This window comes from Cupressus sempervirens, chromosome 10, assembly GCF_028749045.1.
Source record: "Cupressus sempervirens isolate cs-2001-9-10 chromosome 10, ASM2874904v1, whole genome shotgun sequence".
Classification (NCBI taxonomy): domain Eukaryota; kingdom Viridiplantae; phylum Streptophyta; class Pinopsida; order Cupressales; family Cupressaceae; genus Cupressus; species Cupressus sempervirens.
In genome coordinates, this window is record NC_143127.1 from 523240205 (window position 1) to 523384383 (window position 144179).

The 144179-nt window shown below is 35.4% G+C and overlaps 1 protein-coding gene across 3 annotated transcripts; it reads right to left on the minus strand.

The window, feature by feature from the left end:
- Positions 1 to 5588: 5588 nt before the first annotated feature.
- On the minus strand, positions 5589 to 68100 carry LOC149534949 (oxidoreductase, 2OG-Fe(II) oxygenase family protein). 3 transcript variants are annotated; one of them, XM_089804200.1, is made up of 6 exons: positions 67729 to 68100; positions 67348 to 67649; positions 24719 to 24854; positions 24453 to 24519; positions 24144 to 24265; positions 5589 to 5820 (listed from the first exon to the last, which is right to left on the minus strand). In XM_089804200.1, exons 1-6 carry the CDS (start codon positions 67982 to 67984, stop codon positions 5684 to 5686), a joined length of 1020 nt encoding a protein of 339 aa, XP_089660326.1. In that variant the 5' UTR covers positions 67985 to 68100; the 3' UTR covers positions 5589 to 5683. The 3 variants fall into 3 exon arrangements, with proteins under 3 accessions (XP_089660326.1, XP_089660325.1, XP_089660327.1); XM_089804199.1 differs by having other exon boundaries at positions 24132 to 24265; positions 67729 to 68096; XM_089804201.1 differs by having other exon boundaries at positions 24101 to 24265; positions 67729 to 68095.
- Positions 68101 to 144179: the final 76079 nt, after the last annotated feature.

The window sequence follows — 144179 nt, forward strand, 5'->3', positions numbered from 1 at the left end:
AAAACTAATCAATGCATAAAATCAACCTAAAAGAATTTGACAATGATAACAGAAATGCGAACTAGGGGCAGGCACTACACTTTATTATCTCAAGATTTTTTCTCATAATACCTTTTTCTTTTACTACTGTGTTAAGGTTTTATCATTTTTAATTAAATAGAGAGATCAAAACCAACAATTACAATAAATATAAAATTATACTTTAATAGAGAGTTATTTTCTAATTGTAGGCCCAAAAATAACCATCTTTTTGCAAATTGAGTTTAGTAAACCAAAGCAAACCAAAGATATCTTAAAAATGATTTGATCAATAATAATAAACATAAAAGTCATTGAAAGCTCTTACAAGTTCCTACTTTTACTAAATGACCTAGTCTCATCTATTTTGTCTCTAGCAATAGCCATGAATAAGTCCTTAATGGATGAAACCTCCTCACAACCTATTCCATCCCCATCATTGGTGATCAAGAACCTTAGTTAGATTTTATTCTTAGAATTATTTTACTTCTCTTTAGCTTAGTTGCCTGGACATCATGTATCTCTTAATGACTTCCAACATTACTTTTATAAAGGGTTGGTTCATCTCCTGCTTATTGTACCTCTTGAATTGTCCAAATAGGATTTCAAAGGAATTGACCATTATCACTCCATTCTCTAATAGTCTAAGGAATTTTAACATAGACATCTCCCTGATAATTATTACCTGCAAGACAATATTAAGAAATACAACTATTTTAGTTGACTCTACAAGCACCATACCTTTCCCTTGGCATTTTTCCTCAATCCTAAAAACCCAAAAATTTCAAAAAAAAATCAATTAAAAGAATGTTCCAAAATAGTTTATAATCTTTAGCTAATTTATTGATATGACCAAATAAAATATCAGTTCAAATAATATTATTTCTCCATGCTTCAAAGTTTCAATAAAACATGTTCCGGATTTATCTAGTAATGAAAAAATAATGAAAATATGCTTAATAGTTTTAAGATGTTTGTAGAACATCATTATTCAACAATTTATAAGGTAACTTTGGCAAATGAAAGAGCCATATGGCATCCTTCTTTGGTTTCATAGTAATTTTATACATTCATTATTGAGGAAGTTGTATATCTAATCATTGTCTTCAAACACTTGTCACTGAATGATGTTGTCAAGAATAGTACAACTCAGCAAAACATTAATTCTATAGGTACAATGAGAGATGTCCATACTAACAAAAAAATTAGAGATAATAATTGTGATCTTATTTGTAATAAAAAAAAAATAGATTTTCCAATCCAACTATTGTACAAGCCATGAAATAGTTCTGCAGTGTTTGTGGTACATTTATAGATTGTGTGTCTTTTTGTAAGACAGGAACTTCTTAAATAATGGCTAATTCAAAATCTGTCGTAATATGCAAGCACCTGATCCCATGACATTCAATTATACTTAAAGAAAATAGTAGTGCATCATATTCAACAACATTATCTATACTTCTATACAACTAAAGAAAAGCTTGTAAATCTACTGCAATGTCAAAAACTACACATCCCTACAATTGCATATTGTTTTATGTCCACTTTGGTATCTACAACCTTGTATCTCTCTAGGCTCATTTTCAATCCTTGCTCCTTTCTTTCCTCAAAATGCTTTATTCTTATTTCTTGTGTTTTCTTTTTTGTTAATTTTTAAGTCATGTTTATATTTTTCTTTTGTTTGATGACAACTAGGTGTTTTCTACACTTCTCACTTAGGTCAGTGGAAATGTTTATGTGACATGCTAGCATCCTCAACAGTTCTATGTTTGGTGGTTATTTTCAAGAACTTGTTGTTTCCCCAAGTTAGTGGAAATGACTCCACTTGATTCCAAATGGATTGATAATTCCTTCCTTTAGCCTCTCTTCTCACTTTTCAATCTATATTTTCATATTTGCACTCTTGATTCTCTTGCATTTTTCTTACACTCTACAACTTGCTACAACTCTCAAGCAATCTATAATACTCTTTCAACTCTCTTCTCTTTTTGCTTTCTCAAGCCTTTCTAAGTGATATAGTTGTTTTTTTGTTATTATTTTTGCCACTTTTATTTTTATCAGTGCCTTTAACTATCTTGAATGCCAAAAAGATAATAGTGTACTCACAATATAATACCAAATATGCCTAGTAAAAACTATTTTGGGAAAATTCTAACCTTAGGAAACTCACATACACCATAATGTATAATCTCAAGAATAGGATGAGTATGAATGTATATTTGGTTTGATTATCTCACATCTTGTATCTTTAACGCCTCCTTTTGAATTTGGGATATTAATGTAGGTTGTGCAATAGAATCAAAGGCCAAAATAATTACTCCCTTGTATGCACAATAATTATCTCACATCTTGTATCTTTAACGCCTCCTTTTCAACACATAATAGCACAATGCAAAACAACTTCTTGTACTTTCATAAAAGACTAGTTTACAACTAATATTTTGCAACATACAAAGTTTTCTCAACTATGGTACATAGTCATTTCCCAAGTTGACAACTTCAAGGCCTTGTCTATGACTTGTTGAGCTCTACTTGTATTTGTTAATGTTATCAAAAGTTATCTCCAAAAACTCAATCACCAAAAGAGTGTGCTAGTTTCTATAGATATTTGTCTCCATACTCAACAAATGGTTTTGCAATCAACTAATCAATCATCAAATTCATCTTTTTATTGAGGAAGTTGTATATCTAGTCATTGTCTTCAAACACTTGTCACTTGATGTTGTAAACAATAGTACAACTTAGAAAAACTTTAATACCATAGGTACAATGAGAAATGGCCATACTAACAACAAAATTAGAGATAATCATTGTGATCTTATTTCTAATGGAATTTTTAGATTTTCCAATCCAACTATTGTCCAAGCCATGAAATAGTTCCATAGTGTTTATGGTACATTTATAGATTACGCATTTTTTTAGTCAGATAAGAACTTCTTAGATAATGGCTAATTCAAAATCTCCCATAATATGCAAAAGCACTTGATCCCATGACATTCAATTGTACTTAATGAAAATAGTAGTACATCATATTCAACTTTATACAATTGAAAGAAGATTTGTAAATCTATTACAATATAGAAAAGTGCACATCCCTACAATTTCATACTATGTTTTATGTCCACTAGTATCCAATTCCTTGTATTTCTCTAGGCTCATTTTCAATCCCTGTATTAGCCTTTCTTTCCTTAGAATACTTTGTTCTTATTTTTTGTGTTTTGTTTTTTGCTAATGTTTATGTCACCCTTATGTTTTTCTTGTGTTTGACAACAACTAGGTGTTTTACACTTGTCACTTACTTAGGTCAATGGAAATGTTTGTGACATGCTACCATCCTCAACAGTTTTAATTTTGTTGGTTATTTTCAAGGACTTTTTGCTTTCCCAAGTTAGTGGAAACAGCGCCAATTGATTCCAAATGGATTGCTATTTCCTTCATTTGGCCTCTCTTCTCACTTTTTCAATATATTTTCATATTTACACTCTTGATTCTCTATTGCATTGATCTTACACTCTACAACTTGTTATAACTCTCTTAAGCAATCTATAATACTCTTTCAACATTCTCTTTCAACTCTCTTCTTTCTTTGCTTTCTCAAGCCTTTCAAAGTGATATCATTCTTTCTTTGTTATTATATTTCCTCAAATTGCCTTGGATGCCAAAAAGATGAAAAAGAGTGTACTCACACTATAATACCAAACATGCCTAGAAATTTTTTTTTTGGAAAAAATCAAACCTTAGAAAACTCCCACACACCTCAATGTATAATCTCAAGAATAAGATTACAAAACACTTATTCACACAAAGCCTCTTAAGCATCAAGCAACTCAATTGTAGCTTTACATGAATAAGCATATGAGAATCATATATGCATCCTTCCTATAATCATGTAAACTAAAGATAAATATTTGTTCAATGTCTCAAATTAAATATTTAATCAAGATCCTATGCAACACACAGGTGTCAACAAGAATGAGTATCTCATGTGTCATCCACATCTATGGATACATCATAGTTCAATATTTGTTTTACATTAGTAACATCGTGCAAGACATATAACATGCATTTCCCAATGACTTACAATGCATAGAATCCTGATGCAAGATAAATATTTGAATATTTTCATCAACAAGTCATTTTTAAGTTCTATGTTTAATTGAAATAAAAAGTTATTAATTCATAAGTTGTATTTATTTTCCTAACTAGTTATTTATCTTAATGCATAAGTTGTACTTATTTTCCTAACTAGTTATTTATCTTAAATAGATCTATGTAAAAATATGTAAATTTACATTCTTCATAGGCCTCTCTTTTTTTAAGCCTTGTTATGGATCTTTGAAAAGGAATATATCCATTTATCTAAACTTGATATTTTATTTTATTTTCTACATTATTTACTATATTTATATGTTTTCTAACTTTTAAAGTTATAATTTGAACTATAAAATAAATTTTAAATAAATAAAAGCAAAATAATTCTAAAGTAAATAAAATATTTTTTTTAAAACAAAATATGTTGTATAAAATATTTTATTTATATTGGAATAAGAGTTATTTTTATTTTGAGGATTACTAGATTTATTGAAGAGATAATTTATTTTATTTTACTTTATTTACTTCAAAAAAATTATAATTTTTTTTAATTATCAATATTTTTATTTAACATGTTCAACCCATTACACTTTCCTTCTTAACATTAATATAATTCATCTCTTTATCTAATTAGATTTAATCAAATACCAAAATTTAAATATCTAATCAATCATGAACCGTTATGAAGGGTAATTTAAGAAGTGTTGTTTACAATAATTTTATTTAAAATTTGTACAATTTCAAAAAAAAATCAATATGTTATTTTAAGTATTCATCTCTCAATTTAACTGTTTTTTTAATAAAAGCTTATGCTATTAGTTATATTAATTATTATTTTTATAAAAGCTTATGTTATTAGTTATGTTAATTAAGCACTCAAATTTAGAGTTGGTATTATTTTAAAATAATATATAACTTTTTAAATAGTTACAATGTATAAATATAATCAAATCAATCATGAAAGCCCAGGCACGCAACCTTAAAATGTTGATGAAAAAAGAAAGTAAATGTTTTTCAAAATTGACTTGTTTCTACCATCAAATTAGATATTTAATGGTTAATGGTTACATAAACAATTGTTGTGGTAAATAATGTCATCCCTGTACTTTAAGACAAATAGTCTTCTGTGGACCATGCTTCCATTGCCAAGGAAATGTCCAGCCTATCAACTCTATCATAAGAAATTATAAATTCAATTTATCTCCTTATTTCTCAAATAAAGAAGAGTTAATTATGTTATACGTTTATTTGGGTTAAATGTCAACAACATAAGTAAAGAGCAAATACTTAATGCCCTAGCTTGAAGTTTTTCTTGTTGAATGTCACTAGATTGAAAATGAAAAAAGGGAAAAAAACTTAGGCTTTGAAAACAATGGTATATCTAATTGATATGTTAACGGAAGCATGCCAACATAAAATATGATTTAAATGCACACCACCACCTTTGTCTAACATATTCCAAACAAGTAGGCAAAATATAAGAAAGGCTAATATTAATGCTCAAATGATAAAACGATGGTAAATAAAATCAATCTCATGCTGATGAGAACAGCTAGAAAATAAAAGATATACTTTAAAATACTTGTCGAATGTTTATGTTTATTCTTGAATCTTTAATATAATCCACAAAAGGGGCGTCAAATGAATCTGCAAATTTTGATTGAAAACAAGGTACTTCGGAGCTCTCGCCTGTAAAAATACGAGGAACGCCTGCATAGTTTACAATACAAGAAAAGAATCTGGTAAAACTGTGGTCTCAATAATTTTAACAAACAAATATTATAATAGAGATTATGTTCAACATACAAACGTTTATATTCAATTTATATGACGACAAACAAAACCACTATGGGTAGAGAACATTTTCTTTCCTATCTGTACTCCAAAGAATTGATTATATTCTAAGCCTTCTAGATTGGGCTTATATGTGTGCATATGCAAGTTGCACCTTTGCATGCCTTCGTGCGAATTGCATACTTGTAGCAGAACTTAGAATTAAAAACTCAAGGCACAGGGAGCAAATTAATTGGCAATGAGAGACAAAATATGATCCAAGGCTTAAAAGCATAAAATACTTGACGCCACTTGATATGTTAGAGGCCACCCTTATTGCTATCAATTTTTTTGGCATCACTTTTTCAACACTTAGCTAGTGTACTGTTGTCAAACAGTTTGTATGGACAGAGTATTCATATGATTCTTATCAAGACTGTTCAATTCTTCAAAGGAGTCCAATAATTGTTACAATACTTTTCAAGTTGGACTCAAGAAACCATGCTAATAATTAAAAAGCAGTCTGCTATCATATATCAAATTGTGTCCTTGAATGCAGTTGACTCATTTACAGTGATAGTTTAACTGTATTAATTCAATGACACACAGATTCTGACACTCTAATAACAATTTCAAATCATAGCTCCCTTATCAATAACAACAATAAAGAGATCCACAGAAAACTGCATAAATTATTTTCCTAACATTACATTGAATTATCAACAATTGTAATCTAACCTGTGCAAAGTCATGACAGCTGAAATAAAACAGTCACCCTTAAAAGTGAATGAAGCTACCCAGAATTACAATCTCTGCCTGCTGTCCACTGGTCACGCCACACAACTGTATCCAAAATTGCTGGAAATGCAATACAAATAAGCACTGAAGTCGAGCAACAACCAACATATGCCAATGCCATTAACTCTTTGTTGGAAATTAGACACCAACCTTACTTCTTAGCTCCATGCCAAGAAGATAGAGGTACAGCTCATAGTTTGCAGACTCGGACTCGGAGAGTACTCAGCAAGCCCAAAATTTTCAACTTCGAAAAAACTTGGCATATACTCAACAAAAACTCGGGGAAAACTCGGCAACTCAAAAAGTACTAAAATTTAAAATCTCTTAAAGAAACATATTTTTTTTGTAGAATACAATTACAAAATGTATTAAATTAGTAATTGACATTTCGATAGAGAAAATGTATAGTTTTATAGCACTAAAATGATGTGAAAAATGCATCTAATCCAATGTTTTCCCTACATCAACATTTTTATCTATGTTTTTTAACATCTATAAATACGCGAGAGTTAAACTTGAGAGTACTCGCTCAGCAGAAAAACTTGAGAGTACTCGGCAACTCTGAGAGTACTCAGAGAGTTTGCAAACTATGGTACAGCTACAGAAGATAAAGAAGTCTCTATCGCTGTCCAAGGTGCCCCAAATGTCAAGAAAATGCTCAGACTTCAGCCATATTCCCATGCCAAATTCACAAAGGTAAATTGACTTTCCAAAGAAGCTACAGTGGCAGCAATATGCAAAATCCAACAGAAGTATCCAATGTAGCAGTAAAAGAGTCAACCAAATTGAATTCCTCTTTCCACGTCAGCAAATGCACTTTATCCTTAACACCCAAGGAGATCACAACATCACCCTGTGCTATACATGCACCTTTGTCCATGCCGTCCAACCTATGCTTCCACATCTCACATGTTGAAAACACACCAAAATCTCACTTTAAAAAATCCTCTTGATTATTCACCATATAACACATTAGGCAAATAATGAACTGAGACAACAACAAATCAACACCAAGATTTTTATATGCAGAAAAGCCACAGCGAGCACTTGCTCACAGAGCATGAATATATAATCTGATTACAAAGATGGCAGTACCTCACTGCTCTGGACTTGTAAACAAAGACTCACTGCCAAATATAGATAGTAGCTCACTGCTTCGGACTTGCAAATAGAGGCTCACTACCAAAGTAGCAAGATACGATAAAGTGAAATTCTCCTGATAAGGCAGCTGACCTATGACTCTGTCAACCTCACCAAGACATTGTCTCTGTCTTTATTTCTCTATCACAGTCACAAAATAGCTACCACATAAATTGAACTCTGCTCTTCCAAAACCCTGCTTCGCTTGCTTGTTCTTGTTACTTTTTGTCAAAGCACACACTGTGCTTATATGCAAGATAGGTCATTGGGATTACAAGGTCGGCCATGCCAAAAGCAAATTACAAATTAGCCATGTCAACAACAAATTACAATAAGGTCTCATGCCAAGAGCATCATGACCAAAATATAGGTTACACATAACATGAACCCATCCAGATAAGAGATAAAGATTAAATGCAATACCCAGACCAAAAACACAAAGAATGGTCCGGGGGCCACGAACATTACACAATGTCCAATACCATATCCGCAATCATCAGAACAACTCCCATAGTCATCTTGAACGTCTAGCATCACACAGCCCAGATAACCACATCACTTGTTGGCTATGTGTCATGAGCCTAAATTGTTAATTTAAATTTGTATTTATTATTTAAAATACGAATGAATAAATATAGTTCATTGATATTAATACTAAACAATCTAATGAACAATAATCCATTTACTAATATGAAAGGATAATATTAATCTATATAGAATCAATAGTAAATAGTAATATTAAATATATATATCAATAATGAATCAAAAGCTATCCATAAAATATTCATTACCACTAATAAGCATTTCGGATTTAAAATATATAATTGAATGTGGCAACTAGAAATCGCAACCCATTTCAAAAGGCAAGTCTATTTTCCATGTAGGCACATATTAAAAGCCACAAGGTATGGATGAAGTAAGGAGGATAGAAGGACACATGGACATCGAGGAAGGGCTCCCTTAGTATACTGACACGGAAGCGTACTAATCACAGAGTCTCGAGCAGAGACGTAGTGCTGGTGGTAGCAGGGGAAATAAGGAGGTGGTGAGCTAAGCAGCAGATCGACATAACTAGAAGGTACAAGGAAGGTAGGAAAGGGGCATCTGCCACATAAGCAAAAAGATTTCATACCAAGCAGATAAAATAGTTATGCCAGGGCCCACATTATTATCAGGTGAGGTAAGTAAGTATATATATCACATGTTTAGTTAGGAGTTATCGTGGTGTTAAGAATGGTTAGTTATGTGAAGTAATATTTAGTTATACTTAGCATATAAAGAATATTTATTTATATTTAGTTGTGTGATAATGGTACTATTACTAATATGTAGTAATGGTATTATTATTATTAATTTAGTTATATAATTTATAATGTGAGAAGTCTTAAGAATCATAATTAAGATTTACAAAAGAAATTGAATAATAATAAATGTACTCTTTCAAATATAGTGGATAACATTTATGTTATATGAATTCTTTTAAAGGAAATGTAGTTGATTTGTTAAGCGAATCTTATAGATCTTCTTGGGAATAACCTTCAAGGATGATAGCTAACTAACCAAGGATTGATGTGAGGAACACAAGGGGTCTTCACAAAGGATTATGAAGCCAGACTTGAAAGGTAGTTCCAAGAAGGAAGGCCAAATAATCGAGGGTCATTCCTCAAGAAAAATAAGAATCCTCCTAGAGGGTTAAGAAGTTTGATTGAAGGAATCCTTAGGGATGTGTAGAAATAGTGGCATTCCTAGACATCGATCACTATAGTTGAAATTAATAGAATATGTTACTAATAATTTCAATGGGTAAACTTGTCCTAAGGAGCAAGGACACTACACTATGTTTGAACCTCCACACACTACAATGAGATCCAAACTCCACGTCAAATGCCATATCACTTCCCAATTGTTCGTGTCTAAAGCCATCACAACACATTCCAAACTACAGCATCACTTGGCAACACGTTTCTAGATCACCAAAAATAGTTTCCATATCACCAAGAAACACTACAATCAAGACCACAACTTGAATAGAGTACAAACCACATATTCTTATCTTCAACCTTTTATTTTCAGAGCGAAAACTTTCCGGAAAACACAACTATAACAACTGCTACCGTCAAAACACAACTGTCAACTTCAATTGTATATCACTGCTCCTGAACTACTCACTTTCAAACCTAAGGATATAAGTTTAACAATAAAGCATTGACAAACAACATTCGTACATTATCTCTAGAATACATACCTATCTTCCATTGTTCTATAGCATGCCTAACCCTCTAGTTGCCACCAACAAACCCTCTATCTTTTTGTAATCAACTTTGTAGCATATCTAACCCAAAATTCTTAATTGTGTTGTTTATGTGGGTCCTACCATCCGATAGAACTCCAGTCACTTCAATTGCCTCAACATGTGTCATTGATTTGAGCACTAACACATCTCTTGTAGTGCAAAGCCCTATCACAACCCTTACGGCATCTTTCGTAATGTGATACGATCTATCTAGCCAAATGTATAGTTCATTCAGTGTACTCAATCCTATGATTACAACATAGTCCTCTTCAAACATCAAAAAATTACTCCACAGCCAAAGCCATGTGCCTTAATCCAACATAAATATTCTTAAACTGTCAATTAAATGATTTTCTTATAACTTCTTCAGTTTTCCATGATAATAATCTTCCAAATTGACATGAACATATCAAAAAACATTTTCCTTGTAAATAACTCTTTCATCAATCTTAGATAAAACGTCGTTTGAATCCTTTCCAGACAGAACAAATGAATTCTTATTATGTACAGGTTTGGGTTCGTCATTTACACTTACCAATTCTGCCATCTTTAAGTCGCAGTCTTTTTTGTACTCCCTCACTCTAATCTTGGTTTCTTGAAATCTCCAAATTGCAATTGCACAAATGAGCATAAACAACCAAATAAATATTGTTTACCGATGCCAAAAAGCTAATACACTGTTAACTGAACCAAACAATCACCCTTCCAAATCATGAAACAATAATCTTACCTCCAAAAAAACCTTCAAGCCTTATTACCCTTTTGAGGAGATACTCAACATTCAACCTAGAGGGGGGAAACAGATTCACATGAAAACCCCCCCTCAGATCTCGCAATCTGAGTCATTTATCAAAAGAGGGAACAACAACCAGAATGGATGTTGGACCACCTTCAGAAGCACCTTTTGTTTTCTTCATCAAATGTGTCTTGTTCTTTCCCTAGTCTTCTGCAAACATTGGATGAACATTCTTTTGATCCATATTCTTGCAAATCCTAGCAATATATCTTGTTATTTTGCAGTTATAGCAAACTTGACCATCCTTTTTCATTCTCACAATTTCAATCTTCCCGACATTGTTCACTATTCTGCAATCAACCATTCTGTGTCCATATCCAATTCAACCATAGCAATATCCATTGAAGTTCTTAACAATTCTATTCATGTCCATTCTAATTCTGCATTGAAAAGTCCAAACTTATTGCAATGATAGCATCTTCCAATAAAGACAACCTTTTTTTGACTCTTATATTCACTAGCTTTGTGCCCTATTTTAATGTAAGAAAAACAAGCTCCATTAAAAGATCAACAACTGGAATGAATAGGAGGTCTCTAGTTCAATGGATTCTTTTTATCTTCTGCCTGCATCTGATTTACCAAACCCTTTTCATTTTTCATCTGCTTCCACTCTCCCAAATCCTTCTTGTCTTCCACCAGTTTTTCTGATTCATTTCTTTAATCAAAGTTCTTCAATAATGCACTATCCACTTTCTCCTCGCCGATTGATTGTCTAAGTTCCATTTTGAGTTTCTCAACACACTCCTTGTTCTTCACATCAAGCTTTGTATTAAGTTCTTGAGTTTTAACTTCCGGTTTTAAGTTTTAACCCTTTTCCAATTTGTTCCTTGGCTTATTTAAACTTCTTTTTCAGTCTGGAGCATTCATTAGCCTTGTTGTTAAGCTTTTCGTCAACATCTTCTATTTCCCTTTTCGAATCTTCCAGAAGCATTCTTTGAAATACAATCTTGTCTTCAACCTTCTTCAAATTGAATTTGGTTGCATCCAGATCAGCCAACGCAAATCTCAGCTCATTTTCCATGGAAGTTTTGTTTCGACATCTTCATCCTAGGCACACTGCCTGCAACCATCCATATCATTGATTTCTTCACATTATGTTGAAGACTCCGGATCTACCTCAAGTGATTAAGCTTATTCAAGAGGAATCTAGCTAATTAGTATAAACCAAAATCTCACTTAAGCAATCAACTATCTCGATTGTTCAATACATGACGCATTAGGAAAATAATGAATTGAAACAACACATCAATACCAGGATTTTTATAGATGGAAACCCAAATTGGGAAAAACCACAGTGGTGCCCAGAGCTAAATCACTAAATATGTAATCTAATTACTATTACAATTATATCTCCAAGTATCTTGTTTATTGTTCTTTTGATGGACAATGTAGTAAATCTTGTATAAATTAGAATGCTTCTAATATTATTATTATTCTTCCATTATTAGAATGTTTCTAATAACGACTGTTTCACAATAGAAGAATAGCTTTTTTTAATCTATAAATGAGTGTCTTGCTCATTCATTAATTTATCCAATATTTTCCCAAATTACCTGTGTAACATGGTATCAGAGCTAAATTAATATTTCTTTGAAAAAATTATAATTTCTTTCAAAAATTATTCATTTAAAATTTTTGAAGTTTGTTGGACTGAGTTTTCTGTGACCAGTTTGGTCGTTATTTGTCTCATCACTGTTTTTCTACACCTTTTTTGTTGACTTGATCATTTCTTTGGTCATTTGTTCCTGTCAACTTCTTCTTTTTTTGTAACTGCAAAAATTGCTGTATTGGTTTTTGGTTGTGTGCGCATTTGCAAACAAATTTCTGATAGATGAAGTTTACAAAAACATGACTTTCAGATTGTCATTTTTCTCCTTCCCAGAGTCGTGTGAGCCTTTTTTGAAGCTTATTCAACCTGTTTTAAGGTCATTTTTCTGCAAAAACGACTGCATTTAGCGTCAATTGTTGTTCGTGGCTCGTTACTACAGTTTTCCTAAGGTGGACGACCATTCCTTTGAGTTCATTCTACAATAAACAAGTGTCTTTCATCTCTTGCAAACTCCTTTTTTGGCGACAAGTTCCTTTGCAAATGGAAGCCCTTTTTTTCATCTGTGGCCCAGTTATTGCAACAATTTCAGCCTCCACAACATTCTTTGTTGGTTGTTTAGTTTTGCTAAGACCATTTCTATACCACTTGTGCCTACAACCAGATTTTTTTATAAATCTATGGATTTATACTTCATTTTCTAGCTGACATGGTCAGCTTGAAATCCTGATTACAAATTCTTGTTGGATTTTTTGACAGCTTCCTGGTTTCTCAATTTTTGGGTCTTCCAAATATATATTGCCTTGGGATCCATGCCCAGAAACCTATTGTTCAGTCTCGAAATTTGTGTGTGTGTGTGTGTGTGTGTGTTGCTTTAATCTTATTCAAAACGTGATTTTCACATGTTGAACATATTTTGCCTTGATATTCATGTTGCCATTCGATCATCCAACTTTGACCTCAATTTTCTACAATGATTTCTTTGACAAATATTCAGCTTGAGGGAGTCAGAAACTCAACAATAGAAACTACAATTTGAAGTAGTGTGGTGCAGGGCACCAAGATAAAATTGCATGATAATACATTAGGTGATGGAGTCTAGGACTTTTAGAGTCAAGACCACATGTAAGGGCAAATGGATCCTTGGTATCATTATAAACCAGGATGCCATTTGAAGCAAAGGTCAAATTTAGGCAATTTAAGTTGTTTTAGGAGGGGATAAGGAATTTTTTGTTTCCTAAGTAGTTCTAGGTGTCTTAGTAATCATTTGATATGATTTTGAAGCCTAGGTAGGTAATTAGGACAAAAATTGTCAAAAGATCAAAAATTGCAAAAAATGCAAAAAAGTTGCTAAACAACAATTTTTGCAAAAAATGTTGTTAAACTGCAAGGAGGTTGTACGGTCTTCATAACCATTCAAAAAGTGGTTGTGACCATTGGCAAACATCTATTTAAGGTTTCCACATGAGGAGAAACCCATTGTACGGATGGGTGAACAGCAAGCACAAATAAAAACTCAGAATTTCTGTCATTTTCTCTGTTTTTTCATTTCTGTACAGCCTGTACGGATTGGTAGGAGTGAAAGTTTGGCATGGTTGGATAGAGGAGTGAGTCAGTGTTCTATTGCAGTTTGTTTTAAGTCTTTATCTAACCTGCAGCAAAAGTTATACCAGTTTTTCTAGGAGTTGGTCTGATTTGCCCTAAATCTGAGGGTTTCACAAAGATGTCCTCCTAACTTGCAATTCCACCATGGGATTTCAATGCCCCTTGGGGGAATACAAGTTAGGAGAGGGTACTCCATGATGGCAGAGACTCAGAGCTGTAGGTGCATGTTTCCTATTTTTACCAGCAAGCCCTAGACTGAACATTGCCATATGTCTAGTCTAGATTCGAAGAAGGTGGTTCAGGCTCCCAAATCAATTGATTTGACCCAGATGAAGGGTGTAGGAGGATTGTTTGGATGAGGAGAAGAGTTCCAAGGGGTGGAGTTAGGTCTGTGAACCCATTTGCTTACGCTTCCTTTGTTAACCCAGCCTAATCTAGCCAATTAGGTCTGTGACTCAATGTGAGTGTTAATTTGTGCTGGAGCAGAGTCAGAGTCTGATCTCTTGGAATCTTTAAGAAAAGGTTAAAAGGGTGTCCAAAAAGGTGAGAAGATAGTTTGGTCCTTTGGGAAGTTTGGGAGTTTGACCGAGAAAGCAAGAATTAGACCTATTAGGAATGCTGGTAACATTTGTGTAAATCACTTGTTAGGTGTTTGAGAACTCCAAAGTTGGGAGAGTCTTGATGGATTAGGTCCATATAAGTCTTTTCTATTAGAAGAGTTGAGTTATAAATCCATCTAGGAAGAGTTTGCCTTTTAGGCCTATTGGAGAAAGAGAATCCCTAAGAGTTGTGGTTGATCTAAGTTGGTCAAGAACCCTAGGTTTGAGGGTTAGGCTTGAAGAGTGGAGTCCACTTGCAAGGTAGAGGATATTTTTGTTAGAAGCCTTTTTTATCAGTCTGCAACCATTAAGGAAGGTTGAAGTGCTGTTTGGGATTCGGAGAGTGAATAGGTGCTTTTGGCTGCAAGCTCTGCATCATAGTGTATGATGACGATATTTGAATACAAATATCTTGACAAAATTGTTTTAGGCAAGACTGATCGTTCTACAAATGAAGGCAAAAGCAAGGCCAATTTGATGAGCAAAATTGAGAAGTTATAATGCTCATCAAACTCTCAGTTTTGAATGATCAACTCTCGCAAGTTCCTTTTGGCAAAACAGCTGCAAAAATTTGGAGTCATCTACAAGGTTTGCATGAAACCTTTGATAAAGAGTTGTGCATTCTTCCTAAAATGCATGCTCTTCGCGATCATTATGGATGAACAGGTGTCCCTATAGGAACATCTCAATAAAATCAAGGACATTTGAGATCAGTAGGAAGCCATTGGATGCAAAATGAAAGAAGAGATGGCAATAATCACCCTGCAGGGTCTATTGTCTTCCTATGAGCACTTTGTTGAAACTCTCAACACTGCTTCCACTCATGCTGGAATATTTTTTCTGATCTTTACATAATGCTTTTACAGAAAGATCGCTGAAACAACAATTCGGCAGAGGTACCATTTCATCTTCGACGGCAGAGGTACCATTTCATCTTCGAACAGACAAGCTTTTTGTGCTCAAACCAAAATCGAACTTAAGTAATCAACTATCTTGATTATGCACCACATAACTCATTTAGCAAATAATGACTTGAAACAAAACATCAACACCAAGATTTTATGCGTGGAAAACCCAAATTAGGAAAACCCACAGTGAACACTTGCTCAAAGCTAAATCACTAAATATACAATCTAATTACTATTAGAATGATATCTTGTTCATTATTCTTTTAATGATCAATTTTGTAAATCTTGTAAATATTAGAATGCTTCTAATATTATAATTATTCTTTCATTATTAGAAAAATTTCTAATAACAACAATTGTTTTGTAATAGAAACTTTGTCTTTGTAATCAATAAATGAGTGTCTTGCTCATTCATTAATTTATCCAATATTTTACCACATTACTTGTGTAACATGGTATCAAAGCTAAGTTAATATTCTTTAAAAAAAATCATTTCATTCAAAAATTATTTGCTTAAATTTTTTGAACTTTGTTGGAATCAAAGTTTCTCTAACTTGTTCCATGGTCAGTTTTTAGCTAATCATTGTTTTCTTGCAAGATTTCCATCGGCTTGATCATTTCTTTGATCCTTTGTTCTAGTCAACTCCCTTTTTTTCTAACTGCGACAGTCGGTGTGTTGGTCTTTGGCCACGTGTGGTTTTGCAGATGAAATTATGATCGACAAAGTTTACAAAATGCGACTTTTAGATCACATTTTTTTATCCTTCCAAATGTCGTGCGAGCCTTTTCTGGAGTTTTCCCAACCTGCATTAAGGTCATTCTTCTGCAAAAAATTACTGTACCTAGCGTCATCAATCATTCACAGCTCGTTACTAGGGTTTTCCTGATGTGGACAACTATTCCTTTGACTTCATTATGTTACAAACGAGTTTTTTTCATCTCTTGCAAGCTCTTTTATTTTAGTGATGAGTTTCTCTGCAAATGGGAGTCATTTTTTTCATCTATGGCCCAATTATTGCAACATTTCCAGCTTACATGACCTTCTTCCTTAAGTTGTTTAGTTTTGCTATGACAATTTTCATACTGCCAATGCCTACATATGGATTCTTTCATGTAAATCTGTGGATATACTTTCCAAGCAACTAGGGTTTCTTCAAAACCCTTTGATTTTTTGGTCGAGTTGAATTTCTGATTACAAATTCTTGCATTTTCAGAGAGAGAAGGTGTCTCTGAAAACTTTTGGGTCTTCCAAACAAATATTGCCTTGGGAACCATGCCCAAAAATTTGTTGTTCAGCCTTAAAATTTGTGCTATCTTAGTTAGTCTTATTCAAAACGTGATTTTCACATGTTGAACATGTTTTGTCTTGTTATTTGTGTCACCTTTTGGTCAACCAGCATTGACCTCAACTTTCTACAATGGCATCTCTGACGAATATTCTACTTGAGGAGTTAGAAACTACAATACTCGGAAGCAACATATGATGATGATCTTTGAATACAGATCTCTTGACAAAATTGTTTTGGGGAAGACTGATCATCCCACAAATGAAGGCAAAAAGCAGGACAAATTTGATGAGCAAAATCAAGAAGTTATCATGCTCATCAAACTTTTAGTCACAGATGATCAACTCTTGCAAGTTCCTTCTGGCAAAACACCTACAAAAATTTGGAGTCATCTAAAAGATTTGCATGCAACCTTTGATAGAGAGTAGTGCATTCTTCCTAAAAAACATGCTCTTCACAATCATTATGGATGAACAGGCGTCCTAATAGGAACATCTCAATAAGATCAAGGGCATTCAAGATTAGTTGGAAGCCACTGGACGCAAAATGAAAGAAGACATGGCAGTGATCACTTTGAAGAGTCTATTGTATTCCTATGAGCACTTTGTTGGAACTCTCAACATTGCTTCCACGCATGCTGCTATATCTTTTCCGACCTTCACATTATGCTTTTATAGAAAGATTGTTGGAACAACAATTTGATAGTGGTACCAGTTCATCTTCGAACATGCAAGCTTGTTGTACTCAAACCAAAACCTCACTTAAGTAATCAACTATCTTGATTATTCACCACATAACTCATTAAACAAATAATGATCTGAAACAACGCTGCAACACCAAGATTTTTATACGTGAAAAACCAAAATTGGGAAAAAGCATAGTGAGAACTTGCTCAAAGCAAAATCACTGAATGTATAATCTAATTATTATTAGAATAGTGTCTCCAAATATCTTGTTTATTATTATTTAAATGGTCAATATTGCAAATCTTGTAAATATCAAAACATCTCCAATATTATGTTCATTCGTTTGTTATTAGAATGTTTCTAATGACAATGATTGTTTCGTAATAGAAACATCATTTGTGTAATCTAAAAATGAGTGTGTTGTTCATTCATTAATTTATCCAATATTTTACCAATTACCTATGTAACATGGTATCAAAGCTAAGTAAATATTTCTTTGAAAAAATTATAAGTTCTTTCAAAAATTATTCATTTAAATATTTTGAAATTTGTTAAAATTGAAGTTTTCTCTTACTCGTTCCTTGGTCATTTTTTCGCTCATCAAGTGTTTTGACAAGTTTTTTGTCAACTCAATCATTTCTTTGGTCTACAAAGTTTTGATTGATGAAGTTTACAAAAATGTGACTTTCATATTATCATTTTTATTCTTTCTAGCGCCATGCAAGCCTAATCTAGAGTTTTTCAACTTGTTTTAAGATCATTTTCTACAAAAATAGTGGTATTAGCATGATCTGTAGTTTGCGGCTTGTCACTAGGGTTTTTCTGAGGTGGATAACCATTCATTTGAGTACATTTTTCTATTAACAAGTTGCTTTCATTTCTTGCAAGCTCTTTTTTTTGGGTGACAAGTTTATCTACAAATGGGAGACATTTTTATCATTTGTCGACTTGTTATTGCACCATTTTCAACTTGCACAACCTTCTTTCTTGTTTGTTTAGTTTTGCTAAGACCATTTTTATATTGCTTGTGCCTACAATTGGATATTTTTGCATAGATGTATAGATTTATTGACCATTTTCCAGCTGACTAGACTTTATTTTTGGGTTGGGTTGAAATTCTGATTACAAACTCTTTATGGGTTTTTCAAGAGCTATTTTGGGTGTCTCAAAAATGTTGGGTCCTCCAGATAAACATTGCCTTGGTATCCACTCCTAAAATTTTGTTATTTAGTCTAGAATTTTGTGTACATATTGAACATATTTTGCCTCGACATTCGTCTCGCAATTTAGTCAACCAACTTTGATCTGAATTTTCTACAATGACATCTCTAACAAATATGTTGCTTGAGAAAATAAAAAACTCAAAAGCAAAAACTACAATGCTTGGAAGCAACATATAATAATGATCTTTAAATACACATGACAAAATAATTTTGGGCAAGACTAATTGTCCTATAGATGAAGGCAAAGAGGACAAATTTGTTGAGCAAAATGGAGAAGTTATCATGTTGATCGAATTCTCAATCATGGATGATCAACTTGTTGGTTCCCAGAACCGCAGATCAAAATCCTACGAGTCTTGCCAACTCAATGCTAGGATATCCAACTAGTTATGGCCAACTTGACGGGATTGATCGATGCGATCCAAATCCCCTACAATTCTAACTCTGCAAAACCAAGGTGGGTGCACCAAATCCTAAACAAAACACTTAAGCCCAAGATGCTTATAGCAGATTGGTTAGAATATGAATACAACGAAAGTTTTCCAAATGGCAAGAATTATAGAAAGCTTTTAACTTGCAAATACGAATTAAGAATAAGGAATATGAGTGTTTTAAATAAAAGAATAAGTAAATGCAACAAATGAATATATTAATTCTTCAAAGGAAACAATTGCCAGCATATGGATTGCAAATTATGAAAAATATAAAGACCAATGCCGAAGGCCAATAGAGTCATTATTATAAGTTTAAAACGTACAACTTTATAAAATTCTACGCACATCAATTATAAACAATTTAGTAATCAAGATTGGACAAATGAAATATATGGATGAAATTTTAAAATAGTCTACAATGTATTTTAACTCCTATGGTAGCAAGACAAAGTAGACATAGATTCTGAAAGAATTAAATATTTCTCAATATCTATGATATTTGATTTTAAAATGCTATAATTGATCATGTCCACTTATCTATCATATAAATTATTTATAAAATTAAAAATAATAATTATACAGGACGAAACTATATAATATTTTAACTCTAAATCTTCATGCAAATAAAATATATATTTCTTTCTAATCATGCTAGAAATAAAATTGCACTAGAGACACTCCTTACGAATGATCCATCCAATGCAATTTGACTCCAGAATCGCATGAAAATATCATTCAATAATCCAAAATCCACAGGCTTAGTTCAAAACTTCATTTCTTTACCAATAAAAGAATATAAAATATCGTAGTGCATATAGTATGCAAAAATTAGCAAGAGTCCATATGAATTGTCTTTGTCATCTCTTACATCTTGTATTTATAAAGGATGAAGGGTTCCTCATCCCTTCACAAAAAAACACACCTTTTCAAAATTAATAACTAATTACATATACTTAAAACATCTTTGACCGAACAATTACATATTTTGTGTTCATTAAACAATACCCAAATACTATACTCCGTTGTTGGCAAAAACTGAAATACTCGTGCGTAAAACTCTTTCTCCAAAGTGTGATTTCAGGAGGAAGGGCTCTATTTCAATCCTTTCAACGATGTGAATATATATTTTCGGATATCCTCCTACACTTGCTTCGCATGCACGTCTCCATACCATCATAGTCTTGGAACATCAGGAAACTATATATCTTTATCCTTGATTTTGGAAAATTATGGTGATGATGTGCAACGTGTCTCCCACAATATTTTGTATTTTGCCACCACCGTAGTTATTCACGGTTCATTGAGTGTAGGTGCTTCCTCCATAAATGATTCTTTTACTTAGTATATTATTCTGAATCAAAACAATATTCATCCTTTCATTAGCACTTGAATCCATACTTCCAACTTCAACATGCATTCCATTGACATTCAGTTTCTTATGTGCAGTGGGCTTGCTCATCTACGAATATATTGAAATCATTTCCCATTTGCCAATTTTCGAATCGTGCTCCTTTCTCTGGTCGCTGCTTCTTCCGCTTGCAAGCCGCTATTTAGTGGCATTTGCTCGCTATCACTATCCCTTTCTACTTGCATTGTATTAGTCTTCCATATTGGAGTTGCTTCATGAGGTGTATTTTGTCAAATCTTTCTATGTTTGTATAAATATGTTTGTTGTACGTGATCAATTTGTTCCAACTACACTATCTCTCAAACCATTGTATTATCCTTCTTGCCATTAATGGATTGTTGTTGTTTGTCTTTTTGCTCTTTCTTTAATTCTCCGTGAACCACTTATAACTACCCTACTCATGGCTTTTAATGCTTTGAAACATATTTTTTGAATATTAGTGGGTAAGATCTAAAGATTTTCCCTTTGGCATGATATTTGGGGCTATAAATTTGCCAAAATTTTAGAGTTCCATCAGTGGCTTTTGTTGGGGACATATGCCCCTTGCGGGCGTAATGAGATTCTAGCTATCTTTGGAGGAGCAGACCGAGCATCGATGCTTAACACGATACACAGTGAACTTAGGTGGCCCCAGGCCCCCCCAAAATAGTGAATAATACTTCTTTTCTCTATCGAACACCCGATTTTGATTGTGTAACACTTTGAACCTACTAAATATGGTATTATATTGTTGCTTAATAAAATCTGATCCATTAAGAAATGTTAGAAAACAATCATTATATAACATGTGCATTTCATTCATCACTTGTCTTGACTTAAATCTTACCATTGCTTTATCAACAAGATCACTTGAAAAGAAATAAATTTCAGTGTCATTTAATCCTAACATCTGATCTCTTGCTTTATTGATTTGATCAGTACACATGGAAGAAAAATCCTCAAAAGAAATATGATGGAGGCTTAAAAGCATTTCCATAAGCATATTCTTAACAGATAATATCATAAATTCTTCAAGGATACTTACCTCGATATGCTGCTTATATCTTATACCTGAATCAAATGCATCATTCTTGTGGGCAATTCTTATTTCTTCTACTTCATCATTACAATATTTGGTATCTGACTCATGCTTAGCCTTCAAGAGGTTATCCAGTGTACTGTTGTTTTTGCTGAATGTAAGGTCCGTATGTATGTAATCAGTCGTACTTGCATCAGAACGAGTCACCTTTGTTTGATTTTCCTTATGCACACAATCTGCCCCACATTCCGAATGATTCTCCTCACAAGAAGATTTTATATATAACCCACATTCAAGCATTATTACTTCCGTTTTGTCAAGAATCTGATCAACTGAAATATTTTTTTAAAAATTCAGAACTAACTTCCAACACATCAGTACATTCTATTCCATCTCATCTTCACATTTTAAATGCAAATATTGATCAAAAAATGGCTCTTCCTCTTGAATACATTTCTCCACATATGCTATGATTTTCATTATTTTCAGAATCATCCTTCGGCATGTTATCATAGTGCTGATATATTTGATATAAAAGATCTTCTTCAAACAATGGACTCGGGCATATAGAGTGCTTGGGAAGATTTCCATGAGATCCTTCATCCGACATTTTCTCATGCTGTTCTACTTCACTTTCACAAAATATTATGTCCTAATTTTCTATTGTTTCACTACATAGGGTGTTTGAGATGATTTGGAAGTCCTCCTTGGATGTATTTTCTTTCTTTTCCTGAATGTTCACATTTTCCTCAAGATCCGGAAGCGTATTAGAGCTATATTCTTCATTCCCTTCTGCTAGTCCATCATATATGGGATCTGAAAATTCTTTGAAATTGTATCCTAACATATCTCCTAGAACACAATGCACATCTTCAACAATATGTCATCCACCTAAGAACTGTATGTTCCTTCGAGTTCATTAGTTTCCCTCTCATGAAAGGAATAGATTCGTAGAGAACAGATTTTTTTGTTCATTAAACGTTTCATAGCATACATTTATTGTCTCATTAATCTTCTTTTCTTAAGTATTGGAAGAAAAATTTGACCACCTTTTTCAACATGCTTTTGATATTCTATGTATAAAAAGGCTGAAATCTCATCCGCACTGCGAAAGTTCTCTTCTTCATTTCCATATTCTTCATAGTCTAATTCCTTACCGGTCTCATCATGATCGGATTCTTCTTCAATGGGATCCAAGATTTCTTCTAGAGTTGAATCTGAAAGATCATTATGTTCTTGTATTACTTTGGTATCTTTTTCTTTATCTTTAATAGCTGCTTTTCATATCTGAAGAAGAAGCTTCACATCAGGGTCCTTCAGCGAGATTCTCAATTCAAGAATTTTGTTCAAAAATTCCTTGTAAGGAGGCTTCAAGTTTGATGGAATCTCATGATAAGTGTTTAGCATCCTCAAAAACAAATGTGCTGAAGTCTCACCTTCATATCTTTCTATATTGAAAAAGGCATCAAGTGGAGACATGTCAGGATCCTCTTCCATGCTGCTATTATGATCTTCATATTGTTCATAACACATCTCTTCTTCATGGCCCACATCATGAAATACAGCAAGGAACCACTCCTTCAATTCCCTCCATGATGAAATACTCTTTGTTGGCAATAGGCTAAATGCTTCCTTCGCAAAATCTTTCAAGGTTCTTAATAAAAGCCTCATTGCATGACTTTCCAAATCCACCTTGTATGCATGTAAGAATCCATAGAAAGCATTCAAATGATTGAGAGTACATTCACTGGTATCTCCATAGAATTTGGGTGCAATAAGTGAGGGTCTTAAATATAAGCCATTAGGATCATATTTGAATCTTCCGAGGTCGATGGTCTATCTTCACTTGGAAAATATCGTTTCCTTTTCTTTGGTTGGAACATTTTGCAATAACAATGTCCGCTCTTTCAAGAATAAGAAAAGTATATTTCTGAGTCACTTCCCTCAGCAGAGTCACTAATGATAAGGGCACTCCTTTTGTTAAAGTACAAGTCAATATAAGTTCATACAATAAACAGAATTAGAAAAGGACTATCTCCTAACAAACTTGTGGATCCTTGTTCCTAAACAAAGTAAAGACTGATACATCTTTAAATAGATAATAGGCCTTGTTTCTCCTAAGAATAAAATGAATTACTTCATCTCTAATTCAGATAAGAAAACACCTCTAATGTGCCAATGCTTGCACCTATGGAGCTCTTCCTAAACATTGTTTTGAGTTTATTATGAAAAATTCTTAACAAGTTACTATGAGTCCACGTAACAAGTTAGACCTAAGAGAATCCTTCTTGTAATTTTGTTTATTGCAAACAACGATGTGGAGAACAATTTTATGTCTATAGAAAATGAAAAAGAATAGTTATTTAACTAAATAGTGTCTAACTAATTTCTTCTAGCGCTAGGAATGAGTAATTTGCTAATATCTGCAAAAGAACTGAAAAAAGAAACAAAAGAAAAAAAAAGATAAGTCGTTTTACAATCTATGGCAAGTGAATTCAGGAAAATTACTGTAGGACAAACCATGAAAACATTGCCTTGCAGGCCCAGCCATAAGCACAACATCCCCACTTCGAAGGAACATGGCAAATGGTGTATCATCTCTAGATTCTCCTCCCAAAAGAAAAATTGCTTTGCAACCTAGACTGCAACCAAATCAGCAATGTGTATGAGTTTTAATTATCTGTTCAAGTCCCAATAGTAAATTTGTTTTGCAACCTAGAATGCAACCAAATCAGTATTGTGTATGAGCTTTAATATATCAACTGGCATAGATTTAAAGATATTATAAAAGGAGAATGAGGATAATATATTGATGAAGGCACACAATACCTTATGCTTACAATAGGCTTACTCCAGTCAGCTTCCATGTCATCTAGATGACCACCCAGCATGTCATCTTGCATCGGAAATTTTGAAAGCTTTTAGTCTTTATCTAATAAATTTTTCTAGTCCTAACAGAAAAGAAAACAACATACTAAACTTGATTGGAATATTACTTTGTACAAAAAAATTACAATTTGCTTGTTCGTAATTTGAACTGTGTTGACCTCTCAAACTAGAAAAATACTATCATGCTATGGATTCATAAATGATACCAGAACCAAAATAGTTGACAATTGCAGCTTCTGCATGGAATTCCCCCTTTTGCATGGCAGGCCTTGCTAGGTCTTTTGCAAGCTGTGAAAGCTTGTGGGAAATTTTAACATGTGGAAGGGTAACATCATAGTTACGCTGCAAAAACAAAGCCTCATTTAGCTAGGAAAATTTTCCTTTATACAAGCATATATCTTGACTATCAGTAATTTAATAACAAACTAATGGTTCAAAAAAACATGAGATTAATTTTCAGTGCTTGACAAATATAAAAGTTAAAGTTTATGGATCATTTTCTGCAAATGTACAAATATTGCCAATGTAATTGATCTCTTTCAAATGCAGATTTGAGGACTCATAAATATGAGAGGAGACATGTCTCTATAGTTAATTATTATTAGTTAATATATTAATAATATAAATAACCATATGTATAATATATATATTATTATATATATATATATGGCGGAGAGGTGGAGGAAACCAGGGTTTCGAGACCATGGCCGTAGACAACGATTGCAGACGGGCAGGGGCCTTCATAATGGGGTTTGGCTTCCATGGAAGCCACCAAGGTACAAACCAGAACCCCGGTTTGGACTTAAGGAGTGGAATCTGCAAGTAGAAAACTGGTATAGGGAGGAGGAAGTTGATCCTCGAAGAGAAGATCTGATTTTTCCACAAGGCAGAGCAGCTGGAAACAAATGGAAATGGGTCACGAGGGAGGACAAGAGTCAGATGAAGGCAGCATCTCTAATGAAGGATATCTCGATGACTATGAAAAACAAGTTGACTAATATCCGAATAGATTCAAAAGAGTGGAAGACTATAGTATCATTGTTGAGGGATAGGGCCTTTTTTATGAAATAGGGGGGGATGGCCATCCCTGATCAAAATGAGAAAATGGGTTGAAGACAAATTAGGGGCTGAAAACCACAATCAAGACTTTGACAAATGGTTTTTTCCTGATCATTATGGACTCAAAATTGGGAAAAAAAAGGGTAATGTTTAATGGACCATTTTTTATGAATGGAGTGAGCTTCTTCATTAAAGACTGGGTCCTTAACTTTCCCTAAACAAGCCTAGGCGAAGGAGGTGCCGATTTGGATCAGGTTGTATAATCTTCCTCATTAATACTAGAATAAGGATATTTTTAAGATAATAGGCAATAAACTAGGTAAGTTTATCAAAGCAGAGGAAGCAATAGAACAAAAAGACTTTAGTCAATATGCAAAGATTTGCATTATGTGGAAACCCCACCCTTTGCTCCCACATGCAGTAGAGATTAGAATGGCTGAAGGTTATTGGTGACAAGAGATTGAGGTTGTGGAATCCATTAGTCATTGTAAAAACTGCAAAATCTGGGGACACACATTGGAGGATTGCACGGTTAATACAAAGGGTAAAGAATAGATGGTGGAAGAGAACAGTGAGGTTTTTTGGGAACCAAGACCATTAGGTACTGCAAAAGAGGATGTACCCCTAACGGATGAAGGGAATCTAGATACCAGCTTGGATCTCAAATTGGCAATGGGCATGAAGCACCCTCAGGAGAAGGAAGATGATAACAAAATGGAAATCTTGGAGACTGACCGCCCGGAGGAGACTATCAACATCAATTGGCAAGACTTTAACAAGGAGATTATTGTCAAGATAGCAGAAGAAGATATTAGGAAGGCGTTGGAGAGCAGGGTAGAAGATACCGGTAAACCCAAAATGGGTACTCAGGAGGAGGATGGGGAAAAAGACCCCGTGAAGGTGTTAATGACATTTGAACTACAGTCGGACCATGAGGGAGCAGAAGAGGATGCACTTCTTTCTTCTCCATTAAAAATGATGGTTCCATATTAGGGTGGGATTCTAGAGATAGAGGAACTACTGGGAGAAGGTGAATCAATTGAAGAGGATGGGATTGAAATCTCAAAACTGCGCACCATCTCACAATAAAAAACAAATAAAGATAAGAAAAAGCAAGAAGGATCACAAAAGAAAAAAAGGAAGGAAAAACAATCAGCAATTGCTAGTTGATTCGGGGAACATGTGAGGCCAAACCCACTTGAGATCCGAGAGGGAAATTGTCTCTCCTGGGCAGCCATGAAGTTCCTCACGTGGAATGTCAGGGGCTGCAATGCCCCTAACAAACAACGCTTGATCAAGCGATCCCTTGATCAAGCGAAAGCAGAAGTTGTGTATTCAAGAAGCAAAGATGGGAGTTGAGAAGGCTGCAAAGGTTTTAGGTGTGAGACAAAGGTGGTTAGGTTTCTTTGTGGAGGCTGTTGGGGTTTCGAGAGGGCTAGGTATCCTATGGAATCCAAGGCTCCTTAAGGGAGAGCCTGTAATTAAAGAAAAAGGTATTGGCAAGCACTTCATTTTTCTTCCTTAATAGTAAATTTCTCAGGGGTACTGATTAATGTGTATGGACCCACTAAATCTGATGAGAAAAAGGTTGTCTAGGGGGAGATATCTTCTTTTTGTGCAACACTGGGCAATGAATTAAGGATGATCGTAGGAAATTTCAATGCTACTCGAAGTATGGTGGATAAGAACGGGGGAGTCTGTTCTCTAGGCACAATACAGGAGGATTTCCAGCACTTCTTACAGAATAATATGCTTTGGGAAGTGCCTACGAAGGGAGGTCATTTCACGTGGATGAATAGTAGGAAGGGATTCTCTCTTATAGCAGAAAAATTAGACAGAATCTTTTTGGCTGGAGAATGGCAATCATTGCCTATTGTCTTTGAGGGAAGAATATTGGGCTTGTCAGGCTTTGACCACTTTCCGATTTCCCTAGTGGTGCAGCAAGATGGAATCCCAATCAGATGTCCTTTTAAATTCGAATTGATGTGGTTTAGGGAGGACGGTTTCCACGAAAAGGTGTTGGACTAGTGGAACAATGTGCCAGGTGTGGATAGTAATGCAGCTTTCCAATTCCTCTCTAAACTTAGGCATCTAAAGCAAAAGCTCGAGTGGAATAAATTCCACTTTGGGAATATCTTCCAGGTGAGAGCAGGGTTAGAGGCAGACCTGACTGCACTTAACAATAAAGTGTTGGAGAAAGGGATGGATGAGGTTGACTTTCAAAATGAGCAAGACTTGATGGGGAGTATAAGTGTGTGTTAAAGAGGCAAGAGATTTTCTTTAAACAAAAGACAAGAGAGAATTGGTTGAAGGCTAGAGACAAGAATACAAAGTTTTCCCACAGCTCGATGAGAGCAAGACGCGGTGTTAATCGAATCTTTTCTATTGAAAACAATAATGGTGTTCTTTTAGAGGATATGGACAACATTAATAAGGAAACAGTGATTTTTTCTTTGATTTATGGCAGGAGGAACAATTGGATAGGAGAAAGGCTCGAGATAAGATCATGGGAGTTATCTCACACATCATCACTGAAGAGGATAATAAAATGCTCATGGACACTATTAAGATGAGTGAGCTCAAGGCAGTTGTATTTGGATCGTATAGTGATAAGGCACCTGGACCAAATGGTTTCCAAGCCTTCTTATACCAAATATTCTAGGAGCTTCTCTGAAGGAGGACTTGCTAGAGGTGGTGGAAGAATCGAGGAGGCAATAATGGTGTTCTTTTAGAGGACATGGACAACTTTAATAAGGAAGCAATGGATTTTTTTCTGATTTGTGGCAAGAGGAATAGTTGGATAGGAGAAAGGCAAAAGATAAAGATATTGGGAGTTATCCCACGCATCATCACTAAACCTAAAAGATTTCAACAACATGTTGATTGCTCTCGTCCCAAAGAAAGAGCATCCATCAAAGTATGAGGAATTTAGACCTATCTCTCTCTATAATACAGTTTATAAAATTATTACAAAGATTGTAGCAAAAAGATTGAAAATCCTGTCAGACTCAATTATCCCTCCAAAACAAAGTGGTTTAATACCGAACAAAAGTATTGTTGATGGAATCACTGTGGCACATGAGGCAATCCATACAACCCGTAAGTGGAAAGAGACGAAAATGATGCTCAAACTGGACATCTATAAAGCTTACGACAGGGTTGATAGGGGTTTTTTGATAAAAAGTTATGCGAAAATTTGGTTTTGGCAAAAGATGGTTGAAGTGGTTTAAGAGTATGAAGTACAAGCAGAGGCATCAGACAGGGAGATCCTATGTCACCATTCTTGTTCATCATTTTGGCAGAGGTCCTAGGCAAATCTATCTCAAGAAAGCAAGCTTTGGGTTCTTGGAAAGGCATCTTGATTGCGAATGGGATTGAAGCCTCAACACACTCCCAATTTGCGGATGACACTTGCCTCTTTGGGGAGGCTTCGATGGCAGAGGCAAAAAATCATGAAGCAGGTCTTGCATGACTACAACATGGCTTCGAGACAGTCTGTTAATTGGGATAAGTCAGAAATTTATTTCTTTAACACAGAAATGGGGTCTCAAAGGATTATAACAGATTCTTTTGGAGGAAGAATTAGAAAACTCCCAAGCAGATTTTTAGGAATACCATTGTTTGGTGGTGCAGGGAAAGGCCCCATTTGGAATAATTTGGTAGGACTATTGAAAAAGGATGGATAGCTAGAAACGTCAGTGGCTTACACTAGTAGGAAGGATTACAATGCTCAAGGAAGTCATATTGGCTATGTCGGTATACTCTAGTATACTCTATGGCTTGTTTCAAAATTCCAAAGAAAGAAATTCAAATTATTCGTCGAAGTATGTGAAAATTCCTATGGAATGGATCGTAGGAAGGTGATAAGATATCCCTAATGCCATGATTAAAAGTGAGCAAACCGAGAGGAGGGGGTGGTGTTGGGATGGATACAAGATTGGACATTTTTGAATATAGCCCTTGGAGCCAAATTAGTTTGGCAAGTGTTCAATGCAAGAAACTGGAGATGGGTTAAGATTCTCAAAGCCAAATATTTAGATAGCATGGAGGATCACCGTACTTTGACAATGTCAGACCCTCCATGGGCATCTGCAATTTGGACTTCTAGAGAGATTCATGGGATGGGGGTCAACAATTGGACGAATTGGGAATCCCAGAGCATCTTATTGTAGCAACACAACAGCAATGGGGTATCAAAGTCAGAGATTATAATGAAGTTGTGAACTTAAATAGAGGCATTCCAAGAAAGTGCAAAGAGACCTCTACGTTAAATTTGAATGCCGAAGATAAGGTAAGAATGGATCAAATACTAAAGGACAAAATATTAGTTTCGTCTAACACCAGGGATCAATTGATTTGGAGTGGTTCCAAGAGTAGAAACTACACAATCAAAATTGGATATCAACTCTTGGAGGGATTTCATAACCAAATTTCATGGGAGAAGAATCTGTGTTAGGATAGCACATAATTACCCAAGGCGGGAGCTTTCACTTGGCTGGCAGGCAATGGCAAAATTTTAATCGGGGAAAGATTGAAAAAGATGGGCTTCCAAGGTCCCTTTAGATGCCCCCTTTGCAAAAATGCGGAAGAAAATATAGATCATCTGCTACTCCACTGCAATTTTGCTCAAACGGCCTAGGGAATGATCAAAACAAAACTTGGTTGGGCCAGTCCATTAACAAAAGTGTTGCAAGGATGGTTGGAAGCATGGCCAACAAAGAATTACAAACATGTGTCTAGGTCAGCATGGAAGGTAATTCCAGCAATAACGTTGTGTGAGCTTTGGAAAGAAAGGAACACGAGAATTTTCTAGGATAAGGAGGATTGGCCGCAGTTTGGGCAACAATTAGAGCGGGCCATAGAAGAAGCAATATCATCAGCATCTTCATCATCAAGATCTCAAAATGCAACATTCACAAGGCATGACTCACAATTATAGTCTAGCTTCCCAACTATCAAAAATTTTGACTCGTTAATGCACTTGCTAGGGCTAATCCTAAGCTGAAAAGGGATAAGGTGTATTGGATACCACCAGAGGAAGGATTTTTTAAAATAAACTTTGACGGGGCTGCGAAGGGAAATCTGGGGGTCTTTGGATGTGGTTGTGTAGAGAGAGATCATCAGGGCAACACTCTAACTTTCGCAGCCAAACAACTGAGTGATGATACGAATAACGTGGCAAAATGTGTTGCGGCAAAGGAGGCTCTAGTCTTAGGGGCTAATTGGGTATCCGAAGAGTGCACCTTGAAGCCTTCTCAGAGATAATCACTAATAGAATAAAGAAAGTTAAGTTGGAAGCATGGCATCTTGACAAATATATACAGCAGATTAGATGCCTGTTAATGGAGTTTGAACACTTTAATGTTTCCCCTGTTTACAGAGAAGCAAATCAGGTGACAAACAAGCTAGCCAATATGGGCGCGGATGCAGCTATGGGGATTCAGAATGAAATTTATGAAGACCTTAGACTTCTCAAATTAAATTAAAGAGAGGAAGAAACAATGAAGAGGCCAAAAAAAAAACAAGGCATTTTGGTTGATCATTTAGGGAGTACAAGTATAATCATGAATCCATTCCCCTAATGGCATTCATGAAATTACAGCATTCATGAGATTACAATCTCCAGTGCGTGTCAGAGCTTGCAATAATTTATTGGCAACCCGATGAGAGTTTGCTTCTAGAGTATTCGAAGGGTGTGAATTTGAGGAAAAACAAGGCACTTCGCAGGGTTTTGAGCATTAAAGTCAAAAATGGAGGCAAATTTTGCGCTTGAATCAGAAAATCAAACGGAAACTTACAAAGGGAACATTACAGTGCGGCACTTGAAGAACATTTTCATATTTGATAATTCGGAATTTTTGGAGCACATACAACAAAATGTTCAGAGTGGAGTACTTGGACTCTTCCTAGAAGAGACGTTCCAATTAGATGTGGCTTCACTCTTCTTGGCACTGGCACTGGTTGTGGGTGAATCCAAGGAATAAGTCAGCAGAGTCGCAGCAGCTTGTGTTGACCCACAATGGTTGTAGGTGATGAAAGAGATTGTGGAACAAGTCGTTCTAGGAGTGAAGTTGGAGATGGGACAAGAGCTATGGAAACTAATTGGAGGGGAGAGATTTGTACAACCTTTGATCATCTAGTCTTCTGCAAGCCCACCAAGGGTGCATGTTCCGAAGGCAAAGAAAGGACAGAAGAAGGTAGTGGATTTCTTGCAGACAAAGATATGGCTGTCAACTGAGGATAGGCATGGTTTTATGTAGGCAACACCGCGCAAGAGTGTGACTACTCCAGGACAGCCCCTGAGACATCAGATTGTGAGGAAAAACTAGAAGGAAGTGGGAGAATCCACAGTGAAAGGTATGTGAGTGGATATCTCCTTGACAAAGGAAGCGGGAGCAAGTGGCAGCAAGCATTGCCAAGGTGCCATTCCACTGGGGAAGCCAAGGCCAAGGTCAGTGCAAGATGATCGGACCACTCCAAACTTCACGAGGGAGGAGGCGGCTCGATGGTTCAAGGATTAGCAATAGGTGGCTGGTGGAGGTGAACAGCGTCAATTCCTTTTCGGTGGTTTTTGTGGATTTAGGTTGTTGGTGTTATTTGGTAGGGTGTTGATGCCCATTTTGCATTTAAACATTTATGTATGGTTGTGGGATAGGGTAGATATATGTTTGTAATAACTTTCGCCAACCTATGCATATGACAATCTTATGTAATTCCTCTCTTTAATATTAATACAATATCAAAATGTTACCTATCAAAAGAAATATATCTATTATATATATAATAATATATATAAGAATATTATCTAACGATGATTTACCATCAATAATGAATCTCATAATCATATCAATTTGACTGTAACTGCAAACTTAACACTCCCTCTTATTCAGGGAGGATTGATATAGAACACATTATGCTCTTGAGGTATGATATTCCTAAAATGGCATATTTAAGGATATCAACATAAATCCATTAACACACACACACACATATATTACGTATGGAATTGGCTTCAATTCACCATGAGGCTAAATTTCTCAACACTCCCTCTTTAGCAAAGAGGGAATTTAAGCAATTTCAATAACTTATAATATAAGTTCAAACACCACTTTAAGTGTGGTCTATAATAGTAACTATATCATGGTGTCTGGCAAAATCCGGCCCAAAGAATCATGACAAGTTGGTTATCATAGTGTTTGGCAAAATTCGGCCCAAAGAACCACAATAAGTTGGTTATCATGGTGTCCACCAAAATCCAGCCCAAAGAACCATGATAACACTTGCTCCTAGATATCCAACACATCAATGTAGTGTATCTAGGAGATAGGTTAAACTATTAATAAGGTCATCACCTACAATAGCAACCTCACACACATGAAAGAATGTCACCTTTCATTACATATCATATGCGAAATAGTAACCACCATGAACCAAGTCAAACGGTGGTACAATGGCTTTCACCTCAATTCTCTCTCAAGAGAAGAATACATTACAATAAATTTTACTTAAAACTTCTCCCTCACAAAGAAGATATCATTCACAAAGGATTGCACCTCAAAAATTCTCCCTCTGAACAATGATCCTAGTTAGTCAGGTCTTGTAGTTACTCCCTTTGAGACTCTCTTCACCCAAGGATGTCTGTAGGACTCCCTCTAAATCTGATATTAATCTTTCAACCTTCAGGTGACAAGTTATTACTTCCTTGTAATGTACATATGAGTAGGCCCATCACAATCATGTAGTCATACACAGGTATATTAGATCTAAGTATCAATCTTCTGAGCTCCTTGTATACGGTTGTCTATAATGAAGTATTGAACTCTCTCTTGCTATGAAAGGATACTCATAATCTCAATCATCAAGAATATTCGCTTCTTGAGTCTAACTAATTAATGACTCCTTTAGAGTTGTTGTCATAAGATTGAGTATGCACTATATTTGGTAAAGTGCCAACCTTCTTTTCTTGCAAGAGCATCCTTAGACACAAAGGAAAAGATCAAGGCAATTTACTCTTATAGTATGTTTAGAATTACAAATAATAAGCAAGTAAATATAATAATCAAAGATAATGAATACTTTTGCACATTAACGTTCTTGATGCAAGTTGCTCCAATGAAGGTCCATATACATCAAACAAGAAAAATGCCTCTGATGGGGAATGAAACATTGGTTAAGGTAATCATTCACCCCCGCCCCACAATGTAGAATTTCGACATACTTCATTATTATTAATTTGAACTATAAAATAGTCTAGCTCACTTCCACTTGTGGATGAATTATTTTCATATTCAGTCCTCTCGGGATGATCCTTGTGTGTGTGTTAGTCTCCCTCTCAATCTCCCTTCTTTTCTTCTTACCTGGCTCTATAATATTGTTAGTGAACAAATTGTCCTCCAAAGATATACATACAAATTAACTCCAAAACATCCAAATAGGAAGATTGAATCAACAATAACAATTGGGTCACTCCATTATTGAAAAGCGTAAGTGGCCTTTGAATTTATTTGGGTATAGCTCCCCGTGTATGATTTACAATGAATTTACAGAACTACAAACACAGATGCTTTTAACCAGAAAGCAAGAAAGGTAGACAAACATGCACTCATAAACACGATGTAGATGCAAAGAAACTAATCAAACGAAAACTAATGCAGAAAGGAAGACGAATTGTTCCCTTCACACACACAAATAACTAAGCCCAAAGTCTTAATAATAATCGTGGTGATAAACATCTACGTCAAGACTGCATCTAGAGGCAATCAACATAATTCAAAGATTGACATTGACCAGAAAGATAACATACAAACGCAAAGTTCTAATATACTAAAACTTTCCTCCTCTAAACACAATAAAACAAAGAAAAATCTATTACTTGGCACACACAAATCACTTATTCAAAAAAATATCTACCCTCCTTTAGTACGAAGTCCACAGAAAAATACAATTACAATCCCCTTCCTCTGCATTATAATCAAAATGAAATAGAGCAGAAAACTCCCCCTCTTAGAGGCCCAAAGGCTGTAGAAAAAGGTCGTCTTCCCTCTCAACTCGAACCCTCCTTACTTTTGTTAGCTTATTCATCTCTTCCTCTTCCCATAACTTTTTAGTTATCATGACTAACCCATTTCCTTCTTTCCTTACCTATCCAAGTATCTTTGTTTTAAACACCCGTTATCATAATGTTGAGTCATTATTAAACCTGATGTGCTGTTAGGAAGCTTGGTGAAACTTGGAATATCCTCCTTTTTAACTTTCCACTTGATCGCTCTTTTGATTTTTCAAAGTTAAAACTTTATAACTGTCATCTTCTTTATCAAGCCCAACATAGATATTTTGGGGCACATGGCAAATTGAACATGTGTTCTTGGGTGAAGTCGATGTCTTTATTTACTGAACAAACATCATAAAAGGTGGTCATTGAATAATAACCACTGAGAGTTGGGAATAATCCACAATCTCCTGAATTTGGGGGGCTATCATTCGACTTTCAAATCACAATGTCCTACTCAATCTTTCACATATCTCCTATCAAAAATCACCAACCAATCCATATCTCGCACATATAGAAGCACCCACGAGCACCTTGGACGAAGATCATGAATGCTTTTCCTTTTAGGATTCCCGAACACAAGCATTTTATCAAGCACTTCACTCGAATATTCAACCTTCGAAATGGTAATTTCACAAGGCTCGCACTTAAAAAGTAAAGTTTTTTCTTTCCTTTACCACATTTTTAGGGTTCAAGCAGGTTAGTAATACATGTATTACGAATCAAGACGTTCCCATGGCTTTCTTTCATTCATGACCACATCTTTCCTGCCTACCTTATCAACGTTCTTTGTTAGTCAATGATTTATTTAATTGTTTGTAATACCGTTAGGCTAATCTCGAGGCATTATATTTTCACATGCTCTGAACATGGAGAATGACTGAGAAGCTTAAAAAATTTATCCCCTGCAACCAATTTGTAGTGGATTGTATGGATTGCATTGATCTCATTGCAAAGGTCCACTCGATTTTACCTTCGAAATCTTCATTTTCTTTAAAAGGTTGATCCTTTTCTTTCAATCATTGTTGAGCGCCCAAATCAAAATTATGAGATGAGTGAGGGCGTCGACATTCTACCAAACAATCCGTATACATTGTTGCTGTCTCCCCAATTGAGAATTGATGAAACTCGACCCCCACATCCCTTCACCATTATCACAGTGCAGGAATTTGAAAGGTAGGATCGAGGTGCCTATGGTCTCTATGGAGTTCGAGAATTTGGTCTAGCAATTCCATCAAATGATTCACATGTACCCTCGGTACTTTCACGTAAAACTGTTCGTTCACTTGGACTCAAAGTGAATTTGTAAAGTGCAAGTGATTACACCATTATCACAATGCAAGAATTTGAAAGGTAGGATCGAGGTGCCTATGGTCTCTAATGGAGTTCAAGAATCTGGTTGAGCAATTCCATCAAATGATTCACATGTACCCTCGATACTTTCACGTAAAAATGTTCGTTCACTTAGACTGAAAGTGAATTTGTAAAGTGCAGGTGATTATTGTCTTACCTCTCAAGCATTTCGTCAAACAATCTACACAATTTCTCCTTGTCGACTTTGCAGGTTACATGAGATATGAAGGCAAACTGCATCAAACCTACCTTGACTCGTGCCTTGCTTCCTGACATATCTTCAGCAAGTGCACTCGTGAAGACTTTGATGATTCATGCCAAGAGGGGATATGAAGTTTGGTTTCGAATGATGCTAATCCTCAGCCTGTTTTTCTGATCAAGAAAGATCGCTGCCAACTGTTATTCCTTATGTTGCATCGACAGAGGACCCGATACATCCTTGCACACGAGCATGTTACCTTGATTCTTATCATGTTGAGACAATGATGAATCTTGAAGGTTTTGAAATGATAGAATAGAGATAGTCTCCTTCCTAACTAACATTCGGTCAAATATGTTGTGGCCCATTATCATATTCCACAATCAAGCCTTGAAGCTTATACCAGCAGCTTCTCTCCCCATTTAGCATTAAGATTTTTAGTGTTGGAGCTTCACCGACAATTTGAGCGTCGTCAGAGTGAATGTGTCCTCAAATATTCAGATTTATACATGCACCTCTCATTGATTTATCCATTTTGACTAGTGGAGCATTCCAATGTAACGTGCTGAATTAGTTTGAGAACAAATTGGTGTTGTACCCGGAAAGCCAGTTCATGAGCATGTGAAAGACCATTTTCTTCACACCAAATGTTCCTTAGGCTCGGGCATAACTAAAGCACACCAATTTGGGTACAATGTATATTATGATCAAAAACACTTTGATCTATCATCGAACCTAGTAGAATTACAAACATTGGGCACTTATTAATGATGCTCAAAATACCGAGATGCCCTGTGCCAAAATACTCCTTTTAAACTGATGTCTTCCTCCTGAACTATTTCAAATATGCCCCAAATGAAAACCTAAACCTTGGATTTCCCACTAAAAATGATGGCTTTGAAATAGGATCTTTGAATGGAGATTTAACCTTCTGAACCTCTGAAGTGTATTCTTGAAGTTTGAATCTTGTGACCTTGTATTTCTGAACTTTGAATTGTTGAAACACCTGAACTTGTGAACTATTTGAACCAGGGTGAATCAGAACAAGCCGTGGAACCTGTATGAGAAAATTGAACCATTTCGAACTGCTTCGAACCATTATTCAAAGGAGTTCAAGACCATAAATTGAAAATTTAAATACTGGGTCTCTAAAGGTACCAACAAATATGAATCCAAAAAGGATTATATTTAGTAGAAATGCACTATAGGAGGGTTGATGTTTCTATTCTTCATATGTTTATCTATTTGAGATCTCATTTCTAATCCAAGTAATAGCATAAGTGATAGTTAATCTGAATTCTTATATTATAGTCTCTGAGATATGTTCCTTATGCTGATTAAAGTTTCTCGTGGTGCCATTTCTCCTATAAGAAATCTCTCTGAATTCATGTATCAATAACTTTATAAATCTATCTCAAGTTGTGCGAATAAATTTCTCTATTATATTTGTCACTACTTCCAAAAACCTATAACGATGTTTCTACCTGGTGTTCAAGTAATAGTATGAGGCGTAGTCAAGATTTGGATGTTAAATTGGGACTCTGCATTTAGCCAAGGACTTTGATGTCTATGAGCTTAAGTAGAGGCTTATAATCTTGAAGGTGCTTGGCCAATATCACAATGAGCACCCCGTTCTCAAGGGAAGCTTTTACCTTATTTACCTTAGCATTCTTAAGCAACCTCAAATATTTAATGAAACTGGTTGGAATCATTGGCGGCCACTCTTTTTACTACTTTTGTTGACTAGGAGCACCTCTCAGTGCTAATATGTAATTCTTCCATATCTGCAAACTAAAACTTTGAATTTCCTTCCTTAGTTGAAACTCCAAGGTTTAATGAAACTTCAAACACCTCAGTGATCTTCTATTCCTTTGCTACTAGTTGACCATTAGATTGCATGACTCCTACAAAGTTCCATGGCATAACTACAATCAGATGTGTTCTTACTCCACGCAATTACACTATTTTCATCTAATTCTAATAAACCATTCATCTTTGGCAGACCTTTCATGTTATCGTTGTAGAGTAGATGGAACACATGTGATGAATAACATCCTCTAATAACAGCGGGTATCCCAAACCCTCTTACAATTACATAAACTTAATCTCTTTAACTTTCTCAGCGATGAGAAATCAGGAAAGCTTTCAAAATTTCTTGATGTGAAGAAACAAACATACTCTAACATTATGCAACATGCAACATCTAGTGGTTCAAAAATATCATAGTTGGATAGTTGGAGCATAGTCAAATTTGATGAACTTCTCAAACTCAAAACATTCCTCGATACCACGATATTCCATACGGGTATGTTTCTTTGATCCATCAAAACACTCTAAAAGCTCTCACACCAAAGCATCTTCTGACGAAGATCATAATGTTACTATCTTTGATGCACTTGTTCCAGCCTTACTTGAACATTTCGTCACTTGTTCACATCTGTTGAGAATAATTTTGGACAGGCTGGAAAAATCAATGATTAACAGAATGTGAGCCATTTGTCAACTATCCTCAAAGATGATACTTTAAATCTTTACACATGCTCTACAGTCAAGTGGCTTGTTCACTTTCTCACAGGCTTTAAGCTTTGTCTTTTCCAAATTTGGCAATCCATTTATCCTTGGGAATTCTGGAAAAGAATGGATAGTGAACATAAATTTATGTGAGAGAAACGCAATAGGTAAGATCTTCAAGCTGAGTGAGCCTGCCGCTCGTGTTTATCTTAAAATATTGCTTAAAATTGGTACATTTACTATCTGAAGCCACGCTAGAGATTGATGTTGGCTGGAAATCCTTATCGATACAAGAAAGTCAATCGAATAAGCCAATGCTAGACGTAGAGAAAATAAAAGCAAATCCTTTCTTCTCTCACTCCTATCTTTTTCTATAATTCTCATATTCAATCTTTGATCAGGTCTGTAATTTTGACTAAAATAAATCGCGTCCATTTTCTTCCTTAGATTTACAGCATTGCTCTGATACCATGTTTAAGTTTATAAATCGTTTTCTGCAAATGAAATAATATTGCCAATGTAATTGGTCTCTTTCAAACGCAGATTTGAGGACTCATAAATATGAGAGGAGACATGTCTCTATAGTTAATCATCATTAGTTAATATATTAATAATATAAATAACCATATGTATAATATATTTATTATTATATATATAATATAATATATGTAATATATATGTTAATATATATAAAAATAATATATATGACTATTTAACTAATGATGATTTACCATCAATAATGAATCTCGTGATCGTATCAATCTGACCGTAACTACAAACTTAACAAAAGCGCTAAGACATGAAACTAAAGCACATATTCTAAATATATGCTTGATAAAATGAATTCTACCAGAAAAACAAACTATGCGAAAGGAAACCATCAGATAAACAAAACATCTAGATGTATGATCATTAGGTCGTTTTGCTGATTTTGGTTTTTGTGAGCACACTGTGGTTGGTAACAAAGTAAAGTTCAATTCTAGTAACATTAGAGCAAAAGGATTGATGGATGTAATCCATAGTGATGTATTTGGTGTAGTAAAATTTTGACATTACATTTTCCACCGTCCATTCCTACAGTTGCATAAACTGTTTTATCATTGCTCTTGTATAACAGTTGCATCTAACTGTTCAATAATCGCTCCTGTAAAAAATCCTTGGTACGCATCTAATAATGTATTGATCATTCACCTTAGGAGTCATGGTATCAGAGCTGAGGCTGTAGAGATTTGTAGATCTGCTTTTTGTGTTCTGAGATTTCTTGGGTGCCAGAAATTTTGCCATATTCAGCCAGAGTTTTAGCATTGGTTATGGCTTGAGCAGTTCGAAGGTACTGCTGTTGCTTCTATATGTCCAAATTTAACTGGATAATCCGATGGCATCTTCAGGACGCAAGATTGACAGGAACTTTTCTTGAATATACAGGACTTGCCACGAGACAGGGTCCTTGCATGAGAGACTGACAGAAACTGAATTTGTAGGGTTTGACGAGTTCAAAACGGAAGGTCAGTGGAAATCTGACCGTATGTCTGCATTCTTCTGCATAAAGATCTCAAAGCTTAACTTTTCAATGGCTGCCGTTGTTGTGCAAGACATAAGATTGAATCGAAAATGCAAGTTGTTGAGGTTCAAATATGCAAGTAACCTATGATAGCAGCCATATGATTCATTATTGTGCAGCCAATTGAACAATCAGTAAAGTAGAATAGCAGCCAATAATGGTGTCAGCCATTTCTACACTTGTGATCTTAAATTGAAAATAAGATAATCGACACGAGAGGTGTTTTTTGGATAAGAGAGACATGCTGTGAGATTAATATGTAAATCAATGTGTAGATCCAGCAAACAAAGCAAAAACATCCACCCACAGAATAGATTTTGGCATAAAGCATAAAATAAACTTTCTTGAGTTGTGTGAAGCTTAACTTGCAGACAAGGATTGAAGTGCTGAAGAAGCTTAAGTAGGAAAGGTTATTTTTGTTCTCAAGTTTGTTCTTTTACATGAATCAGGCTTCACATTCATCTTCTTTTTAGAGCAGGTTATTTTCTAATCAGTAATTCCATACTGGGAAAAGATTACTATCCATCGAAACATTACTAAACACCATTGAGCTTATATATAAAAAGGGTCCATAATGTAATGAATCCTCGGAGTAACAATCTGGCTAAGCACAACTGCAGTGTATAATTACTGTGTCCCAAGCATAACTGTTTTCTCTATGGTAACTCATTTCATAGAGATTAATCTCCACAAAGAATCAAGTTCAGTCATGCATTTGGCAATGGTGAAGAGAAGAGTTATAATAACTTGATGCTCTTTTATTTTGCAGAGTATTGAAGTGCTATTTCAACTTTGTTGTTGATCATGAAGTAAAGGCAGTTTTCCTGCAATGGATGTGTTCAAGAATAAGTACATGGTATTTGAAATATTTGTGAAACCTAATAGAAAATAAAAAGGGGAGGATATGGTTACACTTAGGTGAACATGGACTAGCAATCCCCCTTAATCATCTACAAGTTCAATTGTATGGTCTCATATACAAGTTCAATTCACAGTTTCACACAATTGTATGGTCTTGTATGTTTGTGAAGGGAACACCAAAAAGTTTGGCGTGCTTTAACTTTAATTACAATCATTGGAAATTGGTTTTTTCCTTAAATTATTACATGTATCCATCAGAATATTTTAAGTATAGGTTTATTGAACAAGTGAATTATCAAGAGTCTAATTTACCTATCATTCCTCTATTAGTATTACTCTAAACTACGTTACCGGGTGCATCCATTTTGCCCAAGAATCCAAGTGAGGATGTTTCTTGCTGTGAAAGTGCATAGACATGCACAAGGAGCATAAAATCCTACTATGGGTGTTCTCTTGTGTACTGAAGAGCACCCATAGGGAGATTTTACGCTCCTTGTGGGTGATGGGCAAATCTGGATGCACCCAAATAGCCATTGACCACAAAAAAACAAAAAAAAAAAAAAAAACCTTTTAAAAAATGCTTTTTTCACTTAAAACATGTTTAAAGACATTTTTACTATCATTATTTTCCATAAACCCTAAAATGGCCATAAACGAGGCCATTCATTGTATTAACATATCATTTTGTTTTATATATTGTTATCTTCTCATCTGATCTCCATTTTGGCATTTTGAAGGGCAGGTGATTATATTTGAAGAGGACTGTTTGTGGAGTGCCAGATAGCTTCCACGAAGGAGATAAGGTAACCATTTGACCCTATTCTTGAGTCTTTGAATGAATTTATTTTAGATTTTGACGAATTTTTTCAAGTTTGGGATGAAAGTTTTAAGTTTTTCCAAAATAAATTCAAAGAAATAAAGAAACAAGTTTAGCTCTTTATTTTAGTGCTTTTATATCTTTTTTGCACTTGTATATTTGTATTTTTATTTTCTAATTTAAATTTATTTAATGTCTTATAATAGCAAGAAATCAGATTGCAAGAATGGTCAATAGTGAAAGCCCAGCAGGTGGAAGGAAACGATAAATTCAAGAATGATATACCATTTCCTTTTGGGAAAATACAAGAAGAATTTCACAAGTTCCAAGAGGTGGGGTATATATTTGGAAGTGTAATTATTGTGATACTAAACCAAAAATAGATTCCCAAGTTAAACTTCAGTTTATGAACCTGCTCGTAAAGGGATGGGAATATGCAAAGGCCTGGATTAGAAGGGTTGTCTATTGCACAAATAGCAAGATTTGTAAAAGAACAAGAGGTTGATAGGTTGGTTCAAAGAGCAAAACAAACTTCTTCTACTAGTGGATCCAGAAAAAAATGCATTAACCACTGAATTAGTTGCAGCCTCCAAACATTCATTCTTGGCCATACCAAAAGTGCAAGATGTAGAAGTACAAATTATCACTTGCAAAAAAGCTCCACTGGACAAGGCATTTCAAATGGAGGCAAGAGACATTGTTGAGCAAAAAATTGCACGTTGCCTCTAAATGGAAGCAAGAAACATTGTTAAGAGAAAAACTGTACATTGCCTCTATGTCAATGGTCTTCCTTTCAACTTAGTGAGATTACCAAATTGGAGTGAAATGGGGTCAACAATCAATGGTGCACCAATTGGTTTCACAAGTGTAACACCCTATTGCAAAAAGAGAGGAATGTTGTAGAGACCTCCATTAACCAATAAGAGATTCTTGGATTGATTCAAGTGTTTCTATTGTTTCCCGTGGCTGGAAATATACCAGAAATTGTCTATCGATTAATGTTATTGCATTATCCCCCAAAGGGGCAATGTTTTTAAAGGTAGTTAATTGTGAAGGGGAAATGAAAGATGAATAGTTCATTCCGGGATTCTCATTGCATCCATAGAGATGTTGTATAGTGAGAATGTGGTCCAAGTAAGCATAGAATGAAAAAAGTAGTAGAGGTGCAGGTGCTTTAATTGAGGGCCAATATGAGCACATTTTTTGGACACCATGCACCATACACTCCCTCAACTTGTTGATGCAACAAATTGACACTCAAATAAAGTGGGTGAAATCGATATACATAGGCAAGGGGGTCCAAATGTTTGTGATGAACCACCAAATGTCACAATCAATGTTCAAAACATTCTCGAAATTGAAGTTGTTGAAGCTAATCACTAGAGTTAATTTTTTTATTTAATTTTAATAAATTTTGTCATGTTCAATTATCAGATTCTATATAAAAAGAATTAGTATGTATTAATATATTGTTGTTAACTTACTTAGGTTGTTGAGACCCAATTTTCATCTCATACAATTATTATGAAACGACCTATCAAGGAGCAAGAGGCATCAAACCAAATGTTATTTCCAATCAATGGGGTGTATCTTCACATTTAGAGAGGGCCCAAAAGGTAAAAACATTGGTCTTGGATGAGAGTTGGTGGGCTCGTGCGCAAGATGTCTTGGAATTCACTGAGCTTATCATGATTTTGCTCCAATTTGTTTATACAAATGCATCTTGTTTGGGAAAAGTCGATGATGGCATGGACATAGCGATAGAGAAAGTAGAGTTGGCAATACAAATACATGTGGATGACCGTAAAATTGGCAATACAAATACATGTAGATGTCCCCATAGAATGTGAAACCTTATGTAATAAGGTGGAATCAACCATTCATCACCGTTGGAAAAAGATGACCACCCCATTGCACCTCCTTGCATATGCCCTATCTCGGAGGTACTATAGCAAAAAAGTATTTTTTATGCCAGGGAGATTAGTACCCTATGAGATGAAGAGGTTGCTAATGCATACAAGTGAGCATCTAATAGACTCTCTCCAAATGTAGAAGTGAAGAAACAACTCAGGAAGAAGTCATACTTCAACAGTGATTAATGACCGACGTGGAAGTTATCACATGGTGGTACCTCCATGATCAAATCAACATGGAAGTTATCACATGGTGGTACCTCCATGATCAACCATTTTCATTCCTACAAACTATTCCAATCAAGATCCTCTCACAAGCTTTTGTTTTTACCCCACTTGTATTCTATAATTTAGTACTTAACATTCTTTAATTTACTTTGCTTTTTTATTTTTGTGAAAATTATCCAAGTTGCAAGTTCTTTTATCAGTAAATGAAATTGGAGTATATATTGCCTTATCCACTCAATAAAGCGTAATCAATTGGGTTCAATAAAAAGGTAAAGACTTGGTTAATATTCATACCAGCTTACGTCTTCTATCACATAAGAAACCAAACTACGACAATGAAGCTTTGGGATGTAGCCCTCGAGTGTGCCAATTTGGATGCAACCATTAAGGAACTTACTAGACTCACTACGGCTTATGATGATTATCACATCTCGACGCATGGTGCAATGAAATTGCTTTGGGCTCAAATGATCTTGAACTTGCAGGAGTTAAACATGAAGATGATTTTTTTGATAATCCTTATGATTCTAATTGATAAATCATGAACCATATTTTGTACTTCAATAATTGTAATAATTTTTTTATTTTCATTAGAATCTTAAACATAGTCTTATATGATATGGCTTATTTGAATATTTGTGAACTATCAACTGTCATTTAATATGTATCTTCGACATTTGGCATTGATCAATAATGAAGTATCATACTATCAAATGATTTAATTCTATATATTTCTTGCATTTTTTGTGTATATATAAATTTATAATATATATAAATAAACGCAAATTGTTACATCCCAATTTTAAATGCTCTTTTATAGTGTTCGTTAAAATTTCAAAATTCATCGAGGACGATGAATCACAAGAGGGGTATGTTACATCCCAATTTTGGCTCCATTTGAAATGTTCATATAACCATTGAGGTTTCATGTGAAGTCAGTTGACAGGTAAAATTCGTTACAATCATGTGAAATATTAAGATGATCAATCATTATAATTTCATATAAAGTTGGCATGCTAGTTAACCGTTATGATGATATTTTAATGTTATTTTGGAAAGTTGGTTATTCATCATGAATTCATGGGAAGTGAAATGGCAGTTAGCCATTATGATAGTTTATGATTAATAACTTGTTATGATAATTGTTATTATTTTGAGGAATATGATATAATTTTGGAGAATTTCCTTGCAGGAGCGTGTCAAGGGGTGGAAGCATTGTCAGAAAAGAATTGGGCACAAGGGCACCACCATCACTGGACCAATAGGTACAAGTTTTCAACCATCATGGCTAAGGGTAAACGACTAGCAAGCAAGAGTGTACGTTGGAAAATACCCTGAGCTACTTGGTCAATTTTTATAACAAGAGAAATATTAAACATTTAATATCATAGGAAAAACTATGAACTCTCTTTTATTTTGAGACCATGGAAGTGATCAACATTATAAACTTCAGATATATATATATGATGCCACCAGGATACTCTGATGATATCTATGAATTTTCTTATATATATATATATATATGCGTGTGTATCTAGAGAGAATATAATGATAGAAATAAATTATAAATACTCTCAAGATTACACACGCATATAGATATATGTATATATAGGTACAATTATAGGTAGAATTAAATAGCATGATGACATAATATATATATATATATATATATATATATACATTTGTTTTGAACCATGGAGAAATATAATCTTTATAACTCCTCTCAATCAGCAATGGACATCTTCAAGTTGGCATTCATCTTTTAAATATTTGAATTTCCGAAACCTTCTTGAAACCGATGCTTTGTAAACTATAAATTCCCGCGACTACAGGTGGCCAAGCATATAGAAAATCATATTATTATTGAGCAGCATCTCAAAACAAGTTCAGTGTTTTCTTTCCTTAACTTATTCCCTATTCTTCTTCTCCTTCTCTATCGGCACTTTGGATTAAGCAACAGTGATGCGAGTGAAGTGTAGCCAAGATCTATCTCAGCATGAGCTGATCAATATTATTTTTCAAGTCACTGATCGACCATAGATATTTCCTTTTTCATGCTTCTTTTCACTTCAGATAATTATCTATTGCTATTGATACCAAGCTTTGATGTTATCAATCGAACGATGGTTCTTTAATACAACCTGCAGTTATCGTGGTCTACAACCACTGGTCATCTTAGTAGTGGAACTCGAAAAGCATAAGCTCTGAATCTTTTCTTTTATTTCTGATCTTGCATGATAACTACATAGGGGTGGATCATAGTCCCCATAATATGTTCTTTACTATATTATGCATGAAGTAATCTTGTAAGAATCTGAATCCTATATTATGATACTCTAACTTACTCACTGGTATTTGTTGTATACCAGTTGTGGTAAGAATCAAAAAGGTATTCAAGGAAACCAATGTAAAAGATCTCATTATTAATAGCAATCTCCTGGGATGCACCCAAGGCTAGTGAAGCCATGTGAATGGGTGAAGAGGAGAGGAATCCTGCAATCAGATTCTCAATTGCATGAACAACTTAAAAAGAAATTATTAAAATCCAAGTCAGCTCATGATTGTCCAAGTATACTCAGTTGTCAAGTCGAGTGGTGGAATTAAGTACCAAGATGCTCAGTGGCTAGACAAGGTGTTCCATGTCTATTTCCGAGTAGGGAGGGCCTTTCTCAAATGAGATTGTGTGGGAATAATTTAAGGTTTCGTGATAGGGAGGTTAAGCCCCTAACAATGTTTCCCCTCTTCGCCAAATGCCAAGACATGCACAAGATAGAGATAAGTTATGCATTCAAACATCTTTTGGTAACAAGCATTTTACTTTTATGAAATTTGAAATTACAAGTTGAAGGTATGTTAAATTGATTTATATTGCTGAATTAGTTATTTCCTTCAATGAAATCAGCTTTCTCATCAATGTAAATGGAACCAATTAGATTAGTTGATCTTCCAACTCAACATGAATTATATCTTTATGATTGAGATAGGCCTACTTGATGGATAGTATAACTGTCCTTTTACATGAAAAATGAAAATGAATGTATCTTTTAAACTATATGTTATTGTCATATTTAACAATAGGAAAGAAAAAGGATGATACAGTGTTATTTGATGCCCTAAACAGTAATTGTCATTATGATGCAGTGGTATTTGATGCCCTAAATAGTAGTTGACATTTCAATAGTGGTATAACTATTTGTGCCCTAAGTGGTATTTGTGGATTAACTTGGGTTTTGCAAATGTTGCCCTAGGCAAATTCTTGTTTCGGAATTTAGGGTATGTAAAACTCAAATTCTATATTTAAATTTACTGATGATGTTATCAATTGTTAGTTATGAAATTTCCATTCAACTGATTGTAACCATTAATCTCATTCACATGAACATAACCATTATAACTATCTTCTTGTGAATATGAAGTAACAATTGTATTTCTTAGATATGCTAAGTTGTTAGTTAAGACCCGGAAAGAGTGGATGTTACACAAACGCACCCAAAACCTACCAAAAAAAACTCACGTATTTACTCACCAGGTTCTCATACCTGCAATCCATATCGCAATTCGAACCGGTATTAAAGAGTAAAAACTAAGAGCCTTCACTATTGGATGCTAGCAGCATTGGATGGAGGATTTTCATCATCTCAAGTTAGTTTCTTGCTTTGATATGACACTTAAGTCTTTTTGGTATTTTTGATTCATGTTTTCCTTTTTGCCTTTTTTGATGTTGATGAATTTGACAAATACATGTTGTGAAGGTTCTATTTTGGAGACAGGTTTGGGGTTAAATGAAGATCTCAAGTATTAATGATTGCCTAGAGAGCTCACGAGACTTTACTAGGGTCAAGAGACAATTTCGAAGAATTTTGTCTAGAATTTTGTGGCTATAATTTGAGAGTTTGGGACTCTAAGAGCTCAAGTGTTCAAGTCAGAGCTACACCTTTACGAGGGTAACGACTCAACTTGTGGGCATTCCACACAGTTCAAGATTTAGTTCTTCAAAAAAATATCTTGTCAAATGTACATATTTATTTTACATTATCAGCAAAATTATGTTGTAACCTTACGGGGGTCCCTAGGGAAAGATGAATTTGATGCTTCCAAGCTCAATGGAATAAAGTGGGGAATGTTAGCATAAATAAGACAAATATTACAGTTTCCATTACTCATTCATACAATTGCGTATGATGATAAACTATCATCAGTCTTTTGTAATAGTTACGTATAACTATTCTACAATGACTCCTATATAAAATCACTGGTATGCATCCAATAATTTACTGATCATTCACCTTACTGGCCAACATTTGGCTCTATGAATATTGCTTTTGTTAAAAAATCTCATTACTATGTTTCCTTTTATCAATGACATCTCATGTCATACTTGGCTTTATTTTTGAAGGCATAAATCTAAAGTTTTTTACAATTTAAAGATTTTAAACTTCTTTTTTGAAAATCCAATGGATTAGAAATCGAAAATTTTAAGATCAAATATTAGAGAGAAATATTGTTCTACAAAATTCGATGACTTGCATACATATGGCAGTATTGTAAAGTGAAAAACCACAAATAGATGAACTAGAAGATAATGGACAAAGCCATATGTATGTCAAGGAGTGCTCTATTTTTTACTTGAGGCAACATGTCCTATTATTTAATTAATCGATCACCTTGTTCAACTTTGAAAGACAAAATTCTATATAAAGTGTAGATGGGTAAGAAACCCTTTGTTCCACACATTAGATTATTTGTTTGTGAGGATTTTTCTGATGTGTCTACATGAGTGTAATGTCCCCTACTGGGAAATCTGCACAAATTTCAAAGATGAGCATAACGTCCCCTACTAGGAAATCTGCCCAAATTTCAAAGATAAGCATACTTTACTATGTCGTGAAATTAAGTTCGGCATAAGAAACAATTTTAGATCCATTTATACATGATAATTAGCATAACCCCAATTTCCTATTCCTCTACTAACAAAAATCTTACGAAGGATTGGAAATTACTTGTTCGTGAGCACTAGGAAACCAATCTACAAGTAGGCTCCCTCAAGGTTTCAGGAACACATATGCATACCTTTTTTGGGACATCTCCCTCAAGCATTTGTGATATATGTCCTTACTCCATCTTGGGAGTTTCCACCTACATTGTGAGGTATTACTCTATCTCTTCCTAACAAAACCAACCTATCATCTTAATGGTATTAGTGAGGAATTGGGAAAAGGGCCATGAGCATACCAACTATAAAGAATATGTGAAAGTATAATCATCTATGCATAAAGAAATACATCATGACTATATATATATATATATATATGCATATAAATTCTAACTATTAACTTACTAGCATTGCAAAGTCTTCCAAAAGCCATAACATTTGACTCAGGCCCCTGATTCGCTATTATAATATATTGTTGGAAAGCGTGTGAATAGATCTAGAAAGGAAAATACATTGAAGATCTATTTGTTAGGATTTTGAACCTCTTTGGGGCCTATAAGGTTCTTATATTTTGAGTTTTAATCTTCATTCAAGAAATTGCTAAGAATAAGAACTCATATTGTAATGTCCCCTTTTCTAGGCCAATAAATCTTGATGCATTGTTAACTTGTTTTGCCTTGGTCCCATCGGCCAATCGGGATTTCTCAGGGATCAAATTGAGTTTTGGCGTAGACACTTTTAGTTTTTGACCTATTAGGGTTGTTTTAGTGGGGTTGCCAAATACATACTATTAATAGTAAGTCAGTTAGCTCAACATTCTTGGCATTTCGATGTTGGACTAGGAGGGTCTTGTCAAGACCTTTCCAATGAGCTTTCGCTCATGTCTGTTTGAGTCCATTTGATTGGTAATTTTAATGTTGGATGATTTAAATGGTTTATTAATAAAGTGACTTTAAAACATTAGTTCATATTATTAATGTCAGTTTATTATTATAAGAGTACTTTATTTTCTTAAGTGGGGAAAAAAAATATTTTAAAAGGAAATAAAGAAACAAAGAAAAGAATTTTAAGAGTCACCAGGTTGAGCTTAAAAGAGGAAAGGGAGCTCATTTGCAACATACTTGGTTTATGTTATTGGATTTCTTTTCTTTCTTGGGGAGTTCTAGAAAGCTTCAGCTTTCAGCTGTTTTGAGGAGGGAAACCCTCAAGCTTGGAGGCAATGGATGTATGTCTACTGAGATACATCACACGGATATCTCACTTGTGCTTTATTCTTTATTTCTTATTACTCAACCCACTGTAGTTTATGTGTTTAAGATTGGGTAATGTTTTGTTCTGCTGAGGGATTGAAAAGCTAATTATTTTCAGAATATATATTTTCAGCTGGATATTGGTATTTTGTTGAATGAATTGGAATATCATTTGCATGCAAATCTGTTGTTGAAATTTTTGTATTGTGATTTGAGAAATTTGGAGAAAATATCTAGTTCGGGATATTATACTAGTAACAGAGCCGGTTGTCCTACCAGCCTCTGAGATTTTATCAGAAACAAATTTATTTACAAAAAGTTTTGTTATCAGAATTATCATTGTGTTGGGTGAGAATATTGCATTCAGGATATTAAGGGAAAAAAAGGTTATTAAAGTCTGAATACTTTATTAATTTGTCGTAAGCCAAAGTCGCATTGTATTACCTTTGGTGTTGAACTCCTTGTTTATGAACATATTATACTATTTCTGGGGGGTGCCAATTAATATTGTGATATTTCAAAGCTTTGGTAAAAATAAATCTTCACCAAATGTAATTGCCACGGAAAAGGATGAATAGTAAAAATTAAGGAATTCATTATTTGGAAATTTCACCGAGAGAATTAAGATAATTGTGGGGCCTGAAGAGTATTTATTCTCAAGAAATAAACTTGGAATATTTAAAGAGGTGCTAATGAGAAGCACAATACACTATTCATCAAAGTAAATTTGTCGTGATTGGTTTTGAAAGAAATATTAGAAGTTTTCCTACTTCAAACTTTGAATGCCGAGAACGATATTTGGGCAATTTTTTTATCCATTTGAAACTTGCTGCCAAGAATTATTTGGCCTGGTAATTATGTGTTGTGTATATTAATCCTTAATCCCACAGTTGTTTGATGTTTTATAATTTTAATGAAATAAATCGACAGGATTCATTGCTTGGAGTGAGTATTGCAGTGAGTTTGTAATTTGAAGGAATTGAAGATCACTAATCTTCATCGGAGCTTTAGAGCAATGGTTTAGTATTCATAAGTTGGAGGGTCCTTTTTGATATCTTTTTATGCTGCTTCAAAAAATGATGAGGACATTCTTTATATGGTGTGACTGCACTCTAATGAGGTGATCTATGTGTTATTGCAATCCATTAATAAATTGAAGAAGGTTACTCTTGCTGGATGTTGAATGTCAGGAACCTTTCTATCCACCAGTCAATATATCACTCCAAGTTTGTACCCAATTACTGTCTCCATTGTGTAAGGGTAACTGAAATCATTATCAACTAGAGTAATGAGACTTGTCGTGAGTCAGGCGAGTCTTCTAGGTCCGCAGGTCAGGTTACTTTGGCCGGGTCACAATTGCCCGTAACCCTAGCCCGATGGGTCACCTTGGGTGATTTGCGTGACTCTGATGACCCACGGGTCAGTCACATGACTCGCAGATCACATGCATCGTGACCCAACTGCAGCTGCGCAAATCCAAATGCCAAAAAAGCATAAAATTTGCTTTTTTTTAGTTGTTTTATGTTTCTTTTCCTAATAACCCTGAAAGGGCTTTCATAACACTCTTATGTGAGGAAAAGAAAGAAAGAGAGGAAGAAGGAGAAATAGTGTCATTGTTTTGCGACCAGCTGAAAGGAAGAGGAGAAAAGCTTGCATTTGTGACAGTGGAGCAGCTATAGACTTGTTTTAACTTTTTGTTTATCTTAACATATGTTTGGAACATTTGATGATGACTATTGATGTGATGGATTTCATGGATTTGATATACATTTTGATGGATTTCATGGATTTTATATATCTATGTTTGGTATTTCCTTCAGCTACAATTTAGTATTTACCTTTGTACTTATCATTTATGTAATCGATGTATGTGATCAAATTACCTTCTATTTCATGATGTTATTGTGTCTTTAAGCTTTATTCTAAAATGGGTGCATGAAATGTTCTTTAAATCCTAAAAAATCTCTAAATTTCAAGGGTTTTGTCACTTTGCTGAATCACTAAAGAGTCATGGGTGAGTCCGAGCCGGGTCACAAGTCGAGGTCAGGTCCAAGTCTCGTTACTTTGTTATCAATAGTTTGCTTCAAGCAGGGAAGTCTTTAGTGATTCTCATTCTTCTCATTCTTGGATAATGAAAACAACATCTTGGTTATTTTAAGTATCCATTCCTTGAAGCAAGGATTTTTGTGGTTCTTCCAAAGCCATACCTCATGACAGGAGACTCAATGTATTAGTATTGGCATATCATTTAATCATCAACAGCTCCCATAGTTTCACAAGCATTAGCGCAGAGTTTTCCACGAGTCTGGGTGATGGAAGAAGAAATAGAAATGTGTGGTCAAGATCATTGCGGTAGTTATTATCTTTGGCGCAGTCCATAGATACTTGGCAACCAACTGCAGTGGGATTTACCTTCTTAAAGGTAAGATATTTTATTTTTCCCATGTCTTGTTGGATGCCTTTATGAATGCAATACTGGACACGTTGCTCATTTAAGCTATGCACACATTTTGAATGGGTATTTGAGCTTCTGCTGCAGCCTTCATATTTCATACAGTTGTTGTGTTGCACATTTCACTAGTGTCCAGAATCATTAATGCTATCAGGTCAATACTCAAACAATGCTAGCATGAGTTCTAGGGCCTCTGGCATATCAAGCAAGCAGTGCAGAGATTAGTGGCAGCCAACATGAGGAGCAGAATTTTTGTCCTTGGAATCTTCAATTTATTCAATGATTCTTCAACAGTTGTATTCGGTTTTGACCATGAGCAACTACGTGTCACCATCCTTGCACACAGTCTTAATTCATTCTAGTATTTCTATATCGTCATTACTGTCATAATTGAAGGTTCTCTGCTAAATTAATCTGATTCAAAGTTTAGTTGAGCTCATATTGCATGTAGGTTTCATTTGAACTTTAGTCTGCAATTTAGTAAGCTTGGATGATGTAAAAACTTGTCCACTGAGTCTCTTCAATTTGATTACTGCATAACTTAGAGGTTGCTATCTCAGTTTTTATATATTTTCTATGCATGTTCTCCCATCCCATCCTTGCAAAACATTTAAACTACTGCCTACAAGAGAACTGAGAATCAGTTCTTCAGCACATTAGAGCTTCTGAGACAGTCAGGGATACACAATTTCAATATAACAGAGCAGGTTTTTAAATTAGATTTCTAGCTCTTTGAAAAAATGTAAGACTGCAAAAAACAAACATTGGTCTCATATAATATCTTACAATTGGAGGAAAATGTTGAAATCAAATTTAACTCTCTTGATACAAACCCATCAGAACAGGCTTTCACAGTTAGGTTTTAGGTTTTAGGAAAAAGATACAGTCAGATCTGAGCAGCATTATTGAAGGTCTCAGCATATCGGACTTCTAAATTTTGAAAGAGCAGCTATCCTAATAAGTCGGGAGAAGGTACTAGTAGTATCTAGCATGGTAGCAAAACCCCAGAAAGATCTTGCTAAGATACAACAGCAGTTAATCCAAAATTTACCACCCAATGAAAGCACAGAAATACTCAACATGTATGATGAGTATAACAAACTTCCACCACATGTTCAGAAAGATCTACATTTCATTAATTACATGGATTTCATCCAAAGCTACAACACAAGACAGTGATGCCAAAGAATTAGTACTATGAGTTGGCTCAGGATCTTCTTGAAAAAGATAGGTGCGGGAATTTGTATGAAGAGCTTTCAGCAGTAAAAAATCAGCTTACAGGTGGGCAAATCTTCAAACAAGATATGAAAGGCAATGAAGAGAAATGTACTGCATGGGTTACAGGTGGTTAGAGGTATCTTACAGGGCCGCTTACACTCGCGCTCTTGATGGGCATGTTGATAGCCCATGTGAGAAATTGACCAATCACCCAATGATGACGACTCCCCATCTTATGTGAGTGTTGATGCTTATATTGGTTTAGGTTTAATGGTCCCTACATATGGTGTGAATTCTTCTTGAGATTGATTTGTTCTCGACCATAATGCTGTTCATATTTCCTATACACCTTGGCACATGGAAAATGACATTCAAGACATTGATATGTGTGATAAAATGCACTCCCCTACGTCATACATATCTAATTTCTCTAATACACATGCCAGTTCACATATTTTGGTCAATTGAAAGTTACTGCAGATAAAATTGTTGCACCTTTATCACATTTTGAGCACATTTATGTGATGGTTGAAAAGATTTTTTGGAGGGAAAATTAGAGAAGACAAAAAGGACTTAAAGAGGAGTGCTCACCTTTGCAAGTGATTAAGGGATGAAAACAATGAAATCAGATTATCTACATCTTTCAAATCATGATCAACTTCTCAATCTTGCAGAGATTTATTTTGAGGCGTTAAGGAAAAAGTAGATATCATTTCTTACGAGCTCTCGAATACTAAGGACACCCTAGAGGCTACCTTAGTGGCATTTATGAAGTGAAAATCAAATTGTTTAACTTAATCAGAAATTAAATTTGGCACACTCTACATTAGCTGAACATTCAAATGTGAAAGTTGAGGAGGCTGTTAATGACGATAGGACAAGAGCTGATCAAAATGAGCATGATTCATCTACATTCAATGGGCAAATTGTACTTAGTACAGTCATTCACTGAGGTTGGAGTTCTTTATCGCAACTATACAGTGAGGAGTGCTCATCATTTTTCTTTTGATCCACATGTTAAGGACTTGACGGTACGCAAGTATGAATTGGCTCAAAGATTGTATCATCCACTGTGGGATGGAGGCCTGGCATCTACAGAAGATGGGACTAGAGGCTACAAGTATCTGACTCGAGTCATTATGTGAGATTACATTCAAGGATACCGGTCACTTTTCCATCATACTATGTATCCAAGAAGGTTGGTTACTTTTGTATCACAAAAGGCTCATGCAAATCCAAGGTAACGGGGTGATTATGGTGTCAGTTGCTGCAAGTGGGATTACTTGCAGATTCACACATCTATGGGAGTCAAGCACAAGTTGGATACAATTGTGGGGTTGCAGATGACTTCAGTGATTTGTATCTCCTCATAGTTGATGGATGTGAGAGCAATTTGCTTTGGGACAGGAGTATTGATAGAGTTAGCACTATAGTTTGGGCGGGTTCCATTTATTAGCTTCACCACTTATGGCATGGTGAAAATGAGATCAAAGTTAAGTGGCAAGAGTCTGATAATTTCCTTGGACTAGTTTTGGCTTTGGTGGATCACTCTTGTGTGCGGGAATTGAATAGTTGGTATAATGTATGTCCTTGTGCAGTTGAGGGAGGTGAGACAAGTTGGCTTCTCAAGTTGCTCTCTTTTGAGACGTTCACTCCTGGGATAGTACCTATTATTGGATTTCTCCACCATTTCCAGCATGGTGGCATGCTTATTGTATCGGTTTGGCAAGCATTATTATCTTCATAGGCACAAGTATTACAAGAGTTGGTTGGTGACATCAAGGACATCACACAGGTCTTCACTTAGGATCCTGGTAGAGCATTCCCATGGCTGGTTATGTATCAAGAAACTAAGAGGAGTGATTTGTTGCATTGTTTTTTTTATGAAGGTTGGCATACAATTGAGCTCCCACCACCACATGATACTAGAGGTGTATGTGGTTACAGCTGAAGTGAGGTTCTCAATTGGATAGAGAAAATCATTTCTTATAATAGCAACGCATGGCAGGTTGTTATGACTCAGTATGCATGTGAAATGACTTGGGATCCTGGTATTCAAATGGTAGGTACATTGGTTCATGTTGAGTGCTTCACAACTCCAAGGTTGAAAAAGCTTAAATAAACCAGTATAATACAGCAGATGGACATAGCTTCAATCTTGAGGCGAATATGGGAACAAAGTATTTGGTTTCAACAGACATACAAATTGCTTGAGGGCAAGCTATCTCTAGGAAGGGAGGACTGTAATGTCCCCTTTTTTAGGCCAATTAATTTGGATGCATTGTTGGCCAGTTTTGCCTTGGTCTCGTGGGTTCACTAGGATTTTCAGGGATTAGATAGAGTTTTGGCCTAGGCAGTTTTAATTTTCGACCTATCAGGGTAGTTTTAGTGGGCTTTCCAGATATATACTAGTTATAGTAAGTCAGCAGGCTCAACATTCTTGGCATTTCAGTATTGAACTAGGAGTGTCTCGTCAAGACTTTTCCAACGAGCTATCACTCATATCAATCTGCCGAAACTTTTACAACGAGCTATCACTCATGTCAATCTGAGTCCAGTGATTTTAATGTCATAAGATTTAAATGATTTATCAATAAAGTGACTTTAAAACATAAGTTCATATTATTAATGTCACTTTAGTATTGTATGAGCACTCTATTTTCTTAAGTGCGAAAAAAACTATTTTAAAAGGAAATAATGAAACAGAGAAAGGAATGTGAAGAGTCATTGGGTTGGGGTTAAAAAGGAAAGAGAGCTCAATTGCAACATACTTGGTTTATGTTATTGGATTTCTTTTCTTTCTTGGAGAGTTCGAGGAAGCTTCAGCTTATAGCAACTTGGAGGACAAATCCCTCGAGATTGGGGGCAGTGGATGGAAACCCATTTTGTTTGGGATATCACATAGGTATCTCACTTATGCTTAAATATTTGTTTCTTATTACCCAATCTGACTATAGTTTTTGTGTTTAAGATTGGGTATTGTTATTGTTCTGTTGAGGGATTAAAATGCAATAATATTTTCAGAATATATATTTACAGCTGGATATTGGTATTTTGTTGAATGAATTGGAATGTTTTTGCATGCAAATCTATTGTCAAAATTTTTGTATTGTGTTTTCAGAAATTTGGAGAAAATACCCAGTTCGGAATATTATAGATATCTTTCAAACTGAACACGATATTTTATAACAATAATAAATATGAAGTATTGTATATCAATATCAATCTGATATAATTTCTTAATTATTTACAATATTTACTATTATCAATCATCAGAATTATCATCCTTTTTATTCCTTCCCACTATGATATCTTTTTCCTTGAATGACTTAGATATTTCAAATTCTTCATTCGATGCCTCCATCATTCTTTCTGATTTCCTATATCCTTTTTGTATGTTTAAGAATTGCAACTCTTCCCCTAATGAAGAGTAGCCTTCATTATGATCACATCGTTTCTTACAAGGCTAATATTAATTGTCGATGCCTCTTAATTTACTTGGTGGCAAGTATTGACTTTTCTTTGTATCACTTGATTACTTCTCTTGGTTGCTCGATTTCTTCTTAGTTCTTGCCAATTGTCTTTAATTGTCATTGAGATGCTACAAATTGTGCCAATCTTTGTTCCAGCTAAATCATACTTTCTTCTGTGATGAGCTAACATCAAACTCCATGTTTAGCTAGCATTTGATCATATCGGCTTCCATTACAAGGTCATGACAAAGAAAACAATCTAAGTTGGATTTCAAAGATAACAAATCTATTTTTATTAATCTAAAATTATGTTAAGCGTTATAAACTTTGGAATCCTCTGATCATGAAAATGTTATATTCTAAAGATGTGTTTTTTAGAGAACTTTATTAAGTCTAATTAAGTACAGTCAAAAGAAAAGGAAAATAAAACCATGCATTTTGGAACCAAAATTAAAAAGCAAGAAAATTCGCAGGAGAAAGAACAAGATGAGTAACTGGATGTAAATAATGAAAAAAGTGTAGATCCAAAGTGTTGAAATGAAGAACAAAATGCAAAAAAGAACCCTTACCATACCCATTGTACACATCCACCAAGCAACAAAAACTAGTTGACAGATATAGCCTACCAAATTTCCATTGTGTATCTTTTAAGTAATACAAATGATGAGCCCATATTTCTGAAGGAAGTTGTTCTTGTGCTTTCTGTCCTTTCCTAGGCTGCTCTTCAACACGTTATTCTACAACTTTTGGTGACTTCTTCCTACTTGTTCCACATTCTACTCCTGATGTCTTTATGTGCTTGTTCTGGCCCATATTGTGGGTGCTTGAGCCAGAGTTATGGAGTCAAACTCTGGTGATTCGTGTCCTTATCTCACACCATTGCAAACTTGCACAAATTCTTCAATGGGACCGCCTTTCCTAAACTCTTCAAGCTTGTGGGAAGGCTAGAGCTGGAAAAACAAACTCCAAAGGGAATATTGTGCAGACATTTTCCAATAGGTTCTCATCCATGGTTGCAAAGTGCAATGGTTTCAAACAGCAGCTAAACTCCAACACCAAACAAGTTTCAGACATCTCAGTGAAGGTTTCATTTGCAATGGTTGAGAAAGTTGATTTCAAACAGCTACGTAACTCCAACATAGCGCAGATCTTAGAAATTGAAGTTATTAAAGACAAACAGACTGAAGTGGATAGCAAACAGAACTCTTTGAAAATACAAATAAAATGACAGCTTAAATCCTGGGCTATGTTCTGCAACAATAATGCACCTCTTATTGGGGTTGTTGAATTAGTTCATTCCAAGTTTGTTGAGGAACGAACTTGGCGTTTGCATTAGCTAAACCTAAAGGTCCATGGCCTTCTTCCTCCTCTGACCCACTTTCTACAGACTACTTGCTTCTCAGTGAGCAACTGAACATTACAGATATCACTCTTGACAGAGCTTGAATAGGTTATGACAGCACTCTATTCCTTCATTTTCGATCTTCCCATGCTCTAAGCAAGGAGGAAATTATTCCTACTTCCTAGGAAGATTTATCTTGATGAAGATCTCACCAAGTCACAAGTTGTGGAACTGAAACATTCTCAGGAACTTGTGGCAAAGGCAAGACACAAAGGTAAGTGGGCAGTCATCAGGAACCTAAAAGCAGTTATTAGAGACTCCTCTCCTCCTATTTAGGAATCCTAATCTATTGTTGTTTCTCAATGACAGTCACAATCGTGATTGGGTGTGGGGGAACTTAATGATGGTTCCTTACATGTCAATTATTGGAATGCTAGAGAGACACTTTGGTCCATGCCAAGAATACTTGACGATGCTTTGGGATCTGTTAATCTTCTTCTCATTATGAATACTCATGAGAGCTCCGCTCGTCCTCTTCCAAGTGTCACCAGCTTTCACTAGTTATCAGCTTTTAAGGATGAGGTCGCAATCTCTAGGGTGTATCAACTTTTAGGGACAAGGTCAAGATCTCTAGGGTGTATCAGCTTTTAGGGACGAGGTCACGATCTTTAGGATTGTTAGGGGATCTAGTGGGGTTGCTTGTCTAGTCAACAAGCAACTTCGAGATCTGACCTTTGTTGTTTATTCCAACATTCTATTAGATTTTTTTGGGTAACCGTGTTAGCCGAGCGGCTTTGCACCTCTGGGTTACTTTCATTGTTTACTACTTTCCTCCAATATTTCTATAATATATACATAATAGGCATGATCGTGACCCCTACATAGACTTATTCAACAACATTTCTCAATGCTCTGCAATCAGGAATATTATCATTACTAGGGATTTCAATGCATAGACATGGGATGCAGATCCCCTTCCACAATTGATTTGAGGAAACATTGTCCACTAACAAGACGGACCTTGTTGCTTTGGGACTTAAAAAGATCATCTAATGACATGTTGGGGCCCCTCACAAAGTATGGTCGCCACCTTCTATAGTTGTGCAAATCTTTGGACTTGGTGATCTGCACAATCTTTCTTGTTTTCTCGGCTCCCAATTCTTCACCTATTGCTTAGACTATTGGGGTGCAAGTCTTATGGACTACGCCCTTTTCAATCCTTCCCTCGTCTCCTCCATCAATCGTTTCTCGATCATTGCCTTCCCCTAAATGACCATGCTCTTCTTAGCCTAATCATTTGGACATCCTCTTCCCTTCCCTCCACTCCCCTTCCCCGTACCTCGCTCGCCCTTCCTATCATGCCTTCTTTTGCTTCGACGGTGGAGACCAAGACCTGTTCACCCCACTATCTCACATAGCTTCTCCCCCAAGATTTCATTTCCACCCTTGCATACGCATCTGTAGTGTTTGACCGCCTCTTCGATTCTATTTGGGAGGCTACCCTTCTCTTGTTACCATATCACACCACTTCGATGATCCCTCTGTCCAAGCGTATGAACACTTGCCCTATGAATAAGTGGTACAATGTCAGTTACAAGTGTTTTCCCCAAACCTTGCGCTTCATTTTCATCCATCACCCAACTTCCTCGACTTCACAAAAACTCCTACCACCACCACAAGAAATAGCTCTTCATTTTGGAACATAGAACTCTTTGTGCCTCGCTTACCCGTCTTTCCAACACACCAGTTTCACTCGTTTTCACCCCTCCCCCTCAAGTTGGACCACAGCTTACCGATCTCCCACCTCCACTCTTTATGATATCCTCGACTTGCTTTGCATCCTTATCAACACTCCCCCATTGCCATCTTTTCAACACTCCCTCATAGCAATGGAGATATTTGTCCAAATACTCAGGTCATGGAATCTCTCAACATGACACTCACAATGGCTTTTACCAATTTGTGAGAACGAAAAAAAATTATCACAGTCACTCAACATGATGTTTACCATGGCTACTCCCATCTATGAAATAAATATTAACACAAGCTCCCAACACAAACTCACTCACCATAAAGTTGTCATGGAATCTCTCAACATGACATTCGTTGTAGCTACTCCCATGAGTGGAAAGAGCAATACCTTCATCGTAAAGACAAACAAGGGCTTTCACCTAAAATTTCTCTGCCACAAAGAAAAATGGATTACAAGGGGTTTCACCTCAAATTTTTCCATTTTGAAGAAAAATACATTATTACAATGGCTTTCACCTCAAATTTGTCTCAGATAAAAATGCATTACAAGGGTTTCACCTCAAATTTCTCTAACTCGAAGAAAAAATGCATTACAAGGGCTTTCACCTCAAATTCCCCTGTTTTGGAGAAAAAACTCATTATAGCATTGTATCGTCTTAAAAAGTGTACACTCTCTTTATAAGACCTTTTAGCATTTAATAACTTATTAAATCAAGGTCTTTTTTCTTCCTCCAATCTTGCTCAGATCTCTAAGTTGGCATCAATTTATTTGCAGGGCTTTCTAGTTATTTCCCCAAACATATAAATCATGCTTTAAATGCATTTTTGACTATTTTTCCACATGTCACCTTTTATCCTCGACCACGAAACATTTCTCCAATCTAGAGCCCGTTTTGAGGACCTTGCACTTCTAGGTCAGGGACAAGCTCTATCCCCTCCATAGGGTAATGGAAAAGATCTATGGTAAGGGACGAGGTCATCCCTTACCCAGGTGTTTTCCCCCACGAAATCTCGAGTCCAATTCAAATAAAGTTGTTTCCTGCCTTGTGCAGTCAAACCTTTTCGATTTTGATCAGAAACGCTATAAAAGGAGGCTTACTCACTTCATTTGACCATCCATAATTAACGCAACCAATCCATGCTCAAGCCCTCAAGGTGCCTTCAAGGAGTTGTTAAGCAAGCAAGGCATTCCTCGTCATTCATCCGAGTATTCAAGATATTCATCCATCGTGCACTTTTCTCCTAGATGTAGCTTCTTTCTTCACTGGAGATACTGGAATTTGGTCATCAAGGTGAAGATCCACCTTCATGCATTCAAGGTCTTCAACTCATCATTGAGGCATATTGCAAGCATATACATACATGAGGTTTTGTCTTATATGATTTCCTTTCGAGTCAAGGTTGTTACATTAACATAATTGAATCAACATTTCTATGGTATTCTTCATTGTTATATTTACTTTTACTATAAGTTAGCATTCCCTTATCAATATTTATCTCAATTTAAGGTTAACTCCTCAACAAGGGCTTGACTGAGGCAAGGCCCTCCTCACCAACAAAAATTCGCTCTCCAAGCCCCTCCTCGCCAACAAAAAATCCCTCTCCATTGTGTGTAGTGCTCAAATTAGATAGGCAGATCTGGGGTTTCAACTTCCAATAGAATTTCCAAATTTCGGATTTTTGTGCAAAGTATGTCAAGGTCGACCTTGACCTTGACCCCAAGTCATCCCTGACCTTCAATAGTCCTTAACCTGGGAAGTCGTCCCTATCTTAAGGCCTCCAAATTTTATGGGTTTACAAATCTAGACCATTACAATGCAGATCTCCGAAAGTTTAAATTTCTGCTCTAGCGTAAGCACCCATTCCCAGGTTTGTATTTTGGTGAGCATCTTTCCCCCTTTGTCATTTCATAACCCTCTATCATAAATCACATTGCATTATCAACTTCATAGCTCTTACTTTAATAGATTAGATTTCATTGCTTAATGATTCCTTCTCTTATGGAAAGGAAGAAGAAAACTCAAGTCATTCCTTACACCTAGGGAGATCACACATTGGTAATTTCCCCTTGTACCTATCGCATTTCCCTTATGGAGGAATCTTGATATTCCTCCTACCTTTGTGATGGTCGATCACATTTTCACCATTACAAGCACATAACAAGAGCCATATTGATACACCCTCTCAGCAAGGGCAGCATTCACATAGCTTAGATTATCACAACAAATTATAGTTGACTCCAATGTTTGACCAAACAAGGAGCTTTCGAAGCCATACAGCTTCACATTCTTGTTAAACCTCCGCAAAGGACTTTGCACTCTCCATCTGCCGCTCAAGCTCCCTCTGAATCTCTAACCCAATATGAATAAAGAGTCACTGCAGAGTATTTACACACTCAAACCAGGCAATATACTGGACATGCTTTGCCCCAAGCAAAGAAAGAACTCACAAATTGCTGTCGCATCTAGATACAGGCTGATTGTCTGTAAATTCTTGCCCAAAACTCACATAAGATGAATATATGGTACCTTTGTTGATGATACCTCACTTCCATCCTCAGCAGCTGATATAGTAGCAAACACAATGCAAATGCCCAATGTGGTGACTCTTGATTCTGCTAAGATTTTCTTAATAATGTCAGTTATGTGTCTTGAATTATACCATTGTAATGTCTCTTAACAGCCAACATACTTTTGTTGTGACTGTCTTATGCTTCAATATGAGACTAATCAGGCAACTCACCCACATAAACAAGAGCAATAAGTAGACAGATTAAATTCCCAACAATAGAGCATCTCACTCTTACGTCCAACCATTTAAAAGCCAAAACTGAGGCAAGAGATAACCAGCCAAAAATGAACAATGTACTCTTCCACTTGATCAAAGTCCATGCACAAATGCAATCCAAGAATCACTTCAGGCAACAAAGACTCTGAATAACAGAGGACTAGTGACAATCAAAATGCAGAAGCTCACAACCAGACTCCAAGGACAACCTTAATCAGAGTGCTTCGTAGAACCGACCAACTCTATGTGGTTTCAGAAAGTATTAGGTCACCTCGAATTGGGGATTTTAATTGTCAGTAATGTATAGTGGTGCCATTATAACCAAAGACCACTTTAACCAGCATATTCCTATTGTTACAAATATACATTAACAGCCCAATAGTGGTTGAAGAATGCTTCCAGATCTAGCAATGCAGATAGGGATGTCTCTCACACAAGAGATATGGCCCAATAAATAAGAAAAGAAACTATTTCCACTTATGATTTTCCTGTCTCAATTTTCCATCTGCAACTATATTTTTTCACAGCAACACAAAGTTCAAACTAAAAGTAACGATGATCATAAGAGACTCCACCCAACCCAGCCTAGAAATCATACAGTTATCATATACGACAAATCAAAACACCAATTTCATTTAGAATATCAACAAAATAATATATAATATAACTACTCTAATGCTTGTAACGAGATCATAGAAGAAAGACTACATTAAACATTTATATAATATTGTATATATCATTAACTAAAAGAACAATGCTAATCTCAGCACTAAAGAGTAAATCTTTTTACATGCAATAACTTGAATATTGTGCTAATAAAATACTTATCTCAGTGATTGTTTAATCTTCCTCACAATCCACCAATTGTTCTTTCCTGATCTTTGCACTTAATTATTCAGATCAATGTAGTGTCTCTCGGACCCTTAAGCTCTAGCTGCTCTCAAGAATAGCATGTATTGACTTACCCTCCTCTATTGTGCAATTGATGCTTCCTTAGTGCCACTAGTTCCTTGTGCTTGTGCAATTTACTCCAGGACAGAGAAACACCTACAGAATCACTGTTCCTCCAGCAATCTGGAATGATATAACCATATAAGTTGCAACTAATGGCAGTATCACAAGGTTGTCCAGAACTAAGTCAGCACTTTGCTACTCTATGAGTTGTCTAAGTACTTCCAACCTGCAATCAATCCAAGACTCGAAACATTCTGTTTTAGCAAACTGATATTACCGCTTAAGCAAAAATAACCAGACATATTACTTGCCCAGCCAATATGATGAAGGGCGACGATTAGAGAGATCAAGTGTTTGCTCAAGCCAAGCATGGGGAGGAATAGAAATCTTTTTGGAATGACCAAGATGTTTAACAGTAGAAATTCAGCTTCCTTAATCCATCAGGAAAGACTTGTTCTCTCTGCCTGCAGTTGTTGAGTCTCAAACTTCAAGCCACCGGTCCATTTGCCTTGCTCAAGAATGTGGTATTTCTCAGTTTCCACCAAAAAGACTTGACCAATCTCACACTCAAACCGCATTAAAACTTATGTCGAAGTTGCAGTCAGTTAGAGTACTAAACCAACTTTATGAGACATGATAGCATATGTTTCTTATTGGCTTCAAATGTCAAATGTTTGACGGTTTGAGAATTTGGATAGTTCAGAAATCACCTTTTGCAGACCTCCCCTCTTGAGAAAATCGATGCCACAACAATTTGAAGGAAACAATGATTTTGTGACCAGTTTGTTTTGGCAATTACCTCAACTTGGGATGAAGATCATGATTCCTGGAATTGAAAGATTTTCTCAAAGTGGTAATATAATGATTCTGAAAGATTTCTTGGTTGCCATTAGTTCTTGAATTATTTCTTAGTTGGTGGCATCAGTTTGCATCCATGACACTATATTTCAAACTCCTTATGGCAAATATTATTAAGGCTTCTCAGCACTTAATGGAACGCGGCACCCATATTTTCTTCAAACAATTATGTTTTCTTATTGTAATCGACCCCTCATGTATTTGCCAAACAATATAACAAGGCAGCCCCTAAATAATATAACAAGGCAGTCTGAAAATTGTGAAACCCAAGGCTGTGTCGTACATGCCCAGAACTCCCTACAGGAATGCTGTACTGTTTGGGTTGTTTGGACAGCATATCTAAGGTGTTGTGCTTGCCCAATTACTGTTGTTCAGGTCTGTATTCCCATCAAGGGTGGTGCTAGCAGATTGAGACACACTGTGAATGCACTGTATGAACTTGCCAAAGCTGTGAAACTGCCATACCAGCAGTAAGGGCACTGTACCAGTGAATACAAGACCATACCAGTTCAGAGGACTGCCATACAAGGTTTAGGAAGGATGCTGGGGAAATTGTCATGCCATTGTAGTAAACAAAGAGCTCTGTTGAGCTTCCACAGTTTTGGAATGCAAGCTTTGTCAATGTAATATCTACTGAGGACTCCAAATAATATTCCAATGTTATGCGGTGGTGTCATTGTGTAAGTACAGTAGATGTACTTGGCTCCTTAAGAACTGCTGTTATAACCTCCTATGTTAGCAGTGATAATGTTATAGGCTTTATGTATGATTTCACGAATGTACTTGGTTCCATAACACGTTATCAGAAGTCAGTACAATTTAGTTCAAATGTGAGTGTGTATTTTCTAATTGGCTGTTGAAAATAGCAAGATAGATGACTCTTGGATTGAGTTCATATTATGCAAAACAAAACAAAAAAGAGACAAAACCAGGCAACCCATTACAACACACCTCTTCATCATGTCTGTCCACTGGCAAGAGTCACAACCTTCCACACTTACCACCCTTCAGAAGAGTCACAATGCTTCATCATTCCTGCCCTCAGAGAGTGTCATAAACTTTTACAATTACAATCCTTTGAAAGAGCCACAACCATTCATCATGGCTGCCTTATAGAAGAGTCATGACCATTCATAGTTAAAACCATTTGAAAGAGTCGCAACCATTCATTATTACAACCGTTTGGGAGTGTCACAACCCTTCACCATTCCTGCCCCTTGGAAGAGTAGCAACCTTTCATAATTAGGAACTCTTGAAAGTCACAACCCTTCATAACTTTTGTCTTCTCAAAGAGTCACTTTCTTGTTTTCTTCTCTATCAATTTTTTTTTATTTGCACTTTCCCTTTTCTCTTCTTTTCCTTCCTTTCCCTCTTCAAATGAAGTTCTCCTCTCCCCTATATATCTCATGTATGAGGGAGTCACAACTTTTCATCTCACGCCTTTTACCCATTCATTAAACTTAACTAAATTTTAATTATGTTGTGTTTTATTAATGCCTTATATTTATAATTTAAATCTTATTTAATTTTCTTATATTTTAATTTTATTATTATCATTTATTATTAATTCCTAGTTCAAAAAAGGGCCATTAGAATTTAAAATAATGCAAGTTTGAATCTCTTAGAGGTGGAGGTTTTTTTCCCAAGAAGCTTTCTCCACTATATTCAATATAATGGATTATATATTATTGATTTGTTGATTTGTGTTGCATTGCTTCTTCATTATTTCATTAATATAGCTGTATGACTCACATTGTAATTAGAGATTCAACCCTATATTGTTCATTATTCCATATTGTCATTCACCTTAAATTTTCAACATCAAATGTAGGCATTCCCTTGTAATTAATTTGTTTAAATTCGAGTGCATTAAACTTACAAAGCCAACGAGAATTCATGCTGAGCCATTCCACTTATTCTGCATAACATATCTTCACTTTCATATATATGGCGTGTTGACGTAAATCAATTTATCCGGGCTCAACTACATTGACCGACATAGTTAGAATTCAAATGGATCTATCAAGATTGACAAACTTATATGGGTCGATGAATAACCTTCATCCCAGACGGGTTGCTAAGGATTGGCATACAAACAAGAATTGACGAAGATTGACTCGAAAACAAGCAGTTAAATCAACATTTTCATTCAAATGCGAAGCCCCATAAACAACTGTTAGCTGGACACGTACAAGGCATCTAGGGGGAAACTAATGCGAAGTATTTCCATGGAAAGAGAGGTGTGGCATGGAGACAAATTTGAACCTTTGACCAGTCGAACTGCAATCCAAGTGTAGCCCAGCGTAGTTTTCGAACAAGAGTGGAAGCCGCAATTGATTTTGATTTGGATGGGACAGCAGCCTCCTCCATGAATGTCCAGGTACCGTTCGCGAGTTGAACTAGGTGCTGGCGGTTGAGTGCCGCATGGGCAGACCACAAATCATGGATTGGCCCATAGAATTCAGTGTGATTTGTTCTGTTTGGAGATTGGGGGAAACTCCCCAAGCACTCCTTGATCCATCCAAATTGCTCCTCAATGTCCAATGCCCCGCGAATAAAGTAGAATCCTGATTGATACATTGTGTCATCAGAAAGAAAGGAAAGCAAACATGAGAGAGAAAGAGAGAGAGAGATGTAGATACCTACCAGGGCGTTGTGCAATGGTGAATACGGGCCAAGGATAGGGGTAGTCAAGCTGGGCAATGGAGAGATTGGGTGGGAGATGGTCGTTGTTTATGTTTTTAAAATCTATGACGTGAGTGAGGTCAGTTGGGGGAAGCTCGCCTGTGAGCCTTGCCTTGGGAACGGAGCCTCGAAGAGCCTTGTACAGTTTGTAGCGCTTCTCCGCCTTCCTAAACTCACTTCGTTGCTCCTCTCCTTTAATGGCTTCCTCGTAACCCATGCCTATCCGCAATCTGCCTTACCCCTGGGCAACAATGAATTTCACCATTATATCTTAGGGCAGGGCCTCGGGGAAGTTTAGAGCAGGTCTTCGAGCCTTTTTATACGAAATTAAATTCGGGGGAAAAAATATTACGAGTAAATATCAATAAATAAGAGAAACTTGTGGGGAAAAAAAAGGCCTTTTGTCATCACATTTCAATTATAATAATAATAGGGCGCCCACGAGGCTAAACGTAATCTATGGGAAACCTTTCCAATACACCAACTTTGTTAATTAGGTTCATTTTTTGTGTAGGCTGATGATGAGTGTACCAAACTTCTCAATGTTCTCCTTGTTGAATAAGTTGTACCAAGAGTTGTTGGGTAGGATATCTACGAATTTGACCGTGTTGTCCCTGTATGCCTCACATTCCAAAACAAAGTCTTGTTCGGTTTCCACCTTCCTAGAATTGCAAAATGAAAAGATTCTCTCTTCCCATAACTATTTTAGTCTCTTCCATCGTCTGGTCTCACATCGAAGTTAATGGGAGTCGGTCTTTAGTTGTGCAACAAGAGTCTTAGCTCTCCAAGGTATGTTGACCTCTATATACTCCTAATAGTGTTGATCACATGTGGGGTTGAACTCACTGATTAAGTAAGTATTATAGCTATCATGATTCAATTGTGTAGTTTTTGGGTCAAACTCATTAAGTTGTGTTTCATAAGTAGTGGTTCACACGAACTCATCTCTCATGAGTACAAATGGAACACTTAGCACTCATTGGATCTAGATGATTCTCACAGAGGTGAAACACTAGGGCTTCTCAAGAGGTCACCCATCCATGTACTACTCCAACTCAAGTGTGCTTACTATGGAGTTTCCTCAATGGTTAAACCCACCCTACTTACAACATCGTTCACAAACCTTCGCCAAGTGTTATGCCTTATGAACCACTCATTAGAAAGCCCCTCAAGCTCATCAATCGATAAATAGGAGATATTTTCCACAGCAAGTCAAATTGTAATATTGTTATCAGGATTCAACTTTGTAGTTTTTGGGTCAAACTTATTGAGCCATGTTACATGAGCAATGGTTCACACGAACCCATCTCTTGTGAGAACAAATGGAACACTTAACACTCATTGGATAGAGGTGATGCTCACAAAGATTAAGCATAAGGACTTCCCAGGGGATCACCCATCCCAATACTACTCCATCTCAAGGGCACTAACTACAGAGTTTCATCCATGATTTAAACCCACTTTGCTTGATCAAGTATTGTGCCTTATGAACTACTCATTAGAAAGCTCCTTAAGCTCATCAATAGATAAGTAGGAGAAATTTTCCATGGCAAGTCAAATTATGATATTGCTATCAAGATTCAACTATGTATTTTTTGGGTCAAACTCATTGAGCCATGTTTCATGAGTAGTGGTTCAGAAGAACCCATCTCTTATGAGAACAAATGGAATACTTAGCACTCAAATTGATAAATCATTTGTAATTAAAAAATCAATTGTATTTAAATTTTATATAGATGAAAAGGAATTTGTGTGTTACTTACAACTATATAATCATATTAATATTAGTGTCAAAATAAATCTAAAACTAATGAAATTTTAATTGAATGTACAAGTTTAGCACATCAAGCTTATATAAATTATTTTAAAAATATTTTAAAATCAAAAATCAAAAATAACATATTTTTATGAATTAGAACTATGTATTGATACCTCCAGAATTTAACAAACCCAAAAAAACATGTGAAAGACAATAAATATATAAAACACAACAAAATTTAGAATATTTTAGAAATAAATCTATAAAATACAACATAATTTAGGTGATTTTAGAAGAACATAAGATGTGGTTTTATGTGGGGCTAGAAGTTTCTCCCATCCACTTCTTAAAATCTTGTTGTCACGTATAATTAATTTATAGTTTTTAAAATCTATGCTAATAAATTTTTTTATTTAATTATAAATTTAGCATTAAAAATAATAAAATCGTCAAACTTTAAACGTGTTCAATCTATTCTAATAAAAAAATTAATTTAAATATAGATTAGTAAATTTAGCATTTCTTTCCAAAAAAATAATAAATTGGTCAAATTTTAAACTTGTTTGTGAATATTTATAAAAATTCTTAGAAGTTATAATTTCTTAAACACTACTTTTAATATGTTTGTATGGGGAAATCGCAAGAGTAAATAGTTTTAAAATTCAATATGCATGAAAAAATTAACAGAAATTATTCAAGAGTACCTTATATTTTGACATAAGCTAGAAGACACTTAGAATGTAATTTGGGTAGGAAGATTGTAATAAGACTAAAGGGGTCATGGGAGATCATGGTGTAAGTATTGAATCTAATTGTAAGCCCAATTTGGGCCAAAGTTGCCAAACAGGACCTATTAGGGATCTAGGTGCAATATGGGTCAAAGTGGTCAAACCAACTTTACAATGTGTAAAATGGAGCATTTGCATCGTATGCATGCAAGATGTAATTCAATTGGGGTCCTAAATAGGTTACAAAGAAAAAATGTAAAATTGTTGTAGTGTTGTCAAAATGTTATCATGGTAACATTACAACTTTTAGGCACCTATTGAGTGGTTGTTTTGCACGATGCTCAACGACAAAAATCCTTTCAAACCTCTCTCTTGAAAAGTTGATCAATGACCAGCTCCAAGGTTCTAGATGGTTGTTTTTTAACCTCTTGGGTAAATCAATTGAAGATAAATGTGTATGTTCACAAGGAGGCCTTTGTTGGTAGCCATCAATCTACACAACTTTGTTGAAATGTAACCACAAAGAAAGATATATTTTTCTATTTTTCTATTTTATAATGAATGCAATTTCTAATCAATGCAATTATATGAATTCCTATTTTAACCAAGTGTTTGAAAAGCAAATAACGAAGATACAGTAACGAGAGATTAAAGCAAATTACTGAAAGGGAAATTCCTAAAGGACATGAGGCAAAGTAACAACACATCTGTGAATTAAATTATCAAAAGGATTTGGTAGGAAAGCAATCAAATTAGGAGTAACACTTCATCAACTCCACTAATGCAATCGTAGATGGGAACTTGAATAATAACCGAAAGATGTTTCAAGTTTCATCAAATTGCGAGGCCATGAAAAGTGCACTCCCATGAGACAAAACATTATGTAAGAACAATAATGATCCTTTCTCCAATTTGTCACAATGACGAAATTCGTTAACATAAGGCAAATACTAGAACTAAAAGATCGCACAATTACAACAACGCAATAAAACCATTAGCTCCATTATTATTCATGAACACGCATTCACAAAAATAACACACTCTGGCAAGATTTACTACACTCATAATGAGAGCACCAATAGCATATATTATTGCATCAAAATATTGGCCTTGAATACATATTACATCCATGAATTTAAAAGAAATCATCTCCTCCCTTTATGTTAGGAGTAAGAGCTCTTCTAATGCAACTCATACTTAAAAACTAATAAAATAAAGTTATTTACATACAAACTAACTCTCTAAATGGTGCTAAGTAGGTCTCCACCCTTATTTATATGAATTAATGTGTGCATGAGCCTTTACATGACTTAAAACAATAAAAGAAGAAGAACATAAGAAGATAGAACCCATGAGATGATCTGGGAGTCACTAAGAGCTCTAAAAATGGAAGTTTGGCCTTCTCTAGGTGTCTCTGGGAGTTGAAGTACCGTTAAAATGCATGAATGCTCCAAAGTAGCAATTGGTAGTTCTTCTTCAAATTGTCGGTGCACCACTTGATTTGGTGCACCTTGGAAAAATGAACCTCAAAAAAGTGCACCTTGGTAAAGTGCACCTTGAAAAAGTGTACCTTCAATAAGAGTACTGTGGTGATAGGACCCAAAAATCCAAAAAAAATTCTAAGTGTCAAAACTTGATTTCTACCATCCAAGTTTTCTTCCCCTTTATACCAATATGATGTATGGGTGCTTTCTTTTGATTTTTTCTATGATCTTCATTACTTCCTTAGGTTTCGATAAATCTAGTGACTCATGTTTATTTTGAACTATTTGCTGGTAGTTACTTGTTCCTATCCTCATATCAGCAAAATCCTCAAGCTTAGAATCTAGTTCTAATAATTCTTCTTCTATTTTGAATGCTTCTTTGACGTCATCTTCAAACGAAGCATTTTTATAAGAATCCCTTAATTTTTGAATAATTGTTTGCACTAAGAAAAGTTTATTCATTGACTAATCTTCAAAAATCTCAAGGCTAGGGTGTTGTAGTATTTATTTTCTTCCAAAAACTCTTGAGACTTATTCTTTATTTATTGGATATCTTCGTATAGTACTTCCATGACTTTATTTTCTGAAGCTATCTTCTATATCCAATCATCTAACTTATCTAACTCCTCTACCGAATAAATCTCCATCAACATCTAGTATCTTTGTCCTTATATGGATTTCAATGCTTGCAAATTAGTGGCTCAAGTATGTACTTTGTCCATCAGCCCAAAATCTTGGTTTATAGTAGTAACCAATTTGTCGACATTAGTGTGGATGTTGTGCAGAAGGTTCAAATTACCTTGTATTTTGTGCACTCCCCTTTCCTCAAAACTATGATGCCACCTCTAGCAAGTGTCCAAAATTGAATCCATTAGTGGCCTCATTTCCTTCCTATCCAACGCAGCTCCTAGAGCAATTCTAGGATTCCCAAGGTCTATCGAACCTACCACTTCATTCAAGTATCCCCTCAACAATTCATTAAGTTTTTGCAGCATTAAAAGCTATGGCTCATCCTTTTCAAGGTGTGAAAAGACTTTCTTGAGGCCCATGGTAATCAAGACTTTTGTAGTATCCACCGTGGGATTTCCTAGTATGACCTCCTTCATCTGATAATCTTTAGGATTCAACTCTTCTATGTCTGCATGGGGAGGTGGAATGGTGATATGTGTCAGAAGGTCATGATCTTGATTCTTCATTATGAAGGCAAGTGTTCCAGTATCACCCTTAGGTGGTTTAGGTTTCTTAATTGCCTTTATTAGCTCCACCATGCCTTCTTCTAAAAAATTTGTTTGTCTTTTTTTTTTTTTAACATGACCTCTTTCTTAAGCCATGATGGTGTTGTCCTCATTGGTGACATGTATTGTGTTGAAGAGGTAGATTTTGTTGCAAGTTCCTTTCCCTTATCACTCCTCCCAAAGTCTTATCGTGTCAAGGAAGAACTTTAGAGTGAAGTATTGTGTCATGTTGAACTAGGGACCTAAACTTTGTATCAAGAGGAGGTTGTTTCCTTTCTTCCATAATTTATCCTTCCTTGGATACTTCATCAACATGTAACTACACATATTCCTCTAGAGTTTGACTCTCTAGTTCAATTGTCAAAGGAGGTAAGGCCACTAATCCTTGATCCCTTACTTCTAACATATCTTGTGCTAGTGGAGGAGGAATGCCAAGAGGTCCTTATGGTAGAGGAGATAGTTGATTCCAACCTTCTCCTAGTTGCTTGTTCCGAGGAGTATCTCATATACTCTCTCCCACCATCTCACTACCCATAGGCATGAAGTCAAAATCTACGAGGTCAAAAGCATCTTCTTCCTCACCTTCCATCTCTTCAACCAACTTTTGTTGCTCCTCTTATGAGGTCTCAACCTAGATAGGATCTCATGGTGCAGAAGGTGGCATTTGAGTCAAACTTCTTCTCCTCTCTTCTTCAACCACAGTAGATGAGCACGTCCTCTTATGCAAAGGGAAAAATTCTATTTCTTCCTCTTCCTCCTCCTCTTCCACCTTATGAATGGTTTTTGGTACTTGTGGTGAGGGAGTGCTCTTATTCGTTAGTCTCCTCCTCTTTACACCTACCATTGTCATCTCTATTCTAGCTCGTTTGGGTACCAACAAGGAGGCTTCTTTTGTCAGGGCTTGAGGTGGTGGAACTCCTTCATATGTCAGTTGAACTTGTTCTTGCTCAAGTTGAGCTTGTTCTAGCTGAGGTTGGACTTCTCTGTCTATGGTAGTTGGCTCTATCTGGGCTTCTTCCTCTTTCTCTCTTCTTCGAGGGGCTCCCTTTCTCTTCTTGTCCTTACCCTTTTGTATCTCAAAATACTCAACCTCTCACTCATGCTGGTGTACCATCTCCAACCTCACTGGTGATTTGACTAGGTAGGTTGGTATGGTGACCTTTACTCCTTTACCTCTCTTAGGTCAAGTTGTTGCTTAAAGAGGTAGGGCTTGAGGTATTGGATCCATCCAGAAAGGCTTCTTGATCCATTCATTTGTTAGTTCAACCCATGTTTGGCTTGATGATTGGTGTCATCATTCTCCTCATGCCTAATTTCTGCATTCATAGTGAGCCTTTCATAAATCTTATCCCTATCATACAAGGGATCTAATATTTTAGGGACATCCATGTTCCATGCTTTGAGGGGTATCTCCATGTTCAACATCTTTTTCACAAGCTGTAGACTCATCCTACAATAGCCTCTAATATGGACATTGTAGTCCTTTGTTGCAGTCATCCAATGATCCTCGAGTGCTTCTTCGAGCGTGAACTTCTTACCCACCAAGTGATGTACCTCAATGTTATCAAAATATAGGCAAGGTGCTTGGTAATCCTCTAGAGAATATTGAAACCACTCTAAATCAACTGTAGCAATGTCCTTTTGCTTTACCTCAAAAGCCTCGATGGTGATTGGTCATACCCAAGTTTTCTTATGTTGCTTCCTAACCCTATCATATGTAGAGGCTAGTTGTCTTGCTATCTCCAATAATATATGTCTATTCAATGGATATCGCAAAAGCTTATTTGGGCATAAGAGGATAACAACTACTCAAAGATAGGTAAATGTCTTGAATTGTATGTAACGTGCGCAAACCAATGTTATATGTATGATAGCTGATATTCTCTTTGCATAATCTCCCTCAATGAACCTAATGATGGCAAATATAAAATCATCATTGACCACCCTATATTCCACACTTTGCAGTGGGAGCTTCTTCTTTACCAATTGTGGGTACACGATAAGACCAAGCATTTGCATCTTGCATGCTTCATTTTTTGTATAATCCTGGATAATTAGTGGTTCTTGCCACCAAATAATATACCATATAGGATGTCATGTAGAAGCGAGGGTCATTCTTCACTGAATTCAACTACTCATCCAGGTTATCACTTAAGATTTTCACCTAGTCAATAGGCATCTTGCTTGTTCTTATGGTTTCAAAGAAATGTACCATCCATGTCTCCAGGTGACTTGCTACAGAAGGACCCATGGTTCTACTCAAGAGAACAATTGAGTAGCCAATATTATTGATCATGTACCCACATGTCATGTCAATCTTTCTAGCTCTTCTTCCCAAGGGTGTCCTATTAATTAGGTACTTTGCTTGTACCAACTCCTTGGCCTCCATTTCATTCTCCCTATACCATCTATTGTGCCCTCGTAAGTGATTTGAAGGTATTGATCTACTCATGGAATATGGAAGACCTTTTCAATGTTTTGAGGTCATAGATCCAAAACTATCTATCTTGTCACACTCTTGACCACCATCTCCTCTATAATGTAGTGATGTGCTAAGGTCATGATCAGTTCAAATGATTGAACTGGCATTGGATGAAAAGCAACATTCAACAACCCACTTTGGATTAGAGCCAACACTATGGTTGATCTCTCTTTGGGTTTGTTGCACAGGGTCAGAAACACATTCCAATTAATGTTCCCTAATTTAGTGTCTCGAATCTCTGAATGTTTGTCTTAGAACCAAGACTTCTTTGGTGCTCCTTGATATTTGAAAGTGGCCAACTTGGGTGTTATCTTCATTGCCATTGAGGATGAGGATGACACCATTATATCTACACAAAAGGGAGAAATGTCAATTTCATTAATGTCAAAAAACTATAATGACCCTTAGACGAGACCCAAACTAATGAGAAACTAACCAAACATAGGCTAAAACTTATTGAATTCCCCTAATGAGTTTGATATGTACACATGTGTACCTTGCACACCTAGCATAGGTGTGCATTGTGTGCATGTGGACATATTGCCTTTTGAAGACATTTGTGTATAAGTGCATAGTTGCACACTTGGTGCACCTGCACACATGCACAAGGTATGCATGTGTGCAACTACACACTTGATTCATGTTTAAGTGTGTTTGGGGGGAACTAGTTAGTCTTGGTGTACACTAGTGCACCTATTAGAGGTATGCATGTGCGTATATCCAAAGTTGGTTTTTACCTATTAGGTTGAAGTGGGGTGTGGATCTTTGGACTTGTGGACTTTCAAAGCAACGAAGCTGGCAATGGTGTGAAGGTGTGGTGGTGTGGAATGAAAGAGAGAAAATAATGCTTCATTATGTGGGGAGAGGATCTATTTATAGGCCTGGGGTGACCTTGTGCACACCTTCAAGGGTCTGCATGTGTGTTGTTGACATTAAGGTCAATTTGTCTATCAGTGACTCAACACTTAGTCAAAATGGTTACATTGCTACCAACCTCTACAGTTGCTACCAAGCTTATCATTCACTTTGTAGTGTTAACCAGGTGATTTAGTTTCTCTCAAGCCAAGTAATCAGTTTATAGTGTTTGCCTTACCAAGCTTCAGAGACAATGTACAGAGCAAACCAAGTATAGCAAAGGCTACCGAGCTATTCAAAAGAAGTGAAGAAGATCGTAGTGTTGACTGAGCTCTAGTATGTTAACCAAGTTCTAATGTATCTACCAAGATCACAGTGTTAACAATGTGAATCTAGTGTTGACCGAGTCATGTAGTGTCAATCGAATGATTCAGCAAGTACCAAGTTTCTCAGTGTTCACTGAGTCACACAGTGCTGACCAAATTTGAGCTACTTGGAAGTGATTAGTATGGACCGAGCTTCAAGTTCAACTAAGCGCAAAAGTTTTTTGGGCATTGACAGTGTTTTTTGTGCATCAAAACATCACCGAGTTTGTCTTCAGAACTCAAGTTATAGCATTTGGGTTGACTTTGTGAATTAAGATGAAATTAGTATTGTAGCTGACTCCATAAGGTAATGATTTGGATTGGTATATATGAAATACATTATATCATATCCAAATATATCATGAGAAGGATAATATGAGAAGCAAGAGTGTGAATTAAAGAAGGCTACAAGCGATATAAGGAACAACAAAGATTTATCTATCATAGTTAGGTGATCATTACAATACAAGGAATCTCAACCAGCAAATCAGAGTTGTAGATCAGAGATTAGCCACTAGTTCATCATAACATGTACACCAGTCAAATCCTTTAACAGGGTAGACCTAAAATTCTTTTGCTAAATCTCCTAATCGAGTGCATACTTCATTGTATGTTTACAAATCCTTTAAAAAGTTGGACCTCACAGTCCTTATTGCTCTTAACAGGGCATATCACCAAAAGTGGTCAATTGTAAGCCTTAACAAGTTAAACATTATATTGTGGTACTAAAGCTTGTGGGTATCATCCCCACCCTAGTTTTGCTTTCTAATTGGAAGGTTTATGGGTCACCATATCTTGTGTCAAAATGTTATGAATGTTTAAATGCTTTCATTCTTTCATGCATGCAATTATATCACAATATTATATGAAGGATTAATCAGTAAAGATTTTATTGGTTCTTGATTCACCCCTCCCCTCTCAATAACTTTCCTACCTTATATTTACAACAATTTGCATCCTCTAGAGGAGGTGAGTGCACAGGTGCGCATTTGGCACACATGTGCATGTTCACACTTTTGCACTTAGGAACCCAAATTGATATCTGACCCCCTCGAAACTGCTTAATACTACATGCTTAATACTCTAAGAGGATTTTGAGATCAGGGGTTCCCCACTCAAAATGGGGTGTGTGTTGTGAGACCACAACAACACCCTTTTGCAAATAGACTAATAATGGTCACATAATTTAAAAGTTGGTTAGGGAAAGGTTGTAAAAATACAAATTATCTATAAATGCCTCAAGGATTGAGGCATGTGATGTAGCTAAAGATTTGGAGTTGTCGAAGCAATAAAATTATTGAAGTTTTTAAAGATTTTTGTATATTTTCATGCTTTGAATATATTGTTTGGACTAGAAGGAATGCTTTGATTACACTTTCAAGAAACTTATGCATCTTACCTTCATTTTTTATTTGGTTTGAGGATTTAAGTTTGAATCTATTTCATTCGAAACTTAATTTTACCTCAAGTGGTCTAGAATCCTCGTATACCTAGGGTTTGATAGAAAACATGGAATTTAGCCTAGAATTCTCCAATCATAATTCATAAAACTAAGGATATTAATATGTATTTGTATGGAAATTAATCATATAAAACTCTCATATTATTCCAAAAAAATAAAATTTAATTGGTGTTGAGCCCTAAGCCTGGCATCTCAATATGATGGGTAGGAAAACATGGAATCAAAGTATGTATATTGATTGATAGGAAGAAGGAAGGGGTTTGAATATTTGAGAAGGTCATTTTGGGTGATGTCAAATCGATCAAATATCGAGGGAGAGGTTGGATTGATAGGATCAAGCCAAGTCTGTGTAGTTGCTCTATAAACTAAGACCTAATTAGTCATTTAAGTCTAATAGGTCAATAAGCATTGGATGCCTTGCATAATTGATCCAAACCTAAATATTTTATATTGTTTAGAGGACCCAAAAGGGTCTCTATAAATCCTCTTTTTTAGGTCATATCATCAAGGAGTCAAAAGTGGAAAGCCAATTTCCTTTTAGGTGGCCCTAATTGCCAATTAGGTTTATTTTAAATTATTTATCCCAAATTAGGTATTAGGGTCACTACATAAGGTCAAAACCTATCTAATTTTTTGTCGAATGGAATGAGAATATTTTATTAGTTGTGTTGGAAAATATTGAAGTTGTTGGGTCATTCAGACCCTTGGAACTGGCTCAAGCCCTTAAAGGGCTGAAGGAGGAGTAAGTGCATTACATTGGTTCAAGTGTTGAGTTGAACAATAATTTCCTAGGCAACCAAAACCAATGTCATGGGAGTCCTAGAAGGAGGGGGTAGAATTTTGGGAAGAGTACAAAGAGATGTACCTTTGATTACATAGAAGGTAACCTTGGGATCTCTTGTATTAGTTTGCAATCATTCAACCTTTCTTTTCTTCATCATTGTGGTATGAAAGTGGGAAGTACATCACTTAGATGGTGTGATCTTAGTGTATGCCAGCAAAAGAAGTACAAGAAGAGGCTAGAACAATTCCTCCTAAAATTATTTTCAAGGATGATAACAAGAAGTTGATATAAGAAACACTTGAAGCCAAATTTGGAGAGTTGCAGATGGACAAAGGTAAAGGAAAGGAATGCGAATGTAATACTGATGAGAAGTAGGAGGTGAAGAATAAACTTCTCATCAGGCAATAATGTTACTTGCAAACTAGAAGGCTTTTGTGGAAGCTTGAAATATATGAGTAGGAATGGCACTAATATCTTACCAATGTTCAATGGAGGTTTGGATGCATAAGAGATAATAGATTGCATTCTAGCATTGAATAGTTATTTTAAATACAAAGAGGTCCCAAAAGATAAGGAGTCAAGTTGAAAACTTGGCAAAATTGAATAGTTTTTCTCTCATGTGGTGGAGCTATGTGCAAGGAGAGAGAGTAAAAGAGGGAAGAAATATAATAACCTCATGGAAAAGAATGAGGGCAAGGATCAAAACCCAGTTCATTCCAATTGACTATGAAGTTTAGACATAAAAAGTTGCAAAATTTGAGGCAAATATCTAGAGATGCTAGTTATTATATAGACATGGTATGAGGAGCCACCTTACCCAACAAGGCAACCCATTAGACAACCCTACAATAATATGAGGGGATAGAAAAAATCATTCAAGAGTTGCTTGATAAAGGCTTGGTGAGGAAGAGCCTTAACCCATGTGCAGTGCCTATTGTACTAGCCCCTAAGAAGGATGTAAGGTTTATGTTGTATATTGATTATAGGGAAATTAATAGGATAACCATTAGCTATAGTTTTTCTATCCCTAGAATAGAGGATCTCATGGACTATCTTGGATGAGTCACATACTTTTCAAAGATTGATCTAAAAATTGGGTATTTTCAAATTAGAATAAGAGAGGGGGGTGTGTTGTGATGTGGAGCCTAATCAGACTCGGAGAATTATTTAGCACATTTCTCCCCATATTATTTCTATAGGGGTTTGGGGGCAATGCCCTTGTGGTGTCCTAATCTTATATTATAAAAGGCATCAACTACTATTTTTCTATTATTCTAGCCCTAATTTTGTAAGCGTCAAAAAGCTTGTATAAAAAGGCTTAGGGATAGGGATTTTCATAATGTGTGATGCAAAAATTGGTTCTTACGGTGGTATTGAGTTGTAAGGGATTACAGATTATAACCACTAGATAATAATAATATTGGACTTGTTGTTGGTGGACATAGCCTAGGGATTGGGTGAACCACGTTAAATCTTGGTGTCTTGTGTTCTCTTATGTGCAATCTATTATTTTCTGAAATTGGTTATATTTGCATGTAACTGTTATTTTTGTCCGAGGTTAATCCTAACAAGTGGTATTAGAGCTAGATGATCATCATTTTTTTTAGTCAAATCATCATCATTTTTCTTATTTAGCGATCCTCTGTAGGAAGTAGGGGCAATGGTAGATGAGGGTAAGCTAAGGGTTGACAAGTTTAATGGGCAAAACTTTCAGTTATGGAAGATACAAGTGGAGGACTATCTCTATCAAAAGGATTTATGGAAGTCGTTGGAAGGAAAAACTAAAAACCAAGGAACTATGATAAATGAGGAAGGGAGATTTTAGACAAAAAGGCACTTGGAAGTATTTGGTTATGCTTGGCACCATCAGTGACATTTAACATTACAAAAGTGAAGATGATGGAAGAGTTGATGGAAACCCTAGTGAAATTGTATGAAAAGCCCTCTGCTTCACATAAGATATTTCTCATGAAGTGTTTATTTAATATGAAAATGGTAGAAGGTGGATCTATTGTAGATCATTTAAATGAGTTTAATACTATTACTAGTTAGCTATCTTTTGTGGGTATTAATTTTGATGAAGAAATTAGGGCTCTCTTGATTTTGTGTTCTTTGCCTGAAAGTTGGAATGGCTTGGTAATGGCTGTGAGTAATTATATTTCTGGATCTAATACCCTAAAATATAATGATGTGATCAATGTTATTATGAGTTAGGAAACTCATAGGAAAACCTTAGGTGGATCTACATCAGAAAGTACTTTGAATGCACAAAGTAGAGGTAGAATGACTGAGAGAGGAAATAATTCTAGAAATTGTGGGAAATCAAGAGGAAAGTCAATGGGGAAGAGGTCTCAATTCAGAGGACCGAGAGATTGTTGGTGTTGTGGGAAACTAGGGCAAAAGAGAAAGATTGTTGAACTCGAAAGAAAAATGAAGGAGATAAACTAGAAGTGAACAAGGAAGCAAATGTGCTAAGTAACAAATCTGAATAGGATGCTTTGCTTCTTTCTTTAGAAAGTATTGATGGTTCATGAGTTTTAGATTCTGGTGCTTCATTTCATGCTACACCTCATAGAGGTTATTTCATTGATTATGTCCAAGGGGATTTTGGGCCTGTTTATTTAGGGGATAATGAACCCTGTCAGATTGTTGGAAAGGGAAAAGTTCAGATTAAGTTGCAGAATGGGAATCGTTGGCTACTACATGAGGTAAGACATGTTCCAAGGCTGAGTAGGAATTTAATTTCAATAGAACTCAGTGTTGAGGGTTGTGTAGTTACTTTTAATGATAAAAATTGGAAGGTTTCAAAATATTCCATTGTAGTAGCAAAATGTGTGAAAGTAGGCACCTTATATCTTTGTATAGGTCATATTGTTCCTTCTACTTTGATTGTTTTAGAGAAAAATGAATGTTCAGGAACAATTGTTGCAGTTAAGCAGGGAGAACAAATAAGTATTGTAGGTTCTGATACAGTGTTGTGGCACAACAAACTTGGGCACATGAGTGAGAAAGGTATGAAAGCACTTCATTCAAAGCAAGTTTTACTAGGTATTGAAAGAAATTAAAATGTATCATATCTGATAATGGTGGTGAGTATTGTAGTCATGAATTTGAAGATTATTACTTCACTAATGGAATTCATAGACAAAAAACTATTCCAAGGACTCCATAGGAAAATGGAGTGGTTGAAAGAATGAACAAGACTATAATGGAGCGTGCAAGAAGCATGAGGTAACATGCAGGGTTTCCCTTAAACATGTGGGTGGAGGCTATCAATATCACTATATATTTGATTAATAGAGGTCCCCTACTCCTTTGGGTTGTGGTATTCTAGAGGAATCATGGACTAGTAAGAAGGTGATTTATTCTTTTCTCAAAACTTTAAGTTGTGAAGCACTTGCTCATATATATTCTGAAAATAGAACCAAGCTAGAAGCTAAGTCAAATAAATGTGTATTTGTTGGATATGACATTAATGAATTTGTTTATAGACTTTGGGATTTTGAAAATCATAAAATTTTAAGAAGTAGGGATGTCATATTCAATGAGAAAGTGTTGTACAAAGACCTGTTGCAGCAACATGAGAAGAAAGAAGATGATTATGTAGTGTTCGATGATACTCCAAAAGCTGATGTTCTAGCAATTCCTCTTGATTTGTAACAATTGCAACAACAAATACCACACAATCTAGTCAATGTTAGACGAGACCTAGTTGTCAGTGATATTGACATAAAACTTTAGAATCAAAAGACTTAGGCAGAGGATTGCTAGGATCAATAGGAGGAATAGGAGGAAGATTAATAACATGAGCATGAATCAAATTAGTCATCACTTTATACAAAGGCTCAAATAAGTTATTTTATTGATGATTAGGATGAAATATAGAGGAAAAAGTAGTCTTACCTCGACATGTAGTACTCACTTGATCACCATTTGTATGTGGAGATTTGATTTTGATAAAGTTGTTAGATTTAGATAACTTGTTTGAATGTTCGACAGTATCACTTTTATCACTATAAATAGGAGCCATTGGGGTAGAGCTCTTCAGTTGACTCACTCATAACTAGTAATGGCTAAGCACTACACATAGACATGAAAATGTGGTATACTCAACAATGAGAATCTTATCCCTAATGTCTTTTTATAAATTAGAAATAAAAAATGCATTGAATATCATGATCAGGCACAAGATAAGAAATTTGTGCATACAAGTGTTTAAATATTCCAATAAAATTAGTAACTTTCTCTTTAAAATTCTTCTTACAATGCATTAAATTAGTTAAAGAAACTTGTGGACTAGTATTATTTTGAAACTATTGAATGAAAGCATTAGCAAGAGTTTGGAAAGAATTAATAGAATAAGGAGGTAGAGAGTAATAATGTTGTAAGGTTTTATCCTGAAAGGTGCGTGGAAACAATTTAGCCATAAGCCTATAGTCATGAGAAAAAGTACTACATATATTTTGGAAAGTTTTAACATGAATCTCGGGATCTCCCTTACCATTACAGTTCTCAAGACAAGGTACCTCAACATGTTGCAGAATGACATCATGAAGGATATCTAAAGAAAGGGGATTTGCCACATCAAATGTAAGAATATTGTACTTAGATTGGGTTAAATGAGCAAGTTGTTGTTGTAAATTAGAGACAATTTGAACCAAGGTACTAATAGTAGCATCAAAAGTAGCACTAGTAGCCATAGGTATACTAGATGAACTAGGAAAGGTATAAGAAACAAAAGGAATATGTAAGGATATTGGTGGAGAAGAATATGTAAGGATATTGGTGGAGAATTGGAAGGAATGGGTGAAGGTTTCAAATAAGTAAAAGGAATCACATTATACGAAGGTAATAAAGAAGAAATGGAAGTAGGAAGAACACTCACAGGAAGTGAAAGACTAGGAAGACTAACACTTAAAGAAGTAGAAACTTGTGTAGAAGTAGTCATAAGAGGTGGATATGTAGGTTGGGAAGAGTGGTAGAAATTGAGATAAAAGGTTCAATGGTAGGAGAAGGAGGATGGTATCCTAACTCTTGAGCACATTCTCTCAAAGACTTAGCATGAGTATTAATAAGGTGAGATATACCATGCATGATAGAAATGGTGTTGTCATTATTATTAACAAGATTCTTAAGAGCTTCATCAACAACAATGCTAGCAAGATTTTGATTTTCTTGAGCAAGCCAAGTTTCCAATTTATCAAATTCACTTGAAAGCTTATCAACTTGTGAAGGAGGAACTCTTAAAGCATCATCCTCATCATGAGATGAGTGAGAAGAGTCATGTTGAGTGATAGGATAAAGATCATGAGAGAAAAATGTGAGAATCATCAAATAGACCCATGACTCTACAAATTTTCCTATAGTTTTGAATACATGTAATTAAGCTCATAAAAAGAGGAGATCACAAAAGGAAACCCTATTGAGATCTAACCAAAGTAAAGAACATCAAATAAGAGAAAAAGATATGCAAAATAGTCAAACACCAAAAAGATAGGGGGTTCATGTCGGCAAGAATATAAAATTCCAAGAAAGAGTTTAAAAAGTTGGGTTTACCAAGATAAGATAAATACCTAGAAGAAATAATCCAACTCCAAAAAGGAAGGGGCACAAATCAAGTTCACCAAAATGTTCAATGGTAAAATAGAAGCACTTTGATAGGATGTAAGCCTCCACTTTACAAGGCACTGAGCCATTCAAGTATGTGTGCGTGAGGGAAAGAGGGGGATTTCCAAGTATGATTCCACTTATGATCCAAATTAGATTAGCTAGGACCTAAAGAAAGAAGGGTGCTCATGCTAAATTTGGGTTTTAAAGAGGAATACAATACCAAGAAATGCACTCTCTTGGGCCCTTGATAGGATAATGTGAATGCGAAATTGAACTAATGCTTAGGAAATTCAAATCTAGATAATATTGAAAGATAATTATCCCAATTAAGATACAAATCTAGAGTAAAGATATGAAATTAAATGAAATGTAAAAGACTCACCTAGAAATGCATAGAGGAAGATGTATTTATGCTCAACAACTTTTGGATCTAGATTTTATTCTGAACTTCTATTTGTGAATCTTGGAATGAAACAATGAAAGGAACAAAACCCTGAAATCTCCCCAAAATCTGAGACTGAAGGATTAGTCAACATGAAAAGATGTCCTACAACCAGGTTGAATGTAGTCTGTGGCTCTGAAACTGATGACTCCAAAAAGCTTGTGAACTGTAGGTTCCAAATTTGTAATTCTTTTTGCTCCCAGCCTATGAATCACCACAATAAAATGGTTTGGGGGTTAGGGTTTAATGAGGGCTTTCGTTGGTGAAGCCCTAGGTTAAGGAATTAACCATAAATGAGAAATATAAATGTAAATGATTGTAAAGAACAAGATAAATGTTAGGATTCACCTTGCCAATGTTTATGTAATGTGTATATAATGTAGATCTTGAATTAGGAATGTAGGATATCTCCATACTTTACAATGGATCTATCATAACTCCATCATGGTGCCATGGATATGGATATGGATATGCATCAATGAAGAGGATAGATTCTTCATTGTGGATCTCCTCCCTTGATGGCCAACAATATGCTAGATCTTGAAGAGGAAACTATTCAGAAAGGATTCTCCAATGCCAAATTGAATTCTCATTTCTTGAATGCTTGAAAAATGCTTGAATGCTTGAACTACTTGAATGAAAAAGGTTGAAATCTTCACAAGAGAGCAAGGGATTAAAAATGAGATTCTTGAGATATGAATTTCTTGATGAGATATGAAAATGAAGCCTCCAAGTCTACTTATATATGAGTTTTTGAGTGAAAAAATAATACAAGTCAATTGGATAATGATCATAAACTAATTAAACCCCCAAGGACTTTTAGGCCTCAAGATCTAAAACTATCAAAGATTAGGTCAACCTAGGTTGACCTAGTTCAGGAGGACATGTCCTAGATGCCACAGAGAGCTAGGGTAGATACTAGAGAGATAAGGTGGAAACATGGAAGAAAGAAGAGGAAAATGAGGAAAAGAAGAGCGAGGATGAGCATATCCATAGTCTAAAGAGGGAATCATTAATAGGAAGGAACTCAATAGTCTTAAAAGGAAAGTGCATCTAATTTAAGATGGTATATTGAAAGTTTCTTTTAGATTTCTCTTTTAAATAAGATCCCTACTATTGAGAATCTTAATAAAAGAGACCTGTATTTTGTTCATAGATGCATTCTTTGCAAGAAATACATTGAAAATACTCATCATCTCTTCATCCATTGTAGTTTTAATCAAGAGGTGTGGAAAATTCTTTTGGATTACTAGAAATTTTCTTGGGTCCATGTAGAGAGGTTGATTGATTGCTTTGAAAGCTGGAAGTGTCAAATGAAAAGTCCCGAGGCTACCCAACTTGTGTTAGGGCATATGGAAAGAAAGGAATAGTCATATTTTCAAGCACAAAAACACTCCTTGGGTTGTGGGTCAAAAAATCATTAGAGCTATCAAGGAGAATTTCCTCTTCCAAAATGATGGAAAAGGAGATTTTAATATTATGGATCTTGTTATGAACATTTTTGTGAAGCCTAAGTCAAAAATAGATGGTGTGGTTTAGTTGTCCCCTCTAAATGGCTAGTTAAAAGCTAATTTTGACAGACTAAAAAAGGTAATATGTGGTGGAGTTTTAAGGCATTACTATGGGAGAGTTAGTTCCCATTGGTATTTCTTCTAGTCACATTGTGGAGGCAACTACAACTTTGATTGTGGTTAGAATGGAAGTGGAAACTAGATATGGGAACCTCTGGCTAGAAGGGGACTCTCTAGATATAATAAACACTTTAAATAATTAAAAATCTATCACTTGGACTTTTGAAATGATTATGGTGGAAATAAAGGGGCTCTTGAATAATTTTGACAAAGTTTATATATCCCATAACTATCAAGAAATAGATAAGGTGGTTGATTGAATTGCGAATATTGTCATTAGCACTAGGAGAAAGATGATGTGGAAGGATGAATTAAGCAGCATTATGGAGCTTAAAGAGATAATTAATTTTGATGTGACTAATTCTATTGAGGGAAGGATTAATTAATTATTTTTATGTATTATATGGGAGGGTCGGTAATAACGATGGGATTTATAAGAATTTGAGGATGTACCATTTCACACTTATCATTTTAATGTGGCATGTATTCTACGTGCTGGCAAAGTTGTGTTTTGGTTTGAAATTTTTTTCATCTTTCATAATCTTCCTTAGTGCCATTACTTCTCTACAAAATTTCTCTATGAATACATTTAGTTAGATGGAAGGAGAGTTGAGAAAGCAACAATCTTCAAATTGTAAGTATTGGAAGGAGAACACATCAGTGTGGGAACAACTCAAAAAAGGTAAGGTAACCTATTACCTTGAGAAACTCCATGGTCCTAAGCCTCATGTCATAGAGGATTTTTTTAAAAATTGGTCTGGAGAGAATGTGAGTATGTATGGGGTTTCCATCAATATTACAAAGGGTTTCTTGGTGAGATTAAATTTAAAAAGGAAACAAATATTTCTAATGCACCACTAGAAAAGTTTTCTAAAACCCTGAGGAGGATAAGAAGTTGGTAAAGGTGAGGGATTTTTTGGATTTAGACCAGATTAAGGAAATATGGTAGGATATTCTATCTTGCATGAGGGAACATTTCATTTTAGATGGTTCATAATTACTACTTTGTTTTATGAACCATTTTAGGCACAAGGATAGGATCTCGTTTCTTTTTTAAAGAAAATCTATGATACTATCTCTTGTAGGGGCTTAGGGCTCACCATAGAAAGGAGAGAAACCATATTCTTCATGAGGGCTTAATTTTTCTAATTGCAGAATATTGTAGGTATAGGACTTTGGGGGCATCAATGTCGTCTGTGAAGAAAAACCATAAATGGCTCAAGGGATCTCTCGAGAAGAGTGAGGTGAAGAAAGGTAAGTTGGGTCCTAAAGGGAAAAATAAACTGGAGGCTCAAGGCATGAAGACAAAGTCAGAGAGTGTTTCTAAAGCTAAGGAGGAGGAGGTTACGACTTTGGAGAATAAGAGGAAGAAGGTATTAGAAGTGGGAAAAATAAAAAATTTGGGAGATGGTTACCGATTCTTCTAGGGGATAAATATTAGTGAAAGTTAAAATGTCCCCAATGCTCCAAGAATTAATATCATTAGAAAGTGCTCAATATTTTGATTCCAATGCAACTTGAGTAGGTAAAATTAGAGTTCAAATGCCAAAGTTATGGCCAACCAAACTAGGTACAAAGGCCACTAGAAAGGTAAAAATTTTGATCATTCCAAAAGTGGTCAATAATAGGTTTCAAATTGATGAGCTCGTCAAGAGCTTTCCAATGACATTTTTTTCATCAAGAACAAAGATGGTATGTGTAAGTTATGGTCATTTGAAGTCAGAGGGAAAAGATAAGTATTGATGATGTTATCATGACATGCATTCTAGTCAGCAACATTAATTTTTATTTAACAAAAATCTTGTTAGTTTGTTTTGAACCAGCTCGCCACTACACCTTGCTCATTGCATTGCCTATTATTAGGCACCAATTATTTAAAAACTGATCACCTTTACTTTACAATGGTTGGGTGGGGGTTGAACTACTAACCTCTAGCCAACCAAAATTTAGTTACACCACTACACCTTTGATGGCATTTAAAATTAATTTGGTGGATTTTATATTTAAACTATATCTACCCCACCATCCTTATTCAAATAAGGATTATTATTAAAATAAACCCCTTAAAATTAAATGGTGGAAATAAATTAGAGTTGTAAAAGGGATATTGATGAGATTATGTATTTTAAATAGGGATTTTATAGTTTTGGGGGCTTTAGCCTAATTATGGGTAGTTTTATGTATAAAAGGGGGTATTAGGCCTTTGGAAGGCATCTAGGTGATGAGAAGGAAATTATGATCTTGAAGACTTGATGATTATTCTTGCATATTAGAGAATAATATTGCCATTGTTCTTGAAGGGAAGACCTTGTAACACTTGTAATTGATTTTTGGAGCTAACTGGATTGGTCCCCTATTAGAGCAGGACCCTAAGACATAGTTTGACCCAGAGACATAGTCTGACCAGTGGGAAAATTTTGTTATTAATAATGTTTTGTCTTCTATCTCTTTATTTTATTTCTCTCATATCATTACCTTGTTATTCTTTGTTCATTTAAGCATTGCAATTACATTAATTCACTTATTTAAAAAATTTAATTAACTTTATGTAATTATGTTAGGCATTCCTCTGTAGTTGTCCTAGATCCTAATCAGATCCCTAGATTCTAATCAGATCACTAACTTGGAGGATGATCTAGAGGCTAAGGAGGAATATAAAAAGGATAATGTGTGGTCAAGATGAATAGATTGATACTAATAGTGGGGATTGTAGGTCAAACAATGATGGCTACTTTGGTAGCCAGGGGGAGGCTTCAGTTAGGTCTATGAAAACATGGAGTGGCTCGAAGAAGATGTCTAAAAATAAGTGTAATATTGTTGAAACCCTAAAATTGGAGAAGAAGATTAGGAAATGGTCTCAAGATGTTAACCCTTCAGAGACAAAAGAGACTCCTATGAAGGATAATTTTTAGGGCATGATACTAGGGAGGAAAAGGGCAACACGAGTTTAAGAAGGATGAATTTCAACAAATTGAGATCAATCCTATGCAAAATCCTATGGAGAATGAGCCAAGTGCTAACCAGCATGTTGAAGGACTGGGTGAGAATATAGGTGTAGAGATTGAGAAGAACCTAGTTGAGGGGCTCACTGATGCTCGGCCCAAAGATTTTTTAAATGGTCAAGACATCTAGTAGGGTAATTACATTGTTGCTGAAATAGATGCGATGGATGGGGATAAGCATAGTGGAAACCTTGAATTTCTTCATAAGGCCAAGATGCAGGCTGGCATCTCCCTCATGACATATTCTTAGATATATAATGAGATAAATTCACTAAAGAAGCTTGTTAGGGATCTACAAGCTAGTCTTGAGGAAGAGAAAAATAAAAGGATGGAGCTAGAAGCTGAGGTTGGGGTTATTCTTGGTAAGCTCCTGGACTATAAGGCCAAATTGTGACTTGTTAATAATAGTGAGTAAAACATGAATATGGTCACCTCAAGTTTAAATGTTGCTATTGCTAGCCTAGGAAGGAGAAGTGTGGAAGTGACTGTTTCCCCAATGGAAAAATCACTAAGTGGAGGTCCTAATAAGAATACAAGGTTGAGTACAAAGAAGGATATTGAGGTGGCTCTGGGTCTAACTACTAAAGATTCAATTGAAGAGGTGGCTAGTCTTGGGAAGAACCTAGCTAAAGCTATGAAGGAGCTGGTCTAGTGCGATGTTGTATCTTTTTGTTCTTTTGGTTGTTCTTTATGCTCCTATAGTCCTAGTCAGGTGTGCTAGTATCTATTTCTTCCAATAGCAGTTAGGTGTTTCCATTAAAAGATTTTTATTTGAATTATTTTGTATTATTACTGAGGTTTTTGTAATCACCTAAAAATGGTCATCTAGACTATTAGCTCCCTTCTCAACATTTTGACTAAATTAATTAATCATTTGTCTAGACCAAATTGCTAAAAATCAATTAATTTGATTATAACCTATAGTGTGACTATACTATCCTAAGTTCATTATTTTATTAAAAGAACATGTCCCCTTTTAATTAAATAAAAGACCCCATTCTTCTAACCCACTCAATGTGCACATATAAAGTCCTTTTTCTATTTTAAAAGTGAAAAGAAAAGGCTTTTTGTCTCACATGCAAAGTCAACTCTTTTCTTATTGGTTGACTTCATCTTACACATGGATCATGCCAAAGTCAACTTGCACCCTTGATCCTTCATCCCTTGATCTTGATCTCCACCGATTCGTACATCTTTAAAAGAAAGATCTCTCCCCTTCTCAAAGGTTCCACACTCTTGATTATTGTTATAGGTTTATCAATCAAATTCTTGAGAGCTTGTAGAGAACTTCTATCCTCTTGTCTAAATCCTCTCATCCATGGCATACTAGTTTAGATTCATGTAGTGTAGCTTCTATTTCTTGCAATAATCAATATCATAAAACTTAACTAGTTTGGACTTTTTAACACTTTCATCTTGTTTAATATAGCTGCATTTTGTATTGCATGTTAGCTTAGTTCCTAATTGCATTGCATTTTGAGAGTTCTCTTAGATATTGGAATTCTTGTTCTTGGCTCAAAGAACCTCCCATTGCATGGTTTACTAGCAAGGGTTGTGTCTCAAAGACTCAGCTGAGTGCTATTTGCATTTCTCTAAACATATCCTTGCACTCCATGGATAGGGAGCGCTAAGTCAGCATTCAAGCATTCCAATCTCATGGAATCACTTGGATAGAAGGGTTTAGAGTGTGATAAATTCTTAGTGTACATTTTTGGGACCCATTGTGGGGCTGAACACTCAAGTTCTACTCCTAATCTGCATTTATTTCTTGCATTTTTTGTTCTTTATTTGGTCTTTTGTTTTTTTACAGTTGCAGATATTGGGTGATACTTTGCCAGTATCATACCAAATTTGTTTGTACTATTGGACAATACTCTTCCAGTAAAAGTATCACATGCCCATACTGAACTATATCACCTTGTTATAGAAATTTTTATCACATGGTTTAAAGAGATATATCACACAAAGGAAAAAGTGTCACATGGGTATATTGAGAAGTATCATACAACATTCTTGCTGCAAAAAATATTGCCCTGCCTAAAATTGCTTGCTGTTTGGGTGATTTGATTAGTTTCTTAGTTGCTATTGTTTGTTTGTCAAGTTTTATAGGTCCATTACAGTTTGACAGAGCTTTATTTATAGATTTTTATGCTATTTTGGACTAACTTGTGGTGGACTGGTGGTTGTGCTTGTAGGTTGTTGCCTTGAAAAGTTTGTATACTTACCTTAAAAAGAACACATGTCAAAGCTTCAAATGCACAAAGGTTACTAACACTGGTTTGCAGGGCTGCCTAATACATAAAAACTAAACACTTGCTTGTATTTCTTTCATTTTATGTGTGACATCTTACTAGTTGTTTCATTTTCTAGGCACATGAATTTGTAATTGGGATCTTTTGCTGATAGGAAAGTATGCTCTTCACCCTTGTCATGAATCAAAATTCTTGACCCACCTTTGGATCTTGAAAACAAGAGGATTAATTAAAGCTTTTTACTGTGTTTGGGGGAAACAATCAAGATAGGAGAATATGCTATTTATAATCATAAATCTTGACTCTCAAAAGTGGATCTAATATGTTGTAGTTAGAATCTTTTAGAGGGCCTTCTCTTGAGAAATCAAGAGGAATGAACCAAGTGGGGACAAGTGAATCCAGCTATTCCAACCTACTATAATCTCAATTCTATTAAGGACACAAAACCTTGGTAGACATAGTGTTTTTATTTGCTTAGTGTGAGTACTTGTGGGATTGGGACCATGTGAAAAATGCTAGGCAATAATGCTTAAAGTGCTCTTGTGGCCGTGAGGTCTATTACTCACCACAAGGTGAGGTGTCTCGTAATTGGGTGCAAGAGGAACATTACAGATGGAAGCCCTTCCTAAACACTCTAAGTTAGTAACTACCCTATTTTTCCACTCAACTTCTTGATGGAAGGATCGGTCCTAATGGATTACCTAGATCACCCCAAGATTTTACACCCACCATCTGTGTTCCCTTGGTTATGCTAATGGAATTTCCATGACAAAGCCAATATCTCTTATTGGAAACCACTTGGAGTGAGGTGAAGGAGCTCTTTGTGTAGGCCAAGTTGTTGAGAATGAACCCTGACTTTTAGGTAGATATGCTTGGCAAGTGTTTTTGAATGTGTTGACCTATGTAAATTTTCTCTCAAATCAAACATCTCACTAGGTTTGGTAGAATGTTTGTTTTGATATCACAATTGCATATTGGCAAGGTTGCTTTGTCTCTTGTTCAATTGATTGAGACATGAAAAATACCTTTGCTATTTGCCAACTGTGCTATTCTTTGATATAAATTGAATTCCTATATTATCTACATAATGATGTGTTCTGAAAACTATTTAACTGTCAAATCAAAAAGCAAAATTTTTTTGAGTAAAAAACTATCATTTTTCATAATTCACTAGCACACTATTGTACCACCTCTGCAGAAATATCATACGATACTTTTTGTCCAAAATTGTATCATTTGGTTACCATGACTTTTATCACCTAGTTATATTAAATTATGTCATATTCCTTAAAGGAAAGTATCACATGCAAGAAAAGTGTCACCTGGTTACTTTGAACTCTATTGTACAATACATTTTGCTATCCTACTATCACCTGGCTCTTGGAAAAGTATCACCTAGGTTATTTTGCCTTCAAAATAGAGTCTAAAATGTGTCTTAGCTAATCTAGGGGTCTTGTTGCTTCATCCTTTCTAAATCTGGTCATAAATCTTTGTGTTAGGTATTGTCCTAAGTCGAAAAGATGGGTCTAGTATGTCAGATGTAAATCTCAAAATGTTATTGATGATCACTTGTCAAAACTTGGTTACCATTTTATGCTAGCTATATGCTATCGAGCTTCTCTCTCTCTCTCTCTCTCTCTCTCTCTCTCTCTCTCTCTCTCTCTCTCTCTCTCTCTCTCTCTCTCTCTCTCTCTCGACTTGAGTCATTACTATTTTAAATTCTTGAGCATTCTTGACAAGCCATCTATTTTACTTTGACAAGTGATTATTCTTGATTGTACGAGCTTCAAATTTGAAACACTTTTCTCATCCTACTAAACAAAGACATACCCTTACATGCTAATTACAACTAGGTTCCAAGTTGGTAAAGGTAGTCGTCCCTCCTTTTCTTTTACATAGTTGGAAATTCCACCTAGGCACCCTCATAAACAACCTTGTATAGAAGATCCTGACTCTAATCAAACACAAATAACCAACATTTGGCATAATCTGATTTATAGCTTTGAAAACCCATTCGGTACACCCTTTCATATGCCCATGGGCGAAGACAACATCTTGATCAACATGCATCCCGAAGAAATCAAACATTGTTTAGACGAACAAGCACAAGAAAATGAGAGAGTCAAAGAGGCCATATGTGCTAGAGAAAAATCTTATCATCAAGTTGAGCCTAATACTTATGCACACAATGAGGAAAATAAGAGAGGCTAATACAACAATTTATTTAAGAACATCCCTTTCGGTGACAATTATGGAAACAACAAACCTCCTAAGATTCCTAGAGTCAACATGGGAGCATGCCCATCACCACCTAGACAATCACAATCACATCACCAAAGTAATGATGAGGTCACTAATGAAGGCGTCATAAGATTTCAACAAGATGAGGTTGCCCAAAAATTGATGCTCAAAATCTTAGAGCAAAATGGGGACCAATACTTGCAATATATGACAACAAAGGGATGGAAACTCCCTCAAGATTTTGATGTGCAAAGAGTAATAAAAAAATGAGAGCCCTCGAGGCTAAAATCTTGAGACAAGAGATGTAAGAACTTAGAAAACAACTTGCACAACTACAAGCATCCAAAGAACAGCCTAAGGCTTCCTTTGTCAAATCAATATGTGTTCTTCCCTTCGATAGGATTATTTAGATGCTTCTATTTCCTAGGGATATAGAGGTTCCTAAGTATGACAAATATGATGGAAATGGTGACCCTCTTAATCATGTGAGACACTTTTATGCTATTAGCATGGATTTTATGCATGAAGACACCTACCTCATGCAATTGTCTCATAGGAGTTTAAGAGGGTAAGCCATGGAGTGGTTTACAAAATTGACACCCCCCTCTCAAGATATTTGATGAACTTGCACAATGTTTCAGTCAATAATACTCCTATAACATTCAACATCCTATCATTATGTTAGATTTGTTTAACATAAAACAAAAACTAGGAGAACCCTTTGCAATGTATCTCTAGTGATGGAGATATTTACAATCTAGATACCCTCAACAATTTCCTAGGACTGAGAAGATTGACATCTTTTTCAATATGCTTTTACCAGAGCTTTACTTTGACCTGAGAAAATAATTCTTCACATCCTTCAATGCCATGGTTGAAAGTGGATATTGTATTGAGGATGTTGCTATCGGGAAAGGTGACATTATTGTGAATAAAGACAAGAATGACAACGGAAATGGCAAGGACAATAGAAAGCCTTGGAAAAAAAAAAAAAACATTGTTAATGCTTCTAAGACGAAGGAGTCTACATTCAACCTTTCCAATGCCATTTATGCTACAAAACAATAAGAGGGTTCGAAGCCTCAAACATCTAACAAAAACAACAAATTTCCTAAGAAAAGATGTGTTTACAAACTGATGATTGAACCTTGTGAAGTGGTCTTGAAGACCTTAATTGCAAACAAAAAAGTTACGCTTCCAAACAATTCCTACCCCTATGACCCACCCATCAAACCCCCTTGGTGGAGAGAGGATCATATTTGCAGTTATCATAGAAGTAAAGATCACAATATTGAACATTGTTTTAAGCTCAAAGATGTCATTCAAGATCTCATAGACAATGGCAAAGTTGTCACAGATGACCTAGTCAAAAACACTGATCACAAAGCTTTCAAACAACCATTTATAGAGTATGAGAAAGGTGAATCCTCCAAGATTAATAAGAAAAACCATGATTCTAAGATCAACTATGCATATGTTGACACTGATAATGTCATAAACATGATTGAGCTCATTGAATATCTTTGCATGATGAGTTCTAATTCTGACCAACAACTCAATTATGATGCTAAGGATGAAAGGCCCAAGGTTGTCCTCAAAATGTGAAATGCTCAACACCAACATAAGGACACCAGACCTAAGGTTACTTAGAGTAATAGAATTTTCCTCCTCATAGAGTGGGCTACTTAACACTGTCACTAGGGGGAAATCCAAAGTTATTCTTAAAGTTGCTAATGATCCTAAAAATGCTTCATCATCCAAGAAAACAACTACTTCAACAATATCTAGTTATGACCTTGTCAGACAGCTACAATGAACTCTAGCCCAAATATCCATGTTTGAGTTGTTAGAGTTATCTCCTTTGTACAAGGACATTCTTGAAATAGCCTTACACTCTGCTAACATCCCCATAGATGTTGACGCCAAACAATTCCAAGCTATAGTGAATTAAATTTCTTCACCTCATTATCTTACTTTTTCTAAAGAAGATGACAGGTCTCTCAGTCATCCCCACAATCTTGCCCTCCACATTGAAGTTGAAATCTTTTTGTACTCGCATTTGTTAAGTCCTGATAGAAAATGATATAAGGTTGATCATTATCTCGTTCAATGTTATCCAAAAACTAGGCATGTCTAAATTTTCCATCTACCCTAGGCACAAAATCACCATCAAAGCCTATGATGAGGTCATAAGACCTTTTAAAGGTATCATTGTGCTCCCAATTTGAGTTGGTCTAGTTGAAAAATATGTGGTTTTCCAAGTCCTAGACATACCACTCACAATTTATTCTTGGGAAGGCCTTGGATTCATGGAATGCAAGAAGTACCTTCTATATACCACCAATGTATAAAGTTTCCTTTCAAAGGTACTGAGATAGTTATACGTGGAAATGACTGAATGTCTATAAATACACTATCTACTACAGAAATATTGGTTCCTCATTATCACTCTTCTCATGAGCTAAAACCATCTTTTACAAAGTGCAAACAGAAACTGAAAATGATGAGCTTAGACATGGGTGAGTACACTCTAAATTATATTATTTCTTTACCAATTTTCCCTAGATCTTATGAGAAACCTTCTGCCAAATTGAAGACTTTAGCTTCCACAATGACCATTTTCAACACTCTTGTTGAATCCTTAGTTCATCTAGAAGCATGAAAACAAGAACATGCCATTAAGGATTGGATATATAGGGAAGAGGAAGATATGGAGGAAGTCATGGTCACTACCCCTATCTCTCCTAAGAACTATGAGAAAGGTTACAAATTTCTACAAAACATGGGATATCAGGGACATGGGTCCTTAAGTAGTTGTAAGAATGCTCTTGTAGAACCCTTAAGTCATATTAAGGGTCGTACACCTAGAGATACCACTAGCTTAGGCTTTGGCCTTGAAGATGAAATACCTAGATTTGATAGATGAGCTCCCATGTTTAGTGAATTAGAGGATGATGATCCATCCTTTATTGCTACCACTCCACAAGATGAGGATTTTATGCCTCTCACTTCTCTCCTTTGGGGAGAAGCATCAGTAATTACACACAATGAAGTCGAGGCTTCTACTTCTAGACATTATGAACATGATGAATCTGACCATGAAGGCTCAAACAAGGGAAGGATTAGAGAAAATATTGCTTACTTAATTGCTAGGAACCAAAGTACAGATTTTGGTGAGTATGAATGGAAAAGTCTCTCAGATGCCTCTTGTGAATTAGGGGTGGATGTCATTCACACCTATACTACCCAATCAGAAGAGTCTTGTTTAGGGTTAGATGAGTTTGGTTCACAAATTGCTTTAGTGGACCACGCTAGTTCCTTTAGGTCTATTCCTAATCTAGATTCCTTTACAATGTTCACTATAGGCTCAACTTCACATGTCACTAGAGATGACTCCTTTCGTATCAATAACCTTGAAGCCTCCACATACCTTTCATTAATTCATCCTAATCTCATAGATTGGTGGACTCAACTTCAAAGACCTACAATACTGTCTTTCCAAAATGACTATCATATCACTTGCTACCTTAACGCCATTGAACTCATGATCTCTTCCACTAGTAAACCTATAGTTAACATGACAAAAGTAGATATCAAATACATCAATCACAAAATTAAAAGAAAAAACAAGTGTTTAGATGGAAAAAACCACTTTGTGGCAATATCTAAACCCAAAAAGAGTAAAAATAAAGACGTATCCAATGGTGAAAGCCTCCTTGAGGCTCCTATGAACAAGGTACTTGGTAGTCTACCAAGCTATTTCCAATATAGATCTTTAGTTCTCATTGAACCCATGTAGGCTATCAACTTGGCTATAAAGGAATATACTAAAATCATTCATGTGGAGCAGTCCCTATCAACTAAAGAAAATGAGAGTTTTGCAAAGTTCTTTCAAGAAAAGAAAATCAATTTTACATGGAATTATTTAGATATGCCTAGCCTTGACATGGATCTAATTATGCATCATCTACCCATCTCTTTTGGTGTTAAACCTGTTATGAAAAAAATGAGAAAGATGCATCCACATGTGGTCTTCTTAGTCAAAGCAAAATTGGAAAAACTCCTAAGTGAAAATTTCATTAGAGCTATTGATTGTGTGGAGTGGATTTCCAATATTGTACCTATGTCTAAGCACGATGAATCCATTTGAGTATGTACTAATTTTAGAGATTTAAATAAGGCATGCCTTTCCACTAAGGATGACTTTCCACTACCCAACATAGACATGATAATGGATATGACAGTGGGTAATGAAATGTACTCCTTAATGAATGGCTTCTCTATGTATAACCAAATCAAAGTTTCCCTTGCTGATGAAGAAAAAATGGCCTTCACATGTGCATGGGGTACCTTTTGTTGGAATGTTATGCCCTTTGGGCTCAAGAATGCTAGTACTACCTATCAATGAGTAATGACCACTATCTTCCACGACATGATGCATAAGAATATGGAAGATTTTCCTGATGACACACTAGCCAAATCTAAAAAAAGAGACACACATCTTGATGACCTTAGTTTGACATTGGACCATATGGAATAATTTTAGCTTAGGTTAAATCCAAAAAAGTGTGCCTTTGGTGTCACATTAGGAAAATTGACAGGCTACATCATATCAACAAAAGGCATTGAGGTTGATCTTGAAAAAGTGCAAGCCATCATAGAAATGCCTCCTCCTAGGAATATTAGTCAACTCATAAGCCTTCAAGGATGTCCGCAATCAATTAGAAGGTTTATTTCTCAATTGGCTGACAACTTTCAACAAAAACTTGCATAAAGACTCTACATGTAACTGGAACAAAGATTGTCAACAAAGCCTGCATCAAATCAAAGGATATCTGGCTAAACCTCTAGTATTGATGTGACCCATACTAGGAAAACCATTGATCTTATATATCTCAGCTATAGATTCCTACAAAGGAATATTATTGGCACAAAGTGATGAGATAAAAAAAGAACATGTTATATACTACATCAGTCACACTTTGGTGGCCTATGAGATGAACTACAACTGTTAGAGTAATTATTTGTTCTAACTTATTTATTAAATCACTTTGATTTAATTAATTAAGTTGCCTATTACTCTAGTTTTCTTAAGCTATCTTGTAGGTGCATATAATTAATATTTTATTAATTATATTGTGCAACCCTAGCTTTTTTAGGCTTTAGTTTCCCTTTTTGGGTTTCGTGATTCCTTTATAATGATTCACCTCTTTGTATTTTAAATATTCACTTATTGGATTATATGAGATATTGCTCTTTGCATGTCCATAAGATGGATCTGACTTTTTGGCCTCCTTGATTTTTCCTTGCCTCGATTTTGTTGCTTCATCCATGTGACAGGTTTATGCATGCAAGTGTTCTTGGGAGATTGGTTTTTCACCTAATCTAACATGGTATCAGAGCAAGCTTGCTGCTCGCTGTTCATGGTTTGTTGAAGCATTTCAGAAGCTGCTTTTTTCGGAGTAGTGGGAGGCTGTACGGACAACTTTCAAAAAAAAAAATTTGGAGCACTTTGGGCTCAAACGGACACTTCCATTGGATCCGGAAGGCCATTTGCAGTCAAAATCCATATAAAATTTGTCCATTTTGGACACCGTTGGTCTGGAAGACAAATTTTTTTTGTCCGACAGGGCCGTATGGCCCCCTGCATGCAGTACGAGGCAAAAATTAAAAAAAAATTGCAAAAAATTTTATTTTACGGCTGTTTAAGCCGGCGGCGGTTAATTAACCGCAGCGGAGCCGCTAGCGGTCACTAGTGCGGTCACTGCTGACGGCCACTGCTAGCGGTTACCGCTGGCGGTCCGCCGGCGGCCCGCAGCGGCTCCGCCGGTGGCCACCGCCGCCGCTCTGCCCCGTGGCAGCTCTCCTCCCTCCCGCCGCCCGGCCGCCGCTCCGTCGGCGGTGGATGGATTTTTTTGGAGTTTTTTGCTTTTTTTATTATTTTTTTATTAAAAAAAAATAATTTTTTGCATTTTCAGAGGCCCTGGAGGTTTTTTCTCCGTAACTCGAGCATACGGACGTATTTTTTCAATCCGAAAAATGCACTGCAAAGATGGTTCTGACACAAAGATGCTGGTATAGGTGTTTTTGAGTTTTGATGCAGTTTGGTTGCCTATTTTGGTAGTCAAAGCCGGATGTTCTATTTTGCACTCTGGGAGGTGTATCTTGAGCTTTCGATCTCCGATTTTGGACTTCTTTATATCGCTGGAAAGATCTTTCTGTGCTCTTTCCAATGATGCTGGTTGTTGTTCCAGATTCTATTCCAGGCACATCCTATTCAGTCTTTTGCATTTTAGCATTCTGGTGGATATCCTGATTGTTTCAGGTCCGGAGATCAATTTTGTTGCTTCAGTTGCTTCGTTTTGGGCTTTACCTTTTGTTGTTTTAGCCTTATATTTTTTCTGATCATTGTTGATATTCATTGTAAGCATTTTTATGCAACACACTGAGATAAAGTGCCACTCTTGTGTTTCGGGATCCTTTTCATCATTGAGATTCATTGTACTCGCACTATTATATAAAGTGCCATGGGGGGGATAGTTGTTTGCCACTTATAGGCCCTCTTTCTCTTTTTTCTCATTCAGTGTCGATGACACGTGCCTTTATTTGTGTCTGTACCTCACTCTTGATGTGTCTGGTTCCTATGTTGTAGGAGATTTTTTGGCCCACCTTTTCAGCTGCCTGTCACCTCACCTGCCTTAAGGGGAGGTTATATTGTTGTTCTATGCTTCTTTGGTTGATAGTTCGTTGGTGTGAGCTATGTATTCAGTACCTGATCCTACATACTAGGCGATTGCAGTGGCTGGCTACCTATGCATTTCGGTGAGATGGATCATCTACCATATAGACACGATTGGTTCGTGCCTTCTATTTCCATGGAGGTTCTACAGATCAGCATTTTGACAGAGTTTTGCGGTTCTTCATGCTTCAATGATTCTCTTCTGATCTCTTTGTTCCTTCTTCTGGAACATTCTTTGCCATCTCTTTTTGGAGTAGAGTTTTTCCCATGTGGTTTTCTCTATTTCTCCTCTTTATAGAGATTTTGTTGTGATTGGGTACCTGATCTGGCCTTGTTGCCGGGACCCAATTCTCTTTCATAGTTGTGCTAGGTTAGCTTCCTCCCAAGCTTCGCTTAAGGGGGGGTGTTAGAGTAATTATTTGTTCTAACTTATTAATTAAATCACTTTGATTTAATTAATTAAGTTGCCTATTACTCTAGTTTTCTTAAGCTATCTTGTAGGTGCATATAATTAATATTTTATTAATTATATTGTGCAACCCTAGCTTTTTTAGGCTTTAGTTTCCCTTTTTGGGTTTCGTGATTCCTTTATAAGGATTCACCTCTTTGTATTTTAAATATTCACTTATTGGATTATATGAGATATTGCTCTTTGCATGTCCATAAGATGGATCTGGCTTTTTGGCCTCCTTGATTTTTCCTTGCCTCGATTTTGTTGCTTCATCCATGTGACAGGTTTATGCATGCAAGTGTTCTTGGGAGATTGGTTTTTCACCTAATCTAACAACAACAACATTGATAAAGCTTTCTTTGCAATGGTATTTGACTCTCAAAAACTTAGACACTATATGTAGGTGCACACAATCCATCTCATTGCTAAAATTGATCCCCTAAAATACTTGTTAAGTAAAACTGCACTTACTGACTACCTAGCTAAATGGATGATGATTCTTTCTAAATTACACATTCAGTACGTCAAACACAAATCTATAAAGGGGCAGGCTATAGTAGATCAACTGGATGATTTTCCATTAGAAGACACAACACCCATGCATATTGAGTTTCAAAATGCTTCAATCATGTACATTACTGAAAGAACTTGGAAAATGTTCTTCGATGGTTCTCATACACAAATTAGGACTGGTGCAAGCATTTTGTTTGTCACACGTCATGGTTACACAATCCCAAAATCTTACAAACTCCTATTTCCTTGCACTAACAATATTGTGGAGTATGAGGCATTAACAAATGAGATTAAAATAGCTCTAAAGTGGAGAATCAAATAATTGCAAATCTATGGAGATTCCCAACTTATCATAAACCAAGTCAACAATGAATATAAAACCAAATATGACAAGTTGGTACCTTACAAGAAGTTGATTGATGCTGTAAGGAACTATTTCACATTCATGACAATCCAACAAATTCCTAGAGAAAAAAACAAGGCTGTAGATGCTATGGCCACCTTAGCATCTATGCTCTGATTACAAGAACATGAACCATTTTTTGAGTTCCTAGAGGAAGAATTACATCATCCTACCTATCTATGATTCTTCTAATAACCATGTGATCTGCACCATTGTTGGTCATGATTCATCTTGCTATGCTACCATTTTCTCCTACTTGTGTGATCAGATTATTTGTAAAAATCTCATGTGCAACCAAAAATTTCAAATCCTTCACAATGCCTCACATTATACCTTGGTCTCTAATGACTTGTATAGGAAGGGTCTAGATAGAACATTTCTTAGGTGTCTAGAGCTAGAAGAGTCCAAAAAGGCATTAGCCAAAGTTCATGATGAGATTTGTGGGGCACACTCCAATAACCTTGTACTTTATTGGAAATTGCTTAGGGCAGGGTATTACTGGCCAACTATGCAAGCTGACAATGTTCACTATTCTAAATCTTGGAAAAAATGTCAGCTTCATGGTAACTTTGTTCATGCTCCTAGACATGAACTTATTATACCTTCTATCACATACTGGCCATTTCAACAATGGGCTTTTTGACTTGGTAAGGAAGATTCATCCAAGTTTGTCTAGTGGCCAAAAGTTCATTATCACAGTGACTGAATATTTCACCAAATGGGTTGAAGTTGTATCGTTATCTACTGCTACAGGCAAACATGTTGCCTTATTTATACTCAACCACATCATTTGTCGCTACAACATTCCTTCCTCCATCATTATTGATAATGGAGGACAATTCAAAAACAAAGACCTAAAATAAATATCTAAGGAATTCAAAATCAAACAACATTGGTCCTCAATCTACTATCGCCAAGGAAATGACCAACCTAAGGCCTCTAATAAGATATTTCTCAATACTATGCATAGAACGGTTCAAAAATAGGCAAATACTGACACTTACCAATTAGGCAATATGGGCCTGTAAAACCACCATATGTACTCCTATAGGGGCCGCACTCTTTTCTTTAGGCTACGGTTATGAGGTTGTCCTCCCCTTAGAGGTAGAGATTCCTTCATTGTGAGTCTCCTTACCATAACTAATGAAGACCATAGGGCCATGAAAGTATAAGAGCTAGAAACCCTTGATGAGCGTTGCAAGGCTACTTTCAACCATGTGAGGGCTTATCAAAAGTGAATGTCTACTACATACAACAAGAAGGTTCATCCTTATGAGTTCCAAGTGGGTGAGCTTATGCTTAGAGAAAATCCTAAAATCAACAGAATAAAGAATAGAAAGGGAAATTTGAGCCTAACTAGTTGGTCCCTTACATTATCACAACAACATTTGGGTTTGCTGCCTATCAACTCTCTACCCTACAAGGGGAACAACTTGTGGAGCCTATCAATGTTCTAGGTTTGAAAATTTTCTATGCTTAAAGGCTCACAACTCAATTATTTGTACATATCTATTGATCTTGAAAAAATTCTAAAATCGAAAAATATCTAGAAAAATGATCATCTTAGCAAAAACCTAGCAATAGGCACTTTGATGTATCACCAAGAAAAACTTAAAATTCCAAAAAATCCAAAAAAATAAAAATAAAATTTGCCAAGTGGAAAAAACCTAGAAACAGGCGCTACTTGAGACCCTGACACCTATGTCTATCAGTCTCAATCATTCACTTTGCAACATATTTCCTAGCTTGTAATTGTCTCTTATCTTCATCTTGGGGGCACAAATGCTTAGCCTATTGGGATCTCCTTGTGCATAGGGTATTTTTGGAAACTCACAAAAATAATGTTTCTCAACACTACTCCCAACTTGACATCAAGTGTTTCTCAACACTTTTTAGATAGTGTACCTAGAGTCTCAGATGTTCCAATATTTCTCATTACCAGAATTAAGTCTTCAAGAAATGGACAAGTGATTTACACATACACACTCAAACATTTAAACTATTGAGATATGATGAACTTTATCTTTCCTTGTGTGTTGTTTATGATGATTTCTTTGCTATATGTTCCCTCCCTAATAGTCTTTTGAGAATTTCATGGACTAGAAGACTGAGGGCATGGGGCATGTTTTACTTGCTTTCTACTTGTGGGTATACTTTGTTAGTCTAAGGTCTTTAGAGCATTCATTCTTGTCCTACTTCACACTTTGGACCTGCAACGTATTATCCTTGATTTTTTTGCAAGACCACACTCAGGGTTTATCCTTGTGCTTATGCCACATAGGTGTAATCTTGCTATATTAAACCTAGGGAATCTAACTGTATTAGCCATCATGACTTACATGTCTCTGATGCTTATGTAACGCCCTGCCAAGAGATCCAAAAGAATTAATCTAAATTTTCACTAAGTTTGCCAAACAATTTTTTTTTAAAACATGAAAGATAACTCATTCACATCTAACACATAGTAGCGGAAGTAATAACATACAATCAACTACAAGCATACGAACAAATTACATTCCTTAAGGATCCCAAGACACTGAGTCACATTTAATCTAATCAATACTAAGTCTAACAATTACCACATCCATATGAAAGAATAATTTAAAAAGTCCAATGTCCATATTATATATTTGTTCCAAATGCCTATTGGCAATTAAATTCAGAATGCTCAATCATCCACAGTACATGTTATAGGGTATGAAAAGCTAAAACAATTAAACATATGTAAAAATAAAGATATGTCATCCTCATCAAATCTATGATACAAGTGAAATAAAGTAAATGAATATATTAACATACATGATACATACATCCATCAATAAAGATATAACAACCATCGTAAAAGATAACCATCCATCATAAAACACAACTAACTAAGTGTGCGGTTCCTCCCAACCGTCAATAACATCATTAGACCATCATGGGCCCTAGCCATCCCTCCGTATGTAACATCCCAAGCCACCGAAGAGATCATCGGTATTATCATAGTAGGGATGTCACTCCTAAAACATACTACAACATATGCATAAAGAAATCTAACATGCAAAAATTAAGCATAAGATAATCATAGTAAATAACATCCATCATAAGATTCAAGAACTGAATGAAGATAAATACCAACAAAGAATGCTCCAACCATAGTGTTTACGGATGCATCTCAAAAGGTAAAAGTGAAAAGCACTACCACTTGACCGTGTGGGACCTAAATGGCCCACTCCCACCATGCTGAGGAGATAGTCTCAAGTCCCAAACAGGATATCAAATCATATAACACAAGATAAGAAATCACATAACACAAGTACTCTCTAAGTCCAAAATTTTTAAAAGTATACTAACTCAAAGGTTCCAACACATAGATCGACATCTACACCCAGAGGCACAACAAAGACATGTAGGAAACCTACTATGTAAGCGAGAAAGTGTCATTGCATGGATCACGCTAGAGTTACCCTGGTAGTCTCTCAATAGACCCTAGCCCCCTAGTGATCCCTATGTGGCCACTACTATCCTCTCATACCAACGAGGCATACTACAAAATGCAAGGTCACAACCAAGCATTCTCTCTACGCCCATCCTAGTCTGTACTAGCACTCGAGGCATGGGTGAGAATATAAAATTGTCTTATTAGGTTCATTTTAATCCCCATTTAGTGTAAATGTTTTCACTTATTAAAAAAACCTACAATGAGTTACCTTGGTAGCCACTTAGGGCTTTGACCCCCATTGCAAGCCACTTCCCAACACTACAAGTAGATAACCTACTCTAGGCTCATGGAATCATAAATCAAAAAATCACCTTAGCCCTATACAAGCGACTGGAAAAATACCAAAAGATAATTCACAATAAGAACATCATATCTCCATGAGCAACTGAAAAGCATCCATTGATAATCATGACCACAACAATTCTCTATTGGCAATTGAAGGTATCAATGATAATCACAATATCCATCGGTCCTCATCGAGCAACCGTATAGTATTCCAAAATAAATCTCAATATCCATAACAATGATAAATCACAACATCCATCAGTTCTCAACAAGCAACCGTAAGGAATCTCAAAATAAATCACAATATCCATTGGTGCTCAACAAGCAACCAAAAAGGCATCTCAAAGCAAATAATATTGATTGAAGACTCCAAAATGGTCGAGTCAAAACATGTCACAACATGACAACATCAAGATCAAAACAAACACTTCAATCCCATCAATGTGACTGGAAAGTAACCCAAGTATAATTGATCAATGACCCAAAAATGGTTAAGTCAAGTATCTCATATACATACACCTTAACTTCACACAAGAAGACTGGAAAGCAATAACAATCAGTAAATACAAACATCTCATAGAGCATACCATCACATTACTATGGTTGGGTTTAGAAAGATCGAGATCAAATAACATCAACATGCCACCACATTCACATAACTTCCAAGCCTTTGGTAGACGTCTTAACTGGTCAACACTTTAGGACCACCCAAACCCCAAACATGGATAGCATAAAAAAAACAAGATACAAACATATGTTTTGATTTGCCTTGGAAATCACATGGTTAAGCCAAATATGAGGTTTCAGTTTTCGTTCAAGTATATTTCAAGTGTATAAAGTTCTTCGTTTAATCTACAAGTCAACCCATTTATTTCTTTGAATAAAACATAGAATTGTCCCTCCATTATTTTAAAACAATTTTCTAAAATAATCAAAAGTTAATTATTTACTTATTTAAATCATTAAACTAATTCCCTTTGATTTTTAATAAAAATCATTTTTTTAAAACCAATGTTACTACTATCTAAATGAAATTCCCTTAATTCCAAGAGCATCTCCCATTATTCAAATCATTAGAATAATACTTATCAACTTTCAAATAAATAATTTACCATTTCCTTAAAATCGGTATTACCAATAACAATTAAAACTCTATTACATAACTGAATTATCAATTAAATTAAATTAATTTACAATTAATTAATAATTACATAACTTTAGTAATAACTCAATGATTATTATCAAGCGAGAAGACTCTCTTTTACCCTATAGTTATCCTGCACATATAGCTGAATAAATTAAGGTTTAACCCTCGAAATATTTTGAAGTCAACCTTTCTAAAATCAACTAATAGTAGATGTTTGATTAACTTAAATCATTAAGATTATAATTAATGATCTCTCAATGATTTAATTCTGATTTTATTACAAATCATTATTATTATGAAATGAATTCATTTTCGTTAAATTCTCCCCTCTAATTCGATCTCGTCTGAATGCCATTTATTTAAATTGATTACTAAATAAAATATACCCAAACCCAATTATAAGAATCAAATTCCTAAATGATAAATATAATTAATCATTATTAAATGATATTTACCATTACTTCAAATTACTAGAATAATTTACAACTTCCCTAAAGTATTCTAGGGACAATTATCTAATTAAAATACTCTTCATTGATTTTAAGTAAAATCAATCTCATTAATAATTCAATTATTTAATTCCACTAAACACTTATTCTTTTCTTTTAATTTTCCCTCATTAAAAAATCTATTTACTTAAATTGACTTATAATTAATTAGACTCTTTCTACTATTAACTAATCTTAATTAAATTAAATTAAATTAGATTAGTTAATAAATCATATAAAACTAATGCATAGTAATAAGATTCTATTTTAATTCAAACCCGAATCAATTTCTAAATCTTGATTCTACTAATGGAAGATTGCAATAATATTTTTAATTCCCATAACTGGATGAAACAATATACATACTCGAATTCCAAATTACGAAATTGAAGATTCATTCATAGAAAATTATTCAGACACACATAACAGACACGATGAAGATAAGAAAAGAAAGAGCGTAATAAAATATGCGAAATAATCACGAGTGCCTACCTGGACACTAATGCTAATTTGCTACACCTTAGAAAATTGTAGAGAAGCTCCTCCTCTCAGAACCATCTCCTTTTCTAAAATTCTTTCATTCTCCAACATTCGCAATTCTTTCAAGAATTGAAACCCCCCCCCCCCCCCCCCCAAGTGATTAGAAGTGCTTGTAGAAGCATATGAAGATGTCCATACACACTAGGAGAGCCTATATATAAAGGTCTCTAAGATGTATCTAGCATGTGTCTAGAAAGAACTAGGAGATAAGCATGACAACTAAGCACATATCTTCCACAATAAGAAGATAAACATGATGAAGTAGTGTCTAGAATGTTGTAGACACCATGTGCTCAAATAATGTGCTGACTCCTAAGTGTAGACAACATGTGCATAATTAGAGTGCAAACTCCCTGTGTTGTCAACATGACAACTCACAAGAGTTCGCATACTCTTATAAATATTAAAATAATGCACATTAATTTATTTAAATTAAATTTCTTTATTTAATATTCACTTGACTCCTTTTAAAATTAATTTATTAATTTTAAATCTCATGCACTCACTTTATTAAATCCACTTGTTTTATCTTAATATATTTTAATCACATGCACGCATCATGCGATCTAGAATTTTTTAATAATTTTAATATCCTTTCCACTTTTAAATTTATTTTCAAAACTTAATTGATAAAATATTTATTAACTTAAATAATAATATTATTTAGCATTTATTTAAAAATGAACTCTAAATATATTATTATTAAATTAAATAAATATTATCACATTCCAAATTTAAATTTATAACTTTTATCTTCAAATTTAATTCTTCTTATTTAATTAATTTTTTAATTAATAAAATAAAATAAAATATTAAAATATCATATTAATTTTCCATTTAATTAAATCATTAATTAAATCTTTTAATTAAACTTAATTAATAGAAAATACATCAAAGACTCATAAAATAAAATACAAAAACCCATCACAACAAACCACATACAAAATCAAACCAAAAGGGTTAATATCACAAATTACTTCATCCAACATATTCGGAGGGTACTCGACTCAAATACTTGTCCTTATTTTCAATTAGAACAAATGGCTTAAAGGGTTGGGATTTGGACTTGAGAATTTATCTCCCCTCTCTTACCATTGAGATAATGCGATAGGGTTGAGATAATGCGATAGGGTATGCTCATCCTGGCAATTTAGAGAAGTTGATACTCGGTACCTGCAACCTACATAAAATCCATGCATGTACATACACAATATATACTAAGCTGAACATGCAATGGCAAGAAGTGGTGTATCATGTAAATCCCGACTAGCAAGTGACTACGACTCCCTTCCTTAACCACATCAAAAATGCCATACATAAAGAAAAAAATACGCACACCATACACATGCAAGTATGGGGTAAGTATCCATAAGAAAACACATATCATAATAAATTATCTAACTAATCATCATCAATAACTAAAATCACTGAATAATCATCATGCAAAAATGAAATATAAAGTACCAAGTAATCTCATCATCGATCAACTAAATCTAAAACAATATCTGATAATCTCAAAATAATGTCACTAATCATCAATATACAATTGACCTAAAAGAGTTTGGCAATGATAACAAAATGAGACCTAGGGGCAGGCACTACTGCTTAGGTTGGGTTCCCACATTCCTATCTGATATCGATCATATTTGTATCCTCATAGTTATACTAGTGATCGTTGTATGATCTTACAATGTCCCTAATAAAATGCTCAATGATGAAATTAGAGTCTAAATGTTTTGCGTCCCTTTCTAGCAAACCAATTTGCATATTAGTTTGCATCATAGACTCATTTTCTAGCTTAGTCTTGCATTTTTGCATATGGGGAGAGCTCTCTCTTATATTTTCTTGGAAATATTAGCTAACTACTTTCATATCTTCTTTGCTTTCTTCTTGATCATGTCTTTTCACCTTCTTTGTAATGCCCCGCCAAGAGATCCAAAGAATTAACCTAGAATTTCACTAAGTTTGGTAGCATTTTTTTTTTTAAAAACATGGAAGTAAAAACCATTTACAGCTTTCCATAGCAATGGAAGCAATAGCAACAATCTAAATGAAAGTAAACATACTTACATAACAGATTACATTCTTCATGGATCCCTTAATGTTGAGTTACATCTAAACTAATTATTAATCTAACATCAAATCCTCATGAAAGAATAATGATACATCCAACGTACTTAAACAATATACAAGTGTCCTTTTAGAATTACATTTCAGATTGCTCAATCATCCACTGTACATGTCACAAGGTATGAAAGGCATAAAAAAATATACATATGTGAAATAAAGTATATCACCATTCTAAATCTAATCCATGATGCAACAACATAAATGAAACCATACATCATACATGATACATCATCATAAGAGATAACCATAAATCATCAAACATAAATATCTAAGTGCACGGTTCCTCCCAACCATAAATAGCATCATTAACCATAGTGGGTCCTAGCCAGCCCTCCATGTGTAACATTCCAAATCACCGAAGAGATCATTGATATTAACATAGTAGGAATGTCACTCCTAAATCATACTACATCATATGCAGAAATTAATCTAACATACAAAGTAAAGCATAAGATATCATCATCTAACATATGCAAATCATCAATATAAGGATACATGTCCACCATCATAATCATGAATGCATCAGCTACGATGTCTCAAACGGATCTCAAATGATAAGAGTAATAAAGCACTACCACCCGACCGCGTGGAACCTAAGTGGTCCACTCCCATCGCACTGAGAAGATAATCTCAAATCCCAAATAGGTTATCAAAATCACATAACATAAATACTCTCTAAGTCTAAGAATCCTAAAAAACATACTAACTCAAAGGTTCCAACACAAACCGACATCTAATCCCAGAGGCACAACAAAGACATGTAGGAAACCTACTATGCAAGGAGGAAAGTGTCATTGCATGGATCACGCTAGAGTTACCCTAGTAGTCTCCCAATAGACCCTGGCTCCCTAGTGATCTTTGTGTGGCCACTAGTATCCTCTCATACAGATGAGGCATACTACGGAATGCAAGGTCGCAACCAAGCGTTCTCTCTACTCCCATCCTAGTCTGTACAAGCACTCGAGGCATGGGCAAGAACAAAACAATTATCTTTTTAGGTTCATTAAGTTAATATTAGGTGTGAATGTTTTCAGTTATTAAGACAACTTACAATGAGTTACCCTGGCAGCCTCTTAGGGCCCTAGGCCCCATTGCAAGCCACTTCCCATCACTACAAGTAGATAACCTACCCTAAGCTCATGGAATCATAAATCTCAAAACACCAAAAGATAATCCACAATATAAACATCAAATCTCCATGAGTTAACTGAAAAACATCATAGATAATCATGACCACAACAGATCTCTATTGGCAACTGAATGTATCCTTGATAATCACAATAATCATTGGTTCTTAATAAGCAACAAAAAGCATCTCAAAATAATACTGATCAAAGACTCCAAAATGGTTGAGTCAAAACATATCACAACATGAAATCATCAAGATCAGATAACAATTCATTTCCATTAAATGATTGGAAAGTAACCCAAGTATAACTGATCGATGACCCAAAATGGTTAAGTCAAGTGTCTCATACATATGAATCTTAGCTTCACACAAGAAGATTGGAAAGCAATAACAATCAGTAAATACAAACATCTCACAGAGCATACCATCACATAACCATGGTTGGGTTTATAAAGATCGAAGTCAAAAGACATCATCATGACATCACAATCATAACTCCCGAGCCTTTGGTAGACATCTTATAACTGGTCAACACTAGTCAACCCAAAAACCCAAAACATATAGCATAGAGAAAACACAATGCAAGCACATGTTTGGGTTTTGTTTTAAAATTACATAATTGAATGGAGTGTGGAGGTCTCAGTCTTCGTTTTCAAAATTAAATATTGAGTGGAGAAATTTTGTACATTATTACTTAACCCATGTACTAGTTTAAAATTTGCCATAACCCTAGAATCAATTTACCAATTATTCTAATGATTTACACATTAATTAAAAATGACCCCCATCGAATTTACATTGTAAATTTTAGACATGAAAATTTACCAATTCTTTTCATTATCATAATTCAAGTCAATTAAATAATTAAATTAAACTTATATTAATTTATTATTAAAAGAAAAGATCTATTAATACAAAATTTTTAACAAATTTAATAATTATTAATTATAAATAACATATATACATATTTACATGTATACATACATACATACATATATATGTATAATTATTAATATTCAATGATAATAATAATATTTTAAAATGTTTTAAGAAAATCGAAATGGATAAATTTGATTTCACCCCCATCAAATCGCATAACACATAACACATATATAAATGAAGTACCGCCGTTGGTACGCGGTACCCTGCGGTCGCAGGGTCTGCAGTGTCGTCGCAGTGCCTGCGACAACAGGTACTTGTGAGGATAGTGAGTACGGGGGTGCGATTTCCATCCCCCCCGCCCCCCCCAAAAAAAAATTTTATAAAGTTTTTCCAAAATGTTTTTACTAACGTTCGGCCCAGTATGAAATTTTGATATTTCAATTTTAATAAAGAATTTCCTTAAACAGTTTTTCTACTGTGATACGACAACTACATTTTTAAAAATAAATACATATATGTATATATGTATATATATTTATGTGTATGTATATATATATATATACATATACATATATATATATATATATATGTATGTGTATGTGTATGTGTATGTGTATGTGTATGTGTATATATATATATATATATATATATATATATATATATATATATATATATATATATATATATATATATAGACACACACAAATATGCAGATTTGTACAAATATGTAATATTTAAAAATGAGACATATACATAATTTAAAGGGCTTCTAAGAATAACATTTGTTTTCTAAATTTACCCAATAATTCTTCTAATAGGTTTGACTATAAATTTTAACCCTAGCTCCATAATTTTATCAGATCTATGCATGAGGAGTTTTCTCATATAAAAATTAAATATCCATGACAAGATTAAAATAATTGGAACATTCACACATAGAATCTTCAGAAAGTATTCAGAAGACACAAAGAAGACAGGGAGTGCAAGAAGCGAAAATAACATAGGAAAAATCACAAGTGTCTACCCGGACACTGATGCTAATTTGCTTCTCCTCAGAAACTGTAGAGCAAGCTCCTTCCTTATTCCACATTCCCAAGTCCTCCAAAAATGCTCTCCAAAATGCTCTCCCTAAGCTTCTAGGAGTGCCTGAATATAAAGAACTCTCAGGAAGCACCTAGAATGTCTCTAGAAACAACCAGAAGGTGTTGACAACTAAGCATGAGTCTATTCCAACCTTCTAGATGAGTCATAAGGTTGTAGACAGCATGTGCTTAATTGGTGCACCAACTCTTGTGTTGTTGACATATGTGCAATCAAGAGGTGCATTTACTCCTAGGCAAGCTTATAAATTTTATTCTAATTCTCTTATAACTTTTATTATTATTATTATTTATTTATTACTTTATTATTATTTTTATTATTTTAATTTTAATTTCTAATTTCTTTTAATTTAATTATTTTTCTCAATTAATTCTCATTTAATTAATTATAATCAAAATATCAAAGATCATGATATTATATTAATTTTTTCAAATAATTAATTTATTAATTAAACCTATTTATTAAGACTTAATTAATAGAAAATTCACCATAGACCTCCAAGGTAAAATATGAAAACCATCATAAAACAATCCATACAAAATCAATCTAAAGGGTTAAAAATCATGAATTATGTCATCCGACACATTCGGAAGGTAAAATATCCAGATACTTGTCCTACCTCACTAGGACAAATGGTTTAGGGGTTTAGGATTTGGACTTGAGAATTTATCTCCCCTCTCTTACCATTGAGATAGTGCAATAGGGTACGCTCATCCTGGCATTTTAGAGAAGTCAATACCCGGTACCTGCAATCTGCATAAAAACCACACATGTACATACAATATATATAATGCTAAGCTAAACAGGTAATGGCAGGAAGTGGTGCATCATGTAGATCCCAACTAGCAGGTGACTACGACTCCCTTCCTTAACCACATATTAGGAATGCCATACATAAGAACAAACACGCACACCATACACATGCAAGTATGGGGTAAGTATCCATAATAAAACACATGTGATAATAAACCATCTAACTAATCATCATCAATAACTGTAAGCAATGTAATAATCATCACGCATACATGAAATGTAGAGTCTAAATAATCTCATCATACATCAACTAAATCCATAACATAATGTCTGATAGTCTCGAAACAATGCTACTAATCCATCAACATAAAACTAGTCTAACATAGTTCAATAATAATAGCAACAATGTGTCCAAAAGAATGTGAATGAGGGTAGGCACTACATTCTTGATCTTTTTACTTCTCCTCTTTGCTAACATGTCATCAAAAGTGTTAATCTTATATAACATCACATTTATCTACCCTTATGAGCCTCTTGCCTCATTTTGATGTCTTCGATTCATATTCGGGATCGAAATCAAAATCTAAGTTTTTTTTTAATTTTTTTTTATAGAGGGGTAAAAATTTATTTATTCAAAGCTAAGTTATAGGGCAAAGGCCAAAGGCCCAAAATAGCATTACATACTCTTATCCTCTAGTAACATCTGATCAATGATCTCACAATACTTAGAAGGTAACTCATCCCTACCATTAATAACCCATCTTCCCACATTCTCTGAAGCCCACTTAGCAAGACAATCCGCCACTCTATTCCATTCGTGAGGGATATGATAAAAGGAGACCGAGTCTAAGGAACTACATATACCAAGAATTTGTTTGGCCAAAGAGGCAAGTTGCAAACTAACATCTTTCAACCTTTGGTTATTCAACATATCCACAACAATCTGAGAGTCAGACTCACAGATGATCTTCTGCCACCCTAACGAACATCCATGCTCAATAGCAACTTTAATAGCCAAGGCCTCCATTAGGTTATTAGAGTGTTGATCCTTATAAACAGAGAGGAGAAAAATCACTCCACCATCATTGCCTTTACCAATAGCCCCAATACTAGCATGACCCGGGTTCCCTCAAGAAAACCCATTTGTATTGATCTTCAAGAACCTAGTTGGGGGAGGAGACCACCTCCCATCCCGACACACTCGTTGCTTACCATGGCTCGATCTTTTACTGGGAGTACATCCCCACCAGTTATCTCTCAAGTTCAGATTCTTTACAATAACCTGATCACCGAGATCTATATTAATAGACATATCACACTTTGCATAGTTTGTCTCCTGGAGCCTATTAAGAATCAACTTCCACAATTGGGAACTTCCTAGTTTGGAATCACAAAAGATTCTGCAATTCCTTTCTAGCTAGAGGTTCCAAAGAATGAAGATCAGACCCACCAACCAGGCAATTTGTAAGAAGGAGGTCTTTGCTGGAGGTTTGCCCAAGCTTTCCCAAAACTCAATAATAGAAGAAGAATAAATATAGCCATGACACCAAGCCTCCCACCATCTAGGCCATATCTCTCTCAAAAAAGGGTAGAGAAAAAACAAGTGGGAGACACACTCTTCATTATGCATACACAAAACAAAAACCAAAGGTCCTTGAAAACCTTGTTTACAAAGATTCTCCCAAGTGAGGCATTTCTTTTGAGCCAACAACCATAAGAAAAAGTTACACTTGGGCCATGAAAAGCTGTTCCAAACCTTCTTCCACCAGTAACTCACTTCAACTAGACCATGTAAGTTCCTATCAAGAATAGCATAGCCTCGAGCCACTGTAAATTTACCTTTTGGACTAGGACTCCAAGCCAAGCTGTCCCTCCCATTGAGAGAGCTGCAAAACCTATCCTCCAAAACTCTAGAGAGAAGGGCCCGATCCTCATCAGAGCCACCCATCGGCCACTCCTGAGAATCCTTCCAGCAAGTCATCTCAATCTGCCCCAGGCACTTAATAGTCTTAAAATGTTCCACCTTAAGCCAACTTGCATTAGTGAAAGATTGGGAAAGGGGGAGAAACTGGGGATAACTAGAGAGAATGGGAGGATGGCCATCCCATGAGTCTTGCCAGAATAAAGTATCTGAGCCCCTGTGTCAAATCTAGAAGAGCCCCTCCTTAACTAGTTGGGCTGCTTTCTTAAGAGTATCCCAAATACAAGAGCCTTTACCCACCGAAGGAAGACGTGGTTCATCTTGATAGTCAAAATCGCATTTCAAAATTCTACCTTTTTTTATGTAGTTAGCTAACCTTTTGAGATCTAATCTTCAAATCTTCATTGGGGCATCTTCATTTCTCCACGTCTTCACCATTCCTACACTTCATGTCTACTTCTCTCAACCTTCACTTCTAAATGATCTTTTTACTTGATTTGACCTTTTTGGTCAACTCTGGTCAAGCTAGGGCATTCTACCTTTTCCTTATGGTCACTCTTTGGTCTTAATCTCTTATCTATCACCATGACCTTTTCTTTGTTTTGATTTTATCAAATCTAGCTTATTTTTGCATTTCGTTTACCTAATTTCAGTTTTGATCTCGAGGGGGTGGAAATACTCTACCATCTCTTGCTTCAACTATCTATTTCTCAGGAGCATATGTTTGATCTTTTCATTTACTCTCGATCTATCTACTTTTCTTGGTGTTAGCATTCTTCTTGACTTATGACATTGTCTATGTCCTACTGTTTAGTACTATCACTATCAGGCTGTACATTCAGGATTTGATATCTCTTTCTACATTTCATTCTTTTGAATTAGATATCTCTATCTATTGCTGCCTACTTGGCTTCTATTTTCTTTGACGACGTGTGCTCCCAAATTGATCACACATTAGTCAAAGAGGGGCAAATGTAATCACCTAAAAATGGTCATCTAGACTTTTAGGCCCCTTTTCAACATTTTGGCTAAATTAATTAATCATTTTCCTAGACCAAATTGCTAAAAATCCTCTTGTCTAAATTCTCTCATTCATGGCATACTAGTTTAGATTCATGTAGTGTAGCTTTTATTTCTTGCAATAATCTATATCATGTAGCTTAACTAGTTTGGATTTGTAACACTCTCATATTTTTTAATATAACTTCATTTTGCATTGCATGTTAACTTAGTTCATACTTGCATTCTATTTTGAGAGTTCTCTTGGACATTGGCATTCTTGCTCTTGTCTCAAAGAACTTCCCATGACATGGTTTACTAGCAATGGTTGTGTATCAAAGACTCAGCTGAGATCTATTTGCATTGATCTAAACATACCCTTGCACTCAAGGGATAGGGAGCTCTAAGATGGCATTCAAGCATTCCAATCTCTTGGAATCACTTTGATAGAAGGGTTCAAAGTGTGACACATTCTTAGTGTATAGTTTCAAGTCCTTGTAAAACCTATTTATTTTTTCTACTGATACTAGACTTAATGCTTAATTTTGGATTTTTTTGTATGGGGTTTTAGGTCCCCTCAAAACTCATTTTTATATTAATCCAAAAACTCAAAGTTAAGTAGAAAATGCACTGATGAAAGGTACTCCCCTTATCAACACAAACACACATAACAAAATGGAGAAATAAAAACAAATCACAAGAATACGAAACTTTCTTTCTATTATCTCTATTGAAAAAGAATCCAAGTATTCATAATTATGATGTGCAAAGGCCACATGGGCATTTTCCTTACAATATTCTACAAGCTAGAGCTACCATATATATCCTCCTAGAATTAGCTTAGACAACCTTATGTCACTTCTTTATATAGGCAAATTTTAATCACCCAAAAAGGTTCTAAAAAATTTAAACCTAAAATTTGAGGTAGACTATCCCTAAGATACTATTATTCATATTTTTATTACATTAGAATAAGTCCCAAACAACTTCAAAACTCAAAAGGAAATTTTAAAGAATTTTTTTTTTGTCCATTTCAGGTAGCACAACTTCTAGAGATCATATAACTCATTGCCACTCGGTGTGATTGCCTATTATGACCCCATTTCATGAAATGGTGTAAACTGCTTAACAATACCTATCTCATACAAGCTCCAGTCAAGTGAGGTTTGACCCCTTTTAGAGCCTCTAAATCCTTCAAAACTGAGTTCAAAGTGGTTGTACTCTACTATCAATACTAAAACAATTCAATATCTTCAAAATTAGACTTAATCTCCCAATGAAAATTTATTGATAGACTTATATATTCAAAGCAAACCTCTAGGGAAGAAATAAAAACATTCTAAGCTCCAATGAATAACTTCCTAAAAATATTAAACTTCTAGAAATAACAACTCTGCATTGAGATAACCCTTATTCAAAAGACAGACTAGATAATATTTTTGGGTGATGCAAGATTTCTCTTATAGTTAGGATGCTTCACATCATGCGATTAAGTAGGAACATAGAAATATGGGGTTAGTACGATATGGAAAAATAAGTATAATATGAAAGGATTTTTTAAGTGGTAGATGATATGGTTTTATATTTGAAGCTATGAGAAGTGAAAATAAGTGATTGTGGGAGTCTATGGTAATATGAGTCAGTTTTACTATGTGTAGGCTAGGATTTAGCTTAACTTGTGTTGCTTTATACCTAGCCAGGGTTGTATTTTGAGATGTTTTGAGGATTTTTTCATGTGGGAAGGATGTTTTGTCTCAAGGATTTTTTTATTTTTTTTTGCATTCATTTTTTATGGGTTGGGGTTACTTTGGAAATTACTTATGTGTTTGGTACTAGTACTCTTAGGTATGAGGGGTGTTGACAAGGTTTTATTTAGGTGGTTTCTTCTTTGACCTAAATGAGGTTTGTCCCATTTCTTTGTTTTTATCATATGGTTCCTTTTGAGTCTTGTGTTCAATATAATGTTGTCTTTTTTTGGCATTATTTCTCCTTTATTGTGAATTTGAGCCTTAGGATTAGGTATCTTGAGTAGGTACAAGGAGTGGCTCCTAGTGTGTTCTCTTTCCACAAGTGGCTTGATTGAAAATTTTGCTAAAAGAATTCTTAAGAAGTGAAATGCAATGAAATAATGGGTAAAAAAATTATAAGAAAAATAAAGTAACTATGCACATTATGATTAGTACCATGAGGCTATGAAGGACTTTAGATGGAAATTTACACATGTATAGGAATATGAAAATGGTTATTGTATAACATTATCACTTGTGTGAGAGAATGGTCAATGCCAAGGAGCAGTTTATTTCTTGCATGCATGTTGATGAGGGCACAAACCACAACCAAAATGAATGCAATAGAAAAAGGGAAATATTATTATTAAAAGTGATATGCTATTACATTTAGTACAATGAAAATAGGCTCAAAGACATTCTCTACGGGCTTATAATGGTCCGATTCTAAAAAAAAATCCTCCTCACAGTACCCTCTACCAAACTCCACCAAAAAACTACCTTTACAATGCTAGAAATGTTCTTAAGTAACCCCAATTAGGTTTAGGGTTAGGAATACATTCTAGAATATGTCATTTGGCATCCACCACCAAAACAAAAGGTTCTAGAAATCATGCCAGAAGTCGGTGTACAATTAGAAGAATCCAAAAATGGTAGTCCAAATTTTGGGAGGCATAACTTTTGATCTGAGACTCTAATTGATGAACCATTTACATTTCCAAAAAGCTCTCCAAGTGCTCTATAGGCCTATGGACAGCTTTGCTCATCCCCCATATTTTTGGGTCTGTACAAGGTCATTTAGTGCCTCATATCTAACTTTGAAGTGCTCTTAAGAGGTCTCTAGGCAATTTAAAACTATACTAACTTTCAAACCGTAAAGCCTTTTGACCAGATTCTTTTTTTAGAGTGCCTTAAATTACAATTATAATCATCCCTCCAACTTACACCCTCTAACTCATCATAATTATGACTCAATTAAAAAAAAACTATTTTCTATATTGGCACATATCCCAAGGTGCTCAAAAACTCTAACCCAAAAAACCAATAGTGGATCTATGAGAGTTGGAATCTTTATTTGACCCAAATAGGTATACAAAAATAAAAACACATTAAATAGAAACTAACACTCAGCATATTTTTTGGGTGATACAGAATTGCCCTTACACCACTGGATACTCCTGCATCAGACACCCAGGGTAGATTAAAAAGTGACCCTATCACTTCATAGCTGGTAGAGGGAAACCTAAATGGGCAAACTCTGTTGTGGGTATCCAAGTTGAATCTTCTATTGGTCATCCTTTCCACTTCACCAGGTATTCTTCATACTACCTATTTCTAGTACTCTGGCCCACACGACTATCTAGAATTTCTTCTATCTCTTCCTTCTTAGAAGTAGGAATTGGACATGGCTCTAGCATCAACTCCTCATTTGCACCATCATCATGATATTTTGTTAAGTTTGCAACATTAAAAATAGGAGAAATGTCAATCCCATCTGGCAACTCCACTTCATATGCATTTCCTGAATCATATTTCTTCAAAATTTTACAGGGGCTGAATTTCTTCATCTTCAGCTTGTTGTAGGTACCCACTAGAAATCGTTCCTTCCTCAAGTATACCATAACCAAATCCCCAACTTGGAACTCCTTATGTCTCCTCTTTTGATCTACCCCAGCCTTATACTATTGGTTCATCTTGGTAATGTGTACATGTACCTCCTCATGTAGGTTCTTGACATGTTCAACAAATTCTTCTACCTCAACACTTGTCCTCTCCCCTTACTCCATCTTCCTCAGCTCTGGTGTAGTCCTTGGACTACTCCCATACACATTTGGAATGGTGATCTACCAGTACTCCTATTTACTGAATTATTGTAAGAAAATTCTACTTGTGGCAGAATCAAATCCCATCCCTTGGGCTTATCTCCTACTAAACACCTTAGCAAATTGCCTAGACTCCTATTCACTACTTTTGTTTGTCCATTAGTCTATGGATGATGTGCAGAACTAAACTTCAATTCTATCTTCAATTTCTTCCACAAAGTCCTTCAAAAATACCCAACAAATTTAGTACCTCTCTTAGAAACAATACTTTTTGGGAGACCATGTAGTCTCACCATCTCTCTAAAAAAAAATCTACAAACGTATTGCATCATGAGTCTTACGGCATGGAATGAAATGTGCCATCTTGGAAAACCTATCAACCACCACAAATATTGAGTTATTACCCCTTTCTATCCTTGGCAATCCAAGAACAAAATCCATACTTATGTCCTTCCAAGGCTTTGATGGAACAAGCAATGGCTGATAGAGTCCAATATTGTGACTAAATCCTTTGGCTATTTGACATACTTGAAAACTTTGCACAAACTTCTTTACATCCTATGATAATTGAGGCAAAAAGTAATGTTCCCTAATAATTGCAATTGTCTTATCTCGACCAAAGTGTCCTGCCATCCTTCCACTGTGTTTCTCTTTGATCAAGTTCTCCCTCATAAAACTCCTTGAAATACACAATTAACTACCCTTGAACAACATACCATCCCGAATCAAGTAATCTAGCCACCTAGTCCTATCTAGAGTAACAGGTTCTTTACAAGCCTTCCATACCTCTACAAAGTTAGGATCCTCAGGGTACAGATTCTTGAGTTCATCAAACCCAACCACTTTAACCTGAATTACTATCAGCAACAAATGTCTCCTACTTAATGCATTTGCAACCCTATTAGACCTTCAATTTCTATGTTTTAATACAAATGTATAGCTTTGCATGAACTCTACCCATTTCAAATGTGTTTGATTCAATTTACCTTGGCTATTTAGGTACTACAATGCTTGGTGATTAATATACAAGACAAATTCTTTTGACAACAAATAATGCCTCAATTTCTTAAAGGCTTGAACTATTGCATAAAACTCCTGATCATAACTAGAGTACTTCTTTGCATCATTCAATTTTTCACTAAAATAGGCAATAGGTTTACCTTCTTGACAACATAGCCCCAATAGCACCACCACTAGCATCGCAATCCACCTAGAATACCTTGTTGAAATTAGGAAGTGCCAACACAGGTTGCTCTATCACATTCTTCTTTAGTAATTCAAAACTGCTTACACTTCCTGTAGTCGACTTGAACTCTTTTCTATCCCCTTCATTGTTTCTATTAAGGGTGCACATATGCTACTGAAATTCCTAATGAACTTCTTGTAAAAACTAGCTAGACAATGAAATGACCTCACCTCAGTAGTAGACCTTTGAGTAGGCCATTCCAAGATGACCATCACCTTTACTGGGTCCATTTTGAGACTTTCAGCTAATACAACAAACCCAAAATAGACTAACTCCCTTTTGACAAGACTACACTTCTTTAGATTAATTAACAGTTTCCATTCCCTCAACCTTTCAAGGACACTACAAATTGTAATAAATGTTCATCCAATGATTTACTAAAAATCAAAATATCATCCATATAGACAATAACAAAATTTTCCAAAAATTTCTTTAGTACTTCATTCATAAGCTGCATGAAGGTGCTTGGTGCATTGGTTAGTCCAAAGGGATGGACTAACTACTCATATAGACCCTCCTTGGTCTTGAATATAGTCTTCCACTCATCTCCCTCTCATATAAATATCTAGTGATAACCACTCTTGAGATTTATCTTTGTGAAGTACTGAGCTCCACTCAAATAGTCGACCATAAGATCATCCATTCTTGGGAAAGGAAACTAGTACTTGATGGGTATTCTATTTATAGCCTAAGAGTTGTACATATTCTCCACTCTCCATCCTTCTTTGGTACTAGAACTACAGGTATTGTAGATGGACTTAGGCTCTCTCGAACTAAGCCTTTCCTCAACAGATCTTGAACTTGTCGATTTAGCTCCTTAGTCTTAGTAGGAGTCATCCTATGAGTAGCCTTGTTAGGAAAACTAGCTCCAAGGACTAAATCTATTTGATGATTGATTTGCGTTACTAGCGGCAATCCTTCTAGAACATTATCAGAGATAACATCTCCATACTCAATAAACCTAAAACTTCAAGTGGAATTTCAATACTACCTTATCTTTTCTAGGAATCAAAGCATAACACATACACTGATGTTTCATGCCATCCAAAAATTTTCTTCCATCAACAAGACATACCCTAGCATACTACATACCTTTTCACACTTCTTTATCAATGGCTTCAATTTGTGGCAAATTCCATCCTTTGTTAGAGAGTATGTATTTGCTTGACCATCATGTACATGTCTGTCAAACTACCACGACCTTCCCAACAATAAATGGCATATATACATTGAAATGATGTGATAGAGAACCTTGTCATGGTAACTTCCAATCTTGAACTTTACCAAATATTTCTCATTAACTAGGACCTTATGATCATCCTACACCCAAGCAATCTGATAGGGTTGGAGGTGTTTCTCCTTTTTAAGCTTTAACTTTGAGACCATCTTCTCTAAGACCAAGTTGTTAGTGCTTCCACCATCAACAATCACATCACAAAATTTACCCTCACACTTGCACCTGGTAAAAAATAAACTCCTCCTTTGTCTAGGTTTAGTCTCACCACTTAGTAAGACCCTTTCATTAACTAGAACCTCTCCTCTTTTTGCATCCTCTGAATGCAATGAACATAATCATCGACATGACCAACCCTCGCTTGACGATGCTCTCCTATCTATCCTTCCTTGGCATTGAGGGCATTTGAAGGCATGATGACCTTCTTCATTGTAATGAAAATAGGTACCATAGAAGCCTCTTGTTCCTAAACCTTGTCCATGTCCCCTACCTCTTCCTCTCTAATCTCTAAAGTTTTGATCACGGGAGCGATTGAAACCTTGCTCCTCTGGTTTAGGTTAGTACCCACATATTCATTTTTCTTCTGGTTCTCATTTCAACCTCCAAATGACCTACCAGCACTCTTTCCTCCTTGACTACACCCTCTTTGCCTTCCGTCAAATTTTTAATTTAGCTTCTCATCAACTCCCAAGGCAAACTGGTATGCCTCTTCAATGCTAGTCATTCTAACCAGACTTAACTGCTCCTGAATGCTAGGTCTTAACCCACTAAGGTAACGAACAACCTTCTCTTTGTTTTCTTTTACATGTCCCATCCTAATAAGGACTCAATAAAATTTTTCTGAGTATTCCTGGATATATTTTCCTACTTGTTTTAACTCTTGCATCTTCTTAAACAAATCAAGCTCAAAATCATCAAGAATGAACTATTTTTTTAATTTGTCCACCATGTGATCCCATCTTGTGATTTTATCCTTTCCTCTTCTATTTCTTCCCAATTGAATCTCTTGGCACTAGATTTTGGCATGGCCTTTCATTTTGGCCTTCACAAACTTAACCCTATCAAGGTCCCCAATATCCTCATACTCAAAATATTCCTCTAGCTCATTGGTCCAGTCAATCAACTCATCCAGGTTTAGATTTCCTAAAAACATGCTGACATCAATTTTAGGTCTTTTCCAAGCTTGGCAATGGCCCTAAAAATCTTCTCCTCTACCTAGTTTAGGACTTCTCCGTCTCCTTCCCTTTTTTGCTCAATATTTCCTTCTTCTTCATTTTCTTCCTCACTTTTGTTGCCTATGGAAACTGTAGATCTCCTCTTGCAATGCCTGAACTTATCTCTGGAGGGCTCTAATATTAGGAGTAACAACTCCAGCCCTTCTACCATGCTCCCTTCATTGAGGCATCTTCTTGTATCAATCCCACAACCATATAGTCTTGGTGCAAACTGCCTCACAGTTGGTGCTCTATCTACACACTTAGGAAAACTTGCTTTGATACCACATGATGAGGGCACAAACCACAACCAAAATGAACGCAATAGGAAAAGGGAAATATTATTATCATAAGTGATATGCTAACATTTAGTACAATGAAAACAGACTCAAAGACATGCCCTATGGGTATACAATGATCTACTTCTGAAACAAAATCCTCCTCATAGTACCCTCTCCCAAACTCCACCAAAAAATTGCTTTTACAATGCTAGAATTTTTCTTAAGTAACCCCAATTAGGTTTAGGGTTAGGAATACATTCTAGAATATGCCATTTGGCATCCACCTCCAAAATAAAAAGCTCTAGAAATCATGTTAGAAGTCGGTGTAAAATTAGAAGAATCCAGAAATGGTAGTCCAAATTTTGGGAGGCAGAACTTTTGATCCAGGACTCCAATTGACAAACCGTTTACATTTTTTGGAAAGCTCTTCAAGAGCTCTTTAGGCCTATGGACCATTGGGCTAGTATGATTCCATTTAGGGCCTCAAATCTGACTTTGAAGTGCTCTTAGGAGGTCTCTAGGAAACTTAAAACTGAAATAACTTTCAAATCATAAAAAGCCCTTTGACCAGATTTTTTTTTGGAGTGCTTCATATTATAATTATAATCATCCCTCCAAATTAAATCCTCCAACTCATAATAATTATGGTTCAATTATAAAATAAGCTATTTTTTAAATTGGCACATATCCCAAGGTGCTAAAAAACTCTAACCCAAAAAATAAATAGTGGATCTATGAGAGTTTGAACCTTTATTTGACCCAAATGGGTATCTAGAAATGAAAACACATTAAACAAAAACTAACACTGAGCATATTTTTGGGTGATACAGGATGACCCTTACACCAATGGATGCTCCTTCATCACATGTCTCATGACATTCTCTAAACTTGTTACTCTGGCTTAAGTAGAACCTTTGGTTATGGTTTCTTGAGATTTCTTCATTACTCTTTTATGGTTCTATGTTTCTTCATGTTGAGTATTTCACCATATTTTTTCTTATGTAAGCTTATGATTCATTTGTATTATGTATGCATTGTTTAGTTGAAGCATGTACCTATTCCTTATATGCTTTACTTTCTTGTTTGGACCATATGACTCTCACCATGAGCACTATGGGGAGGAATTATAGGTATCACATGGGTAGGTTCAATGACCAACCATTATTAGGGACCAACATGTAAGTTGGAGACTAGAGTTAGAGATATTTCTTTGAGTTGCTTATGTATTCTCTTTACTTCTATTTTAGTTTCAATATTGTAAACATATAATTTGATTAGACAATGTAATCAATTTTATATAATGATAATTGAGGGAAGGTTGACCTTGATGTGATGTAATTTTGTACCCCTAATGAGGGTGAGTTAGTATGTTAACCTTTCAATTTATGATGAAGGTACACTCTGATACCACTTGATGAAGGGCCACACCACCCTACCAACTCATAACCAAAAATGCCACAATAAGGAGACAAAGAGATGACAAAATACTTCCCAAGAAATTTTATTATACTTGAAAATCCAATAGCAATTACAATAACATTTCTCCAAGATCTCTTAAGATCCAATCCAAGCCCAAGCTAGTCCAGATCCACACTCTAGTAGAAACCTTCAAGATCTCAACTTGTGCTCGCAAGCCACCAAGCAACCTCCTCATTTTTAAATAGCAATCACTAGCTCTTCTCCAACCTTATCCAAGATCCAAGTGTAAACTGTCTGACATTCGATGCTCTGTCTACACACTCACAACTCCATCACAATCTTGTTGTAAACTGCCTCACATTTGGCACTCTGTCCACAGACTCAGGAAAACTCAGTCTTCACTTCCTCTTTCTCTTTCACACCTTGAAGCCTTCACACCTTCCAAATTTCACACATTCAAACTTTTCCTTCCAAATCTTTTACCTTTCCAAGCTTCACCTTCCACAGCTTCTACTTCCCAAGCTACTCCTTCTCGAGCTTCTACTCCTCAAGCTTGATTAGAAATGCTCATATTGCTTGCTTAAATAGGCACTTACCACCCGATACATGACTTATCCACAACCTTCTAGAATTCCTCCACAACCTACTACAACTTCCACAACCTTCTACAATATCCACAACTTTCTACAATATTCATAACTTTCTAGAATTCTTCCCACACACCTCGATAAATAGAATGACAACCATTTATTTTTTATTTTATTTTTCTATTATGCCACCTATGCACCTTGAAAATAGAAATCCCCTTTTCCTTTCTTTTCTGCTTTTTTCCCCTTTTTATTTTTTTATTATTTCTCCTCTAATTTTTGTCACTTTCTCTCTCCTCCAATTTTTTTTTTTCAATTTTGTTTCAATAATTTTTCCATGCAAGATGCTCCTGCATCAAACTCCCCCCGTAGATAGAAAAGCATTATGTCCCACACTTTGACACCAAAAAGAAAGGTCTACAACCATCTTCATCTTCACCAAAGGTTTCCACCTCAACAGGGACAAGAAAACCACCATGCAAATCTTCCACATTTGCATTACTCTATCAAACACTAGAATCTCAATGATCCAATCAGCATGCTCATTCCCAGGAACAAACTGAACATAATTCTTCATCAACAAACCCTCATTCACATCAGCAACTAGTGAATCCACAAACCCTGCATCAGCAACAACAAACTCCATATCAGCACCAACATGTAGATCTCCACCAATACATGCCAAACTAGCAATATCATTGCTCACAACAAGATGCTCTGCAATACATAACTCACCTCCAACAACAATCGGATCATCCACAACCAAGTGCTCTGCAACATACAAGTCACCACCAACATCAACTAGATCATCCACGACCAAATGCTCTGTAGTCTCCATGTCAGACTCAACCAACTGATCATGAAAACCAATCTCCATCCCAACATCAACAAGGTTAGGAATATCCTTAGCAACAACCTCTGTTTTCTCTACAGGTTCTACATCAGGCTCCACAAACTGATCAGCAAAACCATCCTCTTCCACCTTGACCTTCTTAGCTTGATCAACCAATCTAGCATCCAACCGAGCAAACATCTTAGAAAAATTCCTCTCCACTATATCATGGATTTTTGCAATCATCTTAGGGTCCAATCCTCTTGGAGCCATCTCCCATGATCTTCATAAACCCCTTGTGACAACCTTGAATTGTTTGCAAGTCAGATCGCAACCTGCCACCTCGCACGAACAATCAGGAACCACATCACAAGTCTAGGACAACGGATTTGAAATTCAAAAGCTCTCTATGATCATGCCTCAACAAGTTCAATCTTCCATCTTCACATCCATTAATCAATCTGCATGTCCTCCTAAGGTCCTAGTGCAAACTGCCTCAACTTCGGCAATCTGTTTACATGCAAAAGAACTCCCACTCTAATAAACTTCACCCAACCAAGGTTCTGGTACAAACTGCCTCACACTTCGGCGATTTGCTTGTACACTTAGGAATTCCTGCTCTGATACCACTTGATGAAGGGCCACACCACCCTACTAACTCATAACCAAAAATTCCATAATAAGGAGACAAAGAGATGACAAAATACTTCCCAAAATTTTTTATTATACTCGAAAATCCAATAGCAATTACAATAACATTTCTCCAAGATCTCAAGATCCAATCCAAGCCCAAGCTAGTCCAAATCCACACTCTGGTAGAAACCTCTAAGATCTCAACTTGTGCTCACAAGCCACCAAGCAACCTCCTTGTTTCTAAACCGCAGTCACTAGCTCTTCTCCAACCTTATCTAAGATCCAAGTGTAAACTACTTCACATTCGGCGCTCTGTCTACACACTCACAACTCCATCACAATCCTACTATAAACTACTTCACATTCGACGCTTTGTCCATAGACTCAGGAAAACTCACTCTTCACTTCCTCTTTCTCTTTCACACCTTGAAGCCTTCACACCTTCCAACTTTCACACATTCAAGCTTTTCCTTCCAAAGCTTTCACCTCTCCAAGCTTCACCTTCTACAGCTTCTACTTCCCAAGCTACTCCTTCTCGAGCTTCTCCTTCTTGAGCTTCTACTCCTCGAGCTTGATTAGAAATGCTCATATGCCTTGCTTAAATAGGCACTTACCACCCAATACATGACTTATCCACAACCTTCTAGAATTCCTCCACAACCTTCTACAACTTCCATAACCTTCTACAATATCCACAACTTTCTACAATATTCATTAATTTCTAGAATTCTTCCCACACACCTCGATAAATGGAATGACAACTATTTCTTTTTTATTTTATTTTTCTATTATGCCACTTATGCACCTCGAAAATAGAAATCCCCATTTCCTTTCTTTTTTCTTTTTTTCCCCTTTTTATTTTATTATTATTTCTCCTTTAATTTTCGTCACTTTCTCTCTCCTCCAAATTTATTTTTTTTTTTCAATAATTTTCCCATGCAAGATGCTCCTGCATCAATTTAATAGGCTAAGTTTTATGTTAAACTTTCTAGGTTGGGCCTAAGCTTTTAGATTGACACTTGTAACTACATTCCACTCCCTATTCTAATTGATGTCTCCACCTAGGGAGGGGCATCTCCATCCCATTGGTATAAGACTAATGTCTATGGTTTCAATGTCTCCATATACAATTGGACATTTATGCCTCATAAGATGTAGATTAATCATAGTGTATAGGTGATTCTAATGTATCAGTGTCTATGCTAATAGAACATTACTTGGACTTTTCATGATGTCTCCATCTAGTTTTGTTTGCAAGCTTATCTTTTGAATTACCATTTGTTGTTGAGATGTTTTAACATATTTTTATGATGTTTACTAGTAGCTTTAGCATCATGACCTATTGGTTAAGTGAATTAACAAATGTGGTTATTGTAGAAAAAATTAAAATGGTGTTTTGAAATAAACTATAAACACCAAAAGTAGTAAACACCTATTGTTGGCAGTTCACTAGCATCCCTCACTAGATTTGTGACATTGTTTAACAATGTCCCATATCTTCTATAAGCCTAGTGGTTGTATCAAGCATTGATAGGTCAATATTTTGGTGCAACAAAAATTGTAATGGTTAATAAGTGGTATCAGAACTCGGTCACATGCATGAATCCTTCCTAATCACAGTGAGTAATGCTGGGAGGAGGATTATTGGCAATGGACCCATGCCCCTCACTACATTTGTGATATGGTTTAACAACCTCACATGTCTTATTAAATTCCAATGGTTGTACTAGGCATTGATAGGTTGATCTTTTGCTGTAATGATAACTACTCTTATAACACCTATACCCCCCTTTTTATTTGTGTATCTATTCTTCATCATTCACTGATTTTGATAATTTTGGATCAATTTTGAGTTTATTTTACTTATCCTTTATTTTGTCAGCTTGTCATTTATTTGTGGGCATTTTTTTTTCATTTTATCCCTTGTTTATCATTTTTGCATGTTTGATTAAATACCCTTCTCAATTAGTTAAACAAATTCCTTAGCTTATCACTGAAGTATTAATAATTTGATTAATTTGAGTAGTATCTTGCACCCTAATTAATGAGTACCAAGGTAAGAAATTGAATGCAACTGATAATATAACATTTCACATGCACAAGCCCCCCATGTGTACATGATGTTGTTAATCCATATACCCTCTCTTATCCACCCCAATGCACTAGAAAGCCATGACTACACCTATCTAGTATAAAACTAGCAACTTAGCCTAAAATAGTTTAAACCAACCAATAAGTTAACATATGTAATCAATAATTCATGAAAAAAAAACTAAGCACATACATAAATTCCATCCTTAAAACAATGAAATATTGTGTTGAATTATTAAGTTTTAGTTAAATAGTCATTGAATGCATAGTTCTAGATGCATGCATTATTCTTCCAAGAATTGAAGTGGAGGAATACAATCTTGTGTCATTGAACTTCACGCATGTTTTCCACTTAAAATAGTGTTAGGGCATGAAAAATGTGTCACTTATCCAACAAATATACACATACAATGCATGCGTGTTGATTGTGTATGAAAAATCAACATGTTGGACTTTAACCAACCTAGGACCTTAAAAGTTAAATGTACAATAAATAAAAAATGGATGCATGCTAAGGAAAAATAATTACACCATCCATGCACCAATTTTCTTTGAGATATAACCCAATTCCCTAGTGATTCTCATGCTAAATTATTGTCATCGCTTTGCAAACAAGCTCTAAAGGATCCAATTTCAAAATTTTTTAAATCTCTGAGTGCACAAATTGGCCCTATTTATACCTAATTATTTAACTCAATGGGTGTGTTCATATACCCTTTCCCATTAGTTGTGGTCATTTTTGGCTTTCAAAGCTCGTAATTTGTGCCTACCCCATTTTTTGAGCTTAACACATTTTCATACTCCTAATCATATTGATTACAAATTTCTTGAGATGGAAACATATCACCATGTCATTACCTTATTCTGATTAGGAATTATTCTAAATGTTTTATTCTTTGAAATAATTATAAAAATTGCATTGACTCAAAGAGAGACAAAATGTAGGAACCTAAAACTATCTCGTCACTTGTAAATAATATTTTCACTAATACTTGTCTTAATTAATTAAATGATATTTTATTATATAAGTAATTTATGTCACACATCCAATTCAAAATATAAATTTAGCATTTTCCTCGGTGTGACCTTGGGTGCATGTGAGAGGCATCACAAATGCCTCTATGGTGTGATCCTACTCCACTCGAGGTGTGGTCCTAGTGTGTCTAATGTCCACCCCTAGTGAACCATAGATTTACTCAAGTCATGACATCAATACTCCTTAAGAGCATTAGGAGTCCCAATATACCTTGGGCACTCTCAAACTAACATAAGTATTATTAATGGCATAACAATAGAAGCCCACATATTAGTCAAAGAAAAATTTCACCTTCTCATCCATCTTGACACTAACACATGTAAATCAAGCCATCAACATATTAAATGCCTCTAGATTATCTATAAAATTTTCACCCTCCATTCTTATGATATTATAGGACTAGGTATATAGGTCTCATGGCATTGTCAACAAATATATCTCATACATATTTGGTCTATTAAAAAATCCTCCATCTTCATCTTCTGAATTTTAAAATTATTTCTAAAAAAATCTAACATTTACATTTCAAAATTATTTCTGAAATAAATCTCACATATACTCTCCTTAAAGAAATTTCTATCTAGAGATTCTCATAACAAGATCACAAATTATCTTCTTCACAAGCTCTTTCTCAAATCTAGATTAGTTCAAGAAACCCGACAATCCACAACTAAAATGAAAGGTGGTTAGGCTCTTGTACCACTTGTTAGGAAGTTAAGGTACTAAAAACAACTTCCTACACTAACCTTAAGAGGAGGCTCATGTTAAAACTTTCCCATATCTTTATAGTAGTTACCAAAAAGTTAACAAAGATACCACAACATTGTAATTTACATGGGAAATGCTTTTAGGAGAAAAGTCTCACAGAACAAAAGTTTTCCATTATGTTTTTTTCTTAGTAATAATATACTTTTAAAGAAATGTAGAATGCATAAGTTCCTTGAAAAATACATCTAGGTTCCTTTTTTGAATGATTACAAAAAGTCGCAAAAATATTCCCACCTAACAGGTGGACTCATAATTGCTTGTTAGGAATGATCTTACAATGCATTGTATTTAAGGAGCTAACCAACTGAGCCAACAACTTGATCTGGGAAAGCTTGAAGCCATAACTAAAAGATTTGGTCACCAGGAAGAAGGCTCCAGAAGAGTTCCAACTTTGTCCTTTCCTTTCATTCCTAGACCTGGCTTCTAAGATTAAAAATTCCCACTTGATTTGATAGTGTCATTATTGCAAGAAAAAAACCCATGGTGTCATCCGTCATACAATAACCACTAGTGGAAATCAAAATTTCATAATATAGGTGATTATGCCTCCACCTAGTAAAATTCATGATGCTGAATGGATCATTAATCTCAACATAATAAAAAACATAAAGCACACAAGGTTATCTTTGTAGGTTTCAACTAGCAATTTTATGCACCTTTATTAAAAATTATGTTTACATTATGTTTTTGTTCTCCCTCTTTAACATTTCTACATTTCAAAAAATAAGAAAAACCCAAGAACATGATGCCTTACCCATGTCACTTGGAATATTTTCATAGTCATTCTTCTTTGAGTGTAGGAGGAAAAAAATCTTAGATTCTCTCATCCATCAATGCATTAATTTTCTATTTAGGCCATTTCTCACCTTCCCTCTTCCTATGAGGGTTTCAGGCTTGAGCTTGCAAAATTCAAACAATGTTAGTTTCATGCCCACAACTCCAATGAAACCTTTTATGCATCAAATTTACATTAGCATCAAGTGCATGCATCATGACCAACATTTTGAGCATGTACCCCCTACCTTCACTTATTTAAGTCATGCATGCCTTTGGCCTTCTATAAACCATCACACAAAGGGAACATAGTTTGTTACTTGAATTTAGTCAATCCCTAATTTTTTCTCATGAATGCACAATCCTACTTTTGAACTGGAGAAATGAAGAATTTCCTCCATTCCAATCCTAGACTTGGATGGAAGAAATTTTTTCATTACAAACTAACCCTTTCTTTTTTTTCTCCAAATCGGAGATCCCAAGCCATAATCATGGACTAGATATCCATGTTTGTGCAGTGCCTATTGTTAAACATGGGTCATCGAGTTTGACTCAAAATCAAACAGTTAAATCCTGATATTCACATCACAATTTGACTAGCTGTGGAAATCATGTCCTACTTATCAATTGATGAGCTTTAAGGGGCTTTCTAATGAATGGTTCATAAGGCACAACACTTGGTGAAGGTTTTGCAAATGGGGTTGCAAGCTTTGGGTTTAATTGTGGAGGAAACCCCGTAGTTAAGCGCGCTCAGGCTGGAGTAGTACTGGGATGGGTGACCTCCCGGGAAGTCCCGGTGCTTCACCCCTGTGAGCATCACCTAGATCCAATGAGTGCTAAGTGTTCCATTTATTCTCATGAGAGATGGATTCATGTTGAATCACTACTCATGAAACATGGGTCATCGAGTTTGACTCAAAATCACACAGTTAAATCCTGATATTCACATCACAATTTGACTAGCTGTGGAAATCATGTCCTACTTATCAATTGATGAGCTTTAAGGGGCTTTCTAATGAATGGTTCATAAGGCACAACACTTGGTGAAGGTTTTGCAAATGGGGTTGCAAGCTTTGGGTTTAATTGTGGAGGAAACCCCGTAGTTAAGCGCACTCAGGCTGGAGTAGTACTGGGATGGGTGACCTCCCGGGAAGTCCCGGTGCTTCACCCCTGTGAGCATCACCTAGATCCAATGAGTGCTAAGTGTTCCATTTATTCTCATGAGAGATGGATTCATGTTGAATCACTACTCATGAAACATGGGTCATCGAGTTTGACTCAAAATCACACAGTTAAATCCTGATATTCACATCACAACCTCAAAAAATATTTCACCCACCACCTTTTTACAACTTTTGGAAGCAATTCATGCTTGAAGGTGAACATACTAGGCAGACTCTGTTTTGTGGCTCAACCATAAAAGGGATGTTATTGTTGGCCCCACATACATCTTTGGCATAAAGAATAAGAAAAAGTATTGACTATTTTCATTTGTGGCCAAGAATATCTAATTTTTAAAATGTGTGATAGCCAACAACGAGGAAACAATAGGGACAAGTAGTCCAGAATTACCGATCGAGAGGTACACTGACATACACTCTAGCACACCTACTCGCTAGAAGTAAAAAATAGATATCAGTTGATCCAAGTCATCAATGTAATGAGTCACCACTAATGTTATAGAAAGGAAAATAAAAATGACATGAGCAGGCAAGGATGACAGGCTTCCATTGGTGCATAGTAAGGACTAGAAAAACTACCAACCTAGACCTAAAGCATAGGGCTCATGGGTCTTCCATGAAAAAAGGAAGCATGGAATTCAAATTTTGAATTTGAAAATGAGCAAGATAATTTAGGTATGGGTAAGTATTCCTTGACACTAACATAAGGGCATAGACAATGAAGTTGGAAGTATGAGTTGTTGTTGCCATTGAGATAACAGAGAAAAAAAAGAAAAGTTGTTGACTGAAAAAGGCTGCTATAGGGGGAGAAGACATAAAAATATAAAGAACTAAGAAGGAGGGACTAAGCTAAAGCAAGCGTGATAGAGTGAAAGAAGAGAAGTGACAAACTAAAGTAGGCAATGAAGGGAGAGGTGAGGATAAATCACTCATCAAACAAGAAGGAAGATCAACACATCTTAAAAAGGGATAGAGAAAAGATTTGCACAGTAAATCAGTGCCACATTCTGGTTAAACACTCAGTATGATTTCTTACCATTCTATCTATTTGTAAGCTCCTAATAGGGATAGATTTATTGTGAAGCTTATTGTAAAATCCTCTAAAAGGTGTTTCTTAGAAGGAGATTTGTAAATCATTTAACCAAGTAGCCATAAAAAAGATTTAGTAAGCCTAATATGTTGCAAACATTCTTAATAGGATGTGCTTCTAGAAGAAGCATTTGTAGCTCTTAACATGGAATCCCTTTACATGCATTATAAGGGCTAGTCCACCATGGTTTTCATCCTTACATTGAGATTTTACACATGCACAATATTTTAACAACTTGATAAATGCTTTTGTGTGTAAGTTAATTTATTTTTATCTTACTCCATTTGTCTTGTTTCTAAACATAAAGTGGATTGAATTAAGTATAGATGAAACAATCAAGAGTATGATTTTGTGAATGATACTGATTCACCCCCCTCACAGTACTAGTTGAGACCAACAATTGGTATCAGAGCCCAAATCCCTATTACAACAAATCTAAAAGGTGTTTCTTAGAAGGAGATTTGTAAATCATTTAACCAAGTAGCCATAAAAAAGATTTAGTAAGCCTAATATGTTGCAAACATTCTTAAAAGGATGTGCTTCTAGAAGAAGCATTTGTAGCTCTTAACATGGAATCCCTTTACATGTATTATAAGGGCTAGTCCACCATGGTTTTCATCCTTACATTGAGAGTTTACACATGCACAATATTTTAACAACTTGATAAATGCTTTTGTGTGTAAGATAATTTATTTTTATCTTACTCCATTTGTCTTGTTTCTAAACATAAAGTGGATTGAATTAAGTATAGATGAAACAATCAAGAGTATGATTTTGTGAATGATACTGATTCACCCCCCTCATAGTACTAGTTGAGACCAACAATTGGTATCAGAGCCCAAATCCCTATTACAAAAAATCTAATAACTTGAGGGAAGATCAAATGACATCACTATTGAGATAGTTAGAAGAAGCCTTGGACACAATTAAGGATTTGAAAGAAAAGATAGGAAAGTTCTTAGCTAAGAGGAAGAAGTTGATGCTAAAACTTAGTAAAGTCAAGAAGTTATTGAACAACAATACAACAAATTTGAAGAGTCAGAGGAAGCCATCTTTGATTTAATGGATGAAATACAATAACTAAAGGGAACCTCTGCTCAACTAAGCAAGGACAAAGGTGACCTAACTAGAGAAGTTACCAAAGCTTAGGCCAAATGAGAGGTCACCATCCTAACAAGAGTTGAAGTTATTGTAGTAGCTATACACTAAGAAAGTGTCACACTCTGAACCCTTCTATCCAAATTATTCCATGAGATTCGAATGCTTGAATGCCAACCTAGAGCTCCCTATCCATGGAGTGCAGGATGTGTGTTTTGAGCAATATGAATGGGCTCTTAGTTTTGCCTTAAGAACACATTTATTTCTAGTAAACCATGCAATAGGAGGTTCTTTGAGACAAAAGCTAGAATGCAATTTTCCATAATGAGTTCTATTGGTGTTTTGAAACATTACAGGTTTCAAATTACCCCAATGAGAAAATAGTACATCTAGGGGTAGCTAACTCCCATCTTTAACATATCATTTTAGACATCAGGCCAACTATAAGGCTTGACCCTTCTTCTACTTCAGGCTCTGCAAAACCTAGGTGGGTGGACCTCAGATTCAACCAATATGGTATCAATGCAAAAACATATTCCTGAATCTAATAAGAAGATTTAACCCTTAATTCTCTTATTAAATAATGTAATGGCTGTATATCTATAGTAGCTAAATACAAAATAATGCAATTTATAAGCTAAGTGAAGGTTAGACTTTTAGCTTTTCAACATAAAAGGGGAAAAATCTTTTGATTAATAATGTTGAATTCAGCAAAACCCTTAATATGCAATAGTAAGGATGGATTGATCCTCTAACTAATCAATGCCTTTTCCATTGGGCAATTCTATGAATCAAATACATACATATGGATACCTAATACCTATTCATATATTCAGATATCTGATCTATCCATTCACCTTGTAAATAGACATCTGTGTTCAATCTAAATCTCATTCTTACCTGATATCCTCCTCAACGAACTTGACACCCTATTGATTTCCCTAAAGCATTTACATAACTCCTTGAATTATAAGCAACGATGAAACAACATATAGCCTTAAGGGACTGCAACTATGACCTAGGCTCTTTGTTCAAAGATCATAAAACATTACAGCTCACTGAGAAATGAGACAAGATTTAAAATGAAACTAAATCATCTGCTGTTCTTTGTATTGATTTCCTCAAAATAATACATTCATATGCATGAAATCAAAACATAGAAAACACCTAATAGATCTAAACTTGTTGTATTATCTTTCCTACTACTGTTCATATAAGAGAAATTGCTGAAAGAATGGTGTCTCAATAATGAGTAATTTTTCTTCTCAAAACTAGAGAAAGAAAGATATAGGAGAAGCATGATTTCTAGAATCTATTGTGAAGACAACATGTGTCCACTTGAAAAAACTCTCCTAGTAATGAAAAGACTCCCTCTAATCTCTCTCTACAACTGGTGAATCAAATCCTTAACCAGTTTGGCTCTCAAAAGCATAAAGTATCTCAAAAACTCGATGGAAAAATAACTGCTTTTTGATGCTAGATCTCAAAACAAGGCAAAGCCAATAATCAATTAAAAGGGCCTCCAGAATGTAATACAATCTTTTCAAGATTGTTTTTCCTACATTCAGACTTCAACAAGCCTTTACATCTGCTCTCTAACCAATTTGGATGCTCCATCATGAAAATTGCCCGTTTTGCTGAGAATGCCCTGAAAATTTCAAATCTACTAATAGCTCAAACTGGTTAATTCCTATGCAAAAACTAACCTCATAATCAAAAAGTTCATCTCTTCCCAATTTTGACGGTATATTGGAGTTCCCATTTCGAGCGAAAAATGCCCCTGTTATGATCCTTTGAAGTTTAGGCTCCCATCTAGTGTTCCAGATTAAAATGCAAAAAATTGAAAAAAGTCTACAGTGCAAACTATAGAATATTCGATTTTAAAACTAACTCTTCAAATCTTTACATGAACGTTGAAAAAGTAGAGGATATTATTTTATTTTATTTTTAAAAATCCTTATATCTCCTCACCCAATTGAACAGGACCACATGTCACATTCATATAGGCTCTAATTTTGGGTGGACCCCAGGCACCATACTCACCGATTTTTTGGATTTTCTGCCAGGTCGCAATGTTTCTTGCCAAAAAATCCTCCATTTTCCAATGGCAACATGACAACCATTGAATTATGGTCACATTTTTTGGCATGCTACTTTGCTCACTGATGCCACATTAGTGCTATCTCATCTATGCCACCTAAGCAGTCACTATGTCGCTTTGCTAACCACTGTGCATCTTTCCTTTGGTGACATAGTGATGGTCATCAAATTTTCCACGTGGCACGATCTGGTGTTATTTTTTCCATGTCACTGATGACATCAACATCTCTTTGGTAGTGTTTGGTCAAAATTTATTTTTCGATTACCTCCAGCTGTCTAACCACGTGGGCCCCTCCGCATGCTATGGCTTCCATAAGAAGACATATAACATATTGTGTGGATTTGTATTTAAATACATAAGAAAGCCATTTCTTCTCCAATGTGGGATAAAACCTTATAACCTGACTCTACTATGTTCTTCATTTCATGGCATGACAGACCTTCTTTGCATGGGTCTTTGTTTTCCCGTTGAAGCTTCTTTCATTTGCTACCTGCTCAACTTTTTTTTGCTTTTTTTTTCTATGTTTTCCTCATATGATGATTGGAAAATTCTTACAGGCGTAAACTTAATAAATTAAGCTACAATTCATATTGAGTTTAGAAGTGGGGGGTTTGTAGTTGACAAGTAAACAATGGGTGTCCTCCAACCTCTCCTAAGATCATGCTTCTTTCCATGTTATGATGCTGTAGAACTCTTCCTTATCTGCTTGCTACCCTATCGATGTGGATTGCTGGTTATGTTGTCACAACATTGGATGTCTTGCTCCCAAGTAACTTTTTTCTCATCACTGGTCTGCCTTTTGCATGGGCTTTTCCTTCAATGTGGGGATTCTTTACTCATGCCACTTTGTAATTACAACTGCTACCTCCCTGGTTTTCTCATAGCTTCATCTTCTTTCTTGGACGTGAGATTACCTCTTACATCCCCCAAGCAGCTTCCTCTTGGTCTGGCATGGGCTTTTCAACATGTCACCTTTTCTCTTCATTTTTGGGAATCAAATAATTTAGGAATGCCTCACATTTTTTGTGTATACCCTCAAATCATCTGTCAAACTTCATGATCATTGTAACACTCCACACCAGCCTTCCTACTGCATCACTTGTCCTAAGAAATTCCTCAATTGTATCCAAAATACCTTCCACTAAAAGGATAGCTGATAGTAATACTACACTCCCCAGGTGATTGTGTGATGGGAAACCATGCAATAAAGATCTCAAGAAAAATTTATTCAAATTCCCTATATTTTCTTCATTCACAAGTCTTGCCAACTTTGACACTGTTGCATATATAGATTTAATCAATTCAAACCTAGCTCCAAGCTTCCCAGGAGTGCTTCCTCCTTTGACTTATCCAATCCTGATTTAAGAAGTAAATTTATAGAAAATCATGTATCATTTTCACACTGTTTCCATTAAGAATAATAAGTGCAACATCTTGTAGTGCCTCAACATACATGCTTAAAAAGGATGTTAAAATCTTTAGCACCAAACTTGTTTTCCCTTCCTCCAGTATAAATTCTGAACATACTTGCAGAGAGATCGTAGATTTTGGCACTCAAATGCTTCGGAGGGAAAAAAACAATTTTAGGAGAAAAGTTGGGTCAATTATACTTGGTTGTGTGAGATCAGATTAACATCAATCCGTGTCAATGCCCTTCCTGACCTATAATCTTGGAGCTTTATGATCTCCACCATAAATTGGTCCCTTACTTTCAAATGGAGTTAAAATGTTGTATGTATATTGCGCATTGTATGATGACTTAAAACATTGTAACATTACCCCTTCAAAAACTCCTCTAACCCTAGGTCCATATCTATACAATCAGATGAACTTAGTCGGGCCCCAAAGCGAGTCCAACTAAATTTTTGTTTTGTTTCCAAATAACTAAATTCTCAAACTGACCTACTAAAAATTTGACATTGACTGGATTCAAATTCAATCAATGCTTTGACATTCAAAACTCATTTCATCATTAATCTACAAACTTGTGATTTTTAGCTAACAAGGCCTGTCGGCTGGCTTTAAAAACTGACCCAAACAAATAACTGGGTTCTAAAATCAAACACACTAATTCTCTATTCGACACACTTGCACCATGTCAAATCTTATGTCATGAAGAATTTGAGGTCAAAAGATATTGATCGTCAAAGTTATCCTTTCAGAATTGCCTGTAAGCAAACATGTTAGAAAACCATAAATTGTGTTTGGATTTGGCTTTGAAAACTGGGTAAACTGATACTTGGGGAAACAAAAATTGGGGAACTAGTTTAATGTCATAAGGAGAATATGAATCTACAATTTGGCCTCTTGAAGAATAATAGGACACATTTGGCAAATGGTCAAATTGAGCTACTCATAATTTGTAGATTGAAACAATGGCGAAAAAGTATTTTTCATAAATGGAATGGACCTAGGAAAGTGTGCAGACGAATTTGTCAAGACTTGAAAATTGGCACACTCAAATTATTTTTAGAGTAAAACACAGTGGTACAATCCATTTGATCTCACTTATCATGGATTTTGAGATATGACATCACAAACAGGGGTTCTAACAAATCTGCACTTCTTGACACCAGTAAAAAGTTGCAAGTTGCATTTGGAATCGCATTCAAAAATTGATTAAATAGATTCTCCATAAGCTCAAAATTGAAAGTAGCATGTCTCTGACCTTAACAATGCAACACAAAAGGAAATTTCCCATTTCAATCAACTGGGTAAAAAATATAACAAGTCAAACAGGACCTTCTAGAATTTTGCACAATTTGCAAATGCAAGAAAACAATAAATGACCAACTTTGAGGGATCCAAAACCTAGACAAATAGACTCAAAATGACTCAAAATTTGAAACATAGGTTCTTGGATATGGACATTAAACACTCCCAAAGCAGTGAGTCATGAAACATTACTGGGTGCAAGATATTCACTTGCAAACATGGCCTCTTGTCACTGTTTGACACAGGTGAAATTGTAGAATTGACAATTGCTCAAAATAGGACTTCACGAAATGACTCAGAATGACAATTTAACTTAATGAAATGAGTGGATGAAAACCTTAAACACCTCTTATGCCTCAAATAGATAGCTGGGTACATGTGCATTTAAAAGCTTTTATAGGGCTTGATTTCTCAATGGTACTCAAAATCGGGGCTACACTTTTGAGCTCCAAAAAGTTCCTCAAATATGCAATGCAAATATGAATTAAACTAGCATGAAATGCAAAATGAAGCTATATCAAACAAGATGTGAGTATTATTAATCCACTTATTTAAGCTATGTGATCTAGCCTATTTCAAAAGAGAACTAATTTACATGCATTTACACTAAAAATTCCATGATATGAGAGAATGTAGACAAGAGGATGGAATTTCTCCACAAAGCTCTCAAGGATTCAAACTAGAAACCTACAACGTAACAATACTCAAGAGTCTGGATCCTTTGAGAAGGGGAGAGATCTTTCTTTTAAAGATGTACAAATGGTGGAGATCAAGATCAAATGATGGGATCAAGGGTGGAGTTAAAAAATGGGAGTGATCCATGTGCACAAACAATTCAACCAATAAACAAAGAGTTGACCTTTCATGTAACACAAAAAGAGCCTTCTCCTTTTAATTTTAAAATAAGAATAATGCTTTATGTGTGCACATTGAGTGGATTAAAAGAACGGGGTCTTTTATTTAATTAAAAAGAGACATGTTATTTTAATCAAATAATGAACCTAGGATAGTATAGTCAAACTATAGGTTATAATCAAATTAACTGATTTTTAATAATTTGGTCTAGGAAAATGATTAATTAATTTAGCCAAAATGCTGAAAAGGGGGTTGATAGTCTAGATGACCATTTTTAGGTGATTACATTTTCCCCTCTTTGACTAATATGTAATTGATCTGGGAACACATGAAATCAAAGAATATAGAAGCCAAGTAGGCAACAATAAATAGAGAAATCTAATTTTGAAGAACAAAATGCAAAAAGAGATAACAAATCTTAAATGTACAACTTGATAGCAGTAGTACTAAATAGTAAAGAGACAATGTCATAACTCAAGAAGAATGTTAACACCAAGAAAATCAGATAGATGGAGAGTGAATAAAAAAATCATTCATATGTTCCTAAGAAATAGATAATTGTTGCAAGTAATGATAGAGTATTTTCACCCACTTGGGATTGAAATTGAAATAAGGTAAAGGGGATATAGAAACAAGCTAGATATGAGAAAATGAAGATATAGAAAAGTCCATAATGATAGATATATTATTAGAACCAAAGAGTGACCATAAGGAAATGATAGAATGCCTAGTCTGACCAGAGTTGACCATGAAGGATGAAGTATGCAAATTAGGTCAAATCAAGAAGGAATATGATTTAGACATGAAATAATGAATGGAAGTAGATATGAAGTGTAGAAATGATGAAGACATGGAGACATGAAAATGCCTCAGTAAAGATTCAAATATTAGACCTCAAAAGGTTAGCTAACTGCATAAAAGAAGGTAGAATTTTGAAATGCAATTTTGACTATCAAGATGAACTCAGATTTCAATTTTGTTCTTGAAAATGGATTCAGGATGTCAAAATTAGTTAGGGGTGCAATTTTCACAGAATTCTAAGGAATTTGAAAAATGAGCCAGAATGAGGTCGGAAGGCTATATATAAGGGGTCCAAGTGTCATTTTCAATTCATTTGTCTTTTGTGATTTTGAGAGCTTTTGAGTGGTCTAGAGAGAGAAACATGACATTAGTGAACATTTTGACCCCCCGACACCATTTTGAGCACAACTAGTTACACAACTGGCCACCTGAGTATGAAGCCCCGATAAGTCATCGACTTTTTGCCCCTTTTTTTGAAGCATTTATGATCCTTTTTCACACATTTTAAGGTTTGAACATAGAATATCGTGCAATATTTTAAAAAGTATTGCATAGGTACTTTTAGAAATATCACACAGTATTTTGCATGAAAAATTGTATTGTACCATGTGTAAAAGTCTATTGCAACAACTATACCCAAATGTCGCTTGAGCTAGTGAGAAATATTTCCTGGGTGAAAAGTATCACACGATACTTTATCAAAAAAAGGTATAGCTTGTATATAGTAGGAAGTATCACACAACTTGTTTTTTAAGCATTTTGAGTTGTATTTTGCGTGTTTGATCATTTTTTCAACATTACTAGTGTTTTCTTAACATTATTTTGCAAATTATGTTTCTAACACTTCACATCAGGGCCCCCAGAGTGGTGGGGTTGAATGTTTTAGGGTGTTTTATTGATGATGAGAAGGCCACCATATCAAGTATGCAGCTGAAGTGGGTTACGTAGATGCCCCATATATAGGCAACCACGAGTTGTTGACTGTGCTAGCTGAGTGATGGCATAGTGAGCACAACACCTTTCACCTACCTAGTAAAGCACCCATCACACTAGAGGATGTATATCGCATCCTTTGAGTACCTTGTTATGGTGATCCAGTGAGTTTATGTTTATTTTCCCTTTTATGTTTTAAGTTTCTGATATCCATGTGAGGCATATTGATGCAAAGTTGTTTATGTGTCACAAGTTTATTATGATCATATCCTGACAGAGGGGAGAGCAGCTATGCAATAGATGTTTTAGGATGTTACCACCCTAGATCACCATTTGAGTTGGGAGCAACTCATTGATGACTATAGTGATGAGCACCCAATACTATACCTATTATGTT

What these genes read in the sequence shown, in the direction of transcription:
- LOC149534949 (XM_089804199.1), bottom strand. Translation starts at nt 67,984, where the DNA reads ATGGGTTACGAGGAAGCCATTAAAGGAGAGGAGCAACGAAGTGAGTTT. An exon ending in TGCAGTTCGACTGGTCAAAG is followed by an intron (nt 24,855 to 67,347) that starts GTTCAAATTTGT and finishes TTGTTTTTGCAG; the next exon opens with CGTAACTATGATGTTACCCT. An exon ending in TTTTCATGGTTTGTCCTACA is followed by an intron (nt 5,821 to 24,131) that starts GTAATTTTCCTG and finishes TAAACTATGCAG; the next exon opens with GCGTTCCTCGTATTTTTACA.